This window comes from Microchirus variegatus (genome assembly GCF_963457635.1).
Source record: "Microchirus variegatus genome assembly, chromosome: 3".
Lineage (NCBI taxonomy): Eukaryota > Metazoa > Chordata > Actinopteri > Pleuronectiformes > Soleidae > Microchirus > Microchirus variegatus.
This window is the reverse complement of record NC_139804.1, coordinates 6,840,354-6,958,924: the sequence shown is the minus strand read 5'-3', so window position 1 is coordinate 6,958,924 and position 118,571 is coordinate 6,840,354. Positions and strand designations below refer to the sequence as shown.

Here is a 118,571-nt window from a genome sequence, read left to right as displayed (position 1 = left end):
AGGCGTTCAGGGACGTACAGTATCAGACACCGAGCGGCTTTAAAAAACAATCCGCGTTAGAATCGTGTCACTAATGGTGACACGCTGGATTAAAAACGTGAACTGCATCAAATCTGATGTTGTCATTTGTTCTCCCTCTGTCATGTTTTCCATTTGCCTCATCACTGTAGGACTTTAAAAACAACAACAGCTGAAGCAAAGTACTGTACATCACAAATAAATAAAACAAAATACATTATAAATAGATAGAAACACAACAAAACAACAATAAAATAAATGAACATGTCCATAATAGATTTAAAAAGATTATTTCCATTCCCCGTCAAACACTTAAACAGAAATGCTTGTTGGATCTTGTGCGTAACAGAGCAGTACCACCACATACTGTAGGGGGCAGTACAGCCTGTATTTTTAAAATGTATTTCTCAGATGTTTTGTGAGTTTGTAGCGATAACAACGCAAAGACACACTATCACAACTTTCTGCTTCGCCATATTATGTTTCCGACAGAAACTCTTAACGCTGCGCTGCCCTCTAGTGGACGTATGACTTAATAATCAGGCCATGTATAGCGGTTACTGTTCATCGCTTTGTACATAACAGCAGTATAAATGGGCTTTATAGCTACTTTAATTACTAACAGTGTCTGACTAGTTTGAATACTCTACACATATGAATTAATTAAAATCAATGAATGATTAAGACATCACTCATATTTACAAATTAGCAGCACAATAATTATCAAAATTCTTTCAGCCTCATGTTTTGCTCCACAGCTTTTTACGACTTTGCTTCACTTTTATGTCTCTTCGCACTTTTCACAGCTCAGATTAACCCACTTAATCTGAGCAGTTTAACACTGAGCGACAGACTCCTGTAAAGTGAGTGAGAATCCAGTGAACATGGGGATGGTTGAGACCAAACATGAGCTAAAAATGAGAGGGAATCGTGGAGTTATCATGGAGCTAGAAACAAAGAATGTGGATGAATACTAATTACAGTCAGTGGATGCATAATTTAATTCTAATCTTAATGACTACTCAACATAACAAGTCACAGTCACCTGTTCACACACACATCCACTGCCCCCATGTGGCCAAACATTATCAAATTAATACAAACTTTTTTGTTTAATGGAAAAAGGTTCAAACTGTTCAGTGACACTGGCTGCTACTATGAAAACAAACTTTCTTGGTGCCTTTTCATTCATGTTTTAATACATTATGGTCATGCACATGAATATAACCACTCAGAATGCCAGTTCTCAGTGTACTTTGAGTCATCCATTCATCGTCAACTGCTTTATCCTTCACAAAATCACAGGGACTTCTACCAGGTGACATAGGGCGATGGGTAGGGTCCACCGTGCTCCATCATAGGGCCACATATAGAGACACACAACCACCCACTCTCACAGTCACGGTCAATTGACTTAATCTCCATATTGAATTTTCTTTGGACACCGGAGAACCCGGAGGAAACCCATGCATACACGGAGAGAACAAACTCCATGCAGAAAAGCCCTTGTTCTGACCAGGACATGAACCAGCAACCTTCTTGCTGCGAGGCAACACGTGCACCACTGCGTGGCCGGGCCCCACCAGAGAACTTGATTCCTATGAAAATGTAGAATGCGTTGGTTTTTTGGGGGTTTTTTTCCCCCCCAACGATAAAATTTGTGTGCAACAGATGTGTTTGTGACAAAGTTACACACACTCAGCTGTGCGAGATAAAATATTGTCTGAGAGATGCCTACTGTAGGAGGTACTAAACCAGTTAAAGATGTCGCTCCAAAACGCTTGACAGCGAGCTCTTAATTAAAGCAGCGTGGGATAATGAGAATTCACCTCCTCTCAAGCGTGCACTGCACTAAACTCAGCTGACACTACAGAAAATTCACATGCAACCTTAGACCCGGGGGACAAATTACTCTGGCACCGTCCGGGCCAGGGACTGTGCAGGAAGGCGAGCAGAGAATCAATACACTTTTATAGACCTGAATCACGCCTGAATGTACCTTCTCTGCTCTGCTACTTTAATTCATCTCACTGTCTCATGCTTATTCAGGAGACCAGACAGGCGACACACACACACACACACACACACACACACACACACACACACACACACACACACACACACACACACGTGATGGACACTATTGTGTTGTCCTCTGTCCATGAGTGGACGTAAAGTCTTTATTTTGACTGTTGCATCTGGTTTTACAGTTTATTTCACATTCCTCTGCGGCGTCTCTGGTTACAAATGTAAAAGACAAAACAGAGCTGGATGCAAAACTTTCTGCAACTTTTTGACTTCCAGCGACTCATATTCATGGCTGCCCCCTATGGGCAGAAATTAAAACTGATAAGCGTTTGGATGCAAATAGCACCAGCGTGAGTCGACTTGCATTTTATACGAACCAGATGTAAAACATTCCAGATGAATGAAGAGATTGTGTTTTTTGTAATAATTTGTGCTTCTTTTTTCTTTTTTCCATCTGTATTTCTCATCGTTTCTAAGACATACAACTGTTTTTCCTCTGTGGTACAAACAAACTACTCTCTCATTTCTAGACATATTTCACCCATTCATACAACAATAGTGGTGAAGCTCACATGTCAGACACTGGTCTGGAATATAGAGGCTAATTAGAGTTCAACATCTTGCTAAATACAATATGAAAATCCAACTTTTGTTGATTTTTTTTTTTTACCCATTGTGGTCAATGTTATTATTGTCTCTCTGTACACTCTTTGTGAACAGAAATGATTTAACATGACTTGTGTGTTGTGTCCTCCAACTTACAACAGGCTCTGTCAAGCAGAACTATCAGACCTGACTGAGGGAGCGGAGACAAGAAGTGTTTACCCCGTTAACCCTTTAAAAACCCTCGCAACCATTTGATGGACCACACTCTAAGTCACATCTCTACCGTTTGGTGTAGTTATGCAATGCTCATGCTCTTGCTGTTGTTCCAACAGGTCAAAAACCATGTGTGCTGTTGTAGAGCCACCACAAATATTGGTCAAGAAATTGCAGTTAATATGACTTGTTCTGAATGTTGTACTTTTATTATGAACAGACGTCTCAACCGTTTGGTAGAGGACATACATTTCCTGTGTGCAGTCCAGGAATGTCACCGGGCGACACAAGAGCTGAGGTTTAAAGGAACAGAACTTTATTTAAATATTGTGCACTTATACAGTTTAGTACTCAAATACTCAATTGTTGTTTTCAAAAACATAATTGTAACATATTGCAAAGGTTTTCGGCACTATACAAATACATTGAATTGAATGGTTGTTTGTCTCTATGTGTTTGTCCTGTCCAGGGTGTGACACCTATACGTCAGCTGGAATTGGCTCCAGCGGCCCTTGTATCAGTGCTAAGAATAAAGCACAGATAGACTGTTGGAGCAGAGTTCAATGTGTGAATTGCCGTTAAAAACTAAATTAAAACTAGCAAGATAAAATGTATTTTAACTTTCATAGGTCTTTAACAAGTGAAAGATTCCTCTCAGCTATCATGAAAATCCTTAAGAGACTTCCTGACTCTCAATTCAGTGTGTCCAGTGAACAACAGGAATTGGGTAACTTGCTCAGGGAAAGCCCTTGACCTGGCGGGTACTCGAACTGGCAACCTTCCTTTCACGAGCCAAGTTCCCCTTCCACTTAGCCATGGGCTTCCCCTTGATAACTCCTTCATCATCATTATTTCAGTCAAAAAAAAAGAGTGAGCCTACAAAATCTTCCCTGTAGAGAAACACCAGTGTGCACACACACACACCAGAAATCCCTGCGATGCCTCTTGTTTATGCAATAACCGCTCAAGCGTGCCTTCCTGCAGCTCACTGTACTCTAGGTTGCTACAAACCGATTCAAAAGGCTTATTCCCCTGTTTTTGTGTGATCACAAAATAAAGATAATAATAATAATAATGGAAAGTGTATTCCGTGGAGAGTCCTGTGTGTCCCTGACTGACTGCCCTCTCTCACTTTCTCTGCCAGGAACACACACCCTGACCTTCATCTTATCTCCACCCACTCAGCATTTTTCTACATAATGATAAGTGATTATGCTGCTTGTGATGCTCGGTGGGTGTGATTTGTCAAAGTTCAATCTTGCGTCCCCTTCACCACATTTTTAAAAAGCTGCAGCACGAGGCCATGAATCCAAACCCATCAGGGATCAAATGACTCCCATAATAAGTAAGGATGATGCGATAACTTTCCCCCCATATACGTTCACCGTGAAATATAAAATCCACCTCATCATCTGTGGATGAATCCATCTTACTGTCGTTAAAAATAAATGCAAAAAAAAATAAAAAATTAGTTTACACATAATAAACGTTAATTAAGGATTTAACCGTAGAGTGTTTATAGCCTAAAATTTGACTTCAGGGTCAGGATCATTTCATGCTCAATAAGGTTAATGCAGACGGTATAAGTGATAAAGGAAGTAAGGTTAAGACACCAGGGTCAGGTTTCGTCGACTCAGACTGCAGCGATTGAAATGGATCCGTATTAAGGAAACTGGAATCATCGATAGGTTTTGTACTTTCAGTATTGAATGGCACCATTGAGGTCTGAGACACTCTGTCACTGCTGCACAGATTTAAATTGGAATTTAAGTTTTATTCATGGGAATAAGAAGTTACGATGTTCCTATGTGCCTTTGTAATCGTCTCTAGATCAGTCTAAAAAACAAACCCTGACTAATCTCAACAACTGTCACATAGATTGACATAAAACGCATCATTTTTACCCATGAAGTGGGTATTAAACCTATTATATAAGCAAAGTGTCAGTTAACTGCACAATAAACCAATACCATGATACCTCTGTCTAATGAAGTGAAATCATTCATCAAAAGCATCTCTTAGCAAATGTCTGATTACAGAAACTGGTGAAACACAGGTGTTTAAACGATCACATTCTTATAGGATCCATTTTTAAATATCCACCTGTTCACTTGTTTCTCATCTTCTACAAGCAGAGATTCACTTACACACCTGCTCCTTATTCCCCTCATTTCTACAATACTCAAATGTTCCTGAGCATTTGTACCTTTGTTCTTGTGTTTGGATTACGTAGATTATTTATTTTTGGATTCCCGTTGCCTGCACTGTTCCGCCTGCCTGCTCATCCAATGTCCGCCCTGCAACTCAGCCACTTTTTTTTATTTATTCAAGGCAACTTTGCTGCATGTTAGTGTGTGTGTTGTGTTTTATGAGAAAAAGACTGACATCATACATTAAATTACAGGTCCAATCCAGTCCAATCTGCACTTTATTCTTCTCTGCTCTGTTGTGAGTTGTATACTCTTTGGCATGCTGCTATGTTGAGCTAAATGGCTGATCGTGGTAATTGCATGTCAGCATGCTGACGTGAGCATTAACTCAAAACACCAGGGTTAAACAGAGTATTTATGGCAACAGTGTGTCTCTGGTTTGTTTTAAATAGCGCTCTTTTTTTGATAAACAATGGAGTCTGGTACACATAAGATTCAGACTGTCATGCGTAGGTACTTTGAGGAGGAAATCCATTGTTGATTTTGATGTTGTTGACAAATTCACAGGCCTTGTGTTTCACACAGGGGTGTTGTCAGGGACAGTGGGGGTCCGACAACAAACCGAACCAGACCTTCTTTGACTCCCTGAAGCTACATTTCCAACTTCCTGGTTATCATTAATCATTACAATGAATCCCAGTGTCAGATGTAACAAAATCAATAAAATTCAAAACAACAAAACCAGAAGTGGAAAATACATGCACAGAATTTAAAGGTGCCATATGTAAGAATGTGGCCAAAAACGGTTACTACATTCAAATTCAAAACACCGAGGTCTTTTAGGTTTCGTTTTCTGACGTAACTGGCAACCCGTGGTTCGCAGCAGCTGAGACTCTACTGACTGCAATGATTGGTAGACGGCGGTAGGTGGCGCCACATGCCAAAACATGATTTCAAAACATAAACATGATTTGCAGTCTGCAAAATATTTTTTTTAATGCAAATATTTTGGATGAACTGTTGTTGTTGGTGAGTTCAGTTTGTTATATGAACATTATTCCTGAGTCTCTGTGACATATTAGGAGGATTTTATGGCCAGTTGCTTTAGATTTATTTCATAATGCACCTTTAAAGCAGACAGATATTGAATAATGCCGTAAGAAATATGACCTGACAGTAAACCAATGTTATAATAACAGCTTTTTATCTAAAAGTAATGTAATGCTTCTGGTGGCAGATTATCGAACATTTACAGCAATAAAGGAGGAAATCAGTTATTGTATGTTTGAAGCACATTCCCACACACACACAGCGGATCCTCCAAAATGAGAGGAAATTCTGCTTCCTGTTAACAAGTCGACCACGGTTGACCAAAACCAGCTATGAGATAATGCAGGAAAAAAGAATACTCAGACACTGCAACTCCTCCACAGTCTGACCAGACTGTCGTGACCTTGGTCCCTGATGGTTTGGTCAAGACGGTTTTCCTTTATTATAACACGTGTCTCTCCTTGTATATAATTACTGACTCTCTCCTGAGCCACAGCTGTTTAATGACAACTCAAGAGTTTGGAGGAGGAAGAAAGAGAAAAGAAAAAGCCTCCATTTTGACTGAACTCCTACTTTGAGATTTACATTCTGCTTAATAATATTGTGTAAGGAGGGGGGCCGTTTTTTTTTTTGTGAGGTAGCTGATCCGAGTGGAGCCAGACCGAGGGGCCCAACAGTTTTATGGCTTTGTGGGAGAAGTGGCTGCCTCAAAAATGAAAGTGTATTGTCACGGTTACCAGACTCTTGATCCTCATGACCGCTGAATGGCCAGAGTGTGACCTCTGAAGGCAACGCTGCCCCACGGAGAGTTTTTCTACGAGAACAAACATGCAGCTCAGCCCGAGGAGGAACGACCCGTGACATTTGCTCTGATATCGCTGCAGGAGACGCATGGACATTCAGCTAATTAGGAGACAGAGAAAAGACAGCTCTGGATGTGCTGTAGAGCTTTGTGGAGCTCGGATTTGATCGCGATGAAACTTGCATGATAAACTGCTCTGATAAAAGCAAATAATAACAAAGTGCGACACGTTTTCATGTAAATACTTTGATATACTTTATATATTTTAGAAGAGACAAGGTCAAAGCAGCAGCAGCAACACAGATAAAAAGCATAAATAAATAGGACTTTAGTCCTTTGGTAATAGGTGTATGTGACCATACAGATAAATGTATCATCTGCATAATTCAGATATCAATAAACCTTTTTGAATCACAATTCATGCTCCTGCTACTATGAACAAATTAATAGTATAAAAAATTTTTTTATGACAACATTACTCTGACAGAAATTTGCATAATTGTTTGTCCCCACCTCCTCCTTTCACCGCAACCAGCCCAGGCAGATTCTGCACATGTTTGAGTCTGGTTCTTCTTCTTTTAGAGATTTCTTTCTGTCAAAACTGACATTTCTTTGACTCCACTGACATAGCACAATTAAAGCGACGGCCAGAGATGGAAAAAGTACTAAAAAATTGAACTCAAGTAAAAGTACCAATACTTTGATGAAATATTACTCAAGTAGAAGTAAAAGTAGTTAATTTGAAACGTACTTTAAGTAAAAGTTACTTAGTTATTTTGCGTGGGGTGTGAGGGTAGTAGAAATATGACAAGGGCTCAGAAATGCAAAACTATTTTTGAACTCACGCGCCCGGAGCGACACAGGATATTACGTCACTTTGTGTTAGTGCTGGTGTCGTCTGGTTCTGGTGTATATTTTCCTCCTGTAGGTCTTCATTGTGCTGAATTTTTATTTTTACTCAGTAACTGATAGGATTTATAAAGTAATAATAATATAATAAAGTACAATAGTTGAGTCAATACGTACTCAAGTAAAATACAAGATCCTGATTTTAAATTGTACTTAAAAAATACACACAAAAAAGTATTCAGTAACTTGAGTAAATGTATTTCGTTACTTTCCACCTCTGGCGAGGGCCCCACAAATATCTTTCAGAAATAGATTCTACCACCAAAAATAACCCTAAACACAGGATTTGGCTTCTCACAAACGTGATACAGACAATCCGTGCTCTGCCAACAGAACACAAAGCAAATCAGGTGCCGGACTACAAATAACAGCTGCTGCTGCTGCTGGATGTTTCCAGGATTTAGTCTGGACAAGAAACACTATATTAAAAAGACAGATTTCAAAACAGATAACTTATCTCCACTTCTTTTTCTTAAAGTAATTCAACTTGTCTGTAAACGGAGTGAAGTAACAATGAAACACGTGAAATAAAGACAGTATTAATAGTTAGTGGCTTGTGAGTTTGGGTCTGTATCTGATATGAAGTGGCCACAATACAAATAGAAACTGTTGACTGTGTGTTCCCATTTTTCTGTCTCTAGGTTCACTCTGAGCACGTCTTATGGCAGTGATTGCCCTCTACAATCTCCTGGGATCTTTGCTGATCCATTAAAAGTCTTTGTCCCAGACTATTTTGGACTCCACTGACAACAAATGGTGCTTTTTTTTCCATTACACAGTTCTTGCACGACTCATTTCAGCTGCTTTTCCATTAGTGACAGTACCTGGTACCTGGTGTTTTTTTTATTTAGTACCCGCTCTGGCGAGGTTCCAAGCGAGCCGATACTAAAATGTGACATCGGACGACTTCACGTCAGTTTTGTGCCGCCCAGGTTGAGGAGCTACGACGATCCTGATACCAAAGCGAGTAGTGCTAGAACTGTATTATGGAACTGTGGGGTTTCACTTTTCTTCTCTGCAATAATGTAAGGTCTCTTCCTTAAAATGACCTTCAAAGCTTCAGACTTTTCAACACAAACTGATTGTGATTTTGTGACGAGAGTCTTTAGAACATGTCGGGAGGCGGTAGAGATCAAAAGTCAACGTACACGTGCTGATGCTCATTCACACCATCGCACCATCTGACAAAAGAAACCTGACCTCCTCGCTCCTCTACTCCTTTTCCAAACAGCCAGCGTCAACATGTGATTGGTCAGCGGGGAGCAGCCTGCGATCATTACTGCCAATAAACCTGTGCGAGCATGAAGGTTCAGTCTGACAGGAGGCGTAAAGGTGCCATTTCACCTGATCCAGACACATGCTGCAGATCAGAGTGACCCCTTTGTTACTTTTATCCAACAATCCAGAAATGTAATTTAATCCAGCGTTATTGTCCCTCCTGCGGGCAGAGACGGTGCATTTGTTCTGTCTGTTTCAGTTCTTCTGCAGCGTCCGGCTCCTGACCATCGCAGCGTGAGCACAGCACCGGCCAGAATTAAGTCTCAGTAATTAAAAGACTTCACGCTGCTCTTCTTTGAAAGCTCTAAAGCCTGCCGTCTCCCCCCCTCTCTTCCTCCCCCGCTGACTCTCAATGTTAGATGTAATTTATTCAATTTGATTTGACATGAGCTGTTGCTTTACCTCATCCTCGCCCCTCCTGCAACACACGCCTGTGCTGCACGGGAACAATGGAGTTTCTGCACTCCTTTTGTCTCTTGTTGCTTTTGTCATGTCCGCCTCTGTTTGTGATCATAGTTTGGTTTAATGAAGTCAAAAGTGTCTCCATTTAAAGGAGAATTCAGATGATTAGGAAGTCAAGTGGTCAATCAAGTACAAGGCAAAAAAAAGAGGAAACAGTGAGACCTGCATAGTGTGGCCTAGATCAGATCACATACTGCGTGGAATGACGTCTTATTTGCTGCACTGATGCCAAAGCTGACCCAGGTAATGTTTTAATATAACCAGGCTATATCAGGGTCTCTGCAGGTTTCAATAAGTCAAATTTAAGACTTTTTAAGACTTTTTTAAGACCAAAATGAATAAAATTTAAGGCACATTTCAAATCCGTACTGGCAAAAAAGTACAAAAGACATGAAGGGAAATTGGAGCCATAAATCGTTCGGCTTAGCTGTGGGCTTTCATGAAGTTTTCTCAGCTGCTATGCTAAGCTTTAACACACCGCGGCGCGCGCACAGCACACTAGCTAGCGGTGCTCGATAAATTCTCACCGGGCAGCACAGGTGGCCTACTTTAGTTCCCGTGTTGTAGTTGTGTTATCGCATCCTCAAAAATAGAAACATTTCAAAGCGAGACTGAAGTTAATGCACGTTTTGAATAAACGTAATGTTAATAGATTTTTAAGACCTTTCAAAATTGTATTTAAGACAGTTTATCAAATTTTAGGAGAATTTAAGACATTTTAAGGCCTTAAATTCAAATTATTGGATTTAAGACTTTTTAAGACCCCACGGATACCCTGTATATTTATTGCATCATATGTGGGCCACTTTAAGCTCATCACATCTTTTATGAAAGACGGCCCACATTTGTCAGAAGATATTCGGGCCACATTTATGATTTACTTGAGGGTCAATTTGGAGTGACATCCAGATTTCATATTGCCCCCAAAAATGGTCCATGTTTAGTGACGTTCAGGCCACAATGCCACTTTATATTTTTTTCCCCCTTGATAATGATATTTGAGGATACTGGCTGTTGTTTTTCACTCACCTGCCACTCTATTACACAAGACACCTAATAAAGGTGTGGTCCATTGTGGTTTTCTACATTGGTTGTAAGGAGCAGTCATTTGCGTTTCTATCGTAGCCTTTCTATCATTTTGAGGCAGTCTGGTCGTCGTTCTCGTCTGGTGTCTTGCATCAACGAGACATTTTCAAGCAGAGAACTGACAATTTACAGTTTTAAAACCATTCTAAGCAAAACCTTGTCGAGAAAAACCCAGACCAGACCAGTTCAAAGTCGCTTCTGATGCTTGGTTTAAACTTCAGCAGGTCACCTTCACCGTGTCTACACGCCTAAAGTAATTCATTGCTTGCAACAACAAGCAGCTGAACAGGTGTACCTAATAAAGTGAATGGTGAGGGCAGGTTTTGTTGTTACAGGAACCAAAAACCAGACACGTAAACAAACAAAAAATAATTTAAAGGTTCAAACTTACACAGGGGAATCTCATCAGATAATTACAAGAGAGGAAAGACAGCACAGACACAGGAAGTCAGGCGAGAGTTAAGAAGAAACTACAAAATAAAACTAGAGAAAAGCAGAAATGTAAATACAATTTCTAGCTAGCTAGTTATAATAATTGTTTTAACTAACTTTAAGCTACCTTTTAGCCAATTTTAAGCTAGCTGATAGATAGATAGATAACAATTGTTTTAGCTAACCTTTTAGCTAACTTCAAGCTAATAGATAGAGAGATAATAATTGTTTTAGCTAACTTTAAGCTACCGTTTAGCTAACTTTAAGCTAGCTGATAGATAGATAGATAGATAGATAGATAGATAGATAGATAGATAGATAGATAGATAGATAGATAGATAGATAGATAGATAGATAGATAGAAGTTACAGTACAAAAAGGGAAAGGAAACGAAATGGAGGAAAGGAAAGAGGTTACATTAAAATAAAAGGAAGCATTAAAAAAGTCTCTTAAATGACAAAACCTCTTCATAAAAGAGAAACGAAACAAACATGTATTCAAAAGAAGAAGAAGAAGCGGTTACAGACGTCATGAAAACAATCAGAGAACACACGAGTGAAGTGACGCTGATGCAGGACGTTTGTGTTTGCTTCCTATTTAAATGTGACAGCAGTAAATCACAGCCATAAATCACATATATTATACGCTAAGGCCACACTGATGTAGTTGTAGCAGAAAAAGCTCGTCCTGACAGTGAGTCCGATCATCGAGCCGCGACGATCCATCATCCACAGGAACAGCTGAGTGTGACAGGCTCATCTGTCCCAGTCAGGACCACTGTGGCTGTGAGATGAAAGGACTGAACTGTGTGAAATCACTGAATATACAGAAGATACAGCCTGAGGAACTTCATGTGACTTTAACTTCTACAAACACTCTAACAACAACGATAGATAGATAGATAGATAGATAGATAGATAGATAGATAGATAGATAGATAGATAGATAGATAGATAGATAGATGGATAGATGGATAGATAACAATTGTTTTAGCTAACCTTTTAGCTAACTTCAACCTAATAGATAGATAGATAATAATTGTTTTAGCTAACTTTAAGCTACCTTTTAGTTAACTTTAAGCTAGCTGATAGATAGATAGATAGATAGATAGATAGATAGATAGATAGATAGATAGATAGATAGATAGATAACAATTGTTTTAGCTAACTTCAAGCTAATAGATAGATAATAATTGTTTTAGCTAACTTAAAGCTACCTTTTAGCTAACTTTAAGCTAGCTGATAGATAGATAGATAGATAGATAGATAGATAGATAGATAGATAGATAGATAGATAGATAGATAGATAGATAGATAGATAGATAGATAGATAGATAGATAGATAGAAGTAAATGTGAAGAAAAGGAAAGACGAGGTATCGAAAGGTAAGGAAAGAAGAGGCTTTGGAAGGAAAGGAAAAAGGGAAAGGAAAGGGGAAGAGAGGGAAGATGAAGTATTGAAAAGTAAGGAAAGAAGAGGCTTTGGAATGAAAGGAAAGGGGGAAAAGGAAAGGAAAGAGGAGGCAATACAAGGGTGAAAGAAAAGGAAAGGAAACAAAAGGAAAGAGGCACTGAAATGGAAGGAAAAAGGAAAGGAAAGGAAAGAAGAGGCATTGGAAGGAAAGGAAACGAAAAGGAAACTAAAGTAAAAGGAAAGGAGAAGAGAAGAAAGACGAAGTATTGAGGTAAGAAGAGGCATTGGAAGGAAAGGAAAGGGGAAAAGGAAAGAGGAGGCAATAAAAGGAAAGGGTGAAAGAAAAGGAAAGGAAACAAAAGGAAAGGAAAGACAAGTATTGAAAGGTAAGGAAAGAAGAGGCATTGGAAGGAAAGGAAACGAAAGGAAAGGAAAAGGGGGAAGTAAAATGAAAGGAAAGGATATGAGAAGAATGATGAAGTATTGCATGGTAAGGAAAGAAGAGGCATTGGATGGAAAGGAAAGGAAAGAGGAGCCAATAAAAGGATAGGGTGAAAAAAAAGGAAAGGAAAGAAGAGGCATTGACGAGCTCTGGTGGTGGTCGCTGTGTCTGCTGAGCTCTGACACCGAGGCCGGCAGCAGCAGCAGTCACACACACACACACACACACACACACACACACACACACACACACACACACACACACACACACACACACACACACACACACACACGGCTGTCAGCAGCAGGTCCAGCTGTTTACAGGAAGTATGCAGAGGGAGAGCGGCGAGCGTCTGCTCCGTCACATTACACCACGACTTCTGAGGCCTGGACAGAGACGCGTGACTGACGGACGGAGGCAGGTGAAAGAAAACAGAGCTTTGACGCTAAAAATACAAAAGTGGACGCAGAAGAAGAGCAGAGCAGACAGACACACAGACACACAGAAGTCCCTGGACGTGATCTATGGAGGAATAGCAAGGCTTTTTTTAGTTCAGCGGCAGAGTTCACATGTCACTGTGGAAACCACACTTTAACTCACAGAGTTTCTCAAACTTTCTTTACACCAGACGTCTCAAACACAGCCTTCTCCACCTGCAGCTACATTATAAACAGAATATAATACATGATATGATTGTTATGCAGTGACCGGCCTCCTTCAGTTGACTTTATTTTGCAGTGAACATGGACACTGACACTGAGACAAGACACGAGGATGGATAAGTGCTCACAAAAGATTTAAAACAGAATAAAAGACGACCATAAAGAACCCAGTGGAGTGTCTGTTTAGGTGTAGGTCTTAAAAGGATTATTGCTGCAGGGATGAAGCTGTCCCTGTCACACTTTGTCTTTGACCTCAGGACTTTAAATCTCCGAGCAGAGGGAAGGTGCTGAAATTCTCTAAATAAAGGCTGGGAGTCGTCGTCACGAATGCAGCTGACTGACTGCTGTAAACTGTCTGCTAAACAGAAGCTCTGGACACAGCTGGGACTCAACGATAGACCACTGTGACCATGGGACAAACTTCTGCTTCACTGCGTTCATCTTAAAATATCGTGATACAGAGCCATGAATGTGTTTATGTGTTTTTATTATGCCATAAATCACTGTAAGTGAGTCATATCTTAGTATCATTAAGATAAGATACTAAGATAAGGGCAAAGGCAGTCAAATTAAAGGTAATAAATAATAAATAAATGCATTTTTGCATTTACAAATTGTGCAATAGGAGCAAATGTTGACTAAATACAAAATAAAACACAAACGGCAAGAGCTCAAAGTGTCAAAAACTGCACAGCAGACGTTTGCTAAATGAATTAAAACGTAATTTTATGCCTAATATTGAAAACACGTGCACATCAATCTAAACTTAAAGGTTGGGGCAAATTAGTTTGAGGTAGTACCTGTTCCTGTATCAGTTAGTTACTTAGTTTCATTGGATTGTGCGTTAACGTAGTTTCCTCTTAAAAGCAGCCTATAGACGTTTCCCAGGGAGCACTGCATTGTTTTGCAGGGATTAAAATTCACTGCAGATTATATCTGCCTCAGCACTGCAGAACAATGCTGCTGTGTGTGTGTGTGTGTGTGTGTGTGTGTGTGTGTGTGTGTGTGTGTGTGTGTGTCACAGCTCGGTAAGACGGACGGCCACCCATTCTGATCGCAGTCATGAGTCCAATTAGAGTCTGATCCATAAGAAAAACATGAAGCCGTGTTCACTCTGACATGATTCAAAAGTGATTGTCCACTATTTTTGATTATCGATCGATCAGTTTTTACATAAGTTTACAGATTTTTCCGCCTCTTTAATCTGAATATTTTCTCGTTTTCTTGCGCCGTGTGTCACTGATAAAAGAAAATGATTCACTAAAACTTAAACTTAAATTACTTAGTAACCTAAATGAATTAAATTCAGTCTTTAAAGTGGAACTTTGCACATCTGGTTGCAGATTTCAGAGCTCCCCCTACAGTTTGGGAGTACATATTTCTACTACACCACCAAAAACCTCCATCCATTGTCGACCTCTTTATCCTTACTCACAGTTTAATCAAGCTAAGACACGCAATCGGACTTAGAGAAAATCTATTTATTGGCTGTGTATGTCTGACTCCGCTTCTGTAGGTGGCGCTAGCTAGTGCGTATTGAATCGTAGAAAAATCAGAGACTTCCTGGTCAAAGCCCGAGTCAAAGACATTTTGGTGCATGCTCAGAACACCTAGTCCGACTAAGCGCATACGTGTACGAGTAATCAGACTATGAATTGCATTATCCAGGTATGTTAGTCCGACTAAGACTAGCTCCTGGCCCTGATCTTACGTGCGCATTTGTTTAGCAAGGCTAACACAAGTCGTGTAGCCATATCCTTGCTGGTCATCACCCATTTAGCATGTTTCTGTGTTTTTCGAATCTCACAATTTGAAATAAGCCGATGTTTTCGCCGTCTCTGCCACGATAACTGCTAAAATCACTGGCTCGATCTTATCGCCGCTAAAGCAATTTGTGTTTCTTTTGCGAGAACCAAGACTACGAGACCTCCTGTTTCTGACGACTCCGGGTTGGCTGGTTTTTCCGCTAACAGACAGTAGGGGGCAGTGGAGACGGCGACAGCCCCCAATCTCCATGCAACAAAACATTTAACCATCACAATGACTTCTAAACTGTCAAACTAGGGTAAAAATCCTGCATAATTCTGCTTTAAGGCGGAATAATTTCAGTTTGTGGACAAAACAAGATTTTTGTTTCGCAGTTTTGGGAAACATCATTTTAATCAAGAAAAAGATCAACAGATGAATAAAATAACAAAAATGTGAATGGTGTGTGTTACAGCAGAGATGGTCAGTAAGTCTGCCAGGAGGAGGAAGGCTCCTATCATGGGTGTTTTCTTACCATCCACTCTCTCCAGTCTGTATGTTTATACCTTATTTATTAGGCCCCAGAGGAAACCACTCCATCATCCCAGTTTAATTTAATGTTGTGCAATAAGATATGCTGCTCTCAGTACTTTTCTTTAAACTGTCTCTGGAAAAAAAACACACACTTTCTGAGTCAGCAGAGGGAGAGTCGCAGCCTCACAGCGCAGTGAGCTTTTCCATGGCAGACCTGGGAGCAGCACACGGGAGAGTCTTCTCTGAATGGACCTCAGTCACATCCACGCTAACAATGAGGCTCATTGATGAAATCCTTCATTGTCTGTCTGCGCTCTCGCAGTCTCTTCGGGAATCGCCCGCAACAAAAGAGGGGTTTGTCACGGCGCCCGGCCTCAGTCTTTTGTCAGAAGTCAGTTTTTAAATCAGATTTGCTGCTTTGAAGGTGAAACATGTTTCTAAATGATGTGATGTTTCAATAATAAAAAAAACATGTTTCTTCTCCACTTTCTGAGATACGCAGACAAGTACAAAGCACAAAGAGACTGTTGATATTAGCCCTGTCATGTCGGTAATTTATTGAATCATCCTCTTAATGTTCCACTCTACATCAAAATAATAAAAAAAGGTCTGGTTTTAGCTTGTAAACCATGGAGAGCAGAGTGAAACTGTAGAAAACTACAAAGAGGCTTTTGCAGCTTTGGGCTTTAGGCAGATTTTTTCTGGATTCGTCTTTTTTTTTGGCTTTACTTGACTTTTTTGCACATTTTAGCTGGATTGTCCAAGAGAAACATGTTCCATAAAAGTACATATAGAAGTTATTTAAAAGCATCAAAAGTGTCAAACTCGAACGTCTAATTTGGTCAAGAGGACGACGATCATGAGGAAAAACAGTGTGAAAAAACAACTGTTGAGCAATATAAGCTTACAATTATTATTTCAAAGTAAAAGTGCTTGTTTTGATATGGAATAAAAACATATTTATGATGCAAAATTAATTTATTAATATCAAAAACAGAAACATTAATCAAAGTCATTAATACAACAAATAAGTGTATATATGTAATTTAATGTTGAATGTAATACAGTGAATTATGCGATAATTACAACCGGATGTCTTATTATTATTTTTTTTGTGTTTACTTGGTATAAAAAAAGGTAAATATTTTCATATTATCTCAGTTGCTTTGTTTTAATTGTGTATAAATGTTATATACAATAAAATATTTACCTATGTGTCAAATATACAAGAATAAATAATGACCAATATACAATGTATAAAACAGTATGTTTGTTAAATTTACATTGTCACCAGTTTTATAATCTGGATCCAATCCAGATGAAATTTAATCTGATGGTAGAGCGCCTGATCCTGCATAAATTTACCAAATTCCGTTCAAATCTGGTGAGTTTTGACAGAGATACGTTTACATTTATTTACAGTTTTGGCCATTCTAAAAGTTTGTGACATAATTTAGTTGGAAGTGATCGCTTATAAATCACAATCACAGAAAAATGCAGATTAATCTGTTGAAAAAAAATTGGAGACAGGAAGTTGAAAGAAGACTTTTTTTTCTCACACACTTCACACCAAAGCCCGGAGCAGCGAGATCGCGGGTCATGTGACGGCGTTTTTGTTCTAACACTCTCCTCCAAACTCTCCAAACTCTCCAAACTCCCTCAGCCTCTGCAGCATTTCATTATTTCCAAACCCATGAACTCAAACAATTTGTGTGTTCGGCTTCAGCTTCAGTCGGCTGAGCTCTTTGATGTGGGGCTCCCTGGTGCTGTGGTCCTCTTCATTAACGAAACAATCGGGGTTTCTGCAGAGCACAGGGACACCTCTGTTTCTCTCTGGCCTTGTTTAGACTTGTAAGCATAATATATCGGATCACAATCTGATCGTCCTGACCAACTGGCCAATGGATTTCTATAGTTACAAGCCATGTTCCTGAAAAACAAGTAAACAAAATGGACGACAGAAATCTGTGGCTGTTTCTTTCCCAAATGTTAGCCTCAGCACAAACTTTCTTCTAAATGTTAAACTATTGTCTTCCACTGTGTAAATCGTTTAACATGACTCTCCACATCTACGTCATTGTTGTTGTTGTCTGAGCAACCGAGATCCTGATCAGAATTATATTCGAAACCACCTTCGTATGTGAAAAATCATGTTTTTTAGCTGTCCAGGCTAAAAAAAAGAATCAAGCTAGATACAATGTTACTGTATATATGCTTTTATCAGATTTGGGCCCTAGTCTGGATTAATCAAGCAGAATAAACAACAACATAAAACTGCCATCAATGTGTTTTCATGTTTACAGTAAAGTAGCTGCTAGCTACTTACTAAGGGCTACATGCTAGCTAGAATTGGATGACTGTCCTCGTCCCGGTTTACAAACTCGAGTGAGAAACTGATTTATTGATAAAAGACTGTTCACCCTGCTACACTAGGTGGCGATATAACCCTGTTTCAACTTGTTAGTACTAGGTTTTAAACGAGCCCAAATCAAGCTTTAGCTGGTAGCTAGCATGTCGAGCACCAAACCGCATCTTTTTAACATCCATTAAAATATTATAACATGTATACGCCTTTATTTCATCTGTTTTTCTTACTGTTTTATTTTCCTCTGTAGTTTTATTGTTTTTTATTGTTGTCAAAGCCTGAAAGTGTAAAACATGCTAAAGGCCAGTTGGCCAGTTTGGGTCAGTTGACGTATACGTGCAACGGTACTTAGATTTCCAGTCACATTATCTTGCTGTGACAGTTCAACTTTGACTATGTTTTAGGTCACACTAACATTATGTTAACATGTCATTTTAAAAAAGTCCAGTTTTAGTTGTATTAACCATGAGTCAACTGGTCAGTTGTTGCTAAGGGTAAACATGGACGTTTTTAAGGTAATGTTAGCGTTTAAAGGCGCCATATGTAAGAATGTGGCCAAAAACGGTTACTACATTCAAATTCAAAATACGGAGGTCTTTTAGGTTTCGTTTTCTGATGTAACTGGCAACCCGTGGTTGCTCGGCAGCTGAGACTCTACTGACTGCAATGATTGGTAGACGGCGGTAGGTGGCGCCACATGCAAAAACATGATTTCAAAACATAAACATGATTTGCAGTCTGCAAAATATTTTATTTAATGCAAATATTTTGGCTGTACTGTTGTTGTTGGTGAGTTGAGTTTGTTATATGAACATTATTCCTGAGTCTCTGTGACATATTAGGAGGATTTTATGACCAGTTGCTTTAGATTTATTACATAATGCACCTTTAAGTGTGCAATATGGACCAAAAATATTTATTTCTTCCTGAGGGATTTAAGGTGACCGGAAATTTAAAATTAAATAAAATTTAAGCATTGTCAGTGGACAACTGTGTACAGACTCTGCTTGATTCTATAACGATGAACACTCGTCAATGACCTATATATATATACATATATATATATGTATATATATATACATATATATATACAAAGACTTGCAGTAAAGGTATGTGTTTGGACCTCAGAGGATTTAAGAGGTTTAAGTTTAAGTTTAAGGAGGAACCTGTGTGACTCAGTCCCGTCTACTTACAAAAACACAATAATTCACTTATTTCAAACGTCTTGTAAACTCACCGTGAAAAATAAACAGGTATTTTTTTTTTTTTTACAAGAATACTTTCCAAAGGTTAAAAGTCTGATCTAAATGTGAGCATCCTTGGGTGGGGCCTTCAAAGAATGCTGAAAAGAGCTACTGCTGTTTTTCTTGTTTTTTTTTACGAGGCAACAAAACTGAAACGCGTTTGCTGACAGATTCATGAAGTGCGAAAAAAAAATGTACCCCTTGCAGCCATCTGCCCAAAACTGAACTTAAGAGAGGAGGAAGGAGAGGTAACCCAAGCCCACCAACACGGCGTTATTTACCCACAGCGCCTGCACAAACACGCAGATGGCAGCAGTGATGGATTAGGCCGAGGTGAGCCCTGGTCAGGCAGCAGTGTGATAATAGAGTGAGTGCTTTTGGGCAGGGAGGACACGGACGCTGGAGTGATGAAAGTGACGTTCAGGACGGGGAGATTTCTGTCCAACATACCTGAGAGGATTAAGTATCTGGTTTCTGCACTTGCTCTTAATCTGGACCAGAGGGGACGAGTGTCCCGGTGCAAAACAACAAATATTGATGGTGTTGGTGCCACCTCCAAATCCAGGTTAACGCCGGGGGAATTAAAGAGCAGCACTTAAGAGTGGGAGGTGTCTGGATTAACGGCGATCGACGCAAAATTCCTAGACACTTCTTACTCTCAGATTACAGACGGGTGACAGGACGGTGGGTGGTCAGTCAGACCGTTTGACACAGGTGTGACACGGCCAAAAGAAGAAGAAAGGGGGCTTCAGCTGTGCGAAGCTGTGATGAAGATGAAGAGGGTGCTGAGTTAAGACGGGACGCAGAGTCACGTCACATGGGTCATTTAGTGACAAACACAGGTGTGGACAGTGGATGACACTGAAGGTGACGCAGATTAATGGTCACTGTCTAAAAGGTTAGCTAAAACAATTGCTATCTATCTATCTATCTATCTATCTATCTATCTATCTATCTATCTATCTATCTATCTATCTATCTATCTATCTATCTATCTATCTATCTATCTATCTATCTATCTATCTATCTATCTATCTATCTATCTATCTATCAGCTAGCTTAAAGGGGGTCATACCTATGTTCCCCGGGTCCTAAGTTCCCCGTTTTTCCAAAAAAGGTCCTATGTTCCCCACTTTGTATGTGACAGGGGAACATAGGACCCTTTTTTTGAAAAAGGGTAGGGTTAGGGTTAGAGAAAGGGTTCTATCTATCTATCTATCTATCTATCTATCTATCTATCTATCTATCTATCTATCTATCTATCTATCTATCTATCTATCTATCTATCTATCTATCTATCTTAACATTAGATAAAAGGTAGCTTAAAGTTAGCTAAAACAATTATTATCTCTCTATTAGCTTGAATTCAAGCTAATAGAGAGATAACAATTGTTTTGGCTAACCTTTTAGCTAACTTAAGTTAGCCAAAACAATTGTTATCCATCCATCCATCCATTTATCTTTAGCTAGCTAGCTAGAAATTGTATTTACTTTTCTCCAGTTTTATTTTGTAGTTTCTTGTAAACAAGATATATATGGGTTTAAATAACATCACTAACATCGTCTGGTATCTTTTATTAACGGAAAAACATCATCATTTAGTGTGTAATGATTTAGTAATACCGACAGACTGCCACTTATTTCTCTCCAGTTCACGCACTGATGTACTTTATGGACAAAGTCAGATTATTCATCATACATTAGATGATAATATCCTTTTCTGCTGCTTTCTGTTATCAAGTCTAATGTCGGTGGAAGTTCACATGAATAAGTGATTTATATCATGACAATAATCTTAAATTCCCTGTTGACTTGTGTGGCAAATAAATCTCAAATCTTTAAACTAATCACACAACATTCATCATCTGGAGGAACGTAAAGATCGACATCTTGTGAAAAAAATCCATCGTCTTTCAAACCACAAACAGGCGGTTACTCGATGACAGTGGAGAGAAAAACGTCCACAGAAACAGATTTAAAGTCAATTTGTCTTGGTCATTTGAGGCAAGAGGAGAAAAATGACCGGCCGTGTCGTGGTGCGACTGTTTCATTTAAGCAATATCACATTACTAATACATGTAGGAACAGTTATAATGAACAACAGGAGCAGGGACAGCAGCAGCTTTAATATTAGCTCTCTTTACCACTGGTCAAAAACACATGAAGGCATTCACATTAACATCGCAGCATTATCTAAGTGGTCAGCAAGTGGTGGCTCGTGGACCAAAACTGGGCCACCAGCATTAATATTTGGCCCAGAAAATGAATTCAAAAATCTGATTTAGTAATAAAATGTGGCACATTCAATTTACTTGTTTTTTGTTTTTTAAATCAACTAGTGCGGTCAAACGTTAACGTGTCAACGGCGTCAACACATGACACGTTTCCATGACGACTGACCGGAAAAAGATGCACGTGACGTCATGTTTACGTGACTCCCGATTGTTAAAATGAGTCTCTAAAGTAACGCTAAACTTTAAAAACAGAGGCACACATATGCAGTACACAGGTACGCTGGTTATTAGTAGCACTGCTCTTTTCCTTTAATAAACAGACCGCTCCAGTTGGACTGTAGGCGCGCTAACCGGCGCTAAAAGGAGCTAATGCAGCTAACGGAGCTAACTGGTAAAACGGTGCCTGGACTCCGGTGTCGCAGCGCGTAAACATGACGTCATTCGCGGCTTTTTCCGGTCAGTAGTCATGGAAACGTGTCATGCGTTAACCTTTTGCACAGCACTAAAATCAACAAAACACAAGATTAAATCATTCAGATTAGAAGAAAAAAGTTTTTTTTCCTGATAAAGACGTGATGTTTTGGTCCAGGATTAAATTGCTCTTAGGTCTTTCTTGCCGACTTCTGAACGACAATCTCCAGGTGAGTTTTTAGCGACTCGGTAAAGATGACAACTGGCTATATATGTACTTTTGAAAGTCTAATAACCTAGTCAGCATATTTTCAATGTAATGTTACGATTCACAACTTTCAAGCGGCGATTCAAAAAAACAAAGATCGGTTGTCGCTTGATTTGACGCATTTTCTCAAACATGTAGAACAAATCCAGTTTCCGATACGGATCAACGCTTGGTTCTGACAACAAAATTACATCACATCGTCTTGTAATGGAATCAAAGTGAATCTAAGGCCAAGCTGCGCCCTCTGCTGGACCATGTGGTAATGACTCCAGACGACATGGTGAGCTTCTAGGCTGTAGACACTGAACTTGAACAGGTTTTTAAGGTTCGGGGTTGAATTTTCGCCCCCAAGTCTGAACATGTATATACATTTTTGATAAAAAGTAAAAGCCCTCCTTGATTTAAACAAAAAGAAAATGGTTTTAGTATCTGGATCCTGCAGCTCTGGGGTCAGGTCACACCTGCAGAATGAGGACAAAAAGAGACAAAAAGCAGAAACTATGACAGAGACAAAAAGAGAAGAAGTAAATGTTAATAGAGTAATGTGATATGAAGAGAGAGACAGAAGAGGTTCAAACATCCTCGTCTCTGAAAGCACAATCCCAGGACACGCTCGAGTGCAATAATGATGCTCTTTTTATTGCAAACAAAGGAACAAAAAAACAAGCTTCTGCAGCGTCATCTCTGATTCCTGTGAGACATCAATCATCCGATCAAAGGAAAAAAAACAACTGGTCAGAAACTCTTCAGAAACAAAATAGAAAAACAGCGTCGCTCCTCAAACTAATACTCTGTGAAAATGACAGACCTCATAGAAAAAAATAATTATTCTCAACAACAATAATAATAATATTAATAATAAAAAAACAGCCAGCTTATTTACAGGACAATAATATTTTCTTTGAATCTGGCTTTCCTCAATACCCAGTGAAACTATACTTCTGTTTTTAGTCTCGGTAACTAACTCGTGTTACGCGTGTCCGTTCAAAGTGTTTAAGGCGCGACGATCAACCTCTTGTCTACTGCGGTGACTCTTAAAACCCGCGATGGAAGACGAAACAAAAGGACCAGTCTGTCCTTTTTAAATGATATTAAATTAGATGGTAATTGTCGTTTTTTTATTATTATTTAATGTTTTAAAGTTTCTGTGCATTGTTCAGCTATTTTCTAAGGCACCGACTCTTCAGTAGGGGAAACAACAAAAAAACTGTACATGAAACAGAACATAAACCAAACCATGAGAGAAACAGCTACTCCTAAACTAATCAGCATTTATGTACATGTATACAAAAACCTTAGTGACGGGAAAATATGAGCGAAATAACTTAATTTACACGCGACTAAGACGAAAGGTAACGGAGAACATTCATCGCTTCAGCTCGTTTTTCGACTTAATGGAGTGTTTTCTGATTCTTCAGCTTCTTAAATGTGAATATTTCCTGGTTTCTTTGCTCCAGATAAGAAATAAATCATTACAAATTGATCATTTCCAGGTTTAAGAAACATTTTTTTGACATTTTACAGGACAAATCAAGAAAACAATTGAAAGATTAATTGATAATGAAAGTCATTTTTGGATTTAATTAAGTGTTTTCTGATTTTTCAGCTTCTTAAATGTGATTTTTTTCTGGTTTCTTTGCTCCAGATAACAAAGAAATCATTAAAAAAATCATAATTTCCAGGTTTGGGAATCTTTTTACAGGACAAATTTGAGAAAATAATTGACAAATTAGTCAATTATGAAAGTCATTTATCGATTTAATGGGAGTGTTTTCAGATTTTTTCAGCTTCTTAAATTTTTCTGGTTTCTTTGCTCCAGATAACAAAGAAATCATAAAAAGTGAATAATTTTTTGACATTTACTCGCCAAATCCAGAAAATAACTCGTTTTTAATCAATCGCTGATTAAAGACTCGGACGACGGATACAAAAAATTTGCGATTTCACTGAATCAACAGAATTCGAGCACTTTCGCCGCCAGAGTGCGATGAGAAACAAGAGTTAATTAAAAAGCTGAGAAGGTTTGAGGTGAGGACCGCTCTTCTTTGAGTGTGGGCAGCAGCGGCAGATGTGCAGCAGCCCTCTGTGTGTGTGTACGTGTGTGTGTGTGTGTGTGTGTGTGTGTGATGGGAGTGAGAGCGAGCTGAAAAGATTAAAGCAGTTTATTCTCAGACATCTGAACCTTCAACCAAAGCCCTGACATGAAAAAACAAGGGTGGAGAAGGGATAAAAAAAAAAAAAGAGAAAGTGTGCACCCACACTATATAAAACCCCAATAAGTAGGAAAAAAGACCTCAAAATATACCAATCTCACCCTGACACTCATATATAGCTCCTCCTCCTCCTTCTAGAAACAAACACTCTGATTGATTAAACGGGGAAGTTTCCTAAAAAAAGACAAGCTCTCGCTTTCATGTGAGGATTTAGAGAAACCGCTTTGATCCCCAAACAGGAAAAAAAAAGAAGCACTAAGTGGAAAAGTGCGAGGCCGAAAAATCAAACGGTGAGAGATGAGATCAGTGATGAGGTCTTTTGTTTCGACTGAACGTCGCCGGGGTTTGTTGTTTGTAGGAAAAAGAAAATAATATATACTGTATTGGTATAAATCCCTGGAGGGAGGGAGCCCTTCCACAGACAGCTCTAAACTGGATGGTCCTGAAACACATTTCGTTCTTTTTCTTTTTCCTCCACTGGTGGATTAAGTTTCCAGTTTCCATGAACAGCGCTGCGTTCTCCTCAGAGCCAAACCTCAACATTTGAGCCACTTGTGTGATCACTAATGATGTCAGACCCTCACTGTGTTTCCAAGGTATTTGAATAAAACTTCAAACACAAACAAAGCAAAGAAAAAAAAAAAAAAATCTTATTTTCTATATATTTTTATATATAAAATAAGTTTTTTGCTTAGTTGCCGTCATGAATCACGGCGGCTGCGGCAGAGAAACTGTCGGCGGTTTACGGAGCCGCATAATGTCGGATGATGACAGCTGTTGCAGTCACATCTGGTAGTTCTAACACGCCGCTTTGATCCTGCGCTGAAATAAAAAAAACTGTAATGACCAATTGGTGTTTGCTCTGCAGACAGAAAGAGGAGATGGAGGGAGGACGGAGGAGAAGAAGATGGTCTGTTATCATAGACGAAGCCCAGGGAAACGCTGACACAAACACAGCATCCAGAGCTGCATTTAATACTGATATTTGTGTTTTAAGTTCATACGATTTTCATGCTGCAACTCGATGTGTTTACATTGAGTGATTGAGGGTTTTCACGACGACGTCAAATCCTGCACTGGACTACGTAAGAACCAGGGATTCACAGAAAACTCAACTCCTGAAGTCCATGAAATCTGACGCAAATTCATCGGCTCCCGAGGCTGAAGTTACTGATCCCTCTGCTGCTGCTGCTGCTTCACAGTAAAGACTAACTCACGCCAATACGACGTGTCATTTTAAGGCCGTTCACATGCAGCTTCTAACAAAAACGCTCGAAAAACGTGGGAAAAAAAGTTAAAACCAAAGCACTTGTGAGGCTGCGCTTCTGTTTTGCTAACCTGCGACTAATTTGATAATCGATTAAATGTCGGGTTTTCAGATTAGAAATGATTAAAACTGAGAACATCTGGCCGGACCAAATCGAGAAAATAATCGTCAGATTCATCATTTTTTCAACAATTTTTTTGTGAATAATTGTGTGAACAAAACATCATGAGAACGTCACGATTTTGAGGTTCAGGTAACATCGATCAACATTTACTACAACTACTGAAGCCCTAAAAACCTGGGCGCTGCTGCGATGACTGAAGTTGCTGCAGCTTCACTGAATTAATTAGTGATTGATCTGAAAGACAACAACAAATCAAACGAAAGGAAATGATGATGGAGGTTTCCAAGCTTATTTTTGACAAAGCCCAGTTTGACCTTTGACTTCTTTGGTCAAAGTATCCAAACACACTCTTGAAAGCAAAGTATCTGTGATCTTAAAGACACTGCATGTGAGTGTGAACGAGCCTGAGACGGGAGGTCACAGCAGGTCGCGTCCGTCACAGCTGTGACGTCTGCATCGTCGCTCACAATATGATCGAAGAGAAAATATGAGCTTCAGCACATAAATACGATCCCATCGCCTGGTGAAACATTTAAACATTAAACGTTTCTCAGCTTAAGTGAAGCGACAAAACCCACAGTGCAAAGTTCAGGCGAGAGACTTGATGCTGCTCCATTTTAAAGTAAATGAGAAGCGTTAGAGTTGACGCCTCCACCTGTGCTGAGGCTTTTATTTTGAAACACCCATAGGAAACATTTGACTTAACAGTGGAGCTACAGTACGACTGACTGCTTTAGCTCAGAAGAGAATGATTTTAACATTTCTTTCTTTCCATAACCACAGACTGTTTGATTTTTGTAAATAAAGACAACAATTAATTATTTGACTAAAAGCGCTCAAATGTCTAAACTTGACTGTCCTGACTTTTTGTTTTCAGAATTTATCAAAGCAAAAACTACATGATGCTTTTGTTTGGTAAAAGAACTGAAGATTCATGAATAATTAACAGAAGATACTTTCGTCCTTTTTTCTCCCCCCTCAGTGAAATGCCTTTGTAAAGTCTCCCTTTTAGTCATGTGACTTTCCCTTTACCTCAATGATATCTGTGTAAAAAGAAAACCATGCAGTGTAATTTCTCTAAGTACTGGTGTTTGAGGCCATGATGAAGATATCACCTGTAAGAAAAAGCTGTCCGCAACTCAACGGAGCAACTGTCTAAATTCCACAGCAGTCGTGAGGTTGAACGGGGAGTTGAGCTCCCACGTCAGACGTGGATATAAATACTTCAGCAACGAGGGCCTGAACACCTGACCAGAGGCCTGTTAAAGACAGGTGCAAAGGCAAAACGAGCACAGAACAAAACCTCATTCACGTCACTTGAAACTTCTCTTTAAGCCACCGACGCCTCGCGGTGCGTCTGTGACTCGTCGAGTGTAGCACAATCCAGAAAACGTGTGTCCTTAAGGTTAAGTGGTTACAATCAAGGCGGAGCCGTACTGTTCAAAGAGCTCACGGCGAAAACGACACAACGACCTATAACGATATTTATATCTGCAACTCGTTAAATTACTCTCAGTCTTTTTGTCCGTCTGATGCTCGCCTCCCTCTCAAACGTACCACTCTCTGCGCGAGATCACAGACCCGTCCATGTGCGAGACGTAGTCGCTGTCCGTACCATTGTCATAGCAGTCCTCCGGTAGGTAGGGGGAGCCGTTGTTCACTATGGGGCTGTGCACGGGAGGCCCGCATGGATGCATATTTTGGGTGTAGTGATCAGGATAGTAGTTTCCCTCCTTGAGACCCCTGTGGATGTCGCCCTTGTCGACCCAGTCGTCCCTGTCCTTGCGTTCGGGGGTGTAGTCGGGATAAATGATGTCTCCGCCCAGTTTGGGTTTCAGCTCCTGGCTGCCTTTGCTGGTCTTGTCGCCGTAGACCTCCTGCAGCTCGTGCGGCTGCAGCACGTCCAGCTGAGACTCCTTCTGCATGTCGGAGGGTCCCAGGTACTGCTTGGTGTAGTAGTCACCCCTGAAGGTTCTGCGCTGGCGCATGAAACAAACCCCGCCCAGGATGAGCAGCAGGATCAGGAACAGAACTCCGCCCACCGCCCCGCCGATGATGGTGCCCAGGCTGCTGTCGCTCAAAGGGGCCAGGGTCGGGGACGTGAACGGGGCTTTCCGCTGGTCCACACTAGTGCCAGTTCTGGAAGTGTCGTGGCGGAGAGGTGCAGTGGTGCTGGGGCCTGCGGTGGTGGGAGGAGGATCTACAGGGGTGCACATGTGAAAAAGAGATTAAAACCAAAGAAGGAAGGAAGGATGGAGTGACAAATTAAAGGGCTATGGAGGAGAGAGACTGCACTTAATGCTATGCAACAACCGACGGGGCAGGTACGAGTGTTTTTTAGATTAATTTAACCACACTGAGCCGTGTCGGAGCAGAGAGTGAGACATTGTCCTCCTGAGACCAAGGAATCTGTTGAAAGCTGTGCTGTAGAGCAAAAAAAGGGGGGGAATAAAGGGGAGCAGAGAGAGGCTAAGTGCTAAATGTCATTGTGTGTGAGAATGAGAGAGACAGAGAGGGATATGAGGACAGAGGACATGCACTCATGAGTGTTTGAGTGGAAGCAATTAGCCTCCACTCCACCTTTGCTTTCCGTCTAAACCCTGAAACGAGGAAGTCATGTGAGAAGATCAAACACTGTGATCGATGGGAAGTTCCTGCATCTGATTTGTCCTCCTGTGACCTGTGTTTGTGACAGAGACAGAGACAGAGACAGAGGAGCTCAAGGTCAAGATAAGAGTCTCCATTCTGCCCTCCAGCCTCTGAGGCTCAGAGCAGCCTGATAGCAGTTGATCGCTACACTGGAACTTCAAAAGCAAAACAAAGCTAACAGAGGTCTGCTTCTCCAGGAGGTTTTTAAGATTTTGTTTTTGCTTTTCCATCAGTGAGGGTACATGGTGTTATTTTAGTACCCGCTCTGGAAATGTTCCAAGCGAGCTGAGCCGATACTAAAATTTGACGTCAACAAACTGCCGGCCACTGATTGGTCAGAGAGTGTCGTCATTGGAACGGTCATGAGTGTGACATCTGACACAAGAATCAAATAAAATCAAACTATAGATCAGGTAAAAAGACTTCAACGTCTCCATCATTTAGCAAAGGAAATGTCTAAAATCGACGTCACATCAGTTTCGCGCAGCTATGGTATGACGGCCACGCCCACATCGAGGAGGTACTATGAATTACGAGTAGCGTTCAATCCGTTTAAAGGAAACTGCATCAATAAGTGTGTAGAAAAACTTTGCCGCTATCATTATGCTATGCTTTCAAATGCTCGGGAAGCTGAAAATGCTAACATATTTTGATATTGGCGTTGGACAAGCGCTCAAAAGTTTGGCCTCACTTTGGTAACTTTAGAAAATAAAAATCTGGATGCCACTATTGATATTTATGCTACATTTATTCCAAAATAAAATGGTTGGGAAAAAGAAAAAACCAGCGCTGCCTGTTAGCATTTTTCCAGATATCGTGGTTGAGCTCACTTATCAAAATTTTATCAGAAATAGTCTCTATACATTCTTAATGTATAGAGACTATTCTAGCTGCAAACATCTGGTTTTTAATGGAATATGTTCATAGGTGTATAGAGGCCCATTTCCAGTGTTCTAATGGTACATTGTGTTTGCTAATGGCGTTAGAAGGCTATTGGATGATTAGAAAACCCTTGAAAACCCTTGTGCAGTGATGTCAGCACAGCTGAAAACAGTTTTGCTGGTTCTTTGACGAAAGGGCAATAAAAATCATTATTTCTAATCCTGTCAATGTCTTGACTATATTTTCTATTCATTTTGCAACTCTTTTGATGAATAAAAGTGTGAGTTTAAATGGGGGTAATGAAACACCAAGAAATACAACATTGTATAAAGCAAAGCTAACGATTCTGCTGATGCTAACAGAAGTGCAGCTCTGACACAGATAAAAACACGACTGAAGCTAACACAACACGTATGGTGAAATGTGTAGCTACTTACTCAAGACTGTGTTGGCATCACTTTTAAGAAACTTGTAATTTATGCGCTAAATAATCCCAGAGATGTGAGTCAAACAGCAGCCACAGAAGTCAGTCCAAACGAGGGAACATGACTCGAGGGGGGGGGGAGAAAAAACGGCTGATGTCACATGGCTCTCACTCAGTTTATTGTGAAAGACATACAACTCCTTTCTACACTGAAGTCCATTAATTTAAACCTGAAGTGCGTGGTCTCTAAGGATGATGTGAGACGTACTCCCTCGGCATTACATTACAGGCTCGTATCAATAAGAGTATTGATAACCGCTATTGTTATCGGATAAAATCCAAACAATTCTCATCCCTAACTGTGTGTGAGCTCGCAGGGTCAGGGCCTGAGAGAGAGGATGACAAAAAACAGATAAAGGTCAGTGAAGTGATGCACTGGCAATCGTCTGCTTTTGTCACTCACTATCAGTCCTTCCCCCCCCCCCCACCCCTGCAGCAGGACATTTTCAGCTTTATGAGCATCTGCAAGCATGTAGCCGATCATCTGAGAGAAACGCAGCCAAAAACCACAAGACTGCAGAGACAACTGGGAATGTGAAACAGCTACACTACACCAGGCAGCCATGGAGAGAGGGGGGAGGAGGGAGGGAGGGAATAAAACTGAGCTCAACCTGGCTATCTCCACAGGGGGAGAGAGGCGGGAGGCTGCAGGCCGCATGGCCAAGTCTTATTATTTGACAAGAGAAGCAAGATAATTGCTCAGTGCACGTCGGTCCTGGACAGGATGTCAGCTGTGCTTTCGTTTGGAGCTCGACTCCAAACCAGGCCTGAGCACAGATGGAGCCTGACAGTGCTGGGGCTTTTCCAGCTCTTTCCTTCTTGACAGTGAGAAAGAAAAAAAAGGACCTCAAGTGTTAGCGGAGTATGTGTCTCCAAAAGCAGCAGTTGCTTTGTTTGGAATAGGATTTAAAAAAGAAAAAAAAGAAAGAGGAGAAGTGAAAATAAAACAAAATAAAGAGAGATGCAGGGTTCTCAGTATCCACACCTCAACTTTACAACAATGAAGTCAAGTAGCAAACTATGACCAGACAGAGGAAGCACTTTTAAGAGTTTCCTCGACGATGATTTGTGTCGACAGAAATCCCAGCTGCTCGCATCGTGATGCAGGGAAAGCCCTTTAGATGTTATACAATTTCCCCCCGTGTTACTATTTGTTTAGTGCAATTGTCAAATGTTCACATACAGTGAATTCGAAATAAACTTTTGAGTTGAGTTAAATGACATTTTAAAGGCCCAGTGTGTAAAATTGAGGAGAAAGTGTACAATCATGTGATTGTATGAACTGATTTAATTATCCCAGAATGAGCCTATTATTTCGGACCACCGTGTTTTTACAGTGGCCCACAATGGACAAACTAAACATCTTCCAGGTTTTGATGCTAACTGAAGGCTCCATGGTTTCTCCAACACACTTGGAAGTGGGAGTTGGACTCACAGCGTACCTCACAATACCATCCATGGTCCACGATACAAAGATTCTGTGATAATCAATATATCGTAAGACAATCACGTAGCGAAACATCACGATATCTGATATAAATGTAGGATTTCTCTATTTAAACTCCTTCTTCTTCAGCTTCTAAAGTTTCTCCTCATCCATTTGAGCAGCGCTGCAGAGAGTGGATATGAAGTAGCGACACCGAGCGAGTGAAACTGGCAAGGACCCTTTACTTTAGAGCTTAATTTGTTCATTAAAACATCAATATTTGCATTGATTACCATACTGCACGTGGAAGGACTGACAATATATTACCAAATCTATATTTTGATCCATCTCTACTTGGAAGGTAAAGGTTGGACGAGGGCAAGTTTTACACACTTCACCTTTAACGGGTTACAGAACCACACAGTATATCCGTGTACCGCGACTGCGAACACACTCGGTCGTGCGTCCCGCTGTGAAACCTGACCTTAAAAACACAACAAAGCGTAAAGGCTACGTGGGTGCAAACTTTGCCAAAGCAGCAGGAGGTAAACATCGTATCTTGAAAATCTAATGTTGTCAAAACCACAGCAAAACACGTTTGGAAGTGATACTCCTAATCTGCACTCTGTGCACTGCTGCTGCCAGGAATGTGTGAAAGTAGATCTGGGCACAGACATCTATATGGACTGGCTTCGCTCTGCTTTAAGTGTTTAACTGAAGGCTGTTTGTAGCGGGAGGGCTAATCTTACATCAAACAGGGCAAGACGAGTGTCAAAAGACACACTTATCTTAATTATTAATGGCAGTTTATCAAGTGAATGGATGGTTAGAGGTCAGGACTCACCGTGCACCCAGAGGTTAACATTCTGACTGCGGAGACCGATGTCGTTCATCACCTCACAGCGATAAACTCCAGAGTCATTGCGCTCCAGCGGGCGGGTGAAAGCGAAGGTGTTGTTTGAGACCTCGACACCTTCGGGCATTGATCCATCCAACCTGTGCAAAAGTGAAAACTTCATGAGTCAAGAGTCAAGTTTATTGCATCTATTAAAATGGAAATTGAAGGGGGAGAAGATTATTTTATTTGACTTAAGTTGGACTTGCAGCCAGCGAGAAAGCAATTACCAGGAAATGACTTCATGAAGACTCATCACATAAAGACCAATGGCTTGATATTGTCAAGGAAATTCTTTTTAATCATGGAAAAGTTTTATAGTTAAAGCCAAGAACTGGGAAAAGTGGGATATTTCTATGGCACCAATGTAAATTCCTGATCACAATGTAATGGTAAGAATGTTAAAACACTGCCAGACAACTGTTCATTTTGTTTAGTTTTTCCATTTGTTGCTGCTCCTTATTGTGACTCGTGTGGACGTTTATATACTGTATTTTTTACTTTACTGTGGAAATTCAATAAAAGGCTAATTTCCTCCCAACTGTGCACTAGATTACAAGTTGAAAAATGGTCATAGATGGCGCTGCAGGGACCAATTATTCTCTCGATTAATCAATGGATCGGTCGATCAAAAATGTTGCTTGGTGTTTCCAAAAAACTCAAAATGAGGAAGGAAACCACAAAATATTCACATTTAAGAGCAGAAAATATGTGAGAAGTTGCTTTTATTCTTAAAGGCAATCGAAAATAGGGATGTACGATGTTATCAGCACGCGAAGATCTCCTGATACGACTTATTGACCTCCGACTTTTCACCGGTTTGTCCGTCTGTCTGTCTGTTAGCAACATAACTCGAAGTCACGGACGGAATTGGATGAAAATTTAAATTTTTTGGGCGTGATCCGTACATGCTGCGCACCAGCAGGGTGTATTTTGTAGGCACTGAGCTGCCTTAGTGGAGGTCTGCGCACTCCAAGTGCTTTTCTTTTTTTTAATGTTTTCTTTCTTATGCACAATAAAGAAATTGTACATCTACGTCTGCTGTGACATGAGCATGAAACATGATGCTAATTTCACTGTTAAGTGTGTCTGCACTGATATATCAGCATATCAGATATCGACAAAAGGTCCAATATCAATCATCCCTACTCAAAATAGTTGGTTAATAACCAATGAATCATTGGAGCTGTAGTCATATCCACAGGGAGATGAATAATAATAATAATAAATAAATCACATTTAAATATGTTGCAATAACTCGACTGAACGTCCCATAGATCAGTGCTGTGTTGGTTCAGTTTGGCCTGTCACAACTATTATACGATCACGTGACCACGGTAACATGAGTCGAGTGCTCTTCTTCCAGTGGAAGAAGAAGAGATTTCTACATGAACAGAAGGCCGAGAGAAAATAAAACAAAGAGGTCGGCTGTCTAGACTTCACTCGTACCGTCATCCCAAATGAGAGCCATGTTTCTTGTTTTCAAAGCAAGATGATGACAAAGAGCTGCCAATAGACCAGTGTTGCTGTGATGCATGAACTGTTTGGAATCTTTTATTTATAGCGCGCGGTCGTCTTCCCGATGGGTGCAGCCGTGCGTCCGACAGCTCCAGTGTCCACGCTCCAAAGTTAAGCTGGGAGCTAATTTACAGACTGGAGCGTCTTCACAGCCCGATTTAGGGTTTATCTGAACGCAGGTTTAAATCCATCTGTTGTTCTGTACTGCTGCGACCAAAGCGCTGCAGTGCACGCTGCAGCTTTTTCTAGAGCTTATTGCTAGCTGTCGTCCTGACTGAGCCCCTCTCTCTCTGTCTCAGAGAGCTGCAGCCTGAGTGTGTGTGTGTGTGTGTGAGAAAAACACTAACAGTACAGCCAGGACAGAAGCCTGATTTTCTAATTTTCCCCTGATTCACTGCTCAGCTTTATGCATTCAGAAGTGAAGTCACAGTCTCAGTTACAAATGTCAAAACGACCAAGTTCAATGCTGCTTCTGTGTTTCTGTGAGGACACGAGGTTGAGATGAGCGTGTCGTGTGTCTATGGAGAGAAGAGAGGAGCAGCTGATCTCAACACACACGCCGGCGATTCCCACTTTTGGGTTCTGAGATGTGATTTTTGACGGTAAACGTGTCATGTAGCTGTCGGCTCAACGTCTGCACCCTCATTCGCAGGAACATGGAAGTCAGTTTGGTGTTGTCACCTCCATGTTTTAGCATCAGGGAGCTGCTAATTTTGGTCAAACTTGCAAAAAAAAAAAAAAAAACTATGATGATGGATTACAGTCGCAGACATGGTGGTGAGGACTGCTTGATTTTGTGTTAAAGGACTCATATTATAACCTGTTTCTCCAAGCTAACTTAGCTCCCTGGTGTCCTAATGAACATGTCTGTGACATGCTTTGATCAAAATACCTTAAGGATGAAGCACCACAGCAGTTCATTCACCCTGTCAAAACAGCCCTGTTCAGAACGCTCGCTTTTGAGTGCCTGTCTCTTTAAATGCAAATGAGACACAGGAAACTACGTCAGCGTCACTGAGGTTACGGCAGCTAACAGCAGTTAGCATTTGAAAAAACACAATTTGTCAACTATAGCCGGCACATTGCTGTCATATATGAAATGTACATCCTCTGAGGCTGGAAGTTTGTGTAGAACTCTGTGCTGCACTGGAGCCAAGAATAGAACACTTCACCGACTTCTGCTCTTCCAGATACTATTGCCACAAAAACATGAGTGAATCATCTTTTTTCACACTTTGCCTACTTATAGGCCCTCCAGAGTCTCAAATATAAGTATTAAAATTATTAAAAAGTTGATTTTGTCCTTTCCTTTAGGTGACATTGCAAAATCCTGTAGGGACTGTTCTATGCAGTTTGTTGCAATTATTGCCATTTTGTTACCAAGAAAATGTGCATACAAGAAAAAAAACAACTCATCACTCTACTTTGTACTTGTGTAAACATGTGCTGTTGTGGCTAATAAGTGGTAAACACCTTTGTTAAATGATTACATTATTAAAGACATGAGTCACTAACAGAGGAGTCTGGCGTCCAATATTTACATTCTGTTCGTATTATGTACAGCAGCAGACTGGAAACCCAGCAACTGGTAAACCCCTGTGTATGTGGGACATAGATATTGTCTCTAATAAACAGTTTTGACATAATATGTGCAGCTAAATTGTGCAACGAGCACATTTTCCTCATGCACAATGCTTATTAATAAAAGCAGGGGGAAAAAGTACCAGGATTTGAGCTCAACAACATCTAAAGTTTATTTTCCAAGACAAACATCCCACAAGCCTTTCTACTGTACTGTATCTGAGAGTGAACTGCAGTTAGAGGTTTTCTGCTTCACTTCCTCACAGTGACGTCTTTACTCAGGCAGCACTGAAGCCACCATGAGAGAGTGAATTCTCAGGAACCTCTGCATTAGCTTCAGCATATTACTCTCAGCGCGCTCTCATCAAACTATAAACGATTGTCGATTTTGTTTTGTGGTTCGTACGAAGCGGCGTGCGGTGGCGTTACGAGAGATAATGGAACATTTATGAAGTACGATAATACATTTCCAGCTAATAGGGCAGGGTGATAATACAACACACACACACACACACGCATATCACAGAGGTTCTTCTTCTAGAAAACAAAGAGTATGAGGGCAACACTGAGAGCAGAGCAGCTAAGTGGGATGGATGATGGGGAGCGTTTGAAAATTTAAGCTGAAAGAGGGCATTCTAAAACTCCCTATGGGAGACCGTTCCATCTCACTTTTGGTCCAGATTTTCTCATCTTTAAGACAGTCATTTTTTTTAATCTCTTTCTACTCCAGGCTTTCCTTCAGTTTCTTCTGCTTTGTGTTGTAGGATTACATTTTTAAACAAATTAACGACTCCATAAACAAGCACCAAAGTTTTGTAATGTAATGTTAAGTAGCGCAATGAATAGCATCCAACACTTAATTGTCATTTCTGTTAAGAGGTCGCACCAGAGAAGTAATGAATTATTGAAATTATACGTTTAAAGGTTGAAAATGTACGTTTATGCACTGTGAAGTGTTTGCTGTTTTCTGTCCATAAGGAATTTTAAAATCACAATTGGAAATCATATTTTTAACTCAACTTATTGTCCAGCCCTAGCAATATTATTGTTTAATGTTTTTGCTGAATTTTAAGAGCAAACGTATTTTTAGTAATTTCACTGATTTTATAGCAATATTTATCAATGCTGACTGATTTATTTTCTAATTATGACAATGTTTTTGACAATAAAATCCCAACAATCCTTTAAACTGACAATCTAAAGTGGACTTTTGTGGAGATACTGACCTGAGCCATGTGAAGTGTCGAGCCGGTGGGTTGGCTTTGGCTTCACAGGTGAACTTCACATTCTCCTGACCCACATACCAGTTTTTCTCCAGTCCAGTTATTGATACCATCGGTGCAACTGTGAGACAAAACAAGAAAAGTGTCATGACGGTAAGAAGCAACACAAGATACGCTGCAGGAAAAATTACCTATGATTAAGGCTGTGTTATATTTTAACAAACAACAGGCCACGGTTTGCCTCGATAGCTTAAAATAGTGAGAGCCACGCAGACAGAAGTGCTTTTTTATTTCAGCGTAATAATCAGTCACTGTGACAACGAGCTTTTAGAGAAAAAGGAACAAAGTGTGCATTCAAAGCACAGAAACCCAGCCGTGACAGAAACAAAGGACTGTAGCAGCCACCATACGAGACCTGCTGCTGAACCTGAGCCAAGAAAACAAACAAATGGCCCCAGGTTGGTGGAAAGTTGGAAAATGACAGACTCACTCAGACAGTGAATCTACTGCAGCTCATAATAAACTCTGCTGCCAACTACCGACTATGACACAGGGAAAAAAAAACAACAACAACAAAAGCCGGGGCCTAAATGAAGCCTCGCACGTGTCACTGTAATAAAACACGGCAAACATGGACTTGGATATCCAATTGTTCATTTTGATTTCCCTGGAGGACAAATGAGGAACTCATTACAGCACACAGGAAGACGTCTCGGCTCATTGTGTCCACTGACCCTTTTCATGCAGTTCAACATTAAAATTGTGCTTCTTTTGCACTTAAAATCCCTTGCCTCTGCATTTGACATGATTTATTGAGCTGGGAAGCCTCTTTCTTCCTGTATTAACCTCGGGTTTTTCTGCGTCTCCATCCGCAGTCTCCTGCTCCTTGTGTTCCTGCTGAGGTCTGATCAATATTTCATAAAATACCTTCATTAGGCTGCACTCACACACAGCAAACACAGTAACCCCTTAGTACTGCTTGCCAAGGAAGTATGCATCAATGATTATAACATTAAGATGACTCCTAAATGGCCTCTTTATGGCCAGAGAATAAAAGGTAGTGAGTAGAGTATTCATAAATCAAGCTATCGGCATTTGTTTATATCAATAAGATATAGCGTCCCTTTAAAGGCGTCCACAGTCAGAGCTATAGTTACAGTCGTTATTTTGTTACATAAAGTGATCATTGTTATTAACTCTGGTTATTTCAGGGAAAATGAACAACAGCAGGTACTGTATTAGAAATGAATTTGTCACAGCTGACTGTGTGGAATTCACCTCATATCATATCTAATTCCAATCTTTGGAGGTGAAAGTAATACCACAAAACTTAAACTTGTTGTTTTTACAGGTGCTGCTGCCATTTTCTGTCAAGCAACCTCATAAAATAGCAAAAAAAAAAAACTCAACTAAAACTCCCTTTGTCTAATTCTCAAGACTTTCCAACTTCATGTGCATTTTTGTGGCTGACAAGCCCCAGACCATAAAAAACCCCACACCATCATGAATATACAGTATACGATAAACTTTTTGATTGTGCATTAAATGTGATGGTGGATATTTACAGTCGCAGGATGTTGGATGTGAGGCCGACTCTAAATAAACTGCAAAATCCATTTTCATCACAATGAAAACACTCAGTATTTCCCAGAGCAACAGCGTGGCTCATTTTTTTTCCCCTTTTAATTGCTTTTAAAAACACCAGCTTTTCTTGTTCAGTGAGGAAAAACAAACTCTAATTCCAAACTTATTAAAGACGCAGTGTGTAACTTTTACACATTAATGAATGCCTGTAGCCTGGGCGAACCCGTATGCTTTCGCTCTGCGGACACAACTTCAGATTCTCCTCAAAAAGGGAACTAATCAGAAACTAGAGGCGGGGTTTAACGCGATGACAACAGAGAAGCAGCTGTCTTTTAATTTGGCTGTCGCTTCCATTTGCTTCCAAGCAAAACTACAACAAGTACGAAGTCTGTTGCCATGTTTTCCGTCGCTCATCATTGGTCTGATTGGTTACTGGTCTATCCAGCTGCCTACAGAAGCATTTACATCTGTGTCTGTTGGTCACGCCTCTTGAAAGTGGGAGGCGACTACGGTCTACAACCTTTCCAGGCAACTTCTTTTACATTCAAGCCACATCCAAATCAGTTCATACAATCCCAATGAAGCCTATGAGCTGCACACAACTCTCTATACTCAAGTATAAAAAGTACAGGTGTAAAATCCACCTCTAAACCCTGTGCAACAGTTTGTTATTCTCATTTCAACTTGAAGGGTGTGTTTTAGTGTGACACTTACACTGAATGTTTAGTGTGTAGGGGATGCGGAACTCTGTCTGCAGGGCCGGGTGGCGCACCACGCATGTGAGCACCTTCCCCTGGGCGTAGCTCTGCGGCGGCCACAGGTACCGCACATGGACCGTGGTGGTGCGGTTGGGCTCGTCCTGGTTCTGCCTCTCGCTTCGCCCGTAGAGCTCCGTCTCCCAGAAGACCTCGGCGGCGGGACGCCCGCGCTCGGCGATGCAGGTGGCCACCAGCGACTCGTTCCCGCCGTCCAGCAAAGCGGTGGGGCCGGCGGAGACGTAGACCTTTGGCTCCACTGAGAAGGAGGAGAGGAAAAGGGGAAGGAGGAGATGAAAGAACAGAGAGATTATTACAATATGAATGTGATCATTTGTATGAATAAATCATGTACATTCCTTCATATATGAAAGCGCCCTTGGTATACTCAACTGCTAAAGAGCACAGATTGACTTCTTCCATTTCACATATGCATTAAAAATTGATGGACCATGCTATTCAATCGTATGGAGGCACTTGAACGGAGACATAGTGTGGTTGTTTTTATTGCCGTCTGTCAAGCACATAATGTGTTTGAGGAAGGGAAATAACACAGCTTTTAGCATCAGATAGGAAACCGTACGGTTACCGAAAAACACATCAGTGCCTGATGTTTTCATTTGACTCAATGGGAAAGAAGAAAAAAACCCGAAATATTACACAATCTAGGGCTAATATGACTCGACACTGTAGTGCAGGGATTCCCACAGATGGGTCCCAAGAGATATTTGGGGGTCTCCAGACTAATTTGCAGAATTTTCCCAACCTTAAATTAAATGATCGTCATTTGGGTCACAGTCTTTAAAAAGTAGACACAGTTTGGGAAACACTGCTGTTGTGTTTTGTGTTTATATTTGTCTCTGTTGTACTGGAAGACGAGGAGCAACAGTAATGCACACTTCTCAGGGATTTTGAGATGAGGTAACGTTACACCGACTTCCTGAGAATGACTGGGGTGGGTATTAGCTGCAACAAGGATTTTCTCAACAGTGAGTTAAATCTGATCCATACAAGAGGGACGTGACCAGAATAACGCAACCTTTTACCTGCTTTACAAAGCCACACTGGCCTGGAATAAACACACATGTTTATCACTCCCAAAGTGTCAGAAAATGACACTCAGGGAAAGTTCAGCAAGACAAAGGACAAAAGAGAGTGAGCTAAAGGAGGCAGGAGGACGAGAGGTAGCGAAGTAGCCACACAGGTTAAACGAGGTTACGCATGTTCCAAGATCGATAAAGAACTTCGCTCTTAAGTTAATGTCTTCTTCTCTGTCTCTGTCCCTCTTAAAAGAGCAGTAACAGCTGTTCCCACGAACTGCAATAGTGACAGTTTTAAAGGCGGCACGTGGGGGCAAACAGCAGCCTAATCCACAAGACAAGGCCATAACCTTTATGACACCTGAAGCCTCCACCTCCACTCCTCTACCCTGGGCCGGACAGGAAGTCCAGCAACGAATTCAATAATGTCTGACATCCCCCCTTTTTTTTCCAAAAATAACCCGGCGTGTCCTCCTGCGTCCAAGAGCAGGGGTGGGGGACGCTGCTCTCAGTTATCCACCTCACATTTCTTCCCTGGCTTCTCCCGGCCCCACCTCGCAAGGCCTCAGACTATAAACAGTAGTTGTTCTATGTTAGGAGGTGAGCGGGAGCTGGCACAAGCTTCAGAATAACTAAATCAGAGAGACGTGTTAATATTGAGTGGCTGTCAGGAAGGGAGGGGACGCCGCAGTGGAGTGCAAATGCTTTAGGGGAAAACGGGGGTTGGGGGGGAGACTTCCTTTCATTGGCTCGCTTTCTGTTGAACATATACACACTCGCAGCACTGACGTCAGAGATGGAAACTGAGGAGATTTAGCTGGATGTGCATTGGTCATGCATCAAGTCTGGCCATTTTTACAGTAGGATTTATCAGAATCACAATCTTTATTAATCTGTAGGGAGAAACTGGCAGCACGTGAGTTTCTCCACCGAGAATTCAAGATATAATATGGAACATTTCTGTATTAAACTATTTTAAAAGGACAAGAATAAGGTTATATATTTACATTAACCACAACATTTCAAACCCTGAAATCTGTTTTGGTTTAAATGTCCAAGTTAGCTAATTAGTTCTTTTTATGTTTAATTGTGTTTATTTGTCATTAATTGATCCCGACTGCTCACTGCCTTTTGCTGCTGAAGTGAAAATGCACAGAGGAACCGTCGCTATCCAAACCTAAACCCAAAAAACCCAATTTGTTCCCGAAACGGGGCTACTTCCTGTCAAAACAGGCTACTTCCTGTCAGCGCAATTCATGACAGTTGGAAGGGATTTTGAATAAAGCAGTGTAATAATTTGTTTTAGTGGTTATTCTTATTACTTAAACACATGTTGGGGTTAGGGGTTTTGTGTCATGTTGGCTTTTTATAGACACGAAACTGGTGATTTGGGAAAAACTGGTGTATTTCTGTGGCAGCATTACATATAGGCCTTGCAAATATGCTACATCTTACAGCAGTTTAGAGTCGCTCTTGGGAGTTTCCTTTTCATAAAATGACGCTATGTTTATAGAAAATATTTAAGAATGAAAAAGAAAAAGATAGTCCCAAGAAAGTTCTGTTTTCTGTGTGTATATGTCTTTCGTTTTATGCTTTAAAAATAGCAGCGGTACCTTTGCAAGTGTAGAAGAAATAGGTTTGTTGTGACACCCACATTTCTGGCAGTCAAGACGACATACAGTATATGTATATGTATATATATATATATATATATATATATAGCATGTATAGCAACATGCCAAAAAATAATAGCTTAATGACTCATAAGAAACAGACACAGGGAAAAAACCCAACATTACTTGAATCATGTGAAAGGAGAATTGAAAGTTTTTCATAAAAAGGAAACTATGACACTAACCCATCTCTGTGGGGTATTTTCTTCTCTTTTTTGTTAGAGTTTCAAAACTCCCCCCCAAAAAATGGAGAAGAAAAGTAAGAGGCGGCATTACTGGTCACACGGAGAAACAGCCAAGTTTAAATCAAAAGAGACTGCAGTTTATAGTTAGCGGATGGAGCTCAAAATGCTTGTAGCTTACGTAGTAGAAGAATTGTGTGCAGTAGTTACCGCTTATCAATAACATCTTGCCATCTTAATGTGTGTGCATGTGTTGTTTTCATAAAAGTCGATTGTTGTTGGGTAGTTTTCCCATTGACCTGTCAGCAGTTAAAAAACAAAGGGTCTCTCTAATTCATTCAATACGTGTTGTATTTGCTTCCTCTGCTTCCTTCCCACTGCTCGTGAGTGGGCCTTCAGTGCTTGATGAATTGTCGCGGAAACAAAGCTGTTAAACAAAAGCGGAGTGACAGTTTTGAGCCAATACACACACTGTGTGTGTTGTTATGATGCTGATCAAACGCGAAACGTTGTTTCTGTAACGAGTGAGACTTCTGAAATGAAGTCAGTGTCCGACTGTCTGCACCTGCTAAACATCAGAACGCGTGGCGTGACTTCAGTCTATTATTCATGGATTTGAGCCGTCTTCTTTTCTTTGCTTTACTTTTAGTTCATTTGAAAGGAATGAAAATGAAGTCACGTGCTTCCTCGTGAACCCCAGAGTGTAAACATGAATGAAAAATATCCGAGTCGAGTCTGAACTGAGAAAGTACAGCACGCAACCAACAAAACAAAAATATGTATATTAGAACAATATGTTAAGCAGCTCTATTGTTCATGTGCTGACGTGAAAACCAGAAACGTGCAGTTATTGAGCTACGAGCATCTGAAAACAGTCGACAAGTCAACTGTTAACAAGGCAGAGATGAATGAAGAGGCATCGGGGGGGGGGGGGGGGGGGGGGGGACTGCTGACATTAGCTCTTGTAATTGTGATGCGCTTTCTCACAGAAACACCCCGTGGGATAAACCGATTCCCACGTAATGCGAGTCAAATTGCCAAGAACATATATTTCCACCATAATCACACCCTAATTACATGTGAATTGTGAAGTGGGAGTGTGTGTGTTTATGTATGCATGTATGTGTGAGCTAAAACACGGCCTGAGAAAGTGCTCACAGAGGAGAGAGCAAGGTGTAAGTGGACGCGGTGAGGTCGCAGACACTGGAGCTGTCACAGCATCACTTAATGTAGCGCTCATTAGTCATCAGTCTTTCTCGCTCCGTCTCAGGAGGGAGTGGAGGAGAAGCTGCTGCTGCTGCTGCCTACAGTGCAGTCTCCTACTGCCAGCTCTGCCTGACACCATTCCAACATCCCATTTAAGGTATGAAACATATGCTGACCGCAGACAAACTTTAACGTCAACGCTCCAGAGGAAAAAGGCATCCACAGAGGGCATGATACAGTATGTACAGTGCATACATGATATGGCAGTATTGAACTCAAGTGTTTCAATCAGGCTTTAATGCTGCAGCATCCCAACACATTTTGGACAATGCTATGCATCCAAATTAGTTTGCAGACAAAGAGTTTGAGGAAGGACCTATTGTATTCCAACATGATTGTGCCCCAGTGCACAAAGCAAGGACTATGAAGACATGATTTGATGTGGAAGAACACTGTCCTGCACAGAGCCCTGACCTCAACCTCATCGAGCACCTTCTTGGATGAACTGGAACAGAAATTGTGAACCAGGTCTTTTCGTCCAACATCAGTGTATGACCTCATAAATGCTCCACAGAATGAATGGGCACAAATTCACATAGAAATCTTGAGGAAAGTCTTTCAAGAGGTGTGGAAGCTGATTAACCGTTAGTGTAAAGGTCAGGTGTCTGAATACCTTTGTCCATAGTGTTGTTTGGTTAATTGTTGTATTACAGTCATGATATATGGCTTTCCCTTCTTATGTTATAAAGGAAAATATGATTAACCTAAAGCCAGGACTGTCATATTTCATATAATATAAGTACAGCGGTGCCATCTAATCACGTTCACAGTAGACTTAAATTCACAGTCACCTCGTCACAGTCTGTCTGTTACCACTATAATTTCATGGTTGCCACCCCACCAACAAAAGAAGAATCCCTTACCCCAACTCTAACCCTGAACATGTATTTATTTCATAAGAATTACAACCAGAAAAAAAACTAAAAAACATAACATTATTCCATTGGAAATCCCTGAAACAGCCATAAATTGTTTTTGACAGCACGTGCCCGTACTCTGACAGCACTGTTGTTGCTCTGTGCATGTGCAAAGGTCAGTCCCCTGCAAAATGCTTCACCAGGCGATTAATAGATGTTACTTCCTGCTTTTTGTTGATAAATGTGTGATGAATGTGAGGTCATTTACTCTGCACCAACTGTAGTTTGCAAATGTTTAGCTTTGCGGTTTTAATTCTGCTCAGCTTCAACGGTTGAACGTGTGCTTTCTCACGTTAAAAAGCACATGAGGAACATGATGCTCATGGTGCTGCCTGAACAGCTGATCACAGACAATGTGTTGGTCAGGTTATGACACATTGGCTTGATTTTGTATCTGTGTGTATTAACTGCCTGTAATTAGAGACAACAAGCAATGGTCATGCAACTAGAAATAAGGGAAATACACTACCGTTCAAAAGTTTGGGCTCACTTAGATATGTCCTTATTTTTGAAGGAAAATCACTTTTTTTCAATGAATATAACATTAAATGAATCAGAAATACAATCTATACATTACAGTTAATGTGGTTAACGACTATTCTAGCTGCAAACGTCTGGTTTTTGATGGAATATGTACTAGGGATCGACCAATTATCGGCCTGGCCGATAATATCGGCCGATATTCTGCATTTTTGCGATAATCGGCATCGGCCGTTTTTTTCAAATGTTTTTTTTTCTAATGGTACATTGTGTTTGCTAATCGCGTTTGAAGGCTATTGGATGATTAGAAAACTCTTGAAAACCCTTGTGCAATGATTTTAGCACAGCTCAGCTCAGAGCACAGTTTTGCTGGTTAAAAAAAAAAAATCATTATTTCTAATCTTGTCAATGTTTTCACTATATTTTCTATTCATTTTGCAACTCTTGATGCATAAAAGTGTGACTTTTAATGGAAAACACAAAAAAAGTGTATAGGTGACCCCAAACTTTTGAATATACAGTAAAAATTGATAAATACCGCAATTGGCTACATAAGTCTTATATCAGCAACATAAAAATCACTGATTGCTGCTTCTTCATAGCCTGTGAAAGTTTTATACAAACTCCTCTGACGTATGATTTTATTATTAAGGTTAAAGAGGGCAGAACGGACAAAAATCCTCTCTGGGAAATGGCTGCATATTGTCGTTTTATGACCAGTTCTGTGTATAAAACTTTTTTTTTCATGCAGCTTGTTTTCATGCAGAGTAATTCAGTCACGAGAGTCGCTCACATTCACACCCTGCAATTAAGTTGTTGTCGCAGGCGACTAAGTTACAACAAGTGAGGACATTTTGAACTTTCTACATTGTGTTAATACGTTCGCTACATAAAAACGGACTCCTTGCATTCCAAGTGTGTCTTCTATGTAGTATGTAGTGTATGAAATAAGTTGGATCAGCAGATTCCAGGGGGCAGTGACCGTAGGAAGAATTTTAAATGGGCACCCAAAGAAAAATCAACAATATTTATGCTTTGAAAAGCCATTAAAGACGATGAATATGACATTTAGACGCCTTTACTTTACCTAATATGTTGACAAAGGTTGACGCTTGAGTGTTGCCCAGAGGGAACGTCACCACTTTGCAGATGTAGGAGCCGATATCTGCAAAGCCCACCTCTTTGAGGGTAATGGTCGCATCTTGTATCGAGGGCGACACAAATGAGATGCGCTGGGCATAGTCGTCAGAGTACGACGTCCCATACTTGGGGTTGAACACGGCCAGTGTGATGGTGCCTGAAGTTACGGGACGTTCCCAGGAGATCTGAGTGAGGCTGAGGTTGGAGCCCACCACGATTCTGCAGCCCAGCGTGATGTTCTTCCCCAGCACGGCATTCACTTTCTCAGGAACGATCACATGGTTACTGCTCACACCTGCCGAGAGAAAAACACATTAAAGATAAGACTTTGACAAACAGGAACACATCAGTGTGGCACTTTTAATACAATTGAGAGGACAGATATTGATTAAATTAGGAGATTACAGTGATCGTTCTGTGACGTGCAACAGTGGAGGCAAATTATCTAGGAATTAAAACTACGTAGATTAAATTTGTCACACTGCAAGTTTCTCTTCGCTCACTGCGACATCGCAGACAACGTGAGAATTTCAAGGACGGTAGCTGAGACTTGCTAATGCAAGGAGAGAAGAAAACTGCTGCTTTTTCTGGAGCACTGAAACGACACGATGCCTCTGCCTTCACCGACACACAAATCATACCACTATCATGACTCACATGAGACCACACACACAAAAAGACTGTGGGATATGTGTTCCATCAACACCCGAGTGTTTCAGTTTAAAAAATTTACTATACGACCAATGTGTAGGTTTAAAAGATCAGTTTATAATCACTGTAAAGTAAAATAGTTATGTTTTGTTGGCTTAAAACAACCTTTTACATGTCCTTTAGACAAAGGTTCTTGCTTTACAAAGGCCGCCATATTGCACATCCCATATTGTCATGTTTCTACTGGAGCCTGAATGGACAAACCAGCCGGAGCATGTGTTTTAAAGCAGAAGCTCACCGTGAAGAACAGGTTCTATCCACATAAACCTGTTGATTAGACCAACAAAGAAGGAGGAGGAGATGGCAGAGAGAGTCTGAGAATAGAGTGTTTACGTCCTTTCTGGCAGGTGAAGACCACCGTAGTCCCCCTGACACAATTGGGAAAAGGAGGGATTTACGCAGCGGATCTTCAATCGTGTGCTTTTCATCAACTTTATCACCAGTCAAACTCCTCGCACATTTACTCGTCTCTCGCGTCAACACAACTCGTTCGACAACGGTCACATTAAGAGCCGTCATTTGTCTTAAACGTAATTTTTCTGGGGTTGAAAAAAAGAACCCAGTGCTTTTGTTTTTCCCTCTTGATAAGCAACACACTTTCACCGCAGGACACTCAGACTGTCACTCTTGCTAATTATCACTGCACCTTTTAAGCGGGAAAGCATAAAAACCCTTCTGGAACGAGATGAAACGACATTAGCAATTTAACAGTTTTATCCCCCCCTCTCTCTTTATAAGGCTGTTAATTTCACTTAAAGACCACCACAGGTTTAGTTTTTAATGAGTTATCTTAAACAAAAAAGAAGGTTTCAGCTTTGTTTTGAACATGAGGCCATTCTGACTGCTATAATTCATGGAAGTGTTGTAATTAAGTCAAGAGAAAAATCAAATCAAATGGTAAAGAGAGTGTGATTAGTAACCTGCACGTCACAGTTGACGTATCTGAAACTGCGCTGTAAAGAAGAAAACAAAACAAAAACAACCAAAGGGGAAAGTAACCTGAAATAAATCCTAAATTAGAGGTCATGAAGACTGCTCTGAATGAAAAAAAAAAACAAATCCACCCTAGTCTCAGTTGTTTTCGGCATAATCACACAAATGAGTCATTGATAGAAACATGTACGCTTTGAGACTTTTAACAGCCTGAACACAAACATTTACAACAGTGGTGGAAAGTGAATTGCAGGCTACGTCCACATAAAACCTTGTGAAAACATTGTTGTTTTTTTTCCTTACAGATAAAAATGTAAGAAGGTGATTTCATTCAAAAATATTCACAACAGAGTGTCCCCAGTGTTTTAGACACAGTTGCAAGCGTAAGAGTAAAGGCTATATCTGTGAGACATAAATTTCCACTTTGTACATAGGCTCGGATGTGTATGGAGTAAAGCTTATGAAAGTGGTCCACTGGCTGGTATTTTCAGTCTTTGGCATGAATGCGAGTGGTAAGCCGCAGCAATGCTATCTTGGTTTGGGAGGAATATAGCCAAGGAGGCTGAGGCTCCCTGTGCTCCATTACATCCCCTGTAATTTTAGTGATTACACACACACACTCACACACACATACACACACAGGGAGAGAGTTTCTCCCTTCCAAAATAAGGAGTAAGTGTGTGACCATATGTGTAAGAGTCAGGCCTTTTTTGTTTGAATGGCTGCTGAGTTTTAAATGCATGTTGCTCTGTGTTGTGAAGTTTCATGCTGTGCTATAATACTCGGGCTTTCCTGTTTGTTTTTTTCTCCCCCCTGCTGACCCACATTTACAAAAATATTTTCCCTGCGATTCTTGCCTCGCATCACACTACGCTGCATTTAAGCTTGTAACCTATTAACCTCAGGTATTTAACGCAGTCTGCCCGACTTGGAAAACGCACTGAGGAAAAGTCTGTTCGGGTCGTTATTACTCAGTATCTCCACAATAATTTAGAGATCTGTTTACAGCCGTTTCCCACCTCTGAATCATAACTCGATCTGGAGGCTGAATCGCTTCACTGTGCTCGACACAGCATGTGTTAGCCTGTGTTTGCGTTGCGTCTGCCGCAGTGAACGGGTGCGGGGGAGAATCAGGGTCAGAGCCATGCAGAGTTTTTTTTTACTCCCCCCGTGTACGTCGTGTCATCCGAGCTGAAACAACAGCTGTTTATGGTCACCTTACTACTACGTGCAGCTCAGAGGTTTCAATCTTCCTGCAGCGACTTGACAGCACAACGAATACTGATATTACTGAAGGGATTAAACGCTATTAGGGACGTCAATTTTTCCAAAAATCAAGTTTGAACACATTCTTTTTTAGGTCTGTTGCTATATTCGAATATCACCCACCCCCGCGTTATTACACTTGCGGGGGGCTGTGATGCCTCCATGTCACTTGGGTGGAGCTATTAGCTAAGGCAATGGCTAGCAACTGGCGGCCCGTGGGCCAAAACTGGCTCGCAAGTGTCAACAAGATCACGGACCTGTGACTGTATCAACGATAGGTTCTTCAGGCAAAACTCATGGTTCTGATTCAGCTGTAGCAGAGCAGAATGAAACAAGACCATCGCCCCATGCATACCCATCATGCTTTGCACCCCCAGCTAGATCTAGTAAAGCTTGGGTATGGGCAGTTGCTGTATGTGCTCAAACTGAGTGAAGAAACAGAGGCTTAGTGGAGAGTGTGAGAGGACGCTGGACTACCTGGTTTAAAAATACGTGCGTGTCACTTGATTCTTGCTGTTGGTCACACAGTTGTTGGTCGGTTGTAGTTATCTTTGGCATTAGACCCTGGTGAGTAGTTGCCGGTTGCGTTGACTACTTGACTTACAGTACATGTTACTCGAGTAAAACAAACGACTCAGGGACTCCAATCATCACTGCAGTTTGGACAATTCTCTTTTTGTATAATCTACCTGATAAAATAGAACAGTTTTATAGTAAATAACTACACACAAAATTGAACAAACATTCATTGAACCAGTTTTGCATTTGCATTTTGTGTCTGCAGTATTTCAAATAGAAGTCGTGATTTTTGTGTTGTTTTTTTGTTTTTTTTTGGGCTGATCCCTCTCTAGTGGTCGCCACAGAGGATGATCCGCTTCATTTGGCAGAGATTTTTACACCAGATGCCATTCCTGACGCAACCCAACCATTTATCTGGGGCTTGCGACCGGCACGAGTACACTAAATTTAGAGCTTCCAATTAACAATGAGCAATGGGGATTGGGTACCTTGTTCAGACCAATCTGGTCACAAGCCAAGGTCCCTCTCCACTTGGCCATGGACTGCCCAATAAAAGTAATGTATTTATATATGTATGTTGTTTTCTTACTTAAAAGCATTGAAGGTTACTGAGAACACAAATGTTTTAACAGCTGATCAATTAAATCACAATTAATTGATGCAAAAATATGACTACATTACATCTCTAATTCAAACTACTGTATCTATAATGTGAAAGCACGGCTGGCAGACTGATGCAAATCCTCCTGCAGCACTGGTCGTTTGAGCAGTAAACCAACATGCTCGGCATGCGTGACATTGTGTTGATGCATGGAGACACGTGTCTCGGAGCAGGCTTCTCCCCTGACATGCTCCACATTCTGCAGCTATGTGACACGACACTCCAACTGCTGCTGCGTAGTTTATCTGTCTCGGTGTGTCAGTTTTCAGGCCTGTCAAAGCACACAGAGAAACTAGACTCCGTGCATGCTATGTTCTGTTTGTTTTACAGTAAGCATTTGGAAGCAAGAAGGAAAGGAGGGGCCGGTTTAGTTTTAAGAGGACTCCACCCTTGCCATTAGGGGAGGAGAGACAGATGGCCTCTGCGTGGGATACCTACAGCCAGGAGGAGAGAGGGGAAACTTGGCACTGCGAGCTGTGACCATGAACGCAGCAGCCAGGAGTCACAAACTAGTGCACCGTGAAATATCATCTATAACACTGCAGGCCAATGAAATGTAAGCATTGGTTTAAACAAAGCTGTCATGCTGTTTCATCTAGGGAACAGACACAGCACTGCGGAATGGAGGCACAGCTCAGGACTGTCACTCGCTTCATTACTGGTTATCCATCTTCTCTGGTAAACAAATGTGTTTCCGATTTTTAACACGGACCATAAGACTTATTTGATGCACTCATTACCCAGCATCACAGTTTTTATGCTTTACAAACCACCGAGTTAACTCTAAATGTGACAGTGACACCCTGCCCCAGAGAGCAGGAGGAACCCCGACCTACAAAACCTGATGCGAATGCAGAGGAGCATACTGCACTTTTAACCTCCTTTTTCCTTGAGAAACCCAAGGAAAGAATGAACTCATGGGAAGGAAATGCTTGTCCTTTGAAGAAATGCTTCATATTTGTTTCTTTCCCCTGCTGACATCACTAATTGCGACAAGGTGCACGAAAGACGCAAAAGCAAATCAAAACCTTCCTCTTTGCTTGGCAACTGGCTCAAACATTCCACATCAGCCACTTGAGGATCCAAAATCTCCACCTACCCAGACCTGACCAAGCATCACCTCCCCAAAGAAGGCTGTCTCATCGGCCAGAGGGCTCCTCGCAATGAGGCCTGCAGTGTCAGAGCAGCGTGAGACAACGATAATTCAGGCCAAAACACATTCTTAAACTGCAACAAACGAGACAATGTGTCATGTTCACGAAGTAGACAAACTCTCCGCGCATATATTATCATGTCGAACGGCCCTCATGAGAAACTGATCTCAAGACCTCACAGGGGAAGAATGCAGACATGAGATTTGTGCAGAAAGGGAGTGTGGTTTAAGAGTAAAGCAGGAGGAAACTGTGAGTTGAGTTGAGCAGCTGACCGGGGATATAAAACAAGAAATATGGCAGTTATTGAGAAGAACTGCCGGGGATGAGTTCAATGAGAGTGCAAAGTGCATAAGATTATAATAATGTAAGTGGATTTTTACAAACTCATATTCACACATCACAGCCTGACGGAGTGGTTCATACTGATGAGCTTCCTGTTGAACAAGGTCAACGTTAAGTGTACTGATTTAAAACACATGTAGAGAACACAATTCAAATGTTGTTGATTATGGCCCATACACATGAGAATCTGCAAAGTTTTGCTATTGTATTATGTATTGTCCACATGGAACCAGAGTTTTGGGAGTCTTAAAAAGCGACTTTGGGTTCTAGAGTGAAAAGTAGGGCCGGAAATTGCGAGAGACAACACGATACGATATTAGCACGATATTCAAGCCACAATATGATGTGATCATGATACAATTTTATCACAATATTTAATTCACAAATACAATATAATAACAATATTTAAGTCACGATATGATATTATCATAATGTTGCAAAATACTGAGTATTTGCGAAATAATATATTGCGACATACGGCTCTAGTGAGAGTGAGCACAGCCTCTAGTGGACTGAAATGCCAATAGATATTGTTTATGCTAACCCACAAAAAGTTAAATATTTATTTGTAAAATCAGTTAAAAAAATATTGATACTGCCTATGTCAAAGCCCTCCTCCTTGCTCTTTTTTGGTTGTATTGCATATATACTTCAAACGTGGAGAGTCATTTTGGGGGAGTTTATGTATGTATGACCGTTTAGCGAACAAGAAAGAAAAGTATTTTATAGGGAAAGTTTTTGTTTTTGTGTAAATAAGGCCCAACTTCAACGTCATTGTTCTTCAGATTTATATGTTGTAATGATGTCTTCCTTTAAAGAGTAACTCAATTTCTCTTTGAACATGACTCCTTTATTCCTTACTCAACAGTACAAAGTGTTTATATTCCCTTATATTAACTTCAGAGATCTGTGAACACAGCAAAATAACATTTAGTAATCCTCAACCTCTATCCTGCTTTGAAATGTTTAGAAAGAAATGTGTAAAGGAGGTTGTGTAAAGGCTGACGGGAAGCGCTTTGTGCCGTTTACCGAGCATAGGAGTAATTCATACTCATAACAGTACAGCGCTGACTTTGAGTAGGAACTAATGATAAAATTAGCTGACTATTAAACTTCCATCTCATCATCAAGGTCACATTTAAAAATAAATGTTCATTAACAGAAAACTATGTTGGCAAACTGTTTGCATAATATAAAACATGATGTGAATTAATATGTGGCTATGAGATACAGCCATAAAGATTTTCATAGCTACCAATTAGGGCTGGATCTAAATTTGGAAGTCGTCTATGCATTACTTTTTGATTAGTCACGACAAACTAATGGCGATGCCCTTGATTAGTCGCATAACGATAAAGAACACAACGGAGCGAAGCTAACGTAGCACTAGCCGTGCTGCTGTGTTTCAGTCATGGTACGGTGCAGTGTGGAGTGGTAAAGCCCTGCACCAGGCTTGGGGTTCCGACTGAAAACAGTATCTTTAGTTGGTAGGCAAGTCAAGCTTACAGTGAGGATGGATAGACTGTGGGCGTTGAGGAAACACCGGTTGCAAGGGAGTGAAGTTTTTCTGTCGCCCAATCAGCTGACTGCTTTGGGTGGAGCCCAGACAGGACCGTACCATTTTACTCTGGTACGGCAAGGGAAGGGTGCCAATAAATGGAATGGTTATTTTGGTACTATTCCTAATGGAAGTACAAAAAAAAGATGTACTGTACCAAACCAAACTAAACCGTCCCATTCAGTGGAAACACCGCTAATGTTAGCTTAGCTTTCTTACTACAGTTCGGAACCAGAGGTTGGAGATGTGATGGAAGATTTAATATTGAGAGTGAATGCTAGCATTAATGAACATTTATGCGATTTTATTTATTTGATATTATTTATTGGGCCACACTGTGGGGAACATGGCTAGAACTGTTGCCTCACAGCAAGAACACAAATGAAAAGTACTTATTTAATAATACAAAACTTTCATTATTTGGACTATTTTTTCCAGCCTCAACGATCATCATTGCAACCATCCTCAGCCTAATCCAAACCCTCAGAGCAAACAAAGTTAATACTGAGAAATAAATTGTTGAATCCTTGACAAAAGCTATTTAAAGAAAAGACCTCATCCCTTGAGTCCAGTTGTGGACTGGAAATGAGACAACTGTTTTTTTGGGGGGGAGGTAGAAATTAACAAATCCGTCTTCCACTTGGGAATTGTGCCAATAAATCTTCCGCCTGGGATTGGTCTGTTCCTGAGAGTCGTCTATGTCTTTTAACGACATACTCAATGAAGTCAATGGGCAGCGAAACAGCCATTTGTTTGGTATTGTTAATTTTAAGAGGAGACCAGTGAGAGGAAAACAAATCAAACAATGCCACTGTGCCCAGCACAAGCCCCCAGACCTTTGCTTTATTTTTGTAAGGCCTATAACTCTTAGACAGGATAGGCCAAGCGGTGGATTGCCCGTTTAATAGCGTGTCTTTATCGTAAGAAATATTTGTGCAGTGTGAAGAAAACATTAGTTCCTACACCAGCGCTAATCTACCCCCTTCCTTCCTAGCATTGTATCCTGTGAGGGTGTGAGGCTTTTTTAGAGGGCTAATTCATGGTGGAGACAAACACAGGCTGACAGGTCTTTAAAAATGGGCAGGCCGGCCTCTTTTCACATGTCACTGTCCTCCTCAAAACCTTTTTCTTCTTGGCTCCCCCCACAGTGATGTGGACGCCTGTGCCCTTCTCATCCGAGTCACATTTGATTAAAGATCAGCGCTTAATAGAAAAGAAGAGATCAATAGTGTTGACATACAGAGTGTCAGGATAGGTTGCAACCTCTAATCAGAGTCAACTATAGCTATGCTGCAGGACTTGTGAAGGACAATGTCTGCCGCTGTGCGCCAAAGCAACCCAAACACTGCTACAGCATCCTGCCTTATTGTGTGGGATGTGTTTGTCATTGTGGGGGTTTTGTGGTGTTGTAGTATGTGTACACAAGGTTATGGACACAGATGGGACAGTCTGCAATTTCATATTCGCACGCAATAGTTTGAAATGACAATTTGCAAAGTTAGAGACAGTCTTAAAAGAAAACAATGAAAGATATTTTTCAGTGCAGTGTGAGTTTTTTAAGACATTCTTTAGAAGGGAGGACAGGGAGCGAATGAGGCTCTCAATTAGAGCCCAAGTGTTGGAACATCCCTGACATGTAGACGCTAATAGCGACTCTACTATGCTCACCATCTTTCTTAATTAGGGATGGCTCGATAGCACTTTTTCGTGCCCTAGACAAAACCGATATATCAACCTTGAGTATCTGTCAGATAGGGACAAGCTGCTGCGATACTTGGCATCGGTATCGGCGGAAATCAGTGGATCAGAACCCGAAACAATCCAAAAACCCTAAATATCATAACCGGTAGAACAGTAAATAAAAATACTTTAAATACTTAAAGACCGATATCAGTATTGGTAGATACTCGAGGTTGTTATGTCGGTACAAAAAACGCAAAAAAAACTATAAATATTAGTGCTACCTACACTGATATCACTGTTGCTTTACATCTTTTAAACATCCCCAGTTGTTACCAGCACAATTGTGCTGATGCATTCACCACCATAACCAGCCAATTCAAACCCATAATGCTCCAAATGTGTCACAAATATTCCGCTCCCTTTATGAAGAAATAAACGGCCCACAACATGACTCAGTTAAATTGCTGTTGCTGCTTTTTCAATTACTTTTATTATTTTAAACAGACTGTGCTTAGTGAAGTAGTTATGTGATGTTTAGTGGTTTTGGATAGTTTTTTTGTCCCGATATCCAACCTCGTGATGTTTATGAAGTATCATATCGGCTCATCCCTACACCTAGCAGTGTTGCACAGGAGTAGAAACACTGTCCATGTCAGGGTTTGTGGGCTCATCAAGTGCATCATTACTGCTGCAGTGCTTTTGTAGAAGGCTGAGTGAGCTCGAAAATCCTTTATCTTGTCTCAGTAGTTGAGAGCAATGCATTGTTCATCAGGCAAAGAGAATTGACATGTCCGTACTCTCAGAACAAGTGGTGTTTTATGGTAAGCCTGGTATCTGTTTAATTGATTTCAGTAAATTATTCACAGTATCCTCTAAAGCCAAACAAAGACAGCATAGACAGATTTCTATACCTAGAGTTTACTGGAAGTCCAACCCTCCACATCAGCCAGTGCGATAATAAAAGATTAATTGCGCGTTGGACTCGTACATTCAAAACTGCCATTTGTCTCACTGCTGCTGCATCTGTGGGCTCCCATACCTACAATAAAATAAAACAACAAAAAGCCAACATGTCCAACACAGCTGTGCTCCCCAACAGTTGAATGGAAAAAAAAAGGATGATGATATCATTTTCTTGTCTCTTCAACAACACTCTGGTGTACAACAAGCATTGTTTTATGCATTGTTCTGGACACATGCCTTTGCCCCGACCACATTTACATGTCACTGTGCTTTGAAAAAAAAGACCCTAATTTCCTGATTTTGTGGTTTTGTCCTAAAAACCAAGCTCATTTTTCAGTCATTAAAGACAGAAATAGATCATGCTCTTGTTGGGAAGTGGTGGAGGGTTTGGTAGAGAATGGGTTCTACAATAATCACGGACTCCGCTGCCCTTGCCTGGGACTAAATGGGCTACTGTACTTTCATTAGGCCACTCCAACATAATGGAAACATAGTTTCCCACATGCCACAAAGAGCCCACGGGGAATTAGATTGTTTTTCTTTGAAATGATTCCCATAATTGTCCAGATTTCTTGTATGACGCCTGTTTATGCCAACAACAGGCAATGACATGGTTATTTAAGGCACCTACATGTTTTTAGTGAACGTCACATTAAGTATACAGATGCTGAGCTTCCTATTCTGTGTCGGTGCAGCAGAGAGAGGAAAAAGTTCCACCACTACACTTCATATAAAACAAACACTTTCTTCCTGTTCGATGAATAAAACATGGACTACAGCACAGTTAGAGAAATGCATTACTGGACCTAGAAAAGTAAGGATGTTGATGGGAGAAGCGGCTTTGGACATTTTTGAGCATTGGCATCACGGAACATGTCAGCAATCAGGAAGTTAAGTGGTCAAACAAAAACCAGCCTGTGTGCTTTACAGTGTGTATCCATGGGTCAATAAAAACAGTGAGTAGTTTGGTCACTGTGGCATTTCCCCAGCATTATCATGGTCAGAGAGAGGTCATTTTTTTCCCAACACACCCACTTTTCCCGGCACATACTCTCAACCCTGTTTCTGCAGCAGATTTAAGTCTGATTTAGACGTGCCACCCACTTTTAATGTCAAGAACCAGGACGTTTCGGAGCCAAGGTCTGTTGTGAGACGCGGTAAAAAAGAGAATCACAGCTGAGCTGACTCAGCATATCGACAGTGACCTCAGAGAGTAAATGCATACATTTGACGGCATGAACCACCTCTGATGCCATTGTACTGACCTACTTCCCATAGACTAGTCTCAAACGAAATATTGGTAAGTTTAAGACGGCCACCTACATGCTACATATGTTCCATACATGGATATTACATTTTCTAAAAGACTAAAAAAGACTAAATGAAAGCTATACATCATCTCCATAGTGTACCGCTCACCAGGACGTATAGGACAAATATTTCAGCCATCATATACCATTTATTGTCTTCTCTTGGTCAAAGTGTTACTAAGCCTTTCCAATGTCAGGCAATCTGTGCATTTATGTTGTTTTTAAACCCAAAATAGAACTGCCGGCCATGTATTGTGTTGTGATCCCTTTCGCAATGCAAGTAGAGGCAAAAATAGCAACCACATTGAACAATAATGTTTGTCAGACTCTTCCATTGTGAGACAACGCAGCTTGGCTCAGTGGGGGATAAAAGACAGCAAATGCAATCCTCCTTTCTTCATCAATACTTAACAGTAAAAGAAGAAAAAAAAAAACACTATTGTAAAAAGCTGGTTATTTTAACTACCAAGATAGAATCAGCATTTAATAAAGAAGTATGGTAAGTTATGTATAAGGCAAAGGTTGGATGTAAGCAGTATGGGAGGGATGGCAGGAGAATACAGAATCATTTTGGCCGCTTACCAGCAGCTATTCAGTTATGCAAAGACCCATTCAAGCCATTACTGCAACATCACTGCATCAGAGACCAGGGCTGATGGGCGAGATGTTATCTGAGATATGACTGAGTGCAGGGAATGGGTGCGGAAATCAAGGAAACCTCAATACAAGTTCTGATAAAATAATATGAATGTGTTATTTCTGGATAAATGTGTCTCTTTAAAACAATGCAAGTATTGCTGGCTGAAATCTCAGGAATTTTGGACCTTCACGAATGACAGGTACATTATTGTACACAACATGCGTGTTGTTCCCTGTGTTCTGATTGTTTGATTAGCTTGCATGTTGCAACCAAATTACTGAAATGATCAAAACGTGATGTTAAAGCGGAACTAGACCGGAAGTTCCTATTATCGCTGTTTTTTTGGTGTGTATCTGCGTCATTACCTTGTTTATGAAGCCCTGACGGTTCGAAACAAACAGTTCAGCTATTGCTGAGAACGTTGTGTTTTATTGTAATCTCGGGGCTCAACGAGATCACTGAAAATCCCGTAATAGTTACGTAAGCAGCGGTTCTCCTGAACAACCGATCGTCCTGCTCCGGGCGGTAGTCCGGGCACATCCGGTTACGTACATTGAACCGCAGAAGAAGAATAACGTCCGTTGTGGAGGTGTTTCACGTGCGACAGTGTCTTCTGACTCTGGGTCTGACTCCGGTTTAAAGTCATAAAAGGGACTGCGGCGGGGAGTCGTGACAAAGCTATTTTTAAACACTGTTAAAACAATGTTTTGATAATGAGGAGCAGTGCATCCGCCGTTCCAGAGGGGGGCGCTGCGCTTCTGAGAACGGATGTGCTGGATAGTACTGGCCAATCACAAGACTCTGTCTTCTGGGGGTGAAAGTTCACTCTGAAATCTCGCAGCAGAAAAACACTGTCAGAAAAGAGGATTTCTATCGGCTAGTTCACAGCAACTAGGAGGTTTTTGACCATAAAAACAAGTTAATATATGTAAGTAGACCTCCATAACTAACATTTATGTGCAACAGGACCACTCTATGTGACCTTTAAGTCATAAATGAAATCAGCGGACAGCCAGTTGATCGCTATCTATTAGCCATGTTCCAATCACAGCCACTCTCACTCCAAGGTGGTCAATTTAACTTTCTCCTCTCCAACTCATTTCTTGCTACGCCAATGCAGCGTCACACTGCTACCACTGCCGCCGCCACCACTCCGGTCTCACCGTTCTAGTTCAAGAGTTTGACAGGTTCAAAAGTTTACAATGTTCAACATCTTGCTTCCACTCGCTTTTCTATGAGGGTTCCCTCCTGTTTGGCCGATCCGTGGAGCATTTCAAGAGTGAAGCCATTGGTATCCAGTCCGACAACTGCCTTTCCATTTGTTGCAAAAATGGTTAAATTATGACGCAAGTGTTCCAGACTAAACTGTCCTAAACATGAACCAGAACGGAGTGACCTCACTGAAATTCTCTAGATATCTTGAGCCAAATGTCTATTTCCACTCTCGGGGGGGATATGCATCGGGACGGTGTGTGGATTTCACTGCTTGGAAACTCCAATTAAACTACAAAAGAAGAACACATTACTACCAGGTGCAAGTACAACATGTGGTGCTGTGAGATTAGATCCTACTGTACAAACAAGAGAAACATGCCATGTCCAAGACTACGACAGCTGTCTAAAGTCGTGTGGAAAAGCTTCAAAAACAATACAAAGAATTACAGTGTAGCGTAACACCATTTTGACTTAAATACATATAAATTCTGCTCCATATACACATTTGGCCCCACACTAATCTGGTGTTTTTGGGCCCAAAAAACTGAAATTTCAACTGTTGGCTCCATTTTCATTAGAATACCCAGGGCAGCAAGGTGTGAGCGAAAAGCTCCATTAACACTTCGACTTTTTGGTCTCATAACACAAATCCCTGCTCTTACTTTTCACCATTGTTGTTCAGGAAAGTTGTTCTTTCTGAAACTAAGCAAACTGACAGCTTCCTGACTACACCAGGAAACCCCAGTGTACCTGACTGGTCATGGGATATACCCTTTGATGTGCTAGTACGAAGTACACAGATCAGTTCTATGCAGAATGCTGTTTCCAATTGAGAACAGGGCAGCATGAATGTAGCCCAAGTCTGAATGGGTCAGTCTCTTTCTCTGTGTTTTGTGTGTGCAGAGGTGGGTGGTATTTGAATAATGGTTGAGTAGTATTATTGTTTGAAATGCCCTTCCCTTCATATCAGAGGTTTGGACACTAAATAAACATTGTGATAGAGTGCTTACAACCGGGACGTATGTGGGTGTAACACAGACTTTACAGAGGGAAGACAGCGGATCCAAGAAATGCTGCTAGAAAAACAAGAAATCCTTTTCATCTGCTACAGTATATTTGTACGTCACCAATCTCTGCGCACTACCAAATGACAACACTACAGATAGTTTACTCTCTACAGTCAGCGCGGCCAGTATTTGACTGGTGGGTGTTAATAATCTCCCACCTGGGTGGTAGAGGGGTGTGACAGTGCATACATCTGACTGTGTGCTCATCCCAAACACCATAACCACCCAACAGCTGAATGACCACAACAAACAGGAGTGAGCGGTGAAAAAGCAGCCACACCTGTTTCCCATAACCCCAGCGCTCCTCTCCTGGGGGATTCAAGTGCTGACTGTGCAACATCCTGCATGTATACACGTCTTTAATATGGACTGTTAAGTGTATTTTTTGCCATGTATCCGAGCCCGACCCCAATCTCAGTCATACAGAGAAACCCCCCCCCCCCCCATGCCTGAAAACAGCAGGCAAAAAACGTTTAAAAAATGTTTCTCTCTGTTCATTCACAGCAGTAGGTAATTAACCATGGAAATATCTGGAAGCCATTTATACGGCGCAGTTTCCTATGACTCAGTGATTGAAGGAGGCGATTTGTGTCTGTGCGAGATTCAGTCAGTAGACAAGGCATTTTAGTTAATACAAGGTGAAAATACCACTGCTAATATTAACATTTGCTATGTATGTTCCTGCTTTTTCCTCCTTATCCTCAGGATTTCGAAAGGCTAATTGCCCGTGTACTGTTTTCCTAATGACAGGTAACTCCCTGTGTAGGGAGTCTGAAGAGGAAGTGGACATACAATCTCAGGCACTGTAATTGGCTGAAGAAACCAGACGGTTGGGTTAAAGGTTGAGACTGGCACGGTTCTATATTTGTGCCCACGGAAACTTCGACAAAATAATAGTACGTCTCTATATTCTCTCCGACTTCCCGACCCTCCCAGTGGCACTTTGCCCCAAACCCACTGAGCCCGACAGCAGTTATAGTCACTAACGTCGTTTAATTGTTTTCAAAGGTTGCATCTCTCAGTTGGGCCACAGCAGAGGGAACAAGGTAGTTTCAAACATGAGAAAGACTCTGACCTGCCATGACAAAACTCAGAGCTTATGCAGTACCTAAATAAGGAATTACTTGAGTCACATGAATTTAAATTTGGTGTGAAAAGTCTGGCATGGACTAGATTACTGTAATTTGCAAATTATGCAGCAGACTTGACGAACACTGCTTCAGACTAAAGAAGTATGCAACACGTTTTTATGTATGTCAAATTATATTTAACATTTTAAACGTTTACAGTGTTTTTCTGATGATAAAAAAAGCCATTGGAAGTAGGGATGAGCGTATACGATACCCAGTACAGCATGGGTCCAATACCATGTCTTATTTGAAGTTGTGTTGGGCAGTTTTCTACATTTTCTGACTTAAAGGTGAAGTAAGTAGTTTATAGTGACATCTAGAGGAGAGGCTGAAATTTACAACAAAGAACTGCTCCACTGCTCACCCCCTCCCTTCCCTGAGCGCTACGGTATCCGCAGCCAGTCAAATGTCGTCCTCGGGCGAGCTACCGCGGCCGTAGCAGACGAAGCGGAGAGAGTGGAGGCGGGACTTCCGTTACAAGTAAAGCAACGCTTGATTTGTTCCCTTGCGTTTGTCCTTACAGGCTCCGGTAGAAACATGGCGTCTCGCTGCTAACAGAGGCAATGCAACCGCGGCCCACGACCATGTTATTTTACATGACTTTTTGAAACACTACGAAAATGAAACAAAAACTATTATACAGCGACTAGACAATGCAGGAGCACATAATATATATAAAAAAGTGGATTTGGGGTTATAGTAACCCATAAATACTACACAGTGTCCCTTTAAAGACCCAGTAAAAAACTGGCACATTATGGCAATGGCCTTTATGATTTCACATAGTAGTTCTCATCACTTCACACGGTCCTGATGTTTTCGTCTGCTGCTACTTTTGTCTTGTTAAAATGTCTCAGATAGTTGTCAGACTGTTTGGTTTCACTTTTTGTACACATTTAAAAACGTTTCTTAAAAAACAGGTGGATGGAAACCACCAACATTATCTTTAGTCAGGGTATTTCCGTGCAATACTGAACGCAGTTGGCTCAACGTAATCAACACTCACTGAAGTGGCAAACACACTGTTGTCTTTTTGTTTACCCTGGTAGCAGACAAGTGCAGGGTTAAACTAAAACTGAAGGTCACTGGCTCTGAATTCGTTAATGGACCACCAGGGAGCAACTTGCCATTCAGAGCCTCCGACAGTTAGTCACATCTGTCGGGGGAAGAGGAAGCAAAGGGTGGAGTCAACAGAAGCTGGTGACCACAGCCTGCTCCCTGAACCCCACACACAGCCTCTCCATGTCCCACAATAAAGCTGCACACTCATCTCCTGATGGCCTTCCTTCAAAAAAAGCCAACACTGCATGCATTTAATGTGATCAGGAGTTTTCGGTCTGCTGCCTCACGCCTGAGATTAAGCATAAACTGAGCTGTTCAGATGGATGCAGCAGCTGTGACCCACAGATGTTCATCCAAATGCTAAAATCTTACTTCTCGTAACAGCACACGACTGGTGTGAATCATTAACAGCTGCCAACATTGAAAGTGGCATCTGTGAACATCTATTTAGTCCGTACATCACAAGTCCGTCTCCTTAACTTAGTCACATTAAAGCAAAACCAATCATTTGGAACAAGAGTGACTGAGGAAATGGTAGAAACATTAAGCTAATCAAGTACATTTTTTACTACGACTGCAGATTTCCGAGCTGATAAAACATAATGGGTTGGCTTGTAACTTTGTCGCTATAATTATAACCTGAATTTCCATTTAGCATCAACTTATCCAATCACCATCCCCAGACAGAAGGTCCCAAAAAACGATGACGTGACCTGACCTGACCCTTCGCCATATGGTGACAGAGGCGTCGCCATTTTAACGACATTTTCAGCGACAGACCAACTTTCTTGGCCGCTTGTAACTGTCATTTATTAACCAATGAAGCACATTAACAGAAGGCAAAAAAAATCTGCTCAGTCAGTGAACTTTTTTTTTTTTTTCAAACTCTATTTCTGTTTTGAGTCTGTAATTTCGGTGGCTCCATTACTACATTATTTATTTAGATTGTGAATCATGCGGCTCCAAGAGAAGAAACCACAAAACTACGGTCTTCAATTACAGACCTCACAGTCTGTGGCCACGCCTCGAACGAATCCCCCCCTCACAACGCCGTCAACACGACAGGGATTCTGATAATGACACAGTCAAGGGAACTACCGACATCAACACCATTTGTGTCACATCAAGTCCCCCTGCACACACTACACTACAATATGCCTCAGCCACATGATATGCAGCCACATTAACCTGCACGCCTCTGTTCCAAATGCGACGACAACAACAACAAACCAAACACGGAGCTAATTTCAGTGTCAAGGTGTCGATCTGGACTGAAAAGCTGCACACATTTAGCAGCAAGCAGCACATGTTTGGAAGGATAACCAGCTTAGTTTGCAGCAGAGTGTTGTTTATCAGTCGCCTGCGTTGATTTATGAACCAGTGTTTTGTGGGTGCAGACAGAAAAAGTATGGTATGAAGAAGACGACTCTGTAAGAGAATGAGTTCCAAGTGTGTGTGTGTGTGTGTGTGTGTGTGTGAGAGAGAGACAGAGATGACAGTAGTGGCAGCTGTGGAGATACAACACACGGGAGCTTGACTGGTGCATATGCCAAGCCAAAAAATTAAAAATGTTCTTTCTGCCTATATTAGTTGTATCAGGACTGCAAATGTGTCATTAAAATACATAAATAGCAAATAAAACTTTACAGTCACTTGTAAAAGTGTCATGCGTTAACTCGGGAGAGTTAGAATACTCTTACTGAGGTTTATCAAACATTATTTAATGTTTTATCAAGTTGAAAACATGAATATTTGCCCACATAAAGTCAGATTTCAGAAATGAAACGTAGAGGTGTAACGATTAAGGCTGAATCCCAATTCAACCCCTTCCTCCATCATAGCCGATGCTAATATCCCGGTGTTCCTTTCGTAAGTGGTTAGCTAACTGCTATCGCTATTTGTTTAGATGGGATATCCGATAAACCTTGACATGACACGTTAAGGTTGTAAGTGAAATTAGTGTGCGGTGAATGCGTTACCATTACTACTCCTTGGTTGATTATACCGACGCACTGCTTTTATATCGCTTGCCGATTGTTGATGTAGCAGTCCGCGAACGTAAAGTGAGGATGACGTGACGGTAATGGAGGGGTGTCTCCATTTCTTAAGAGAACGTTCTTACCCCTAGCACCCTCAACTCTGTATTGAGGGCCAAGGGGAACTCCGATAAAAGGGGAAGGGGGAACAGGTGGAATTGGGATTCAGCCTAAGTGATCAATAATCTCCAAGTGTTTGATTGTTGTTTTTCAAGCACATTTGAATGTGAAAATACTCTGGTTTATTTGCTTCATAGAACTAACTAACTAACTTTGATCAACATTTTATGGACTCAACAACTACTTCATTAATAGAGAAAATAATCGACAGATGAATCAATTAAGAAAGCAATAATTAGTTGCAGCCCTAATCAACAGTACAATAATCTGCAACCATCCTTGCAATCTGTGAATCACTACAACTCAAATAGTCTTTACTGTCAAATAATCTATTTAGCTTCCCAATAACATGTGGATTTCTATGTTATTTGGCCTGCCCACTGGATACTTGGCTCAGGAAGATAGGAGTAAATATTTTGATAGATTTTGATAGATTTGAGGGATTTTTAGAAAACGCATTAAGTGATAAATTCAGAGAATCTGCACAAAAAGAATATTTTTTTCTTTTTTGAAGCTCTTCACAAAGGATAACGTGCGATGACAGCTGTTATTGGGAGCCTGTCACATATTACAATTAGCCATGCAGGATTACATTAAATATGCTTTTCTTGCACAGCTTTTATTGCCCCTGCATTCAAGGGGGAGAAAAAAACAAATGGTGCATTCCTGGGCAGTATTTACTTAGGCATCCATCTGTGTTTGTGCCCCTCTTTTGTCTTTGCGGGACATGTGTTGTAATCCCAGCTCAGGACCGGGATAAAGACGAGCCCTCCTCCAGCCTCACGACTCTGGGACAGTGTGAGACTGGAGGGTGCTCCGGTTGGCATGCAGCCCAACTGCAGGTCAATACTTCTAGAGACTGCACGACTGCAGTGCCTCCCTTAAAATATGTCTTCATTTCCCCTGCCACCTCTCACGCCCACAGTGGAGGAGTCTGCACTGCCTCTCCTCCTCCTCCTGTATCACATAACGTTTATCCCACCACATCTGTGTCCAACCACTTGGCAAACTTTTACAAAGGAGCTCCTCTTTGCGCTCAATGAGTGACACCCATAATATTTCATTTCGTTTCTATTTTGGTACATCACTAACAACTGCTGCCGCTCAATGACTTTCTGGTCATTTGAGTGGAAGAGAAGTCAGATGGTATCCCCCCACCTCACACTCACACACACACACACACACACACACACACACACACACACACACACACAGTAAGCCAAGTCATGATGTGTTACATTGGAATTTTTTTTAGTTTTCTTTCAGAAAGTACCGACTAAGAATATAACGATTGTCAATTTCACAACAACGAAAGCACAAAAGCCCCTCGATATCATCGTTGACCTGCGACGAAAACAAAACAAAGGTCCGACCGACAACCAAAATTGTGTTTTTTCTTTCAGCCACAGTGGAGCTGAATGGAGGGAAGTGAGATCAAGAGAGTCCCATCATCCCGCGAATACCCATCATCCTTTGCGCTTCGCACGCTATATTTAGTATTGCAAAAATGCCAGACACTGGTGTTAGTGGTAAAAGAAGAGAGAACATGGATGGAGGCGAGAAAAGAGACAAAGTGCTGCGATTATTTTGGTCATGAAATGTTCATATTGCCCCCGTATCACAACAAATATGGTACCATGGAGACAATCACAAGATGAAGACAAAGGTACAACGCGCTTATGTAACTAAAGAGTGCCGGAAACTGTTCGTACATGGTTGTGTGTGATTGCTGCTTCCCATCTATTGTTGCAGTAATATTCTTTCCCTGCACTATGTTGAGGAATGTCGTAGTTTCCTGAGCGGTCCTGATTAGCTAAAGCAACATTTTGCGTTGTGAATGCCACTTTCAATTATTTTCATAACCGATTAATCTGCTGATGACCTTCTTGATTAGTTGATTGGGCCATAAAAATGTCACGAAATTTGTTTCTGAACGTCTTGTTTCGTCCACAAAGCAAAATGATTGACTTTGTACGAGTTATTTGTTTAACGTAGCAAAGCAACTGGAATATATTTACGTTTAACAAGCCGGAAAAATCAAAGCGCGTGTTTTAATTATTAAAACAAAATCAAATAATTGATTCTCAAATATATCAATCACGCGATTTATTAACATAATCTAATGTTCACTCAATCTGTTACCTTTTAGCTCCTTTATGCACCAACTTTTCCACGTCCCTCAAGCGCAAAAACTTTCAAAAAGATATTTTGTGGTTTTTTTGCGTCTTTTTGTTTCTGTTAGAACAGTGTACGTTCAAAAAAATGCCAAACAAATACTCGATTAATCGAGATAATAACAGACGGATTGATCTATTATCAAAAATAAACGTTATTAGCGGTATATACTGAACATAAAAGCGAGTAGAAGTTCGCAGTTGTTTAAAAAAAAGGTAACGAAATGTAATTTTAATGTGATTAAAGGGAACTTTCAAGTCATCACATTATTTTCAAAAGTTGCAATAATCGAGAAAATAATAATATCGCGAGACTTCGAACGATTCCCGGTGTTTCTCACACACACACACACACACACACACACACCTTCAGTCCTGTAAGCCAAGTCATGATGCGACACATTTTAGTTCCATTCAAACAAATAAATCGAAAGTTACGTATGTAACTACGGTTCTATGAATCCTGGATGACCGCCAGAGGCGGTGCTTTAGCACTGGATGTCTCCATCTTGCGCATGCGCAGGTCGAGTGTTTATACCAACAAAGTCACCCATGACCCCTGATGACGCCGGCTAGCCTATATCTTCCGGTGACATCAGAGGATCTGTTCCTGCAGAATCTTCTCGCGAAACCACGAGGATTCCGAGTGACAGAACGCTCTGGCGGTCATCCAGGATTCATAGAACCGTAGTTACATACGTAACTTTCGTTCTATTTCATCCTTACTGACCGCCAGAGGCGGTGCTTTAGCACTGGATGACCATAACAACAAAGTCACGAGGAATGCCAGTACGTACCTCAGTGAGAGTAAAGGTAGAGGCGGCACATTCACCCTATAGAATCTGGAGAGGGTAGCTGGTGATGCCCACCAGGGGCACGCCGCGCAGAGCCGCCCATGATGTAGTGACAGCCCTAGTAGAGTGGCACCTCCCCCGGATGGCAGGGGATAACCACCGTGTTTGTACACCTGAGTGATGATGTCCATAATTCTGTGTGAGAGTCACTGTTCGGAGGGAGCACGGCCTTATTAGTACGCCGTAGTAGAGAAACAGCTGTTCTGACCGTCTCAAGCTCGCGGTCGAAGTTATATAGACTCTTAAGGTCTGGACAGGGCACGGCTGTCATGACCTTTCCTCCCCTGCTGGGAGGATAAACTGTGCCAGGATTAAGGTTTGACGATGACAGAACCTGAGGAGGAAAAGCCCGTATTTGGCCACAGAGTGACCCCTGAGCCATCTGAGTCTGAGTTCGACCTCAGATATGAGTCCCTCACAGAGAGAGCATGTAGCTCCTCAGCACTCCTTACTAAGTGATGGTGAGGAGAAAGGCAGTCTTCAACTCAAGGGGGGGGGCAGCACCGGGGCAGACCCCAAGCCAGAATTCTCTGTACCCTTGGTAGTTGTAGCCTTGAGGCTTTCCTTTAAGGAAAAGGACACGAGTCTGTGGCACTCCACGGTGTTGTCATCAACTTGAGTGTGTCGAGAGGAAAAGCCCGCCACATAAGCCCTCCCGTCCGCCATTCGGGAGTGGCTGTAGGAACTACAGAATTGTTGTAGTTGTATAGTAGACGGGGCCCTCGCCCCCGTCGGAACACCAGGCAGACAGTTTACACCTGTTCACATACTGCATTTGGGTAGAAAGCTCCATAGTTTTCAGTGTGGTACATTGGGCTGTGTCTGAACACTCTGCCCGGAGGTCGTGCCCTGCAGTGGCCGACCCAGAGCTGGAGGCAATGAGGGTCAGGATGCCAGACCTGGCCCCCTAACTGAGACAGGAGATCCAACCTGTCGGGGAGACGCCGCGATGAGCTGCAGCAGAGCCTGTGCAGCAGAGGAAAACATGTCATCCCTGGCCAGAAAAGGGGGCCACCAGTAGCAGGTTGTGGCCCTGCTGGAGGACCCTCTGCAGTGTTTGAGGAATCAGCGGCTCTGTGGGAAGGCATAGATAAGAGCTTCTGGGCGATCGTGTGCGAGAGCATCCTCGCGGCTGAGAAGGGCTGGCCTTCTCTGTCAAGGAGAACCAGAGGGGGGCAGTGGGTCGACGACTCCTCTGTGGCAAAGAGATCCCCCTCTGCCCTGCCGAAAAAACATCCCAGATATTAAATACCACCTCTACATCAGAGTGTGTGCAATTATGTCAGAGAGAGACGGTTGAGACATTGTCTGACCGTACTAGCACATGCCTCTACTGAAGGAACTGAAGAAAAAGCTGCAGTGCCATGTGCACTGCCTGTAGCTGTTAGGGATACATCTGTGTGACAGTCTCCCGAAGGGATGTAATGGCGCCCATGGGCGTGCCCTGAAGAAGAAACCATCTCACCCTCCGTGGGGCCAGAGCAGGCCGAGGAGGCAGGAGGCCAAGGAGGCAGCGTTGTGATGCCTAAGCTTCCTGTGCTGGTGCCACTTGGCATACAAGTGGAAAACTGTTCGGCCACCTCTGAAGGGGGCGTAGTGGCAGCGGGCCTAAGGGAGCCACAGTGGCAGCAGCTGTTAGCTTGCCTAAGAGGCGCATATACTGGGTGTAGCGCAAGCAGCGGCCCTTCTGAAGAGGAGAAGGAGGATGAGGATGTCGTCCACACGCCGAAGTGATGGACAGGCCCTCATGGCAACAGCATCCGGAGTCACCCCCCTAGAAAAGTGTACTCTGAGGGGGAACCAGGCAGCTCATTGTGAAAATCACTCTGAGGATGTTCATGCCCCGCGACTGCAGGGGGGAGAGGGCTGCTGCCACACACCTGGCCAGCACCAGTGGTGAAGGGAGAGGCCGAACGGGAGCAGTGAGCACCCTGGACTGATAATGGCGGCCCTGAGAGCAGGCTGCAGAAAATGCCTGGTGCTATGGGGACGTGAAAGTACGCGTCCTTCAAGAATAAGAGGTAAACCATTCCCCTGTAAAAGCCAGTACGCAGAACCACTGCATTACTGAGCATGTGGAACTTCGTGAATTTCAGGAACCTGTTGTCCCCTCAAGTTGAGTGATAGGGCGGAGTCCATCGTCTTTCTTTTCCATGAGAAAGTAAGTTGAGTAGAACCCCATGGTGACAGGGTTTTTTTCTGCCGGGTCGCGTATAATGGTCATTTGACCAGGCTGTAGGTTGGGGGTGTCGGAACTGAAATTTGTACCTGTGGGGTTAAGGTGGAATCACCTAAGGGCCTGTGGTTAAAACAGTCCAGTAGCTGAGCTGCTGCTGGAAAAAGAAGCCGATAATCAGCCACTGAATCTCCCCTGAGCTAGCCACTGGCGGCGAGTCAAAACAGTGGGGGAGCTGGGCTGGTTCACGCCTGAAGAGGCACTGGCGGGAGCCGGCTGAGCCTGTGGGGCCATGCGAATGGTGGCACCCATGAAGTTATACCCGCCACTGCTGGCTGGGGAGCGGGAGCTCACCCCAAGGGTGTGTGAGGCAGCACCTTGGGGAACTACATTGGCCCCATTGTTGGTGAACTCGGTGGCTGAAGCCGCCACGGAGAGTACATCTTCCTCCGGTTCGACCGTGGCAGCGGGGAAGCGGAAAAACCTGCGTCCACTGCACCGATCCCAGAACTGGACGGCTATGAAGAGGGTCTTCATCTAGTTTAACTCCTCAGTCAGCTGGTCCCCCCTGGAGGCCAGTTTAGACTCCTCGACCCTCTTCCCAGAGGGGGCGCCCACAGCCTCTGCAGCCGAGGTCGATTAGGCTGTGCTGGTGGCAGTCGCTGGGCTGGGGTCAGCTGGTCCGGTTCCGGAACATGACCCAGCAGGTGTTCCTCAGCCAGTCTGGCAACCCGCACTGCCCTGGGCATGAAGCTGCAGTTCATGCACGGATCCTCCGACAGCCCCTCCCTCAGGTGTTCGAGGCCAAGGCACGGAGGGCACCTATCATGACCGTCCTCCGGCTGCAGGGAGGCCATACAGGTCGCACAGGAGTGGTCACCAAGCATGGTGCCAGTCGGCGGCTGTGGAGTGGGAGAAGCAACAGATGCTGGGAGAGGGAGCGAGAACACTGCCTTCACCAACAGGTGTCGCACGGCCGTAGTTAGGGTAAGTGGTTCTTCACACTAACTATGAGGCCAACGGCGTCCGCCTATGCTGGGAGCGGGAGCGAGAACACTGCCATCACCAGCAAAGGTCAGCTTGCTGCGCCAGTACAGACTGTCACCACCGAGCAGACACAGCTCGATGTGGCTGTTACTGACGGTAAGTAGTATACACCTGTGATGGGAGAGGGAGCGAGCACACTGCCTTCACCAACAGGTGTCGCACAGCCGAATACAGTTAGGATTAGTGGTTCTTCACACTAACTATGAGGGCACCAGCATCCGCCTATGCTGGGAGCGGGAGCGAGAACACTGCCTTCACCGGCAAAGGCCAGCTTGCTGCGCCAATACAGACTGTCGCCACCGAGCAGACGCAGCTCGAGATGTGGCTGTTACTGACGTTTAGTAGCATACACCTGTGATGGGAGAGGGAGCGAGCGCACTGCCTTCACCAACAGGTGTCGCACAGACAAGTACAGTTAGCCTTAGTGGGCTCTTCACACTTCTGCTAACTGGAGGGCAACAGCACCTGCCTATGCTGGGAGTGGGAGCGAGAGCACTGCCTTCACCAGCAAAAGGTCGGCTTGCTGCGCCAAATACAACCATCCCGCCTAGCAACACAGCTCAAGATATGGCTGTTACTAGAGGTAGTAGTATACACCTGCGATGGGAAAGGGAGCGAACACACTGCCTTCACAATCAGGTATCCAATGCAGTTAGCCTTAGTGGAACACGTCTGCTTACTACAGGGGACTAGAATGAAGAGTACAGCCAACGGTGTATCATCATCATCAACACAGTAAAAACCCAAAGCAAAAGCAGTACTCACTGTACAGTTACTCCCAGATAACTGTAGTACAGATGTCAGGAGAGGGAGCGAATACACTGGTTTCACTGACATATGTATAATGTACCGATTACACATACGCAAGGTCAAGCAAGCAGTGCTGACACTAGCGCCTGTAACTAAAATCACAAATGTCGGGAGAGAGAGCGCACACGCTGTCTTCACCGACACAGGAGAGTAAAAAAGAGAGACAGTACACACCGTACAGTTACTCATAGATACAGCAGAAGTACAAAGTTGGAAGAGGGAGCGAGTACGCTGGCTTCACAAACATACAACCACCACGAAAGGTGGGCCGGGTACAACCAGCTGTGTACCGATTACACAGCCTCTAGGTCAAGCTTCTACGGATATAGCAGAAATACAGATGTCAGGAGGGAGTGAGTACGCTGGCTTCACCGACATATGAAGCTACAACTGGAGGTGGGTACGAGCAGCGGTGTAGCGATTATGCAGACGCTAGGTCAAGCTAGCAATGTTGACCGCCAGCGCAACAACCCAATGTCGGGAGAGAGAGCGGACACGCTGTCTTTACCAACACATGAAATGAAGAAACAAAGCGAGAAACGGTACACACTGTACAGTTACTCACGGATAACAGTAGTACAGATGTCAGGAGAGGGAGCGAGTACACTGGCTTCACTGACATGTATAATGTACAGATTATGCAGACACTAGATTAAGTAGCAGTGCTGACACTAGTGCCTGTAATTAAATCACAAATGTCGAAGAGAGAGCACACACGCTGTCTGCACCGACACATGACAGTAAAAAAGGAGAGAGGCAGTACACGTTGTACTGTTACTCATAGATACAGCATAAGTAGGGTGTCGGGGCTTCACCGACATACAACTACAACGAAAGGCGGGTACGACCAATTGTGTAGCGATTACACAGACTCTGTGTCTTAAAGCAATGCTGTCTTCATACATGGAAAAGTACAGATAAAAAACGGTACAAGTTGTACAATTACTCACAGATATATTGTACAGATGCACTTTCTTCACCAACATATGACCGCAACAAAGCGGGTACTATCAGCTGTGTACCGATTATACAGACGCTAGGTCGAGCAGGCAATGCTAACCGCTAGCGCCCGTAATTAACACACGGAAATGTCGGGAGAGAGCGCACAACGCCTTCACCGACTAATTTTACAGAGAAGACATATTCTCAAAGGAGGCGAAAGACGCCTGGTATACTCAGCCAGTTGTAGCGTTGGCTGATCCAACTTCTATTACGGGGTGTTCACGGCGAACCGCGACGAACCTCCCGTCTCCGCTCGTCGCAGCCCTTGGAGGGCGAGCAGCTCGCAGCTCCGACAGATTGTCACAAGGCTACCAGCGACGGAGCGGCAATGAACGCTTTAATTCAGCTAGAGTTCGCTGACATGCGTCTACCTGCAAAGCGAGAAGATGAAAAGGAACAGATCCTCTGATGTCACCGGAAGATATAGGCTAGCCGGCGTCATCAGGGGTCATGGGTGACTTTGTTGGTATAAACACTCGACCTGCGCATGCGCAAGATGGAGACATCCAGTGCTAAAGCACCGCCTCTGGCGGTCAGTAAGGATGAAATAGAACACACCAGCTACAGAATTTGCGCATAATTACAACCAGAAACACTGCGCAAAAAGTTGCGTCGTGTCCCCAGTGGAGACTGACAATGTGACTTTAATTAACGGTTGCTGGTGCGAGTTCACGTTAACTATTGTTCAAAAGCACAAGGGTTAGTTTAGATAGTTAGTAAGTTAGCAAACGCTAGGAGCAGCTTCTTTCCAAGCGACGTAACGTTAGGAACTCTCCTCCACACACACACACACACACATACATACACAGGAACCGTTAGCTAAAATAAAGCTAACAGTCAGATTTTAGTGAGCCTCAGTGTGGTTTGAATCAGCTCCTCTGCTGCTAACTTCTCTCCCTGATGCTCCTGGAAGTGTCACAGCGAGAAAAGGGGGAAAAAAGAAGCCATAAAAACTCACGTGTAAGTCCGTAAAAGATGAGGAGTGATGTAAAAAGTCTCGGTCCGTGTCGTGGCTGAGGTCTCTCCATGGTTCCCTCTCTCTGTCTCTGTGTGTTTCCGTAGATGAATCAGTCTTTCTTTCTCTTTCTTTCTCTAAGTGGCTTCTTCTCTCAGGATGTGCCTCTCTGTCTCTGCGGCTGCTTCACTCCATAGCGACGGCTCCGCGTGGACTGAACCACTTCTCTGCTGCTGAGGGACGAAGAATACAGGCGCGGGCACAAGTGGGATGCGCGGGCACGCGGTGCTCTTGTGTGAGTGAGTGAAAGAAACACTATGATACCATTAAATATAAGCATAAAATAAAACATAATAGATAAAATATGAAATTACAAAACAAACAAGTGATAGATATCATCATAGCTGTCATATAACATTAAATGTACAGTACACAGTTTCTTTATATCCTGGGTTCACTCATATTTTTTATTCTCCTTCCTCTTTTTCCTTCTTGTTCTTCACACCAGGGCCGTTTCTAGCTTTGTGGGGGCCCTAAGCAAGATGCTGTTTGGGGGGAGGCCCCCGAGGTTGCACAATAACGATGGAGCGATTCCTAACCCATAATCAGCATAATGGTTACCCTCAAAGGGCCAGATAACTGTCATACAGAATAAATGTAACCAGATATAATGTAAAATAAAGGTAACAACTCTGTAACATACTGCTAAATAACTTTCTGTATTTATTACTTATTCAAGTTACAAATATTATGCATTATTGATGTAACCCGGTATGCGATGGTGTTTCGCCATGCATTGTGGGAAATATAGTTTATGGTCAATGCATGCCTTAAAGCAGCATAGACCTATTTTAACACAGATTTTTAAGACCAATTTATCACTCGCGGGCCACATAAAATGACATGGCGGGCCACATCTGGCCCCCGGGCGCGTGAAAGTGTCATGCATCGAATTTAACAATTTAACCAGTCCGAATGAGTAGTGTTGATGACTTAGAGCAAAAAAACATTTAACACGCTAGCAGATTGAGCCACTTGATTGTGCCCCCTAGTGGCTCGGAGGCCCCTTTGCGTTTGCACAGTCCGCATATAGCAAAAAACTGCTGTGCTTCATAACAGAAAGGAAAAAGTCATATTTTTTAAGTTACGTTGCTCTGTGAGCTTTTCGCTAAGTGGCTAAAATCTCGTTTCCCATGTTTTTCGGTGAAAAATGGAGCTGGGTCATTCTGTGGTTTCGTGTCTCTTTGCAATTGTTTCTCTCTCTCTTTATAATACTTTTACGTCACTTTGCGGTCGTTTCCCTGCCTGTTTCTCAGTGGTTATTTGGCATCTCATTTTAGTCATTTGTACCAATTTGTGTTTGTTTTGCAGCTCTTAGTGGTTTGCTTTGTGTCTGCTCGCAGTTGTTTTGTGGCAGTTTCTTGTCACTTTTGCGAATCGACGTGGCCGTTTAGTGTCACTAAATGTGGTCATATGTGTCTCGTTGTTGCCAGTATTACATTCTCTATTATCTATTTGTTTTTATTTCAGTGGCTGTTTAATGCCTCTGTGGTTATGTATTGTTTCATTGCATGTTGTTTCATGTTTAGTATGTTGTCTGTATTGTCTCTAGACATATGTAAAGTATATTTGTCATTGATTATTTTCTCGATAAAAGAAAATATTCACATTTAAGAAGCAGGAAAATCTTGTTTTAATCATTAAAAAACAACTCTAAAAACGAATACTCGATGATGTCATGGTGGTGATGGCAGAAGCACATCAAATGTAGATAAAAGTAGATTGAACTTTTCTATACTTCCTCATCCATGAGATATTTTAAAAGCATTGACTTTTGCCGTAGGAAGGGATCAAGGTTGGATTACCAGCTGGGTAAGACGAGCAGCTGCCCTGAGGCCCTCCAAATCTCCGGGGACCATAAGGCTCCCGGTTCACCACGTGGCAATTAGTTTTGTAGAAACCTGATTAATTGAACATTTCTTTGGAAATCCAGTTTCAAAACACAAAAAACGCAAGATAAACTGAAATGATTAGGGCTTTGAACTGACACCTTCATTGTTATTTTAATCGTGATTCCAGGCCTTTCTTATGCACGTGTCTTAACTCCTGCATTATCATATGGGTTCATGTTGCACTTATGTCATACATATTCCTTAATAAGATCCTTGATTAAGTTACCACAAAATGATTTGGAGAAATTGGGTGAGTAATGAGGGCCCTGGAGGATTAATCTGACCCTGGATAATGCTGAATATATACGTAGATTACTGACTAACTGTTTAACAACACATAAGTGGATAACTGTTTAACTATTACAGTGGGGGTTGTCACAGTGAAGTTTTTGTTTGTGCGGACCTTTCTCCACAGCACTTATTTAGACGTGAAATAAAAACAAATCAAATTAGAGTTGAAAATATGCCGAATACGACTGTGGTCGCCAAATTTTTCCCGTAACACGGAGACACATATTCACTCAAACCCAGTGCTATACACTGTTCTGCTCGGTTAAAGCTCAGGACCTGTGAAATAGAGCAGAGCCTTCATTAACTTCACTTTAGTATAATCATGTCAAAATGGCTGCTGTGTTGCAGGGAAACAGTTTTTCTTTCCAAGACATGCCCGTAAACAGCAAACTGGCATTATTTAACACTGAGCTGCTACTGCTGAATCCATTAATGGACTTTTAAACAGTACTATTTTCTTCACTGAAATGACAGAAGAGGTTAATTTTGTGTTGTCTAACTCTTCGAATGGTACACCATCCAGTTCACAATCTTATTTTCCTTAGACACATTTTTTTATAAGAGCTTTAGGAAGATTTTTCTGTGAAATTTCTATTACCACTTTTGTTCTATTACAGCTGTGCCATAAAACAATAGTGGAAACCCTAATGCGTATTTATTTTATACAAACAACTACCAAAATGAAATATAACATCATTTAATGTAGAATTCTCCAAAACTGCCCTACATTTGACAGGACGTAGATAGTTAGCAACACTGGCAGACACAGTGTTACAGTGGATAATATTTAGCATCTTTTACTTCACGTCTCGTTTTAAATAAATAGTTTAGATTATTAGATAGATTAAATAACTGATATTGTGCGCCGGGACACATTTTTTAAAATGTAAGGCGTGCTACAAACATGAAAGCTAACAGCTTTGCTAACTGGCTGAGGATTGGCTAGCATTGCACTAGAAATGGTGCATCTTTGGCAAAAAACAGTGCAGATAAAGAAGAAATGAGTGTGTTAACCACTGACATTAGTGACATTACTCTCAATAGATATTGTTCTTGTTTAACAATAATAAAAAAAACACTCTAGAGACTAAAAACAAACACCAGACTCTTGCAGAAACGGTGGAACATCACTTAGTGCAGCCTGGAAAAAAAAAATGTTCTGGGCCATAATCATGAATTGGACAGAAAACTTATATATATATATATATATATATAAAATATATATATATATATATATAAAATTGCCTGCCTCTTATATGGAAAACTAACCAATTAGACTCTCACACTTCACAACTGCCTGTGTAGAAAATAGTAACTTTGCCATTTTGACATGAAATAAATACATTAGATTAGCAAGATGAGTTTTAAGACTAGAAACAGACATATTTAGTGATAAATGGTCATGTTATCTGTGTAGATTCTCGTTTATCCACTTCATCGACTCGGTGAGTGGACTTGCAGACTTCTTGAAGAAGTTTCAACTCTCTTTCAAGAGGCTTCTCTTTCAGTTCTCACAGAGTTTAGTGTATTATTGTTGGAGGCCGCTGCGGCACATGTGTGCTGTAGAAAATGTGTAACCAAAGTCATGAAGCTACTCTAAAACTCCAGGGAGGTAGAAGAGGAAGTGAATGTGAAAGTTAATATAAAGCCCAGGAGATTGTCTGCTGAAGGACAAAACAGTCACACGCAGCTAAAGCACTTGGCCGATTTCTGTTTCTGCAGAGAAACGGCGTTGTCCCTGCAGCTTCGACTGAAACTACTCTGCCCTGAAACAAAGTGGTAATGAAATACCGCCTCGCATTGTTCTCCTCTTTGGGATAATTACAGCTTTTACACATTCTGTAATCCGGCGTCGTGTGCAGCAGCACGGTGTTATTATCGTGCACTGTAGCTTGAAGTGATAAACTCGCTCCCTCAGCACTTTCGGGGGAACATCGTATTTATTCACAGGAGATAAGCAGAAATGCTGGCTTCAATGTGTGCTCTCTCACGTCGAGTGGCATTGCCGCGGCCTGCCTGCGTTAACTCTGCGGGGGGAACCACCAGCGCTACACACTCAGCTTCAGTGTGATTAAGGTATGACCCATGATGTGTCACGACACCATACCCCCTGCTTTTATACCCTCTGGTGGTTTATTTATATCCTCAAAGAGCAATAAATCCCCAGGTGAAAATGCTGCCCTTTTCGCCGATCAATCTCCCCCCGCAGGGTCAGCGCAACGAGGAGAGACTCGTGTCTTTATGAGATGATAAATCACGTCTAATTTTCCTCCACGAAACAATTAAAAGGCACAGTGTGTAATTTTATCCACTAGGGGTCTCTCATCAAAACTGGAGTGGCAACTGGTATTTTGCGATTTTTGGCTGACGCCATAGCTGTTGAATGGGTAGTGTTTCAAAATGTGGTAAAACAAAGAACATTGAAATTGCAGCTCTTCCAGCGAGCGTGGTATTTCAAATTGCGATTTCAATCGGAAAACTTTTCATTGTTCGGCTCCATTTAAAGCTGTACTGTGTAACTTATATATTAGCAAATGTCCGTTGGTTCACGCCATTTCCTGCCGCCCATCTCTGGCAGAAAATATATGTGTACGCGAGACAATACATACGAGGTAAAATGTCTACCCGTCTCTTTAAAGGCTGTTTTCATCATTCATAAACATTTTACCGGATCCCGACAAATCCAGATCCAGAGAGACAGATGATTTACCAGGGATTTCTTGGTAAATCACGGACTCAGACTAGATTTACCAAGCGCTAGTCTGCACAGCAACATACAACAACAAACCAGTTATTTACATTATACTGCCCTTTTGCCAATGCTAATATTATGCTACGACACTCCAGTGACAACAACGCTAACTTTACTCCAGAGTTGAATGTTTGTCACAAAGCCAGATTTCGGTCCATTTGTTTCCCTCCAGGCTCTTGTAAACGTTTAGCGACTCTCTGGAGTAAGATGAGGGGGAAGTTATTAATCAGGAAGTTGAAGATGTCAGGACACTGCAGGTCTGGAATAATGTCCTCTCCGGCTGTTTCTAAACTCATAAAAAGCACACCGGGGGCAATATACGGATCAGATGTACTCTGTCTGTCAAGTCCTGCAGGTTCAATCCAGCACTGGTTTCCGTTAATTTGTGCAGCATCTTACACTGCCGACACGGCTGTTCGTAAAAAACAGAGTCACGTGACGTCTGGAGCTCTACTGGACGATAACAGCTGTTCAGTTTCCTCTTAAAGGTAACATAATTGACGCTGAAACTGAAATTGACAGTATACATCAACGAAGTTGAAGTCAAAGCTAATTTTTCCGAGACTTCCAAAGACTTTTAGGTAAATGTAGTTCATTTTACGACCAGTGGTTGTCCAATATACTGTTACTTCATGGTGTCACATTTGGCTGTTGTAAACGGTAGTATTCAAAATTTGTGTTTGGCGATTTGCTAATTGGGTCGTTTTGCGAATTTCGTTGTGAAAATGATTAATTGGTCAGACCCATTTAATGCAATATTGGTCCAATATTAGAGACACGACAAGTGTATATGTGAGCACAATGCTGCTAGGGGAGACGAGAGTGAGCGTACGTACGGATTTTACGAGCGTCAACGAATGCATCGCAGCGGGCTCAAGTAAGGTTGTGATCAATCTAAACTCTTTAATATAAAGGACGCAGCAAACAAATACTGTTCACAGACTAAACAACAACAAAACAAAGTCCCAAAGGGTTACATACTGCAGCTTTAATTTACTACTAATCTCACAGGTTTGGATGAAATCGTTTGTGTGTTAACTGCTGCTCGAGGCCCCTCAGTAGCACTAAATAGTTTATGAGCATTTATGGCCCCGTGACCTTTGTAATTGTGGCACCTCATTTAGGTTTTTAAAACACTGACTGCTGTCTGAATAAGCACAACTAATACATTCACTTTCTTCCTTGCAGGCAGAAAAGTCTGCAGTGACCACCACCACCACCACCTCCTCTCCACCACCTCCTGTGACCAGTGGGTGTGCATCATCCACTCACACTGTCTGGCACATTTGGTTTTACAGTCTGTGAAAACAGCCTTTGTTCAACACAACATTCCTCACCAGTCACATTGGTGAGCTGGTCCTCGCACACCTCAGAACCTCCCTCCTCCTCCTCTTCCTCCTCCTCCTCCTCCTCCACAGCCACACACTCATGTTGTGATCCACTGCCAAAGCTCGACCATCTACAGAGGGAAGAGGTCGCCTCACTGCTGACGCTCGCAGCTCCACGAACAACTCAGGTCTTCCCCCTGAAATGAGCTCCCTCAGAAATGACCCTCTGCAAGAACACGCTGACCTTTAGTTTGAGGACAATTATTATAAGAGAGAGTGTGTATATAATATACATGTTACAGAGCATATATATGAACATATACTGTATCTGGCAGCAAAACGCAAAGGTTAGATGAATATTTGAACAGTGCTATTACTCTAATTTAACCCCAGTGTTTAATATCCTGCTTGTAGAGTAAACGTGACGGAGATAAATTAAGCGATTGAAGCTCAAAATGATTATGCATAATTACAGTATATGCACATATTGGTTTAAATGGGAAAATGTAGGCGTATAGTTGAGTCTAATGTATGTACCAGGGGATGTCCCACATAAACGCCGTAGACATAAAAGAGAACACTTTTTAAGTTTTATCCTTTGCAATTAAGAAGGCGCTATAATGCAGTGCAACCAAGTGAAGCGAATGTAAATATGTAATATGGTGCGTTTAGAGCGCCATCTGCTGGTCGTGACAGATTGTGTCACTGGATTCAGGCTATTTGTGATTTATAAATTACACATTTTTACACGTTTGAAATGAGGCAATTATGAATTTTGTAGCTTGCCTACTTAAATCTGCTGCATATCAACTGTGTGTCTATAGAAATTCATATGATATATATTTGTTAGCAATATATAACACACTTTAGGGTGTATTTTTCCGCAATTTGTCGCAAAATTTTGTAGTTTTCTCCCAAAAAAAAACAAGTTAAAAAACTGTCAGTAATCAATAATTATCTGACATTTACAGCAAAAATTATATTTTATGTGCAACCCATGTGAAAATGTATTATTGTGATGTTTCTCCCCACTATGAACAGTTAGTTTACTAAATAAATGTATTTAAATAAGTGTTTAAAATATTAAATCATGTGTTCATCCTCTGGGAAAAGTGTCACAAAGTGAAAAGTTCAAGCAGTTCTACGACTAAATCTTAGATTACTAAAAAATAAGTCTTTATCTAGTGTGTCAGAAAGAAAACTTTACAGTTTTTCATTTTAAAACACAAGTACACTCTTAGTAATAAAAGTGCTAAGTAGAACCATATAAGGTTCTTCGGCTTTTCCAGAAGCAAATGGTTCCAGGTAGAACCTCAGCCCTTGTAGAAGGACCCTTTTTGGAACCCTTATTTCTAAGAGTGTACATTTTTCCCACTGTTGACCAGAAACTGGTCGTCTTGTTGTTTTTCTCTGTGACAGTTGTAGAAAGAGACGACGCATGTAGATGAAGTGACGACAGTGGAGAAGGTAAGAGACGACCTAAAAGCTCCACAGGTGAAAGTCACGACACGGGTAATTTCCACTGAAGGCAGAGCTGACGAGTGAAACACAGAGATACAAATAACAAGTGAAGAAGAAGAAAACACTGCCTTTATAGAAAAAAAGAGCAGGAACAGGTGAGCGAGAATTTAAAAAGGGGAATTTAAATACACACAAACATTTGTAACATTCGTTACTTTGGCTCCAACAATAATGTTCCCAGTAAAAGAAAATCCTCTTCAAACAATTCACATGTATCAGTAACACAACACTGAAATAAACCCATTTATTCATAACATACTAAAATATTCATTAATATGAAACAAAAAACTCTATTTTCTTTTTCTGCATCAAGTGGAACATCAATAATAAACAGCATTGTGCTGTTGTTTCTTTTTAAAACCGTGTCTCGTCTTTATTTCAACGAATCCTGAGAAGACGATAAAAACAACCTGACGCTGAAGAGCGAAGAGGAAAAGAACGAGCGTCTATATGAACGACACGGTTTATAATCATTAACCAAATATGTCTTTAATGACCAAAATGTGGAAATGCTTGCTCCCATTGTGTGCGACTCCCTATTACAATTTCCACACAGTAAATGTTGTGATTACTCAAAAAGTCTCAATTTAACACCAGTTTCAAAGAAGCTACAAATACACCATGAAGCAGTATTACATTTAAGCTGAATTTAACACTTTTCTCCTTTTTAAGTTGTAAAATACAACTGAAACAGTTAAATTTAACTCTATTCCAGTCTATTTTTCTAGAAAAGTGTAAAATATGACGTAAAGAAATAAATGTAACTCAATAATTGACTATAAAAAAACACTATTGCAGAGTGTTTTCAATCCCTTAAGTGTTAAAATACGACTTAAAGAGTTAAATTCAGAGTGTTTTCATCTATATAAGTGCTTAAATACAAGTGAAAGAGTTCAATTTGATACCGTTTGATATTGTATTTAACTACTCAAAGGTACATAACGTAAAATTTGCCAATATTTATTCGTTGAGTTGAACGATGAAGCCTCCAGTTAGCGTCAAAACAAAAGGGTGATTAGTTCGTCCTTTGTGGGCTACTATAAAAATACTGTGGCTCAAAATGATTGTCTGATTGTCCCGGCTCCTTAAATAAATATAAAAGGCTCATTCCACACTTAAGTATATAATTAGGTGTAATTATTTAATCTTTACCTACAGTAAATGTTACATTCTGGTCCTGTAAGAGTTAACTTAACTATTTAACAATTTAAGCGTATTAACACTGCTTCTTCTTCTCCCTTTAGGGGGCGCCACAGCAGATCATCTGTCCCCCTTGTGTCCTCTTCTGACTGTCCTCGTGTCCTCCTTCACAACATCTTCCTCTTTTCCACCTGCCCCAGTCAGCTCCATCTTCATCATCCTTTGTCCAATATAATCAGGGTTCCCACACCTTGGTAGACACCAAATTCAAGGACTTTCCAGGACCAATTCCCTCAAATTCAAGGTCCTTAAGATGGGAGAGCAACTTGTAATGTCGAGTAGGATGTCCCCGGGATCTTGGTTCAGAGTCAGTCTTTGTAAATTTCCTTTGGCGAGACAGATCTTGGAATTTTTATTTCCCGGGACATCACGTGAAAAATTGTGCTCTCTCGCTTAACTTCACTCGAGTTGTTCTACGCGGAATCTCACGTAGACGGCAGAGAAAAAGAGAGACAGTGGACAGTGTCCACAACAGCGCTAGTAATTATGACTCTACGTTTGTTCTGTGAAGGCCTCGTCTACGTACATCAATAAATGTAGGGTGTGAAACAGGTGGCGTCGTAACAAACAAGAACCTACCTAAATATCAATTGAAATCTTTCTTTCTATTCACAAACTTTCGAGGATTTCAAGTACATATGGGATCCCTGAATATAATCTTTATCCCTCCATCAACCTTTATTTATACCACTACAAGTGTTACATTTAATGTTATTCTAAAGTGTATTTTGTCCTCATTGAAACTGGTGCCCTGAAACTGATACTTAACGGATTCCAGTTGTGTTTAAATTGTACTGTGACTGAGACAGCGACTGAACAAGAGACAAAAAGGGCCTCAAAGTGAAAGAAGGCGGTGTTTGCTGTTGTCTGATAAGCTCTCAGTCTTCTCTCAGATAAGCTTCAGGCACTTCTTCCTCCTCGTCATTACTCTGTAAAGCAGCGGCGTGCCGCGCCATCCTTTCCACCTCCATCACTTTGCTCTCGGTTAACTTCTTATCCGCGTCCGCAGACAGCTTCTGCACGTCCTCCACCTGCGACTGAGCCAAAAGAACGTTCGTCCTAGCAGTGACGGACGCGTGCTCGGCTCCTGGGAACACACACACATGCAGAAAAACAAAAGTTGAGATGTCGTAACACCGCCGCCGCCAGCGGCGCCTCGGGTTCACAGGTTTCGGCGCGGTCGTTAGGAAAGCGCTGCTGTCCGTCATCTACATTTAGCTCCCGCACAAAGACGTGTCGAGCGATGGCAAATGACCCGAAGTGTAAAAGAGACAAACGCTGAAAAGAAAACGGGCACGGATGTCGGCGTGAAAGAGATTTAGGAGGATGAGTCACGGCTTCGCACTTGTTGTGGTTTAAAAAGAGTCCTGAGAAAACCTGCGACCATAACATCCGCACCAATCAGTTACACATCTCGGTGGCTACACTCCTTCATACACACCTGACGTGTACGCCGCCTCAGCCGCCGTTTCACACAGCTTCACCGCAGCGACCCACGTTGACTCCAAACGCTGGCATTCATCTTGTCTGTCATTAACCTGTCGGGACAGAGAGAATTATGAAACCCGAGACGGACTCAAAACACAACTCTACAACTCTCTGTGTGGTTCTGCAGAGTCCTGATGGTCTTCTTTTTATATTTACGACATGCATGTCTGTAGATTAACAGGAATGAACTGGATTAACTGACCTGTGCTCGCTGGCTAATGATCACCTGCCAGACTGAGTCCTCCTCTGCTGGACTCAGTTTTCCCAGCGCGTCCATATATCGGCTTTGGAGAGCGACGAGTGTGTGCACAGCCTGTTGGCAAACAACAAACTGTTACACATCCATACACCGTTTAAATTTAAACACAAACAAAGGAGCAAATGTGTGACAAACTCAGATTACAGCTGCAAATAACACTTTAATTTAACATCAATTCATCTGTTGATTATTCAGTCCATTATTGGACTAAAGTGTCAGGAATAAAATAAATGTTTATCAGAGTTTTCTTCACCTCAAGTGTTGTTGATTTGAACACAAACTATCTTTGGTAAAGAGGAAAAGAGTCACAAACATTTTTTTTAATTATTTTATTGATCCATCATTTAGTTAAAATGTGTGTTAAATAGAGCCGAGAACATTTTGTTTTCATCATCTATTATTCTGTCGATCATTTTGCTGATAATTAATTGAGTACTTAAAATGATCAAATTCTCAAATGTCTTTGTCCATGAACCAAAATTCTTGAATACGAGTCTCAGTGTCTATCAGTAAATGGAGGAGAGATTTTCGATTAGCTCAATCCAATCACAAGCTATTTTTAAGTATTATTGATGTATTACTAAAATGTTATTATTGCCTACATATGTGGGCCAAAAAAAATGGCATTAAACATATTGCTTGTCCTTATTTCTGCTCAAGACTATATCACTTCCTTTTTTGGTCAGGCAAAGTTTAACCAAACCAAAAACCCACTACATCTAGACATAAGACAGTACTTACTTCCACCTCCAACCCCTGCAATATTTCAAGACAAACTCAGACTAAAAGCTTCGTAAAATCCCCTTTTTTACATTCAAACATATATATCAAAACATGTTCCACACTGGAGAACAATCACACAGGATGTGAAGAGTCTTACTTTAGAATACTCGGTGATGGCGTCTATGAGAGCCAATGTGGTTTGTGAGAGGAAAGTGCTCGAGCTGTCTGTGACCAGAGAGGCTGCTCGTTTGATCAGAGCGTCATGAGAGAGGTTTTCAACCTGCAACAGAGACACGGAAGGAGAAGAGAAGGAATGAGAGAGTTAGGAAGGAGCAACACCATGTGATTATGTCAATAAAATCATAAAAACACTGTCCAAATAACATGTTTAATGTACCATAAAGTGCATGTGTCACTGATAAAACTGGGTGTCAGACTCACCTGTCTGAACGGTATAGCACAGAGTCCAGCTCCCAGTGTTAAAGACGTTACACTCGCATAAAGAACATTTGTCCATTTTCCCAGTTTGTGAACAGCAGGATTTTTACGGGTGAACAGGACACGAGCAGAACTCCTGAACAAAACAAATCAACAGTTTCAGTTTAAACCATTCATTTCCTGTAAAATCCAGTTATTTTACATTTAACTACTGAGCAAAACTGCCCTTAAAAAAGATGATTACAGTTTATAATTAATTTGGTGGGGGAAAATATACTTATTGGGATCAAGGGCATAAAAGAGTAAATTTGAATGAATGAATTGCGATATGAGAGGGAATGCTATTCATTTTTATATAGTTCTTATATCTTCAAGTATGGCGTGTATAAGTCTGACGACAATATTTAATCTGAAATGAAAATTGCAGTAGGCCATATTGCAATGTTGATTTAGCCCAAATAAACATCAGCCATTTTAGTGACAAGCAGAACTCTTTAACTCTTGATAATTCTTTTTTAAAGATAATTTAATCAGCTTGTTTGTACAATAACAGAAAATAGTGACATTAATAGTGAAAAAGGTGTTCTCTAAAATGTCTAAAAGCTAAAGAAGTTATTCACATAACAGTGGAAATTCAGATTTGACGAATAAAACCTTTATTTTTATTACAAAAACTCTCGTTCTTATGGTTATTCATACACAATATGTCACTCTTTTTTCCATTACATAATTCGTAAAGAAACTACAGTTTACTTTCATTTCCCTCCTACGTTTAAACAGCTTTTTATTGCCACTTTGCTTAACTGAAGACATAACACTGTTAACAGCGTATTAAGGTATTTAAGTACATCTTAAATATTTTCTTTGGATATTTATTCAACAGTGATGTCGTTTATTCGTTATTATTGAGTCGTTCTTCTGTTTGTGACTGTATACAACTTCAAAAACACAACAGTGACGAAGCTACAGCGACGTCGTTAGCGTTGTTAGCAAACAAAACACTGTCGTTTTCTTACATTTAAATCAACAGCAGCGTTTCATTTCATTTACACTGTTCATTCACAGCGTTTAGTGTTCATAATTACGGCCATTGTCGTAATTTACAACATTATCTGCTTGAAAATGTGACATTTTTTACCTGAGGAGACGGAGGTAGGTTACTCCCCTCCCGAGCACAGCCATGTTTGGTCCGCCACCATCAAATGTCCGTCTCACTCAATGAGCAAAGGTTCCGCGGCTGTGAGGCTGAATGTAAACATGGAACTCTGGCGCCCTCTCATGGTGTTAAATTGCTCTGTTTGGGTGTTTTATCTTCGCATTGATAGATAATTGATAATTGACCTATCATAATATATATATACATATATATATATATATATATAAATGATATTATATATATATATATATATATATATATATATATATATATATATATATATATATGTATATATATATATATATGAGAATTAAAATGAATATAATTTAAAATATTGTACACTCACTGTTTCAAAGCAGGGTCTGATAGTATTGCGCTTTTAATGTTTATTATATAGTATCTATCTATCTATAGATTTCATGAAATCTGTTGTAGTTAATTTACTAAACATTACTTAGAAATTATTCATCTACCAACTAAAATCATTTACAGTCTCATTAAGAATAACAAAAACCAATCCAAACATTTTGTGCAACTATTTAATGTTAATATACAGAGTAGTTTTAGAGATTATTTGGTACACAAAAAGAAAAAAAGCACAACATCCCATCAGTGTTTTCCTTTGTATTTCTCATACTGTGTTGACAAGATGCAAAGAAACAACAGTCAATGCTGTTTACGTTTCAAGATAAAAAGGCAAAACAAAACACTCGCCGGTTGTACAAAGGGATTATTGAAAAAAACAAAAACAAACAAACAAAAGTATAAAAGCAAAAGTGCCAAAATTTTCTCCAAGTCTGTACAACTAAAGACAAAGAAATGCTACAATAACAAATAATAAGTGTGCAGTATACGGCTTTGTGCAATACAGTACATGACAGTTATGGCAAAAATATAAAAGTTAGACGCTACAAATTAATGGCAAAAACATGCAGGGCAATCAAATGTCACAATAAAAGCATAAGTACAACAAGCCGTACAAAAACTACATGAACAAACGTTTTTTTAAAAAACAAAATTAAGCAGAAATATTAACGTCTGAGGGTAAAAGTTACAGCTGATGGTCAAAACTAATATTTCATCAAGTTATTAAACTGTTCAAAGATTCGCTTGCTTCATACTAAATCAGCTGACTAACTGTAATAGTTCACAAACAAAAATAATAACAGCTTCAGTGTAGTAGTTATTATAAGCATGAGTGTGTCTTAATTAACGTTATTAAACGATATCTTAGCAGCAAGAAAAACAATCAACTGGGAACAAATATTTCACAGTCTGTAAATGCCAGGTGCAAAGAACTACACAAACAAAAATATCAGATTATGAAAAGGTTAATTAACATTTTATGCAATTCTCAGAGCAAAAAAAACAACAGAGAGACTTGTTGGAAATTAATGATTAAGTACGGAAGCGTATTTTTGTAACACCAGCATGTGTTTCATGTATTGCGTGACTGTTAAGCGTTAGAGCAATATACATTTCACTTTTTTACAAGATCGTTTATTGTAAGAACAATATGCATTTTGCGTTTTTACGTGACCATTTATTGTTAAAGCAACATACGTTTATCGCGTTTTTAGGTGATCGTTTATTGTTAGAACAATATACGTTTAGCGTTTTCTTGTGACCGTTTATCGTTGGAACAATATATGTTTATGCATGACCAATTATCGCATTTTTACGTGACAGTTTATCATTGGAACGATATACGTTTTTACATGACCGTTTATCGCATTTACTGCGTTTTCTTGTGACCGTTTATCGTTGGAACAATATATGTTTATGCATGACCAATTATCGCATTTTTACGTGACAGTTTATCATTGGAACGATATACGTTTTTACATGACCGTTTATCGCATTTACCGCGTTTTTATGTGACCGTTTATCGTTACAACAACAACAACAACAACAACAATAATAATCTTGTTCGATCTGAGGGACTTTGTCTATGGATTACTGAGAAAATACACAGTAAAAGAACTTCATAGTACTTGTGCCAGTGGTCCAGCAGTATACGTTTCATGAACGATTTCTTAGAGAAACATGTTTTTATCCCACATCAAATACTTTTTACTTAATTTATTTGCGAGAACACCTTATTTTGAAAAGGGATGTAGTCATATGTGCATCCTATGGTATATACCCTATGGTATATAATGTGCTCATGTATCTCTTCTGGTAAGAATTTAATTTCCTGTCCTTAGACGACATTTACCTCCTCAAATTATTCATCATCTCCAGCTGAGGTTCTTCCAGATAAACTTATATTGTTTTTCACAATAAACTTCTCACGTTATAACACAATACTGATCTGTTTTTGTTTTGCTGGTGTGGCAGAAATACGCATCTGTAATTAATTGTGCGACTGCTTCCACAGAAAAAGCCTGCAATGCTTGTTTTTTTGCAACTTACACATATATTATGTGAGTAAACATTTACAGAAAACCTCCAGTCACGTCAGCTTTGTTGAGTCTGTAACAAAACACCTGGTTAAGCTTTTCACTCACACAATAATAATACTGCTGCTGGTGAAAACACTGATGCTGAATTAATTCAAAATGAAGCCTGACAACGCAGGAATAAAATTCTGCTATTTGAGCGTGAAGTGGACATAATTGAGAGCCCTACTCGAGATTCCTGGACGCGTCACGCAGACAAACGTTACTTTATATCCTGTTGCACTGAGGATAATGTTATCCAGAATGGCGGTGCCTTAAAATAGTGCCTTGAAAGCTGAACTAAAGCTGACTAACTCCCTTGTAACAGCTTTTTTAAAAAAGGTAATGGACTAGAAATGAAATAACCGAGAGGCTGAACGCCATCTTAGAGCGACAGAGGCATCGTGGGGCTCTACAGTCACATGAGTCTCTCTAGTTGAGACTGCAGCAGCTCAAGTAATTGATGGTTTTACCCTCGCCGGGCATCGGGGCAGTGTCATTGTTGTCCAGCTTGTTCTGCTTGGCCTCTCGGATGAGCTCGCAGGCCAGGTCCAGGAAGAGTTTCTCCACGTTGTCGGACTCTTTGGCCGAGGTCTCCAGATAGAGCATGCTCTGGGACTCGGCGAAGTCTTCAGCCCTCTGTCGGAGAACCTCCCGCTTCTCTGCCAGATCTATTTTATTACCTGGAAGACATGGAAATGTTGTGTGTCGCAGAGTCAGAGGAGGGATGAGAACTTTAATCTTCAGTCAGAGGCAAGAAGTAGCAAGGTGGTGGTTCAAAACTGCCAACTTCAGATTAGTAATAGAACTACATAAACAACAAAACAAATACATTTTTAACTATTAGATGCATTTTAAACGACAAAAGATATATTTTAAAACACAAAAAATAAGTTTAAACTACAAAAATAAATTTTAAACCACAACATTCATTTTAAACTAAGACACATATATTTAAACTACAAAAAATACATTTTAAACTACAAAATGTATTTTAAACTACAAAAATACATTTAAACTACAAAAAAATACATTTTGAACTACAAACTATTTTTTGAACTACAAAAAAATACATTTAAACTACAAGAAATACATTTTAAACTACATCAATGCATTTTAAACTACAACAAATACATTTAAACTGCAAAAAATAAATTTTAAACTACAAAAATGCATTTCAAACTACAAAAAAATTATTTTAAACTACAAAAATACATTTTTAAACATCAAAAATGCATTTTAAACAACAACATTAATTTAAACTAAGACAAATACATTTAAACTACAAAAAATAAATTTTAAACTACAAAAAATAAATTTAAACTACAAAAAAATAAAGTTTGAACCACAAACTACATTTTGAACTACAAAAACGACATTTTGAACTACAAAAAATATATTTTAAACTACAAAAAATATATTTTAAACTACAAAAAATATATATATATAAAATGCTGAGTGTTTATTTTTAGTGCCGATCTGAATCTCAAACCCTGAACAGAACCTGGTCTGGACCAGGTTTAGTCTGTGTTTCAGATTCACTAATCTAGCCTCTAATCTCGCTCGGTAGCACAGCACCAAGGTGGCTCTGAAAATAAAGACACAGATGGTGTTTCTGAACAGTGGTGGGTGGAGAAACAGAAGAAAAAATAAACGGTGGTGGGCGATTGTGATGGATGTGAGCGCGGACACTGTGAGGGTTTTGGATTCCTGGTCAGAATTATTTTTGATTTTAAAAGAAAAAATCCACCAAGAACACATCGCTAAAATGCACATCATGAAAAACAAACTACTCAGGAGCGGCTGCTTCGAGATAGAATAAGACTTTTTTCTACCAAATAACATTATCACGGGATTAAAAATTTAGATTTTAAAGATCTTTAAGATGTTTGTGGGTCAAATACGTGACGTTTTACACTTTCACACAGATTTATTTGACTTTGGGAAAACACCTTCAGCGGTGAAAGATGTGGAATCTGTTACTCGATTCTCTGACCTTCAGAGAAATGATGTTCAGTAAAAGTCTGGGCACAGTATGTTTTAACGGTTTCACTTACAACTCTGTCTGTTTTCATTTTGACTTTATTACCTTTTTTTTTTTTTTTTTACCTCCGCCAAGACGGTGATGTCTTTGGGCCTCGTTTGCCTGAGAGCAGCATAACTCAAAACTATAAAGTGTCAAAATGTATATTAGCACGAACTGGGATGGAATTGTTTTTAAGGGCGACGTAAAATGATTATTTAATGATATACCATTTCTTTGACTAATTCCCAGAACAGTCTCATTCCCACAACAACAGTCAAAGTCAAAGACACTTCCTTAAAAGAAAATAAAAGCCTGACACGGCTCTTTACTGTGCTTCTGTCATGTTTTATGCGTAAAAGATGTGGGGAAAAAATCAAATACATTAAATAAAAAGTGGTCAAATTTAATCTGACACTTCTTCATTTGACCAAGGGGGGGGAAATGGGTGAAACAGCCCTTTAAATTTTGTTTGTGGCTTGAAAACAATATAATTTCCGGGTTTTTTCCCCCACAATTTTCAACAATTTTCTTTAGTAACTCTGATAAAAACGTCTTTATTATTTTATGACAAGTTCTCTGATTATTTAGCTTCTTAAATATGAATTTTTCTAGTTTATTTGCTCGGAATAATAAAAGAAAAGGTTTAAAACTCAATTATTTTGGTTTGGGGACCAAACAAGACGAATGAAAACAACATACTGTAATTTCTTTCTAATTTTCACCATTTAATCAGGAAAATAATCTACAGATTAAAAGAATCTAGCAGCTCATTGGCTGAAATCTCGATCTGCATTGACACTGTGGGAAACTCAGCGGCCTTGGCTGAAGTTTCAGCGTTCTTTAAAAGCATTCCCTAGTGTAAATTAAACTTTTTTTCCTCCTTGGGATGAAGAGTGATGAATATGTACTTTGATTTAAGTTGAACATCATGAAACATTTAAAAAACAAATAGAAACTGAGGCTGATCCCAGTTCAGGAATTCATACCGACTTAAAAAAAAAAACAGGTCAAGTTCAAGTGAAATCCATCACGTTATTTGGTTTCCAGTTGACTTACCGACTAATATAGTCACCACCTGGTTGTTGGCGTACTGCTCAATCTCCCTCAGCCACTCTGGAAGGCACCTGAAGGAGTCCTCACAGGTTATGTCATAGGTAAGAATGAGGGCGTTGGCACTGCGGTAATAACTCTGAGTAATGGAGCGAAATCTCTCCTGTCCAGCTGTGTCCCATATCTGCAGCTGGGAAACACACATTTGAAGCAGAGCAGAGTGAGCATCTGTACATGCAAACTATGACAAATCAGCAAAGTATTTCAGGAAAATAAAAAACATATACCTGACAAAACAATTACAAGACACAGTTTAATGGATCGCGTAATGTTTCACGTTGTATCCAGAGAAGCGTAATTATAGTTTTTAGAGCTATAATTGCAGCGTTCACAAACTTATTACACAGTAGGGCTGAACGGTTCTGAATAAATATCTAATAATTGTGATTATTTGGACAGGAATTGCAGTTGTGATATGAGACAGAATGGTCATTTTTACATTATTATTATTCTCATTTTCATGAACAAACAAAGATGTTCTCTTCAGTCCATAGATTAAGATGTGTATGAAATTAGATTTTGACACACATATTTTGGCTTTGACAAATATTGCTCCTCCTGAGATTTGAAAATTGCAGTAGAGTGTGAAGTTGGTGTAGTATTAACTGTAATATCTGGGATATCCTATGGTCTAAATGACAAACAGCATGTTTTTAAGAATATATGGAGGTCTAGGGCTAAACAGTTAATCGAAATTGCAATAAAAATCGGTATTTGGCTTATTTCAGGCCCAGTTATTTACACATAAATTCTTCCAACAAACAACTAGAACAAGGAAACGCGACAATTATGTAAAACTGAAATTCACTCCCAGAGAAGCCGAGCTTCCGTGGAAGTGACATTTTCTGCCGCATTTGTCCTCCAATCAGCGCTGAGCTCATCGCAGTGAAATAAACTTATTCTGTGTCGTCTCAGAGAGAACAGTTGAAGCTGAGCTTAACTGAAAATCACGCAAGACGATCCGTCGTCCGCGATAAACGGCTGATTCTGAACGAACTAGCGACGCGTTCTAATCCCGTTCCAGCGCATGTAGTCTTAGTATTGAAATGTAAAATACAACAAAGAACATGTTTGACTTTGACATTTTAGAGGAAGCTGAGCTTCCCTTGATGTCTGAGACACAAGAAAACACAGATTTGCATACACTGGTTTTATTTTTAATGTGTTTTTCAATAAAAAATTACCATTCCCTTACAGCTTTTGCGATTAATGCAGTTGTTAAATAATTCCTTAATAGTTGCTGATCTTCAAGTCAACTATAGTAGGAATATATATTCTTTATATCTATTCTTCCTTTGCTTTTTCTCTGTATACACTGGTAAAACAATGTGTATTTACAAATATGTGTAAACAGCTAAAATCACATACCTTGACCTTCTCCCCTTTGATTTCCACAGTTTTAATCATGAAATCTACTCCGATAGTAGCCCCTTGTCCAGGTGGGAAAAGGCCCTGAAAACAAAGACAATTTTATTTCACAGAATCTCATTTTATTTAAATTAATCTGCATAATCTCCCGTATGAACAATAATGACGAGCACAAACCTGAGTAAAGCGCCGCACGAGACACGTCTTCCCCACGCCAGCATTTCCTATCAGAACTATCTTGAACAGGTAGTCATAATCTTCCATGCTCATCCTAAACTGAGGGAAACAAAACAGACGAGGAGAAGGAGGGAGAGGGAGATGACTGAACGCACTCAAGCCAGATAAACAACATCGGAATAAATTACAGGTCATTAAAAACTGACGAGAACAAAGCGTACAGAGAGGCAGACATCAAAGGTTAAACATCCCCTTCATCCGTGTGTGTCGCAACAACACAGACACACGTTTGAATGAGCAAAATAAATCTCTGGTTATCAATGATATACTTTTATCAGACTCATTTTGATTAAATGCCATGTTGTTGCTGAGGCTGCGTCACAAAGAAGATCTTAAACTTTAAAGAAAACAATGACAAAACATGTTTTGTCCACTAGATTTTCATCATTTTCACGTCTTAAAAGACACGTAGTTTATGCATTTAAATGAAATGACTAATGTTTTTGTGGGAATCTTGCAAAAACACTGCTGGACTGAATCATCTACAAACAGCACAAAAATAGGGCTTCATATTATCTCATAAAAATGCTTTTATTTTGAAATCAACATAATATTTATTTATGGAAATTAAATCACGACTAGAGTTTGTGATTGTGTGGAACTGTAAATTAATTAAAAAAACATTAAATTAAGATATAGTCGTAACATAGTAACATTATTTGGGCAAGATTGTCTTAAGTCCTCATCAAATTTAAATAATTCAATTGGATTTAATTTGTAAATCGAGGCTCTGTGATGAGAAACAAACAATACAAGATACTTAATTGTCTTGGACCCAAGTGCAGCACAATACAAACACGAAACAACACCAGCTGCACCAATCAAAACAATAAAAAACTGCACGTAATCCATTGTGCACACAATATTGTGCACAGACGGCAAAATCACGCTACAGCAAAAACGGAATGTGATGAAAAAACATAAATAAAAATTATCTGTGACCATGATGAAGTTGTCATTAACTACTATATTTAATTTGACCATTTATTGGGCAAAAAAACATGATTATTTTGTGTTTGTGTTTAATTACAGGGTTTACTTCAGCGTAACATGTAAAAACTGTGCAAACGCAGCCAATTTATAATAAAATGATTAAATATGAAGATTTATTTATGAAGTTATTGCCTACTTTAAGCATGAAAAACATGATTTTACTGTGAATTTATTACAGTGGGACTGCAACAGTTATTCGTTTAATTCATTACAATATTAGTAGTCAACTGTTTTGATCATCATTATTGGCTTTGAGTATTTTCTTCCAATAATTAGTTAAGTTTTCCGATTTTTCAGCCTCTTGAATGTGAATATTTTCTGGTTTCTTTGCTCCATATAACAAAGAAATCATTAAAACTCAGGATAGCACGATACCACTTGTTTTGTCTCCGATAACGATATCACAAACTCAAGTATCGGCCGATATCAGTCTGATTTTAGCCAAAGGTATTAACAACACATTTGTGCTGAGTCATTTCTAGCTAGTTCTCCAACTGTGTCACAAGTATTCATCTCCCATAATGAAGAAATAAACAGCCCCACAACATGACTCAGCTAAAATGCTGTTACAGATTTTTTTTTTTATATTTCTATAGGACTTTTATGCAATAAATGATTATGTAATTAATTGATTATTAATAGATTACTAAATCAATCGTCAAATACTTTGATAATCGAATAATCGTTTTGTATTTTTTCAATAATTAACACAAGTTTTCTGATTTTTCAGATTATTAAATGTGAATATTTTCTTGTTTATTTTCTTCATATAACAAAAAAATAATTCAAACTCATTAATTTTGGTTTAAGGACAAAACAAAACATCAATTCAACGTTTCCTGATATTATATGAACCAAACAAGAACTCAATTAATCGGGAAAATAATCAACATATGGTCAATTCTGAATATAATCCTTATTTTTACAAAGATGTCCATAAATGGTGAAAACAAAGACATCAAATCACAGCTATTTCTGCACATTCTCTGCATCTGCACCGTTATTTTACACTAAAAACAAAACCAGGCCTGCTGTGTGTCAAATAAACAAAGCATTTATTGTTGTTTGATAGTTGTTTACAGAACAATATAAATGTTTAAAGGTCAGTTAAAAGATGCAGCTGCTCATTATTTGTCGCTGTGATTTCTGCTGCATGTAAATGACAGTTTTCCCGGTGTCGCATTTCCTTCCTTCCCGTTTCCTCTTCTTGTTGTTTATGCAACATGTAAACAATGTACACAGTCTGACCAAACATTACGTGTTTGTTTGTTGTTGTTGTAGTTATTTTTTTAAAAGTAAAATTGTCTTATACTGTTTTAGGTTGAGCGCCATTTAAGGCGAGGCTAAGCTAGCAACAACAGTAGCTACAGCAGCTAGCGTGATACTGTGGAGCCATTTTGGCTCAATCTGCAGCAGCTGAGATGAGGAAAAAAAACACAAAAAATTGTTCACACTTACCACAAAGACGGGGAGATCCCCGCTCTGATAACTACTTGGTTTGCATAGGTTTGTTCATCAAACGGGGGAAACCACAGATGGAAAGAAGAGCATAATTCCTGCGGCTGTGGAAGCAGCAGAGGCAGGAGCAGCAGCCTCTCTGATGATGATGATGATGATGAGGAGGAGGACTGCACTCTATGATGTCATCTGCTCACATTCAGAGTAAATCAGTAAATAATAACGAGAATAAAATGTATAAATTCCACAACTACGGAAGAGGAATAGGGCCACATGTGATATTTGTGGGGAAACAAATAAAAAAAAATTATAATAAAATATAATTCTGTGAAAAGTCTACTTAAAAAAAAAGTATTTTTAGTGTACACTCAGAATTCCGAGATTAAAATCTGATTGTGTCAGAACGTTCTATAAAGGTTCTATAAAGGGCACACCTTCAGGGAGAACGTTCTGGGAATTAGCTGGGGTGTCACTAGCTATAAGTACATAGTACTAAACGTTGCTTCTCGTGTAAATAATCGCTTCTAACACGTGGCCGATTGAAGTATTTCATCTATAGTATTATTATTGTCATTACTATTTATGCTTCGATAGGTTGCGACAAAGTAATCTTTAAAATTGTTGTACTTTCTTTTTGGTTGCTAGGAAACAGTCTTGGCGGAACTGAGTTGTTTGAAAGGTTTTTGCCCGGACGTGTTTTCCCGATTGCACGTCATGCCCTTGACTTCCTCCTCTGTGAGGCGATAGTAGCATCTGAATCCGAACAACAGGGACGAAGCCATTCTTAAACTCCTTTTTTTCTCGCCATGGGATTACTTCCAGACGAGGCGAAGTCTCTTCCTCCCCCGGGGGTCGTGAACAGGACCTCGGTGTGGTTGGGCGCTGCTGGCTGGTGCTCCGCGATGATCCACAATGGTCTCAACCTCAGGCCGCCGCTAAAGTCAGGTTAGCATGTTTGCTAATTCGCTGTCAGACTCAGTCACTGTGTTTCTAACACTTAATCCTGAAAGTTAAAATAAGCGTTTAGATATTCAGAATGACACGACGCATTTAGAAACTTTTCTCGGTTTCAGTTTAACGTAGTTTAAGTGAAGGAAGGGCTGCATTGGTAATGAATCGCTTACATCAGCTATTTCGATAATTGATTCATTTTGAGTAGATAGTAGATATAGTAAAGTTCGAGTTTGAATGTGAATATTTCCATAATTGCAAGATTTATCGTCAAATGATCAATGAGAGCTTTTTGTTTATCAAAGCATCGTCATGATGTGTGTTTGTTTTTTGTTTAGGTGTCCATCGACAGGTCCTGCTGACAACTATCGGATGGTTCATCGGTTACCACATCACAAAGATCGAAAACTATAGATACGCCAAATATGAGCGGGATATGAACAAGTACATGGTACATCACCCAGAGGTGTTTGCCCCAAAGGGTAAGGTTTTATATTTAAACATCTTAAGTCAAGTGCAGTTTTCTTTCTCACTGTAATGTGAATTATTTTATTGCACTTGCAGTTCCTGTGTTTGTGTTTATTGATGTTGATATTATGTTCATGTGTTCACAATGTACACCTGTACATGCACTATGCCACTTTATATTAAGATGCTCTTAATGGCTCACTTGTAGCATATTTCATGGTGGTGAAATATTGAGCCACCTCAAAGACGATTTTCTGTCCTGACAGACAAAGTTATTCTGATTTTGGTTTCCTCATGTTGTCCACAGTTCACTCTGTGAGGGTTAGTGATTCATTCATTTGGTTTTTCTGTGCATGTTACTGCATTATACCACAGATCAATGATCATACAGTATTCTGATCAACTTTTGAAGCATTATATAAAAGATACCAAGTGGGTTTTTATTAAATTAATTGATTCATCAGAGATGCAGGTACAGTTTTTGCTTAATTGTCTACATATCATTCTGACTATAATGTATATTAGATAAGAGATAATTTCTTACTTGGCTTGTTTTCATTCCTGTTTGTTTTTTATTTAATATGTCATCATTTCTGAAGCTTTTGACACATGTCGGTCAGTTAATTAATTGTTTCTCTTTTGTTGACCCATTTTTCCTGTGAACAGAAATGAAGACCTTTGCAGAGATTACCGAGCCTTTCCATCCGATCCGCTAAGCTTTTGGCAGCCGGTGAGAAGGAAGAGAGAACATTTGCAGGCTGCTGTGGTCTTTTTGGCATTCATTATTGTGTGAAATATACCTATATGTAAATAAAAGAAACACCAAAAGATTGAACATTTTCTCTCAGAATTTCATTATTTTATTGTTTGGATAAAACTCGAGCAGAGTAGATTTCTGGTGTGGGAGAAATTTAGCATGTGGAGCAGGATCAGCTATAGGGAGGCAGCTTTTTTGGAAAACTTTTTTTTTTTTTACAGGAGCCCACAATTGACAAAATAAACATCTTTTGAGTTCTGAGGCCAACACACTTGTAAGGGACAGGTGGGGTGAAGGATCAACATGAGACTTCACCAATAAATGATGCTAAATTTTACACACTGTACCTTTTACATCTTCAGTATATTTGGCCTTATATCTGAACGAGGCGTTATTACTGTTAACAAATGAAGATTAATCAAAGTATTGGTTATGATATTGCATGATTATTCCACATTTGTTGGTGGTCACTGTATCTGATAAGTTCATGTTCCCTCATGGTGACTTGGTGACTCCGACGAGGTCCATGTATTTCTCAGTGAGGCTCTGAGACTTCTCGGTGAGGCTATTCATCACAGAAAATAGTCCCCTCAGGTGGAAGCAAAACAGAGCTTGAGGGTCTGTGTCCAAAAGCGGCTCCAGGGTTTGGTGGAGCACGGCGCCGTCCGCGATCTTGCGCTCGCCCAGGTGAAGCAGGCCGCTCTCCACCGTGTTCCTTATGTTTCTGAGCATGGTGTAGTTCCTGTACAGGTCTCCGCACGTCTCCTTGGCCTCCTCGCTGTCCCACACGTCGTCGGAGGGCACGTCTCGCAGCAGGCTGGGCAGAAGAATGGTCTGCTCCATGTCGCTCACCGCTGAGCTGTATCGCCTCACGGCCAGCAGGAGGCTGCTCTTGTTGAAACTGGCCTCGGCAAACTGCATGGTGTCAGTCGGATGGTTTCAGCTGTTCTTCTGCTGTGGCGGGACGCAGAATGCAGTGCATAGACATGGAGGAGATAGTGGTGAACTTATAGGATGAGCACAGGTGGGACGATCAGCGCGTTGTTATGCAACCGTGTCATCCGATGCGTTGAGGAACATGTTTGGGTGCTATTTGGAGTCAAAGCGTTATCTCGTATTTGATTTGCACAACCTTGGATTTCTCAAAGTTCCTATTGTTTTTGGCCTTAAAAAAGATGATTAACCATGCGCACGTGGCTGAAGCTGCACGGTGAGCTGAGGGATGTCCAGTTTTGATCCAAAGTAGAGGGGGGGAAAAATGGCATTAAGCCAAGGTCAACTGTGTTTACATTTGCTGGTTATCTCATACAGTTAGACCTCTGTGAATGTCTGAAGATAAAATGTCAAAGGCAGAACATGGAGGTTCGGTCACAAAAAGGAATAAGATCGAGCTGTTTTGTTTTTAATTTTGCAATTCAATTTTTAGATTTTCACTCATAAATAACAAATTCATAGGTTGAGTCCAGGAAGAAATCTCTACAGGCACTGGTTTATATTTTATATTCAAGACCAGTTTTCACATGGAAACATTTGATGACTTACAAAACAGATTTTTTGCATTTTTTAAACCACAATACAATAAAATCCTATCCTGTTCCAAAGAAACTGGACTTGAAGCTGTCGTCCTTTTGTGAATTAAGTGATGAAATGAAATGTGCAATAAAATCCATGGTGAGAGACAGGTGACCGGCGTGGAAATGTAAGCGTTAAAAAGGGAAAAAACACGTGCAGTTTGTTTGTATTCAACTCAAATTTGTCAACAGTGAGTCTCTTTTAATTTCTTGCTCACAAGATGGCGTCGTTGAGCTCTTTCACTGGTCAAGAAGCAGTGACTACATCAGTAAATGAGTGACACACAAATATCAAAGCTTTCACATTCCATGTGTTGCACTTTTAGTCACTTTATTAGATCTGCCCTGTACCTAATAAAGTGGCTGCTAAGTGCATATTCTATCTTTTATTACACATGTTGGTTTAACACAGTATTGTATTTGAACAAGTACATTCAGTTTCAGCACTGAAAAATAAACAAAAGGAACATTTTTTTAAAAATGAAAAACATTGTATTGATGTTTTTAAGGCAACAATGTGACCTTAATTGCAGCTAAAATACTTTTCAGTGATAATCCACAATTTTCCTATACATCAAGTGATAACATTTCCGAGCACAAGACAACAAACAAAACAATTCCACGGCGTGATAACAACACAGTGTTAATATCTGGAAACCCCAGTAAAGTGAGGTTTGCACTTGTCTTCAACAGGATTTATCAGAATTTAAAGGTGCATTCAATATGTTCTATATAGTTTCAGATATAAAAGCGACTTTTTTTGGACAGACTGCACTCGGCTTTGTGCTATCTAACAAACCAAGAGAGAAAATCAAACAGCATTTTCCAGCTCAGTTCACTCCTGAAAATGACATAAATCAAAGTGATTTGTTCACCTTGCTCTTTGTCATTTATGAGACTCTTCACCGAGACTCAGCCTCCAAACACATAATCTGATTTTAAACCTTAACGAAAGTAAAGGGCCACCATCGTGTGTGTGTGTGTGTGTGTGTGTGAGAGCACAAGCAGGAGGAAGAGGATTAAGTCCTTTCACCACATGTGGAGCAGCTTTTCAGAGAAGGTCATATCTGCTGTGGGACTTTGTCACTCCACGCTCTTCATTCATGTCATTCCGTGCAGTCAGAGGTGGATTTATTTCACTCTGTCACTCTTTTTTTTATCAACACTGTGCTGCAGCTTTCTGTCAGTGCACAGTCCATACACTCCAGCTGCATGAGGATCATTTCAGAGCTTTCTTGGGTTGACCTCTGATGATGATTTCCAGGACGTTGGTGAGATCCATCATCTTACTGAGCATGTCCATGATGTCAGGATGTTGCCTCGCTCCACTGATGAACTCCTCCAGCGTCAGCTCGCCTGAGGACACCACACAGCGGGGACATAGTACATATTAGCATGTAGTTTCTTCAGGCCTTTGCAGCAGCAGTAGCATTTATGCTGGTTTAATGTGCATTATGTAATAAATCTAAAGCAACTGGCCATAAAATCCTCCTAATATGTCACAGAGACTCAGGAATAATGTTCATATTACAAACTGAACTCACCAACAACAACAGTACAGACAAAATATTTGCATTAAAAAAAATATTTTGCAGACTGAAAATCATGTTTATGTTTTGAAATCATGTTTTAGCATGTGGTGCCACCTACCGCCGTCTACCAATCATTGCAGTCAGTAGAGTCTCAGCTGCCGAGCAACCACGGGTTGCCAGTTACGTCTGAGCTACAATGGCGGAGAAAACAAAACCTAAAAGACCTCGGTATTTTGAATTTGAGTGTAGTAACCGTTTTTGGCCACATTCTTACATATGGCGCCTTTAAAGGCCGTAGCAACATGGAGGCACAAGATGGCAGTCACTTAAAACAGGGTATCCGCGGGGTCTTAAAAAGTCTTAAAAAGTCTTAAATCCAATCATTTGAATTTAAGGCCTTAAAATGTCTTAAATTCTCCTAAAATCTCCTAAAAGGTCTTAAATACAATTTTGAAAGGTCTTAAAAATCTATGAACGTTACTTTTATTTAAAACATGCGATTTTTGAGTATGCGATAACATAACTACAACACGTAACTAAAGTAGGCCACCTGTGCTGCCCGGTGAGAATTTAGCGAGCACCACTAGCTAGTGTGCTGTGCGTGTGCCGCGGTGTGTTACAGCATAGCAGTGGAGAAAACTTAACGAAAGCCCACGGCTAAGCCAAATTGCTGGCATATGATGGGTATGTGCAAGTTTCAACGATTTGTGGCTCTAAATTTCCTTCGTGTCTTTTGTACTTTTTTGCCATTATGGATGTGAAATGGGTCTTAAATTGTATTCATTATGGTCTTAAAAAAGTCTTAAATTTGACTTGTTGAAACCTGCAGAGACCCTGTAAAAGCAAGGCTCTTGCCTAAAGTACAAATGAAAGGCTTATGGTGTGTTCCACTTTTAGTTGGAAGACAATAATTCAGAGTTTCTAGTCAGACTCAACTAAAACAGCCTGATATAGGATTCTAAGATGGCTGCCACCTGAGTCAGTCTGCTGCTTTTACTCTTAATTAAACTTCTGTCATATTTGTCTCACATTAAGTCAGTCAAACATAGAGTACTAATCGTTTTTTATCTGTAGACATGTCGCTACGATGTTCGTGCGAGTAAAATACTGTGTAGAACGTGTTGTTGTTGTTGTTGTTGTTGTTGTTGTTGTTAACGACTGGTAGGCTATAGCTAACAGCGGCTAACACTGGCTAGCTAGCCCAAGATATTCAAACTTCTCAACAGGAACATGGTTACTTTGTGACTTCATCTAAATGGAATGCACTTTAAATGTGAGGTTGTGTTTATTTTAAGCCACTGCACATAATATAAGATGCTACACAAGATGGCTGTGAAAACACTATATTAAACATACATTTGCTTGTATCATGATTTATTAAAGCCAAAGCATTCACACAGTGGTACAAGGGCCTATCGGAATTCCCCGGAAAAAAAAAATTCTCCCAAAATTACATAATTTTTGAGGTACACAAAAGTGGTGTAAATTGGCTCCATAGTGCCCCCATAAGGTGAAACCTGGTAGGACAAAGCCAAAACTAAGTTTCACCAAATTTCACGAAACTTGGCAGAAACATGTCAGAGCCCAAGACAAACCAAAAAGTCTATAGGAACCATGGCCTCAGGTCAACAGGAAGTTTTTGAATTTGCCATCCATCTTGGTGATTTGCACATTTCATGAATTTAACATAAAATGTATTAAATTAAAACCCCAAAAATGAAGCAGGCCCACCAGACCAACAAAACACGTCTGAGTAACAGCAAAACAGTAACAGCAACAGTAAAAGCATGAAAACCACACGAAAAGTGAACAACAGTGTGCACCTTGAAACTGAGGAGGCTAAATGGAACTCAGCAATCATTAGTTTGATTATTGAGACCTGTGATGACTGCTGTGCAAAGGGCCATTAGCATTAGTTAGTCTGGTTTAATTTAAGGCCCCATCGCCTTCAAAATATTTTGTTACCTTCTCCGTTGACATCGATTTTCTCGTAGATTAGCGTCACAATCTCCTCAGGAGGGATGTCGTAACTCCTGGTGATGTCTTGAATTGCCTAAAAGGACGAGTGAACACAGTTAAATGTTAATTATAATCCAAACATTTTTACACGACTGCATCAGCGACTACAACTGTGGAGTGAGGCCGTCTGAGCTGAACTGCAGGTTAGATCACATTTATGAGGATAATTAGGTGACGATTCACCTTTGAACGGTGAAGTGCGTAAGAGACGAGGACATGTTTAGATTTGGGGTCAGATGAGAATCTCCTTGGATTAGATGTCACGTCTAGTTCACGGTCAGTTAACCCAGCTTCTGCTCTTTAGCTTTAGAGCAGCTAAGCTTCACGATTCAAGGATTCGTAAGCTGCCAAACTGAATTCCTTTTAAACCGAGCGTGAAAAAGTGACATTTTTAAAGAGAATATATACTTTAAATACCTTAAAGATGGTTTCCAGCTCCTCCTTGTCTATTTTCCCGTTTCCATCTTGATCGAAGAGCTTAAAATACCACTTTAGTTTCTGGTTTATTTCTCCTTTTAGTAACAAACTTATTGCGGCGATATATTCCACAAAGTCTATGTAGCCGTCCTGCAAAAGATTCACAGAGAAAAACACGTGAAATATTCAGTCAGTGAAGAAATATTACAATATATTCATCATAAGGTGTTTTTTAAATTTTAAGCAATTGCTGAAGATTTCATGGAATTTTCATTTGTTAAATATTGTTTGCAGTATCATTATTTACATTTATTTGTTTTATTTGCACATGCAATTCTCCTGCCGACCTCTGGTTTAAATGTATTTGTCCATTGACTGCTGCTGCTGATGAATAACTTTGTGCAAATAACTCAAATAACTATGTTTTTTCTACTTTTTTTTCTATATTTTAATATATTCTTTTTTATTCAATTATAGCCTACAGCACCAAAAAACAAAAGAATTTAGTTATAATTCTGACTCTGTTGCAGGGCCGGCCCAAGCCTCCATGGGGCCCTAAGCAAAATTTGATTTTGGGGCCCTCTCTTACTCATTCACACACCTACTATACTAAAGGTATTCTACTTATTCTACTCTGTCACGAAACGAATATACTTGTAAAACTAAATGTGAGAACTTTTTGTTGCACGGACACCAGATTTGCAAACTGACAGAAAAATCTTTCAATTAATATTTGGCAAACTTAGCAACTCCCCCTACTGGCGATACAGAGAATCAATACATAAAAACAAACCTTTTATATAATATATAATACTTAAATAATAATGTCAATCAACAGAGGCACCCGGAACAAGGTAATAAAAATGGTTTATAAATAAAAATAATAAACTACAGCAATCCAAACTTCTTTTTTATATTGAGTTAATTGCTCTTGGGGGACCTCTAGTGGTCACGGGGCCCTAAGCAGCGGCTTAGATCGCTTATGCCTTGGGTCGGCTCTGCTCTGTTGGACATGACCTTGTGTCCTAAGCTTTGTGAAAGTGCCCTCACAGTGTCAGTAATCTCAAAATATCTTATAATTCTTTACATTTTTCGCTTATTTCCCACTAGTACTGTCTCCAATTGTGTGTCATATAGAGCAACTGTCTCTGTATAACTGTATTTTTTGTGAAAATGTGTAAATAAAATCACATTAATCCACATAAAAGAGTGGGAGTGTTTTCCTCACCCCGTCCATGTCGAAGGTGTAGAAGACCTGGTCGACGTAGCTGCTGGCCTCCTCTGTCATCCCGTTCATTTCCAGCATCGTCTTCAGCTCAAAGAGCGTGATGAGACCTGAGGGAGACTCTCTCATGAACTTGGTGTACCAGTGGTGCATGTCCTCCTCCAGGATATCGTCCAGGTTTGAGCAGTTTCCTCCCATTATTCCCAAAGAAGAAGTATTATTATTATTATGTTCTTCTGTCCTGACTGAGTGCTGCAGAGATCTGGAGCAGAGGAAAGTTCATACAGAGCACCCTGCAGCAGCACTGACGTCCCCCTGAACCTTCATGCGACTGCGACTGACGGGAGCTTAGAGCTCTAAAGCAGATATTGTCTTTAATGAGATAAGTGGAGACTCTTCCTAGAAACTGAGGACATTGCATGATCTCTGGCTGAGGTGAATCTGGGCGCCGGTTTCCGCAGATTTGAGACAAACAAAGGAGGATTGTGGGGCTGTAAATAACTTGATTTTCCTAAATCGATTAATCTGTTGTTATTTTTCTCAATTGAATCGAATTGCTCGAAATAATCAAGTCCGCAGGGCAAAATTACTTTATTATTATTATTATACAGATGTTTCCATCAGGTCTAAACTCTTGTGTGTTTGACGGTAAACGGTCTCAATCAAACTTTATTTATAAGACACTTTTCATACAGAATAAAGATGTAATGAGATCATGTCGGTGTCTTCCCTCTCACAAATGTCACGGGGGGGATTCTCCAGGAAATGACTGAGGGAATTCCTCTGCACAGACTTGATCCTCTTTACGGGATATTTAGATACGACTGCACGCACACTGAGGCGCTTATGAAATATCACACAGTTTTAAATAACTACATGTGATATATATGTGTATATGGTACATTTCATTAAACCGGAGAAACATGCACATTTTTCTGTAATTTGGGCAGATTATTATGACTAAGTTAATAATAATTTGGCCCTTTTTTCCAATCAGGTTTTTAAAAAGATCACTTTTAACATTCAATAATTTGAGTATAAATTGTTATAAATTCATTCACAATGTTTAATATTTCTCAATATTGTACATTTATAGATGTAAAAATGCATGTTTATTATCTATTACCTTTATGTTTGATGGTATTTGCTGCTTTTTTGGGACTTATCTTGTTTACATGCACCATAGATGTGTCCAAAAACCCCTTTGGGAAACACTACAGTTTTATATTTAAAGGTGCCATATGTAAGAATGTGTCCAAAAACAGTTACTACACTCAAATTCAAAACACAGAGGTCTTTTAGGTTTCGTTTTCTGACGTAACTGGCAACCCGTGGTTGCTCGGCAGCTGAGACTCTACTGACTGCAATGATTGGTAGACGGCGGTAGGTGGCGCCACATGCGCATGATTTGCAGTTTGCAAAAGATTTTTTTTAATGCAAATATTTTGTCTGTACTGTTGTTGTTGGTGAGTTCAGTTTGTTATATGAACGTTATTCCTGAGTCTCTGTGACATTAGGAGGATTTTATGGCCAGATGTTTTAGATTTATTACATAATGCACCTTTAAAGGTACTCAAAAGATGATGAAGTTTGTCCATTGCGGGCTACTGCAAAAATGGTATGACCCAAAATGCACGCCTTTGATATAAACACAGCAATTTAACCCTTTAAGATATGCACCAAGAAAAAAGCAAAGAGAAATGATTTCTTTGCATTTATTTCTTTTTTAATTAGACCCTACAGTATTTCAGATACAGACCTCTACCAAACGGTTGAGACGTCTGTTCATGATAAACCTGGTTTACATAATTCATAAAGATTCAGAACAAGTCACATTAAGTGTTAGTGAGTTCAGCTTTTTCAATGAGATATAGTGACTTAAAGTGTGGTCGACCAAATGGTTGAGTAGTACCTTAAAGGGTTAAGCAATTTATTTATAATAAACAATAATTTCATGATTGCACACTTGAGAATAATCTCCGTTCAATTTTTAACACACTGCACCTTTAAAACTGCTCACACCGACTCTTCAACCTGCACCGCTGAGTGACCTTTGACCCGAGAGCAGCTCAGCGTGATCGATCTCAGAGGATCACGGGTGAAACGCGGGCTTCAGAGTAGTGCCGGTTATTTAAGTCAACCAGGTTATCAAAGCTCAGGACGCTCTTTCAGACCCGTAAATCTGGATTAAGATGATTATCGGCGCTCAGAATAGATCTGAGATGAAGGCTCAGCCACACAGAGTCTACACAGACCAGAGAGTCTCCACACACACGAGCAGGATCCATGTGATGGACACACCATCATTGAACGTGATTACCACAGATTAGATAAGATTTTATTTTGAAAAAAAGGAAATATAATCTGTAAATTTAAATACACAAATCTACTCATTTTACTACAGAAAAAATATCCTTAATCTATCAGGATAATAGTCACTTGCACAGGTTATTATGAACCAATGAATGCATTATTTTTAAGCTACATGCTCTTTAACAGAGGTCTCAAACCTGCGGCTCGTGGCCCACATTCAGCACGCCAATCAATTTCATTTGGCCCTCAAATTGATATTGACTTATTTCTGTATTTTTTCTTATGAACAGATTCATTTTTGGCATCATTAATATTTTTTATTGCCAATTATATATTGATCCACGCCAAAAGAAATGCTTTTATTTTGAAATTCGTCTGAAATATCGTCACAAATATGAGTATTTTTTAATTTTACTGGTCTCTTCCTGATCAGACCAGACGCTCAGGCCTCCAGGTCATCTGAGGTCAAGACCCCTGATTTAAAATGTTAGGATTTAGTTAGAATCAAAAATGTGGAGCTCATTTTGTGTTTTCAAAAAAATTACAAACTGAATTATAATCATGGTTTTTACAAAAGTTGTTTGCTGTTTTCTTTCTGTTTGACTAAATTAACTTCACGATCTAATACGAACACTCCTTAATTCTTGTTTTTTTGGTGATAAATTATAGGTGAAATAAGCTCCGTCTTCAATCTGCACATTTATGGCCAATAAAATTGCGTTTATCTCACATTTCCTTCAGTTTTATTGCCAATCAGTCACTCATTCTGTCTCAATATTGTGCAAACATAACAGAATTAAAAGTAAACAGGATAAAAGTCTCCTGGACAATTAAATATATGACATAAAAACACAATATTAAGTACAGAATACATACAAATCTGTCTGTATTTTTATTAAATGATTTGTGACCTGATGATTTGAAGCCTCTTGTCACGTGTGTTAAATATCAACAACTTAGTTTTTGCAGACTTCGCAGTTTTTCAAGGATTTTTCAGGTGGAGTGATTCGGTTTTATGTTCAATAATGAGCTGATGAAACTGACCGCACGTGCACTTTAAACTTGAACTTTGAACCAGCATGTGACGGTCATGCTGCACGCTCAGAAACTGCATGTGGAATTAAAAAAAAAAAAAGAGGATCAGGAGACACAAAATTTCATTCCGAGTAAAAAAAAAAAAAAAAAGATCTGTGCCATAATATATGTAAAAACCCTTAAAATTTGATTTTTATTTGCAGTGTTATTGTGTATTGTGCAGTGTATTAAATATTTTAACTGTTTTAGAGTTAATATAGTTGTTTATGTCCATTTAGGATTCAAATTTCTATTAAAATTGGTATATTGGTATACTAATTATGTATATTTATATTGCATTGGGTTGCATATAGTATTAACATTAGCAGGAATAAAGGGTTAGTAGTGGATTTGTGTGACTTTATATGTTATTTTTGTGATTTTATGATTATTATGTCAGTTACATTACAGGTTAAAGTGGAAGCAAATGAAATGAAATTTAAGCTACACATGAAAGGCACAGTTTCAATATAAATATATAAAAAATTCCAGTATCTGAAAAAATATGATTTATTAAACAGATTTAAATATTTGATCACTCATGATTATCTTATAATTAACACCATAACCATCGATCTGGATCAGATTTTAACACCATGGAAAAACAGCTTATAAACATTAAAGATTGTTCATGACATTCATTCAGTGTGTGCAGTCAGGACATAACGGAGCGCCACCTAGTGGAAGGACACTGCCGTGTCGCTGTTTGTGAGCAGGTTGAATTTGGCACAAACATTAATCCTGTTATTAGAGATCAGACATGTTGACGGGATCTGAGCCAGGTAAACAGACGGAGATAAAAAACAACAACAACATGTTCCTCACAGTGTTTCCCTCAACGTGAAAATATTAACGAAGCAGCTTATAGTAATAATAATAATAATAATAATAATAATAATAATAATGAAAAGGGAACAATACATGGTAACAAACATAATCCAGCTCTTTATGGCAAATTAAACCTTGAAAAACAGCAGAAAATATTACATTTTTGAGTGAAATATTGCACAAAGTATTGATTTTCTTTTACATAAAAATACAGTTTTCAAAGTGGTTTTACTGTAGTGGAACATTGATACTTTTCAGCCCTAAATATACACAAAATACCTGAGTTATTCCCATTTTTTCATGATTTTTTTCCCTCTCTGTTGCATTTTCGTTCATATTTTTGTACACAGGTTTGTTTTACCTCTTTTTTTCCACTCATTTTTCACTATTTTTGTTTTAAAAGCTTATTCTGTGTCTTTGGGCATTTTTAAACACCTTGAAAAATCATAATTTATGATTAAATGTTCTTTCTGAGCCAAGTTGTTTACCGACACGACACTGAAATCCCGTAAACTAGTTCATAAGTTTGAGGCAGATCAGTGTGTAGTTTTAACCAGAGGCTAAAGTTTCAAAGGCAAATGTTTTTCACAGTGTTCCAGTTTCAGGAAGCACAATAAAAGTCCAAGATATGCAAATATAAACACTGAATTTCCTTAAGAACACTTTGTTTCCCAACTGTACACAAACGGTAATTACAGCCAGAGTCGAGAAACGGATATAAATAATTACAGCGCTGATATTTACAGCGATACTCTGATAAAAATGTACAGTAAAATACTTTTCTTTTCTTCCTCTGCTGTCTCACACAACGACAGACGCTGTGTGACTGTGGCTTTGCATCTGCAGCTTCCTGTGGTGAAGATAGATGCATGACACGCACGCAGCGTTTCCACACACTCGTGGGAGGTAAAGAAAAAAATCCCACGATGTTCTGATTCAAGAAGTACGTGAAAGAGCGCGTGATGAGTTCCTCGTTTCAAACTCCTGTGATAAAAATCAGGACGCTCCGGTTTTTTCAGGAGTCGAAAAACATGTCAAAACATGAACAGGGAGCGGGGATAAATGTACATGGGCGAGGTCTGCTCTGTCTCCTGGTCGTAGAGGAACTGCCTGAAGACGTTGTAGACCATCTCCCTGCTCAGGGTGAAGTTCCTCAGCTCCTCCAGCTGCTCTTCAGGCAGATGGAAGGTCAGCTGGTAGTCAGCGATCACCGAGCCGTTTCTGCGCAGGGAAGAAAACCAACGTCAACAAAGACAGATTGTAAATTCCTGTTGTGTAGTGGAGTGTTTGTGTGCCTCTGTGGGACATTTTTCTCATTGTCATAAACACTGACCTTATCAGGACCAGTAGTCCCTAAGGAGATCAAAACCTGGTCCTAATGAGGCCGAACCTCATTTCTGAGGAACTGGTTAAGTTTAGGGCTAAGATTTGAATTGTGGTTAAGTTTAAATTGGGATATAAACGACAGGAAGTGAGGACATTTTTGGCTGTTAAAGGGTTAAGACTTGGTTAAGGGGTTTGGGCTAGAATTAGGTTAAGTTAAGGGTTAGAGTCTGGGATGAAGTTTGGGTAAAGAGCAAGGGGATGCATTTTTGACATTGTTTCTGTCATAAACACTGACCTTATCAGGACCAGTAGTCCGTAAGGAGTCCAAAACCTGGTCCTAATGAGGCAGAACCTCATTTCTGAGTAACTGGTAAAGTTTAGGGCTCAGATTTGAATTGTTGTCAAGTTTAAATTGGGGTATGAATGAAAGGAAATTATGACATTTGGCTGTTAAGGGTTAAGAATTGGTTAAGGGGTTTGGGCTAGAATTAGGTTAAGGTTAATTTAAGGGTTAGGGTTTGGGATTTAGTTGTGATGGATAGTTTGGGTAAAGAGCAAGGGAATGCATTTTTGACATTGTTTCTGTCATAAACACTGACCTTGTCAGGACCAGTAGTCCTCATGGAGACCAAAACCTGGTCCTAATGAGGCAGACCCTCATTTCTAAGGAAGTTTAGGGCTAAGATTTGAATTGTGGTTACGGTGTGTGTTTGTACTTGTACATGTATATTTGTGAGGCCCAGCAAATCTATGAACAACAGGAAGCGAGGACATTTAGTTTGTTTAAGGGTTAAGACTTTGTTTATGTGTTTTAGGTTAGAATTAGGTCAAGGTTAAGTTAAGGGTTTGTCTCTGAGAGTGTGACCAGCAGTTCTTATGAAGACCAAAACCTGATCCTCATGAGACAGAACCTCATTTCTGAGGAAGTGGTTATGGTTCAGGTCAAAGATAAGACTTTGTTGAAGCTGTCCAAATGAATGGAAGTCAATGCAGTGTCTTAAGAAGAGCATGTGTGTGTGTGTGTGTGTGTGTGTGTGTGTGTGTGTGTGTGTGTGTGTGTGTGTGTGTGTGTGTGTGTGTGTGTGTGTGTGTGTGTGTTTATGTCTCTTGTAAGCTGTGAGGACCAATGTTCATGCAAACCTATCTTTGTGAGGATCTTTGTTAGTTGTGATGGTTAAGATTAGGTTGAGGGGTCCACAAAAAGAATGCAGCACCAACATATGTGTGTGTGTGTTTCAGGTATTATGTGGGGACCTAAATCTGTTTACACAGTCACATTATGTAGACTTGTCTTCCGTATAGGGACAATAATCGAGTCCCCATAATGTAAACAATTACAGTTTAAGGTGAAGACATGCTGTAATGGTTAGGATGAGGTTTAGGTCAGTACTAGGTTAGAGTAAAACTCCAGGAACGTCAATGCAATGTCCTCTGAAGTCAGGGAAACAAGTCTGTGCATGTGTGTTCTTATATGTGCATCTTTGTGAGGACCAAGAGATAGGGAGTGAGGACATTTTGGCTGGTCCTCATGTCTTTAGAATTAGAATTGAGTTCAGGTTAAGGTTACGGTGAGGAGCTAGGGAATGCATTATGTCTGTGAGAGTCCTCACTATGACTGCTGTGCAAAAGTGTGTGTGTGTGTGTACCGTAGAGCATATATCTCAGCCGTGGAGAAGTATCGTCCCAGAGCAGGAGAGGCTCTGTAAAGGTCAGAGAGCTGGGTGCGGCAGGTTGGAACATGCAAACAGAGAGAGAGTGGAACAGTTTGGCAGACACTAAATTACTTTCAGTTCTCACAGGGATCTATGCAGGCACAAAGACCATGAGAAACATTCTTGCGAAACAGTGGAACTGGTTTTACTCTTTTTATTTTCACAAGAGATGAAATCACCACTTCTGAATAGCGGTTGAATAGGGTGGGGGGGGGGGAGAAACCCCATGAACAATGCAACTCTTACTGAATAAAACAAAAACACAGACTATAATACCTTTCCACTGTGGATTGTGATTTTAACAATCCTTAAAATCTACCAAATGTGCAGAATAACAAATTGCTAAAACTAAGTAGAAATCTTAACTTAGATAATAGAAGAATCAGATTGCAAAGTTTTTTTTAATGATTAAAACAAGTTTAAAACAAATGTGTGTGAATATCTCCTGTTTTCTTTGCTCCATATAACAAAGAAATCATTAAAACTCAATCATTTTGGTTTCTAAACAAAGCAAGAAACTATTTTTTAACATTTTATAGACTGAAAATTTAGATAATAATTGACAGATTCATCAATTATGAACATAGAATTACTCACTATATGATTTAACTGCCTCACTGTACTGTATGTGCAGTTTATTGATTTATTTACTGTATGTAGACCATATGAAGTGGACACGAGCTTCATCTCTGACTGTATAATGAGGTACAACACTATTTAAAGATAGAGGTCGAACCTTTTCTTGGAGGTCAGCAGAGAGGGTTTGGCTCTCGTTGGACGAAAAGATGAAAAGCTCCTCGGTGAAGACCTGGTTCGGCAGCTGGAAGCTCCCGTTGAAATTCACAGGGACGATGAACAGCGACGGGTCAAACTTGTCGTCCACGTCCTCGTGGAGCGCTGCGCAGAGAGACGGAGCAACAAAACGTCAAAAATGTGTTGATGGTGTTTTCTTGCATGTGCTGAACATTGCAAAAGTATATCTACTGCTTTTACTTGACCACTTATCTGTTTTTTCACTTATTCTGGAATTTTTTGCGCCTATTTGAGGACATTATGGTCGGATAAATGTCAGATGTGAGGCAAAAAGAGGGCAAAATCTTCAACAAAAAGAGCCAGGAATAGGAATCTTTGAATAAATATTTGTTCCACACATAACCCAATGACCAATACACAAGAGGATTAGGAAACGTTTCGGGAAACAAAATCTGAATTCTGACATTTTATCTGTGAATTTAGGCTGTTTTATGTATTTCATATGTGGTCCAGTCTAAAATGAAGGAGTAAAAACATTATTATTGCTAACAGAACATAAGTTTGATGTTAAAAATGATTTAAAACTCCATATTTTAATGTGAACAGCGTCAAAAGATTTCACTTATTCTTTCATTAATGTTACAGAACTGGACGGTTTACAGTGTTAATCAAACCAGGAAGAAACAATTCAGTAAAATAGCCACAAGGGGGGCTATACAAGTGGCGTAGCACATTTGGTAACTGATGTTCCGATTAAGAGGGAAAACCCCGGTTGTGGACACCAGAGTGATTGACAGCTGACATCGTCCAATAAGGACACTTTAAACCAAGACTTATGGTCAATAAACATGTTGTGTTGCTTCTCAACGTAGCAACGACATCGACACACAACTGTACCTGCACACACCGCCAGTGAAATGAGAACCACAGCAACGATGACGACAGCAAAGAGGATGAAGGCCATCCACAGTTTGATTTTCTGCAAAACCTCCGAGTTCAGTTCCCTCCGAATCCTGCTGATGGTGCTCGACTGCAGAGACGTTCAGAGCATTAAGAACAAAGGGTTAGAGAAATGTTTCCATAAACTTTCTGGTTCCCCAAATAGTTTTTTTGGCACCCAAAATACATCTCCCACGACCCATTTGCGGGTCCCGACCCAGTCGTTGGGTTCGTTCTTACCAAAACATGCCTGCTAGCATTGCTAAATCCGATTTTTTTCCACATACGGAGGTGGTTTCAAATGTGATTCTGATCGGATTTTTACAGATTTCAGGCAATGAAAGTCTCGGTCGCTTAGACCAGATTTCTACGCGTCTTCAGCATCCGTCGCAGCGTGACTCGAACGATGACAACAACAATGACGTAGATCCAAAGAGACAACAACAGACCATGGGCGGACGAGGACATTTAGTGTCTGTTTGTTAAGACTGCTTGTTTTTCCAGGGCGTGGCTGGAAAACTACAGAAATCAACATGGAAGACCAGACTAGAGAATGTCAATATGGACACACGCAGACCACATCTGATAACTTCACATTATATAATGTGAACATTGTGACAGGATACACTTATAAATCCTCAGTGTAAACAACAGTCACAGAACAATCGCCTGTGTTCGATTGGCTTAATTGACTTTGAACGATGTCCAAAACACAATAAATAATCCACTACACACACACACACACACACACACACACACACACACACACACACACACACACACACACACACACACACACACACACACACACACACACACACACACAGACACACACACACACACACACACACACACAGTGTATCAAGCAAACACAGAGGAGTCTGGGACACACCTTTTGTGCACTTGGACCACACACTTTAGACCGAGCACTAGTTATTGTTTAAATAAGGTCCTTTTGCAGATAGTTTCCCTGTGGTTATGAGCCAACGCTGGAAAACAAGCTGCAGCAAGAAAAAACAGACCTGAACACACACACACAAACCTGTTTTTATACCTCAGTGAGGACACACACACTATATAGAAATGGCCCATTCCGTCACACGACTGTAGGAATGTCTGTAGGAATCTTTAAGGGACAGTGAAAAGTGTCTTTCTGGTAGAACCACAAACTGGGCCACTATAAAGCTGCTTATGGGCCACATGTGGCCCACGAGCCGCCATTTGAACAGCGTTTCACGTGTTTAACGACAAGCGTCAACGCACCAGAAGACAAATCCTGAAACCTACACTACCGTTCAAAAGTTTTGGGTCACCTATACAGTTTTTTTGTGTGTTTTCCATTAAAAACTCACACTTTTATTCATCAAAAGAGTTGCAAAATGAATAGAAAATATAGTCAAGACATTGACAAGATTAGAAATAATGGTTTGTATTCAAAATAATAACTTTGCTTTCGTCAAAGAACTAGCAAAACGGTTTTGCTAGTTCTTTGCTAGTTCCTGTGGGGATCGTACCGGCTATGTTCCCCAGGTCCTATGTTCCCCGTTTTTCCCAAAAAAGGTCCACTTTGTATGTGACAGGGGAACATAGGACCCTTTTTTTTTAAAAAGGGTAGGGTTAGGATTAGGGTTAGAGAAAGGGTCCTATGTTCCCCGGTCACATACAAAGCGGGGAACATAGGACCCGGGGAACATAGGTACGGTCCCTTCCTGTGTGCTAACATCATTGCACAAGGGTTTTCTAATCATCCAATAGCCTTCTAACGTGATTAGCAAACACAATGTACCATTATTACACTGGAAATGGGCCTCTATGCACCTATGTATATATTCCATTAAAAACCAGACGCTTGCAGCTAGAATAGTCGTTTACCACTTTAACAACGTAAAGAGTGTATTTCTGATTTCCCTTAAAAATAAGGACATTTTTAAGTGAGCCCAAACTTTTGATCGGTAGTGTACGTCATGACAGGATCATCCTCTCTGTCGTCCAGAGGATGGATGTGAAAATAATGGAGTGTTTTCACGCAATAACATAAGTTACACTTCCTTTTATTATTATTAAGGGTATTTTCTTTTCTTTCTTTTTTAAGACGTAAAGTCCTCATACCTCTTCAGTGTTGTACGTGTATCCCACAGTGGTTTGGGCTTCCACTTCATGACTGGAGGTGACCGCGTCCCCGTTGTGATCGGCAGCCTGACGACACAGAAACTCACTTTCACTTAACAAAAGGGGAATTATTCATTAAGGGGGGGGAAAAAAGTGCTTTGACTGAAGTCGTCCGTCCAGAACTCCTCGTTTGTCTTTCACATGCGAAATGTTCATTTTGACAAACAGGAGGAACACCTGAAGAGTGTCGAGAGCTCACCTGCGTGGAAAGTAAGAGGTCTTTTTCTGTTGCAGCCGAGGCTTTGTCCGCACCGTCTCCGTTTACCGCCGTCACCTGAGAGACGGCAAATACTATTATTATTTAAGGATTAACACCTTAAGTACACAGAGATTAAATAATGTTTCTCACTGACTGACCGGCTGGAATAAACATGCGAGAAGAAAATGAGAATCTAGATTTAAAGGTGCCATATGTAAGAATGTGGCCAAAAACGGTTACTACATTCAAATTCAAAATACCGAGGTCTTTAAGGTTTCGTTTTCTGACGTAACTGGCAACCCATGGTTGCTCGGCAGCTGAGACTCTACTGACTGCAATGATTGGTAGACGGCAGTAGGTGGCACCACATGACGCCAAAACATGATTTCAAAACATAAACATGATTTGCAGTCTGCAAAAAAAAAAGTTTTAATGCAAATATTTTAGCTGTACTGTTGTTGTTGTGAGTTCAGTTTGTTATATGAACATTATTCCTGAGTCTCTGTGACATATTAGGAGGATTTTATGGCCAGTTGCTTTAGATTTATTACATAATGCACCTTTAAAGGACAAGCAAAAAATAGAATTTTAGCCAAACCCTAACCCAGTTTTAAGGGTTTTACCTGGCTCTTGTAAATTTTCCTTAAATTGAAGAAAAACTGGCCAAAATGTAAGAATATAAGATAATACATTTATCACAAGCAAAGAACTGATTCATTACACTGATTTTAAGAATTTAAACCTTATATTATCATTATTTATGCCCTCTGGAGTCTTTTAAATAAGCATTGAAGCGACACTTGTTCCTGCAGCTTTTTGCCACCTTTTCCCTCCTTGTACTTATACTGTATCACCTTAGTGTTTCTTATATACTGTATGTACACACACACCAATCCTTGATAGTGAATTTTACTTCTGTATTTAACGTATACTTAACGTGGAGGAGTTGGGATTCCATGCGAAACCACTGCCCTAACTTTTTACTGGTCTTGGTGCCACATCCTTAGATCTGCCACAACTCCTTTTCCCTTCAATCTCTCCAGTCAATGCCAGGTTTTCCAATAAGCCAGGTTTTCTCAGCACATGTCCCCCACAAATCTCAGCTTCCTGTTTGTTCCAGCTTCATTATTCTCAACATTCCCTTGAAGAGCCTTTACTTTCTTTTATGCCAGATGACTCACTTCCGTACGTCATCTCAGGATCAACATGAGTACAAAAACATCCCGGTCTTCACAGTTAGAGTCCCGTTCCTGGGAATGTTCTCCACTTTCGATTTGCATTAGAGTTATAATTTAAAGTGAACTGTTATTGAGACAAAGTGAGAGATTATATTTCTCGTGACACCCTTGATTGCCAAGATCTTTTCCTTTTAGGATTTATTTTTAATTTATTTATTTTACTTTCTTGAAAACTCAATGTTTGCAGTGTAAACAGTGCCTGATAGATAAATGATGCAGCTTCAGATTTGAGCAGGTTCTAAAAAGCACAATATGAATTTCACATCATCATCAAAAACACCTAACAAGGACGGTGTTTGTTACAGACTCCAGATTATTGTGAATTTAATCCTATTATTTTCTCTGTTTTTACTGATATTACTTAATATCAATATAATTGTTGTTATTATTATGAACAGGCCTCGCTAGTATTTCTCTTGTTGTGCAGAATCTAATGTTTACACTGTAAATACATATATATGATATATCATGGATATATGATTCTATTTTCATCATTTTAATATTTAATATTTTAACTGTGTTAATACATCAACTGTTTATCGTTCCATATCAAAACAAACACTTTTATTTTGAAATATCACGACAAATGTTATCATTTTGATGTCTTTTTCACTTTTCTACTGCTTTAATATCATTAGCTTTTAAAGTAATTGGTTAAAAGATGAATCAATACAGATTGTGTATATCAGAACAACTGACTTTGAGTTCGCGTGGTGTTATATTTAAAAGCAGCATTTTAGTGTGACGTATTTATTTATTTATTAATTCATTAATTCATTTAATGTCTTTATTTACATTTCAACCAGTTTCTCTTTCTCCTTGGGCGTGTTGTTTCTACCAAACCCTACTTTTGTATAATGACTTACTTTGCATATTTATTATTAACATAATCTGTTCAATGTCCTGGAATCTTATTTTGTTGATTTACTTTTTTTAAACCCTATTCTCCACTTTTAGTCTCTCTTATCCACCTATTCTTGCTTTTTATTTTAGAACATTTATTTACTTAATCATTTGATGTCTTTATTTACACTTTTACCTGTTTTTTCCACCTTGGGGGTGTTTTTTCTACCAATCCCTATTTTTGTTTAATTATATATTTTTACATTATAATATATATTTATTCAATTTTTGTCTCTCTTATGCATCCATTTTTGTTTTTTATTTAATTTAATTTAATTTAATGTGTTAACTGTATTTTTCTCTGTGTGTATGTGTGGGAGAGGGAGGGAGGGTGTGTATATGTGTGTTTGTAAAGAGCTATACAAATAAAGTTTGACTGTTCAATAATCTAATAATA

At 40.3% G+C, this 118,571-nt stretch overlaps 6 protein-coding genes across 7 annotated transcripts; 1 reads left to right on the top strand and 5 right to left on the bottom strand.

Annotated features, from left to right (window-relative positions):
• Window positions 1–27,503: 27,503 nt before the first annotated feature.
• Window positions 27,504–67,715, bottom strand: LOC310924632 (nectin-3-like protein; the record flags this gene model as incomplete). Its single annotated transcript, XM_083886420.1, has 6 exons — window positions 27,504–28,156; window positions 32,242–32,393; window positions 36,618–36,735; window positions 38,913–39,212; window positions 45,599–45,946; window positions 67,586–67,715. The coding sequence occupies 6 exons, from the start codon at window positions 67,713–67,715 to the stop codon at window positions 27,504–27,506; spliced, it is 1,701 nt and encodes a 566-aa protein (XP_083742546.1).
• Window positions 67,716–81,556: 13,841 nt separating this feature from the next.
• Window positions 81,557–86,189, bottom strand: LOC310924403 (diablo IAP-binding mitochondrial protein-like). The gene is made up of 6 exons (XM_083886125.1): window positions 86,130–86,189; window positions 84,995–85,127; window positions 84,711–84,833; window positions 83,774–83,884; window positions 83,525–83,621; window positions 81,557–83,170 (listed from the first exon to the last, which is right to left on the bottom strand). The coding sequence occupies exons 1-6, from the start codon at window positions 86,171–86,173 to the stop codon at window positions 82,962–82,964; spliced, it is 717 nt and encodes a 238-aa protein (XP_083742251.1). The 5' UTR covers window positions 86,174–86,189; the 3' UTR covers window positions 81,557–82,961.
• A 493-nt stretch (window positions 86,190–86,682) lies between these two features.
• Window positions 86,683–95,922, bottom strand: rab30 (RAB30, member RAS oncogene family). Of its 2 annotated transcripts, none has more exons than XM_083887375.1 (5): window positions 95,781–95,922; window positions 93,270–93,368; window positions 93,093–93,176; window positions 91,671–91,854; window positions 86,683–89,271 (listed from the first exon to the last, which is right to left on the bottom strand). In XM_083887375.1, exons 2-5 carry the CDS (start codon window positions 93,360–93,362, stop codon window positions 89,021–89,023), a joined length of 612 nt encoding a protein of 203 aa, XP_083743501.1. In that variant the 5' UTR covers window positions 93,363–93,368; window positions 95,781–95,922; the 3' UTR covers window positions 86,683–89,020. The 2 variants fall into 2 exon arrangements, with proteins under 2 accessions (XP_083743501.1, XP_083743502.1); XM_083887376.1 differs by having other exon boundaries at window positions 93,270–93,363; window positions 95,781–95,900.
• Window positions 95,923–96,483: 561 nt separating this feature from the next.
• ndufc2 (NADH:ubiquinone oxidoreductase subunit C2) lies at window positions 96,484–98,023 on the top strand. Its single transcript, XM_083887148.1, has 3 exons — window positions 96,484–96,725; window positions 97,070–97,213; window positions 97,866–98,023. Exons 1-3 carry the CDS (start codon window positions 96,587–96,589, stop codon window positions 97,913–97,915), a joined length of 333 nt encoding a protein of 110 aa, XP_083743274.1. The 5' UTR covers window positions 96,484–96,586; the 3' UTR covers window positions 97,916–98,023.
• A 428-nt stretch (window positions 98,024–98,451) lies between these two features.
• Window positions 98,452–98,877, bottom strand: thrsp (thyroid hormone responsive; the record flags this gene model as incomplete). The annotated part of the gene is made up of 1 exon (XM_083886419.1): window positions 98,452–98,877. One exon carries the CDS (start codon window positions 98,875–98,877, stop codon window positions 98,452–98,454), a length of 426 nt encoding a protein of 141 aa, XP_083742545.1.
• A 1,869-nt stretch (window positions 98,878–100,746) lies between these two features.
• Window positions 100,747–104,918, bottom strand: guca1c (guanylate cyclase activator 1C; the record flags this gene model as incomplete). The annotated part of the gene is made up of 4 exons (XM_083886418.1): window positions 100,747–100,883; window positions 103,025–103,112; window positions 103,496–103,645; window positions 104,724–104,918. 4 exons carry the CDS (start codon window positions 104,916–104,918, stop codon window positions 100,747–100,749), a joined length of 570 nt encoding a protein of 189 aa, XP_083742544.1.
• Window positions 104,919–118,571: the final 13,653 nt, after the last annotated feature.

Excerpts from the sequence above, each read along its gene's own strand:
- LOC310924403 (XM_083886125.1), bottom strand. The coding sequence starts at position 86,173 with ATGGCTGTGCTCGGGAGGGGAGTAACCTACCTCCGTCTCCTCAG. Across the intron at positions 85,128-86,129 it reads ACCTACCTCCGTCTCCTCAG|GAGTTCTGCTCGTGTCCTGT; the intron begins GTAAAAAATGTC and ends TGTTTTGTTCAG. Across the intron at positions 83,171-83,524 it reads TGAGGCGGCGTACACGTCAG|GAGCCGAGCACGCGTCCGTC; the intron begins GTGTGTATGAAG and ends GTGTGTTCCCAG.
- rab30 (XM_083887375.1), bottom strand. The coding sequence starts at position 93,362 with ATGAGCATGGAAGATTATGACTACCTGTTCAAGATAGTTCTGATAGGA. Across the intron at positions 91,855-93,092 it reads TCAAAGGGGAGAAGGTCAAG|CTGCAGATATGGGACACAGC; the intron begins GTATGTGATTTT and ends TGTGTTTCCCAG. Across the intron at positions 89,272-91,670 it reads GGTGGTGACTATATTAGTCG|GTAATAAAATAGATCTGGCA; the intron begins GTAAGTCAACTG and ends CATGTCTTCCAG.
- ndufc2 (XM_083887148.1), top strand. The coding sequence starts at position 96,587 with ATGGGATTACTTCCAGACGAGGCGAAGTCTCTTCCTCCCCCGGGGGTC. Across the intron at positions 96,726-97,069 it reads CAGGCCGCCGCTAAAGTCAG|GTGTCCATCGACAGGTCCTG; the intron begins GTTAGCATGTTT and ends TTTTTTGTTTAG. Across the intron at positions 97,214-97,865 it reads AGAGGTGTTTGCCCCAAAGG|AAATGAAGACCTTTGCAGAG; the intron begins GTAAGGTTTTAT and ends TCCTGTGAACAG.